The sequence below is a fragment of the Balaenoptera physalus genome (assembly GCF_965194825.1).
Source record: "Balaenoptera physalus genome assembly, chromosome: 14".
In the NCBI taxonomy this organism is placed as follows: Eukaryota; Metazoa; Chordata; class Mammalia; order Artiodactyla; family Balaenopteridae; genus Balaenoptera; species Balaenoptera physalus.
This window is the reverse complement of record NC_138893.1, coordinates 86,382,387-86,505,700: the sequence shown is the minus strand read 5'-3', so window position 1 is coordinate 86,505,700 and position 123,314 is coordinate 86,382,387. Positions and strand designations below refer to the sequence as shown.

At 48.9% G+C, this 123,314-nt stretch overlaps 2 protein-coding genes, 1 long non-coding RNA gene and 1 pseudogene across 4 annotated transcripts; 1 reads left to right on the top strand and 3 right to left on the bottom strand.

Annotated features, from left to right (window-relative positions):
- Positions 1–1,756: 1,756 nt before the first annotated feature.
- On the bottom strand, positions 1,757–37,278 carry NPFFR1 (neuropeptide FF receptor 1). The gene is given in 5 exon segments (XM_082424552.1): positions 1,757–8,324; positions 8,326–8,983; positions 11,145–11,244; positions 18,138–18,452; positions 31,706–37,278. Coding segments are annotated over 5 exon segments (1,302 nt in total). The 5' UTR covers positions 31,728–37,278; the 3' UTR covers positions 1,757–8,117.
- Positions 37,279–37,349: 71 nt separating this feature from the next.
- On the bottom strand, positions 37,350–101,691 carry LRRC20 (leucine rich repeat containing 20). The gene is made up of 5 exons (XM_082424615.1): positions 101,538–101,691; positions 95,818–95,956; positions 67,003–67,152; positions 57,699–57,866; positions 37,350–39,930 (listed from the first exon to the last, which is right to left on the bottom strand). Exons 2-5 carry the CDS (start codon positions 95,897–95,899, stop codon positions 39,776–39,778), a joined length of 555 nt encoding a protein of 184 aa, XP_082280741.1. The 5' UTR covers positions 95,900–95,956; positions 101,538–101,691; the 3' UTR covers positions 37,350–39,775.
- LOC309642734 lies at positions 87,778–88,967 on the bottom strand. The gene is made up of 2 exons (XR_014253350.1): positions 88,515–88,967; positions 87,778–88,045 (listed from the first exon to the last, which is right to left on the bottom strand). It is a non-coding gene; the product is annotated as an uncharacterized lncRNA (long non-coding RNA).
- Positions 101,692–102,057: 366 nt separating the features above from the next.
- LOC309642673 (transcription factor E2F4 pseudogene) lies at positions 102,058–104,331 on the top strand (annotated as a pseudogene). Its single transcript has one exon. The product of its transcript is annotated as a transcription factor E2F4 pseudogene (transcript).
- Positions 104,332–123,314: the final 18,983 nt, after the last annotated feature.

Here is a 123,314-nt window from a genome sequence, read left to right as displayed (position 1 = left end):
ACAATGAGAAGGCTACTGCAGTGGCCCAGGTAAAAGATGATGGTGGTGCCCTGGACTTGGGTGGCAAAAGAGATGAGTGATTACAGAGCTATGGTAGAATCAATGGAGTTGATCATTGGTTGGACAGAGTGGAAGATGAGGAAGATGGATTTGAGGATGATTTCTAGGTTTCTGGCTACGACAACTGGTTGAATGGTGTGTCATTTACTGAGATAGTTTGGTTTGGATGGAGGGTAAGCAAAATGATGGCTTTAGTTTTGAATATTATAGCAAACACTGCTAGTTGCCTGCCCAATAACCATATTACCTCCTCCTTTCTAAAAGCATCCTAAATTTGTTCAGGAATCTACTCCTCTATACATATCTTTGCTTCAGGGCAGCCAGCCCCTTCACTGTCTTCAAGAAATGCATTTTATTTTATTATTCTTTTTATTGAAATATAGTTGATTTACAATATTGTATTAGTTTCAGGTGTACAGCAAAGTGATTCAGTTATACATATATGTCTATTCTTTTTCAGCTTCTTTCCCCTTATAGATTATTACAAAATATTGAGTATAGCTCCTCGTGCTATACAGTCTAAGTCCTTGTTGGTTATCTATTTTATATACAGTAGTGTGTATATGTTAATCCCAAACTCCTAATTTATCCCTCCGCCCTCCCCCTGCAAAGGAATGCATTTTAAATAAGCTAAGACAATCATGGTTGTCAGTACTTGTTTCAGGCATGCAAATGTGATACAATTCTGTCCAATGGGATGAAGGGAAGGCTGCCCAGTGTTTCCAGAAAAGGTTTTATCTTAAAAGGAGAGTATACTCCTGAATGCTTGTTGTTTGAAGCCACAGAAATTTTAGAGGTTGTTATAGCAGCATAATCTAGCCAAAGCTCGGCTAACACAAATAACTGAAACTGCTGCAGCCCTCTTATGAGGCATTAACCACCAAGAGAGTTTGCCTGAGAACCAAGCTGACATGCAGAGATTAGCAAAGCAAATGATGGAAAGAACTTGAATTCTTAAGATATCTTTGAGCTATTGACTTAACCAAGCCTGGAGTTACTTTTCCTCTGAATCTCTTATTGCATTGGATAACAAATTTCATAGAGTTTAAACCAGTTAAATTGGGTATTTCTGTTACTTGAAGTCAAAATATCTTGGCTAAAATAGACTAATAGCCTGAAAAAGGAATGAAATCCTAACACATGCTACAGCAGAGAGGAAGACAGAGGGCAGTGGGGAGTGATTATTCCTCAAAAAGAGAGTGATTTAACACCACCACTGGCTATGTGACAGATAAGCTAATTTGCCCGAATCACCAAGCTTGGGTTTTTCCACCCACATTCATTTGGTTGCTTGCACATGACAACAGCAGCATTTGTTGGTTATGGGATTCAAAGGCCTGGGCATTGCAGTTACTAAGAGAACACAAACAACTCAAGGTGGGACCTGACAGCCAGTTCAGCAACTTTCACCTCATCAATGACCACAAGGCAGAGGAGTCCAAAGGATGATTTCTTTCAGCCCATGGCTGCCATGAAGGCTTGATGTGGTATTGAATCAGACTAAATGCACATCGTTTACTTAAACTGCTGGTATTCCTTCCATCTCAGATCTGTAGAAGCCACTGAATGTGATGGAAATGTGGTCTTATGGCTAAAACAGCAGTCTGGAGCCTGTGGCTGGCTGGTTTTATTTTTAGGATTAAAGGGGATCTCCATCAAGCCTCTTTTATTCTGAACTTCAGTTTCCCAAATATAGGAAGGAGAATTCACAGCAGCTTGAGGGAGTGGCAAAAATCTGGGCTTCCTGGTCAGACACGCCAAGATTTGAGTCAGCTTCAGCACCATCTAGTTATATGACCTTCGGTAAGTTACTTAACTCTTTGAGACTTGGTTTTTCCATCTATAATATGGGAATAATAAGAAATACCTGTTTATGTAATTACTTCATTCATTCAACAGACATTTATTGGGTGTCTCCTATGTACGAGGCAGTGTCCTAGATCTGAGTCCACAAAAGTGAGTGAAATAGACATAGCTCCTGTTCTCATGGAGCTTATGCTCTGTTGTGAGAAATAAATAACAGACACAAAGCACTTAGTACTGTGCCTGGCTTTTAACAAGCACTCAGTAAATGTTTTGAGTTGACCAGAAATGTAATTATTGAAATTCAGTACCATTTTGATGTGCATGACCTCCTTTCTCATGCTCCCTCTCCTATCTCAGGGCCTTTGCACATGATATTCTCTGTCTGGGTTGTTCTTTCCTCAGCTATTCACATGCTCCCTCTCTCACTTCATTCATATCTGTATTCAGATCTCGCGTCCTCAGAGAGGCCATTCCTAATCACTTATTAAAGTAGCCCTCCACCCCTACCACATTCTATCTACAGGATCCTTTCAAAGGATCTATCTTGCTTTAAACCCATTCTTGATGGGTTTAAAAATCCTCCATTAGTGATAAATTCCTCTTAGATTCAGGGCAAATTTTTGTACTAAAGTCTCTACAATGTAATCATATCGTATAATTACATTTCAATATAATCATATTTCTAAAGATAGGTTTCAAAACACTTTAAATAAAATAAGAATGACCAATAAGCATATGAAAAGATGCCCAGCATCCCTAGTCATCAGGAAAGTTTTTTATTTTTTTTTAATTTTTATTTATTTTTGGCTGCGCTGGGTCTTCATTGCTGCGCGCGGGCTTTTCTCTAGTTGCAGCGAGCGGGGGCTACTCTTCATTGAGGTTGCGCGAGCTTCTCATTGCGGTGGCTTCTCTTGTTGCGGAGCACAGGCTCTAGGCGTGGGCTTCAGTAGTTGTGGCATGCGGGCTCAGTAGTTGTGGCTCACGGGCTCTAGAGCACAGGCTCAGTAGTTGTGGCTCACGGGCTTAGCTGCTCTGCGGCATGTGGGATCTTCCTGGACCAGGGCTCGAACCCATGTCCCCTGCATTGGCAGGCGGATTCTTAACCACTGCACCATCAGGGAAGTCCCAGGAAAGTTTTTCAAACACTGATTCTATTAAGTGTTGGCAAGAACAGCTAGAATTCTCATACACTGCTGATGGGAATGCAAAATGGCACATCAACTTTGGAAAACACTTCAGCAGTTTCTTGCATAGTTAAACTATACACTTACAACCCAGCCAACCCACTCCTAGGTATTTACCCAAGAGAACTGAAAACATATATACATATAAAGACATATATGAATGTTCATAGCAGCATTATTCATAATTCATAAATTCATAAAAACTGGTAACAACCTAAATGTCTATCAACTGATGAATGGACAAGTAAAATATCATATAGCCGTACAATGGAATACTACTCAGCAATAAAAAGGAACAAACTACTGATTCATGCTGCAACATGGATGAAACTCAAAAGCATTATTCTTAGTGAAAGAAGCCAGACTCAAAAAGCTACACACCATATTGTTCCAAGTATATGACCTTCCAAAATCAGATGAGTAGTTATCTGGGGCAGGGAGGAGGGGAGAAGGTTGACTACAAATTGGCACAAGGGAATTTTGGGGGGATGCTGGAAGTATCTTGATTGTAGTGGTGATTACACAACTGTATACAATAGCTAAAACTCATCAAAATGTACAGTTAAGATGGGTGAATTTTATGGTATACAAATTATACCTTAATAAAGCTGTTATAAAATTTTAAAACATATATATGCATAGAAAATGATTCCCTACTTATCTCTTGTGGTGGGATTTGGGTGCTTTTTTTTTTTTTAAAGGAATTCCTTTACTTTTATTATTTATTTATTTATTTATTTATTTTTGGCTGTGTTGGGTCTTCGTTTCTGTGCAAGGGCTTTCTCTAGTTGCGGCAAGCGGGGGCCACTCTTAATCGCGGTGCATGGGCCTCTCACTATCGCAGCCTCTCTTGTTGCGGAGCACAAGCTCCAGACGCGCAGGCTCAGTAGTTGTGGCTCACGGGCCTAGTTGCTCCACGGCATGTGGGATCTTCCCAGACCAGGACTCGAACCCGTGTCCCCTGCATTGGCAGGCAGATTCTCAACCACTGCGCCACCAGGGGAGCTCTTGGGTGCTTTTTATTTTCTTCTCTTTCCTTATCTAAATTTTGTAAAATTTCCACAATGGAGTATTTGTGTAGAGAGAAAAAAAACCAACAATAAAATTCCAGAAACATAAATAATTGGCTTATTCAACAAGAAGTCTATTGCTGATTCCACATTGTTTGCTTGCAGTGAAGCCCATTTGGGTCACCTCCTTCTCATCTATCTTTCCTCAGTGGCACTTCTGAGGGGTGAGCTGAGGAAACAGATGCAAAAAGGTACAGAGCTTAATAGGAATGCTTTGTCCATCCAGCTCTCAGTTTGGCTGTCACCTGGATTTTTGGATGAATACACAGTAGACTAATGATAGGGGGGCTCTCATCCTAGTTGCCAGCTCTGCCCTCCATTCCAACCTAAGTCAACTCATGTGTCCTCCAGGCCCCAAGAGAAAGTCCTCGGCAGAGGGCTGGGCAGATTGTGGTTTGCGGGGTCCAGGCCGGGAGTCCACCTCCAGCTCATGGTCTGTTGAGTGCTGCATGGTCTTGGTCAAGTCAAGAGGCCATTCCTCAGTGGAGACCCATGATTAGAATGATCGCTCATGCTGCAAATGGCAGGACAGGACACGGAGTCCCTTCAAGAGCTTCGCTGGGGTGGGGATGCTCAGGGTCAACAGGCCTCTGGCCCTTTTCCCCTATCACACACCCAATTCATTTCCAAACTTGCTGCCTATGAAAGGGCAGTCACCTTAGGCGACCCAACCAGCTTGTAGGCAAAGGATGGCACATGGGGTGAAGTCCATATTGCTTGCCCTTGTGTGCCTTGGGGTAACTGGACAAGGCCCCTGACAGGACCCAGGTGTTGGGTCACAGGATTCCAGCCAGGATAATAAACCTACACTTATAAAAATACCTTCATAAAATATGACCTCATGGAGGGAGCATACAATTTTCTATCTACTCTAGTCAAGAAGTAAAGCCCAACAGAAGCTCAGAGCAGCTGGGGTGGGCACAGGGGAATGAGACAAATCATAGCTTTCCTTGAGCCTCTGCTTCATCACCCATAAATGCCAAGTTGGGAAAGATCCTGGGTCTCAACCTGCGGCATCTGTCCTCAGGGCTCACACACACCCTATTTTCAGGAGCTACTTCCAATATCTTAAAACTCCACACATTATTCACAATAGTCAAAATGAGGAAGCAACCCAAATGTCCATCGATGGATGAATGGATAATGACTGGCATATACACATAATGGAATATTATTCAGCCTTTGAAAGGAAGGAAATTATGCACCTACTACAATATGGATGAACCTTGAAGACATTACTCTAAGTGAAATAAGCCGATCACAAAAGAACAAATCCTGTATTATTTCACCTGCATGAGGTACCTAGAGTAATCAAATTCACTGAGACAGAAAGTGGAATGGTGGTTACCAGGGGCAGGGAGGAATGGGGAGTTATTGTTTAATGGGTACAGAATTGCAGTTTGGGATGTTAAAAAAATTCTGGAAACAGATAGTGGTGATGGTTACACAGCAATGCAAAGGCACTTAATGCCACTGAACTGTACACTTAAAAATGGTTACATGGTAACTTTTATGTTGTATATATTTTGCCACATACACAAAAAACCAGACATTCCACAGGTACCCACAAGGCCTCACCCCTCATGAAAGCATCAAGTCATGCCTAATTCAAATCAAATCTGAACCAGCAGGCATAGCCTTTGACAGATTTTTTTTTAAAGAAATAAAAATAACAGCAAATATATGAATTAGGGCCTAGTGCAGGTTTTGTTTTTTGTTTTGGCAGGCCCAATCTTTCAAAGCGTGGCATCTTTGGGGGGAAGTAAAACAAAGGGGCCTTGATAGAAGTTTGGCTTGGGTGAGTGCCCCGGTCTCCCCCCAGCTGTAAAGGCTGTGATTTTGTGGTTGGGGAGACCATGCGAAGGGAGAAACACACCAGAGGAGAGACCAGACAGTGTCTCCCAACAGATTCCCCCCTGCCACAGGGACAAGCATTTGGGTTTAAGAGGGCCCTTTCTCTGGTCTATTTTTAGAGCCTGGAGTCAAGAGTTCTTTACAGCAAGCAGCCAGGAATCCTCTGGCCTATGTGACACAGAACACTGATACAGCACCAGAAATGGGGCCCACACATGCACTACCTAATGAGGGACAGGATAGCACACCCTTTCCTAAGACCCTCATCCATCACTCCCAGACACCGTGACCAGGGTGGGGTCATGATGGATCTTGGCAGCCTGCTCAATACATGGGTCATAGAGAGCATACACAGAACAGCTCAGGCCAGATATTACGAGAGTAAATACAATAGACTCTCATTTCCCAGACCAAGAGCTTGAGGGTGAGGATTCTGGTTCTGTGAGCATTCTGGTCCACCATCAGGCAAAAAGTCTTTGTGGGAATTTCCAGCTCTCCTCCCCAATCCACCTTCCTTGAGAGGAAGGAAGGGGCCTGGGAAGAAACCAGAAGACAAATTCTAACCCAAACCCTGCCCCTCTGTGGCTCGTGACCTTGGTCCCTTTGAGCCTCAGTTACTTTGTAAAACAGCAACATCTCCTTCAGCCTCATTTGTATGGATCAAATGAGACAGTGTCTGGCGACATGCTTGGAGAACACACTGTACAGTGGCTTAGGAATTTTCTTCTGCCCCTACATCTAGTACTTAGAATGGAGTAAACAGGGTTAAGTCTTAAGTCATCATGTGTCGATTAAGGAGACTACTGGAGCCTCAGAGTCACATTCTCTGCCCTGGAAATGTTTCCTTTTTATTCACTAAAATTCTGGCAGCAGTGCGTTTTCTTTAGAGATGAGGGGGAATACCCAGTTAACTGCAGATTACTGGAGCCGTGCAAGTATCACAAGGTGATCCCAATTCCTCCCACCTCCTGGAGAGAAGCCTCTCTCTTCAAGGTGATGCAGATATGCTGGGTGAGAGCCAGAGAAAACAAGGGATGGTCTCCATCCCTTTTTAGGGCACACAAGTTATCCATGCCAGGGAGAGGTTTAGTGTTTGTCATCCCAGAGGCCCCAGAGGACACCATAGCTTTGGTTGGCCAACTTCTCCCCTGCAGTCCCCTGGAGGGAGCAGGGGAAAAGGCCTTGGGGAAGGCTTATACTTGCAGCTCCAGTGAGCAGATGTGTTTCGGAAGGCTGAAAGTGGGTGCTATGCCCTCCTTTCCTCCTGTCCATGAATAAATAAACTGATGCCTCTTGTGGCCTTGCAGCTGCCTGTCGCACTGTGAGCTCTCACCTGGGCCGCCGTGATGGTGGTGGGCCCTATGAGGAGAGGAGGGAGGACAGAGACCCCCCCTTCTCTGGGCTCAGACCCAGAGTGCCTGCAACTGATGCAGGCTCCCCAGGGCTAGTTCCGCAGCTGCTCAGGCATGACATCCTGTAAATGGTACTTTGGGGAGAAGAGAATGGCCCTGGACACTTCCTGGAACAAACAAGACAAACCTACACAGAACACCCTATGCTATCCTGGGAAGGGGTCAGGGGAGTGGCTTCAATCATACATACAGGACACCAGGACGTGGACACCAAGCATCCGATGGCCAGGCCAGCCTTGCTCTTCGCTTCTTCCCAGCTGCCTAATTAGGATTTACACTTTTCACTGTGTTCGCCTTACGGGGGTCCTTCTGGAGACAGCTGGAGATGGTCAAAACCATCAGGCACTGGAGTCACACAGACTCCTGTAGGGTTTCCAGCTGAGACTGGGCTAGCCTCATCTCTTCTAGCCTCAGTTTCACATCTTTAGAATGGGGATGAAAAACCCCTGTTCCGAAAGCGTTTTGAGAATTCAGTGGGATGATGCCGGCGGCTTCTACCACACAGAAGGGTTTTGGGGGAACAAGGCTCCTCTCCCCTTACCCGCCTTTGCCTCTGTCTGAGGGGGAGGTGGCAGAGAAGATTCCACTAGCAACTAACTGCTCACTGCCTTGTATTTGAGAGGGAGGCACATGGCACCCTCTCCTAACACCACACCAGGCCGCTAGCATGCCTGGGTGTCATGTGTCCAGCCGGGGCCCTCGGGTTCAGGGGCCTGCCCTCCATGTCCCACTCAAACGTCCCAGGCTGGTATGGTGAGGGGCATATGGGAAAAGCCGGGACCCTCGGCGGCCAAGCCAGGGGGGGCCACGCGGCCATTGTGCAGCGGGAGGTGGCCGGGCCTGGGGGCCCCGCTGCTCGGGCCCGACTTGGAGGCTAGGCCCGAGTCGCTGGGCTGCACCTCCACGAAGACCCGCGTGCGCAGGAGCCCGCTGGGACGCCTCCCGGTGGCTCCCCCACGGCGGCGGGCAGAGCTGGGCGCGGAAGGCGGCCTGGAAGCCGCGGCGGAAGTTCTCGTTGAAGTAGCCGTAGATGATGGGGTTGGCACTGCTGTTGAAGAAGGCCAGCCAGTGGGCTAAGGGGAAGGCGTAGACGGTGACCAGGTGCAGCTGCGGCTCGCTCAGCTGCCCGTAGTCGATGAGCAGCAGCAGGGCCCAGAGGGGCAGCCAGGACAGCGTGAAGAACAGCGCCACCATGACCAGCATGTGCACCACCCGGGCCCTGCGCCGGGCGCCGCGGCCGCCCTCCCCGGCTGCCTCCTCGCCGGCGCGCGCGGGCCCCGGGGCCTTGCACAGCTTGCGGGCGATGCGCGCGTACATGCCCACGATCAGCGCCAGCGGCGCCAGGTAGATGTGCGAGAACAGCACGGCCGTGTAGACCCTGCGCATGCCCTTCTCGGGCCAGGCCTCCCAGCACGAGTAGAGCGGGTAGGAGCGGTTGCGGGCGTCCACCATGAAGTGGTGCTCCTCGCGTGTAACGGTCAGCGTGACGGCCGAGGGGCACATGATGAGCAGGGCCAGGGTCCAGATGACCGCGATGGTGGCCAGCGCCTTCCGCAGGGTCAGCTTCTCGCGGAAAGGGTGCACGATGCAGCGGAACCTGCGGCGACGGAGGAAAGAGAAGCGGGGGTCTGGGCGGGTCCCAGGGGTCCCAGTGGCCCCAGGGATGAGAGCCATCCCCGACTGAGGGCGGAGGGCTGGGAGCGGGGTAGGGACACTCCACCTTCGACGTCGCACCTTAGGTGGCATCAAAGAAGGCTCAGATGTTAATTACATTCGTTTGCAAGCAAACTGGTTTCTCACCTGTTGGGGAGTCAGCTCCTCGGCTGAGTAGCCACGCAACACAGGCAAAAGGAGGGTTTTACAAGAGCTGAATCCTGTTTGTGCCCTTTTGGGGATAAACATTATCTGGCAGGTAGCAGAGCCATAAGTCCACACATTCTGTCCTTGAGTAGGCCGATCGGGTAGGTGTATCAGAGAAAACAATTTTTAGCTGTTTATGGCTTCTCCAGAAAATCTTGGGAGTTCAGGTGTAGAGTCTACGTGACAGGTTGTCCCTATGTCACCTTGGCCAGCGTCCTTCCAACAGTGCCTCCACAGAATTAGGACAGACCTGCACCATTTCCTCATTAGGATGTCTCAGCATTGATTATTATTACACCCTTAATTTACATCTGAGGAAACTGGGATTCAGAGGTGATAAGTAACTGGCTCAAGGTCACACAGCTAGAAACTGGCAAGGACCAGCCTTGAACCCAGATTTGTGTTGCTCCACTGTGCCATATAAACCTGCAGCTGTAAACCCTTGCTGTGCATTAGAATCTCCTGAAGCATTTAAAAAAATACCTGTGCCCAGTTCTCCTGGTCGAAGATGCCAATCTAATTAGTCTAAGAAAGTCATGGGGCAGTTTAGGAGCTGAACCTAGACTAGAACACAGGCCTAGAGCTGATTCCCAGCCATGTTGCTCTTTCTACTTCAGCAAACTGTGTCCTGCTCTCCCGACTCCCCACCCTTTCCCCTGCCTGACAACACTTTCTACTTTTCCCACAGCCAGTCTCAAGCCTTGTTTTCTCAACCTACCTGACTTTGGCCTACTGGTCTCATAGCATCACATACTTAAGGAATTGCCAGAGAACAAATAATTCTTAAAGCACATAGTACTGGCTGTAAGTGCAATAGCACTTAATGGATGGAGGGGAATCCTGGGGCAGACCAGGAAGGCTTCCTGGAGGAGACAGGAACTTGAAGAATACTCCAAACACTACTGGGAGACACTGCACACTCACCTATCATTAACGATGACAACAAAATGAAGATCAGTGAAGGAGGACTTCCCCCACCATCAGTGGCCTTGCAGACAGGAACCCAGTTCTATCTCCCCAGCTGCCTACTTCACTGGGTCACAAAAGACTGGGTTTGACGAGGGCCAAAGTGGAGAGAGGATGAAGACACTAGATTCTAGAAAGGGTGGAGCTAGTAGGTGCCCATGTTGGGAAGAGGACAAGGAGGAGGGTGTGGGTGTAAGGAAGAAATAGAATAATATTAACAGCTGACATTTGGTGTCTGTGCCAGGTGGTGTGTATCAGCTTTACAAACAGAAGTTCACTGAAGCCTCCCAGCCACCCTGTAGGATATTTACCATTTTACAGATGAGAAAACTGAGACTCAGAGCAGTTAAATGACTTAACCAAGGTCATGCAGCTAGGCAGCCCTCCAGCTTACCTGCCTGCCTCCCTTACCCTGGGGGAAGTGCCTGGAGTGAACCCTTATTGAAAGGGTCACTGAGAGGGAGGATGGGGAGGAGGACCTCTTGCAGTTGGGTCAGGTGTGTTGCCTGCAAAGAAAGCCTCCTTGGTCCCTGGCTCCATTCCATTAGCAGACCCATGCTTATCGGAGAATCTGATGGAATCTGAGGCGGAAAGACCAGACGTAGCTGGACACGGTGTAGATGGGGAGTCAGGGACCAGCAAGGAGGCCTGCTGCTCAGGAAACAAGGACTGCCCCCAAGCTCCTCTTAGGGCCCAGGAATCCCTCTTAAACCTCCTCAGGAGCTGCCTCCGGGCCTTCCAGAAGGAGGTGGCAGTGTCCTCTGCAGTCCCCCAAGTCTAGAAGGCAGCCAGCCCCAAAACCCTTCCCTCTGTGGCTCAGGATTCAGCCCCACCGACCACAGAGCAGCCCCGGCCTCCTGGCAGGCCCAGCAGAGGAGACAGCAGCTTGTCCTAGTGCCAGGCCCGGGATAACCAGACAGGAACCTGCTCACCTTTCCACGGCAATGGCCACCAGTGTGAAAACAGAAGCTGACACGGACATGCCCTGCACCAAGCCGCTCATCTTGCATGTGGCGTTGTCGAAGGGCCACCCTGCAATGACAGAAGCCACAAGAGTGAGAGATGCCTCATTCGCAGAGAGCCAGAGACCTCCGGCCATTGGGGCCAGTCCCCTCTGGCTTGCATCTTTCCTCCATGTCCTGCCAGGTCGTCATCCTGCCTCTGCTTACACACTTCCAGGAGTGAGGAACTCAGCAGCCAATACCACCCTGGACAGTCCTATTACAGACAGTCTTTATACTGACCAGCGATTTCTCTCCATGAACTTTAGATCCATCCAGCCCTGCCTGGCTTTCTGCTCCCATAGCCCTGTTCCAGGTTCTAGGCCAGTGGTTCTCAACCCTGGCTGCTCACTAGAATCAGCGGAGAACTTGGAAAAGGACCAGTGCCCAGGCTCACACCAGACAACCGTATCTTCCAAATCTACCCAGGAGATTTGAGTGGCAGCCAAAGTTGGAAACCACCAGCACAGATCAAGCCTGACTGTCAAGTAGGGGGAGGTATAAGCAGCTCTAGCCCCTCCTACCTGATGTCCTCACTCTGATCCCCAAGCTTCTGCTTTCTCATGAGACCTGGGTCCCACCTGCTCTCAAGACTAGTAGCCAGGTCCACATCTTGGCTACCTGAGGCCGTGTGTTGGTAACTGCCTAGTGTTTCTGCCCCGCTAGGCCTGGAGGCAGGGCGGGGGTGGGGGGGTCCACCTTGTTCTTGTCTGTTGTGCCTGCAGACAGGAGTCATCTTCCAAGGCTGGGGTCTTCTTTCACCAGCGGCCTCCCCCATGTTGATTTTCTGCCTGCACACTTACTAGATGCCAGGCACTGGCTCACTCAATCCTCACAGCAGCCCCATTATCCTCTCCTTTTTACAGATGTGAAACTGAGGGGGAGACTAATTGATTTACAGTCTCTTTGTCCCTAAATCACCATGGATTAGTGGTGAGAGTTTGGTCTGGGTGCCAGGGAGTTTAAATGTCATGGAAAGTCAATATCGCTGTAGAGAGCAGACTGAGAAACATATGAAAAAAATGTTCAAACGTCATTCATAATTTTAAAAATGCAAATGATATTTGCTGTAGAGAAATAGGAGCTCTCAGACATCGGTGGTGGGAATGAAAACCGATACAGTCCTTCTGGAGGGGAACTAGGCGATGCCTAACCTATGCACTTATCTTTTGATCTTACTCTATCCTGAATATACACCTCTGATGACACAAAATACATATGCACAGAGTTATTCATTGTAGCATTGTTGTAATTGCAAAATATCAGAAACAATCTAAATGCCCATATAAAGAAGTTGTTGAATAAATTATGGTACATCTACACAGAAGAGTATTATACAGCTGTAAAAAAGAATAAGGAAGACCTCTATGAACTGATATGAAGAGGTTTTCAAAATATACTGCTAAATGCAAAAAGCACAGTGCAAAGAGTATCTATAGTATATCACCCTTCATGTAAGAAAGAAGGGGATATAGGAAAATATACACTTATCTGCTCATTTGTACAAAGGAAATATAGGAAGGTAGATCAGAAAATAACGAGATTGGCTACCTATACAGGGAGGCGGTAAGAATGAGGAAGAATCGGGTAGTAGAGATGACAGAGGAGTGACTCTTCTCTGAGTATATCTTTTTGTATGGATCTGACTCTTTAGAATTATGGCAATGTTTCACATCCTCCAAAAATAAGTTAATTAACATCAGGATGTGGGGGAAACCCAAAGTGGGACACAAACAATAACAAATGAACCTAAATGCATTACAAATGAATAAAATAACCACATTGAAGGGGAATGGGGAAGCAAGAAACTAACCTCAGTAATTTTGGAAAACAGTATTTTGACCGTATACTATAAGATTACAAAAAGAACTATACACGTACACTATACTCTCATTAATAAATGTGTTTCTCACAAGGGTATGGGTTAGCAATACTGAATCTACCTTATGTGTATACCAAGATTGAACAAATAAGTAAATATACTGTGGATAAATAGAGTTAGATTTCTCACTGTTAGAGAAAGTTACAGGTGAGGAAAAGAGGAAAGTTAAAATGATCCTGTAATATTAGATTGGAATCAGAGGCATAATAGCTTTCAATATACATACAGATGGATAGATATAGAAATAAAGATGCACATGTTAAGTATGTGTGTGTTAGCACACATATATTTCCTAGCTCTGTCCCTCGAGAGGGCCTAGAAGCAATGAAACCCCAGTGCCAACGATGACATCTAGTGCCAAGGTCTTGGTTTCTAAATGCTATTCTCCAATATAAGGAACCAGCCCTTCTTAGAGAAATTGTTGATTGATTCCAGGGCTGGAGCAGGGAACATACAAGGTGAGCCTGGAACACTTTATGGTGCCAGAAAGTAAGGAGATACTAAAAAAAATCTATGGTGGCATGTCAAAAGGACACAGGAGCCAAATTGAAAGAGCTCCCAATAGTCAAAACTGGGGGCAATTTAAGCAACAAAATAATGGTAAAACTGGGTTATAACCCATAGAGTAAAATAAATGTAGGAGGAATGATGTTAAGTAGAAGATCAACACTGAGGAAATATAACAGTAATAACTGTTGCAGGCAGGAACCATCCAATGGATGCTTTTAGTGAGTAAAACTATAGTGAGAAACAAGGCATTTGCATAGTCTCAAAGTATCTCCCAGTGAGATACTTATTAATTATAAAGGGGAAAATGGTAGCTTTATAATGGAAAAATCTGGCAGACACCACATTAACCAAGTGATCAACATTAACACCACCATTAATACATATTGATAGTGTGTGCCTTATCAGTATGTCTTCTGTAGTATTCTCATCAAATATGCATAGACTAAATCTAATTGTAAGAAAACATAAGGCAAACCCAAGTTTCTGGGGTTTCTGCAAAATAACTGATCAGTATTCTTCAAACATGTCAAGGTCAGGAAAGTCGAGAACCAAGGAACAGTCACAGGTTGGAGAAAACAAACAAACAAAAAACAAATACAATGTATGCCCCTCGGTTGGATCCTGGACTAGAAAAGGACTCCAGGGGACTCCTTTGTGGGGAAAGAAGTGAAATTCAAATAAAGTCTGCAGATTAGTTAATAGTATTGTATCAATGCTAATTTCCAGGTTTCAATCATTATACTATGGTTATTTAGGATATTAACATTAAGGGCAGTTAGAATGGGCATCATCAGAAAATCTAACAAACAACAAATGCTGGAGAGGGTTTGGAGAAAAGGGAACCCTCTTGCACTATCGGTGGGAATGTAAATTGATACAGCCACTATGGAGAACAGTATGGAGGTTCCTTAAATAACTAAAAATAGAACTACCATGTGACCCAGCAATCCCATTACTGGGCATATACCCAGAGAAAGCCATAATTCAAAATGACACATGCACCCCAAGGCTTCCCTGGTGGAGCAGTGGTTGAGAATCCACCTGCCAATGCAGGGGACACGGGTTCGAGCCCTGGTCTGGGAAGATCCCACATGTCACGGAACAACTAAGCCCATGCGCCACAACTACTGAGCCTGCCCTCTAGAGCCCGTGAGCCACAACTACTGACGCCTTCGTGCCTAGAGCCCATGCTCCTTAACAAGAGAAGCCACTGCAATGAGAAGCCCGCACATGGCAATGAAGTGTAGCCCCTGCTCGCCACAACTAGAGAAGGCCGGCGTGAAGCAACGAAGACCCAACACAGCCAAAAATTAATTAATTAATTAATTTAAAAAAAAGACACATGCACCCCAATGTTCATTGCAGCACTATTTACAATAGCCAGGTCATGGAAGCAACCTAAGTGTCCATCAACAGAGCAATGGATAAAGAAGATGTAGTACATATATACAATGGAATATTACTCAGCCATAAAAAGGAATGAAACTGGGTCATTTGTACAAACGTGGATGGACCTAGAGACTGTCATACAGAGTGAACTAAGTCAGAAAGAGAAAAACAAATATAGTATATTAACGCATATATGTGGAATCTAGAAAAATGGTACAGATGAACCAGTTTGCAAGGCAGAAATAGAGACACAGATGTAGAGAACAAATGTATGGACACCAAGCAGGGAAAGCAGGGAGTGTGGGGGGCGGGTGGTGGGATGAATTGGGAGGTTGGGATTGACATATATACACTAATATGTATAAAATAGATAACTAATAAGAACCTGCTGTATAAAAAATAAATAAATAAAAGAAATTTAAAAGAAATAAAAGCTTAATCTCCTCCAGAAAAAAAAAAAAAATTAAGGGAAGGTAGGTGAAGAGTATATAGGAACACTCTACCATTTTTGCAACTTTCCAGTACATCTATCTAAAATTATTTCAAAGTAGAAAGTAAAAGAAAGCAAAACAAAACACACCCAGATTCAAAAGGCTACATACTGTATGATTCCATTTATATAATATTCTTGCAAAGGCAAAACGGTATTTTCTGTCCCTACAGGAAAACAGACCAATGGTGCCAGGGAGTAGAGGGAAGAAGCAACTGCAAATGAACAAGGGGGAGTTTTGGGGGACAATGAAGTTGTTCTATATCTTGATTGTAACTACATGACTGTATATGTTTGTCAAAACTTGTGGAACTGTACACTAAAAAGGGTGGATTTTTTGTATGTTAAATTATACCTTAACAAAAATATTTAAATGTAAAACATGCACACATGTACAATGCATATTTTGTAAGAATGCATGCAAATCACAAACATTACATTTAATAGAATGTTTGCCTATCAGTGGCGGAGGGGGTTTGGAGTGGGGTAAGGGTACAGAGGGAATGAATAAAGATAAACAAGGGGCTTCCCAACACAGTGAAGTCACATAGTGCCAGGAACAGTGGATGCGAATAATTCAACTCTCTGCCCCTGAATTCAAAAAAAACAGAAACAAAAACAAAGAAAGAAAAGCTATGTGAAGTTTTCTTTTCTTGCAGAAGATTCTATTACAAACAACATAAATACCCATCAAAAAGAGATTGGTTAAATAAATTGTAGTACATCTGTACAATGGAATTCTAAACAGTTGTAAAAAAAGAATAAAAACCTCTTTCATTTATTAGTATGGAGTAACTTACTCTACGTAAGTTAATTTTAATGAATCCTATTTACAAATTACATGCTACATTTTTTTTTAACAAATTTATTTATTTTATTTATTTATTTTTGGCTGCACTGGGTCTTCGTTGCTGCGCGCGGGCTCTCTCCAGTTGCGGCGAGCGGGGGCCCCTCTTCCCTGTGGTGTGTGTGCTTCTCACTGCGGTGGCCTCTCTTGCTGCGGAGCACAGGCTCTAGGCATGCGGGCTTCAGCAGTTATGGCTCGCGGGCTCTAGGGTGCAGGCCCAGCAGCCGTGGCCCACGGGTCCAGTTGCTCTGCAGCATGTGGGATCCTCCCGGACCAGGGATCAAACCCGTGTCGCCTGCATTGGCAGGCGGACTCTCAACCACTGCACCACCAGGGAAGTCCCACATGCTACATTTTTAAGCAGGAAAAAAGTAAAGGTGCAGAACTGACCGGTTAGAAAGTTAGCATTTCCTTAATTTGCTTGTACTTATATAAAATATTTTTGAAAAGTGCTTGTACTTACACTAAGTATTTTGGGGAAGAGATACAAGACACTGGCAGCATCGGTTCCCTCCCAGGAGAGAGCCGGAAGGCCAGAGCACAGACATGGAAGGAACACTTTTCACTGGATACCTTTTGTTAGCTTTTGACCATTGAACCATGTGAATGTGCTGTCAATTTAAACAATTTTTTAAATTTACACATGTGAAAAGGACCGGCAGACACCACCTTAACCCACTAGTGACCTCACCATATCATTGTTAACTGGTGTGTGTGTGCGTGCGTGCACCTGTATGTGTGTGCACCTCTGCACGTGTGTGCATGCATGCATATGTTTGCCTATGTGTTTTGGGAAGAAGGATGCAGTTTCTGTTCAGCAGCCCTGAAAGAACCTGGGATTCAGCTGTGATTAAAGATCCCACCAGGCACAGCCAGTACAGCCGAGGGGAAACTGGCAGCCCTGGCTCCACTTTCTGGGTCCTGGAACCTACAGAAACACAGGCTGCTAGTTACCCAGCCTCAAGTCAGCTAAGTCACTCCAAATGGGTCTGTCCGTTTGAATCCTGAGCTCCTGGGAGCTCTGAGCTCAGAACCTGCAGGTGCAGACCTCTAGGGGTCTCCACAGCTCTGGAAACTAGTCCTTCCCACCAGTTAGTCTGTGGAGGCTTATTCTGAAATAAGAAAGGCGAATCACAGGAGAGAGAATAGAAGACGGTAGGATCCTTCTGATATTTGCAGGATGACAGGCAGGAATTTAGAGGTCGGGTGGTCTAGTTCTGCTTGAATCCCTTCTACAAAATCCCTGCTGAACAGCCAGCCACTCCCTACTTAGACACTCCCAGTGACAGCAAGCACCATACCTGTACAAGAGAACACTCTTTTGTTGGGGAACATCTCAAATAAGTTTTTAGGTCCTTATTCAGAGGAAACCTGCCTCCCTCCCACTTCTTCCGGCTGGTTCTAGTTCTGCCCAAGGGAGCTCCCTGGGAGAGTAGGATTGAACAGTGTAGTGGTTAGAAATATAGATGTGAGAATGTGGGACTTGACACTTAGCCGTGTAAACTACACACCTGCCCCTTTAATCACTCTGAGCATCAGTTTTCTCATCCATAAATTGGGGATAACAATAACGCATACTTCATCAGATTGTTGTGCGGATTAGTTAAGATCATGCAGGAAGAGTAAATCACACAATGCCTGGAACATAGAAAATGATTAATTCGTTATATCTATTACTGCTAGTCTAATCCCTCAGCCACAAGGCTGTCTTGAGATTCTGAGACAATGGCATCTTGGCCAAGAGACCAGGCCAGCCGTGATTTCAGGGGTGGGGGCACTCCTGCTGCCTCTAGCGCTGCCACTCACCAGTGATGAGGTTGTCCACAAGGGTGGTGGGCATGCAGAAAATGCCCACCAGCAGGTCGCTGACGGCCAGGTTGAGGATAAACATGTTGGTGACGGTGCGCATGTGCCGGTTCTTGAGCACAATGAAGCAGACCAGGGTGTTGCCCACCATGCAGAGGAGGAAGATGAGCACGTAGGCCACAATGAACAAGGCAGCCACCAGGGAGGAGTGCTGGTAGTAGGAGCAGAAGGTGAGGTTTGCAGCGGGGTTGGCCTCGGCATCACTCCCATTCTGGCATGGGGGCCGGCTGCTGTTGGAAGGCTGGGAGGGCTCCCCTAGGAGCAAAGGAGCACACGGGTCAGGACCCTAGGCGAAGAAGAGATGACTGACTTCTCACCGCTGGCGAGATCCTTCTGTGCTCCAAACCCTGCCCCTGCCCTAATACCCAGATCATGTACTCAACTCCAACTGCAACTGGATGCACTGATTCAAGACTTCCATCCCACAGCCACTCAAACCCTGATCTCACACCTCCCACCCCGTCTTGTCCACCACTCATTTCATTTCCCAATGTTGGCTCTTCTCCATTTGCACACAATCCCCCTCTGCCCCATCTAGGCTCCATCCTTCTCAGCCCCGCACTCTGCCCCAGAGGCTGACTTCTCAGGATTACATTACATCAGGACTATATGACCCAAGTTCCCTTGCCCTCTGGGTTGTTTGCTTGTTTGTTTGTTTATTGGCGTATAGTTGATTTACAATGTTGTGTTAGTTTCTGCTGTACAGCAAAGTGAGTCAGTTATACGTATACATATACCCACTCTTTTTTAGATTCTATTCCCTGCTCTCTGGTTTTTGACTGGGTTCAGCCAATGGGAGGCACTGAAGGAGCTTGAAGGAATGGAGGAGAGAGAGGTCAGGGTATTCATCTCCTCACTCCGTCCCTGCCTGGACCAGGTCTCCTGTGGGACTGTCTTTATGGGCACAGCTCCTGCTGGGTGACTCCTCTCCCATGGCGCCAGCTCTTGCAGAGCCGCAGTGACACCGTTGCCTCTCTGCACTGACCGCTTCCTGTGACTGCCAGTCGCTGGGTGCGTCACCATCCCATGCTGGTTCTCTTGCCTTCCCCTGCCCAATGTAAAGTCTCTCTATTAAACTCTCTTCTGTTAAACCCTTTCTGAGTGCACCACTTGTTTTCTTCTGGGATCCTAACTATGAGACCCTCAAAATCTTTGATGTCCCTCCTCATCATCTCCACAGAACTTTAGTTGGGGAGGCAAGAAGGCAGTAGAGGGAGAGAGAACGAAAGGGGACTCTGAACCAGGGCTGAGGATCAAAGAAGGCACACGTTAAATTCTCCGGAAGACCATCCAAAGCCAAGGCCACCACCCACCCTTTACCTCCTCCCATGGTGGTATCAGCTGCCTCATTTGCACAGCATTTAACAAAGCGCTTCCGTGTCTATTATTTGATCTAACCCTCCCCATTACCCCATGAGGTAAACAGGTTAGGTATTAGCCCCATTTGAAATGGGAGAACTGGGATCAGAGGGGTTCCCAGACTCGCTCAAGGGGGCACAGGTGCCTGCAACAGAGTTGGCCCTGCTCTGTGTGTCTCTAATTCATCCCAGGCTTCAGTGTGTGTCTCTCTAGACACGTATGGAAGGGAGCGGCTGAGTGTCCAACCACAGCTCTTCTGGGAAGTCATTAGTTATGGTGACTCATGATGTCATCTTGTAAACTCTCCTCCTGCCTTCCTCTGGGATTGAATGTGGCCTGTTCCAGGAGATGAGGAGTCTTTGGGGGAATCTTCTGTTTTATCCAGAGCTCAGCCACTGGCCTGGAGGCCGGCCAGAGGCTTGGGACCTGGAGGCTAGAAAGACCCTGGGGGAGCACAGGCCGGTGACCTGGCACAGTGGGGGCCACAGGGACCAGCAGGTGCAGCGGGGCACTCGGGAGGGGCTGGAGGGACTGCCGGTGGCGGGGGAGAAACTGGAAGATTTGGGTGCACAGTGAGAAGAGGAAATGATATTCCCCTGCTTAGGCCCTCCGGGGGCATCCAGTTGTACCCAAACATCTTTATTTTAATATGTCAAACATGTACAAGAGAGAATGTAATAGTGAATATATACAAGAGTATATAGTTTAACGAACCATGACAAGAGAGAAGAGTATAAAGAAACCCCATGTATACATCATCCACCTTCAACAATTAACATCTCAAGGCCAATTTTGTTTCATCCATACCCACACCTCTCTTTGGATTATTCTGAGGCACAATCACATCACTTCCTTTCATTCATAAATATTTCAGATTGTATCTCTAAAAATTAGGACTCAAGAAAAATCCATAACCCAGTATCATTATCACACCTAACAAAATTAACCATTATGTCACAATATTATCAATTATCCAGCATTCAAAATTCCCTCATTGTTACAGAATTTTTAAAATAATTGGTTTGTTTGAGTGATGATCCAAACAAGGTTTCTGTTTCTATTCCGTATTATGTGGTGAACCACCCCAAAATCTAGTGACATGGCACTGTGGCTTAGTAATCTGAGTGGCCCTTCTGCAGGTCTCTCTCGGGATCACTCATGCAGCTGTGGTCATCTGATGGCTCAGCTGGGGTTGGCAGGTCCAAGATGACCTCCCTCACATGGGTGGTGGTTGGTGCTATGGTGTCTTAGTTCTCCTCCATGTGGCCTCTCATCTTCCAAGAGGCTAGACTGGGCTTTTTCATGAGAGGCTAGCTTGGTGGTCTCAGGGTTCCAAGACAACAAGGGAAGAAGCCACAGGCTTCTTAAGATCTAAGCTCCAGAATTTTCATATCATCACTTCTGCCACATTCTGTTGGCCAAGGCAAGTCACAAAGTCAGCCCAGATTCAAGCCAAAGGAGAAACATTTTCCACCTCTTGATAGAAGGAGTGGCAACATTACCTTGCAAAAGGGGTGTGGAGCAGGAATCGTGATTCATGGAGGTCTGTTATTGTAAAATCTATCACCATCTCCACATTGCATTTGGTTAATGTGGCTCTTAAGTCTCTCTTAGTTTCTAGGTTTTCCCTCTGTTTCTTTTTGGCCCCCTGCAATTTATTTGTCATATAAATGTCTGCGTCATTTGTCTGTAGAATTTCTCACAGACTGGATTTTGCTGATTGTTCCCTCTTGATGTAATTTTACACGTTCTACTCTCTGTCCCCTGTATTTCCTATAAATGATAATTAGATCTAGAGGCTTGATCTGATTATGTCTGGTGGTCTCTCTCTCTCTCTCTATTTTTTTTTTTTTTTTTTTGGCCACGCGACTTGCAGAATCCTGGGCTGCGGCAGTGAAAGCCCGGAATCCTAACCACTAGGCCACCTGGTGGTCTCTTTCTTAACGCTAAGGTTGATCAGTGGGCTTAGGTGATGTCAGCCTGATCCCTTCACTGTCAAGTTCCCCATTAGCTTTTCACCAATGTTTTCAGCAGGAGCCACTAACAATTATTGCCTAGACTCCTCATCGCATCTCGAATACAATCCAAACTCTTTACTGCATGGTCTGATTCCTGTTGTCATCACTGGCCTCACTCCCTGCTACTCTCCCCTTTGCCCTTTGTGCTCTGGTCACCTCGTGATGCCTCCAACACATTCTTGCTCTTTCCAATCTCAATGCCTTTATCTCTTCCTATTCCCTCTGCCTCTTCCCCTCCTTTAGCTTTCAATTAAACGTTGTCTTTCGGAGAAGCCTGTACCTGATTACTCTATTTAGTTTAGGTGCCCCACTATTATCTCTCACAGCATCCTGCTTATTTTCTTCAATCTGCCAATATTTTATTTCTTTCCAGGTTTACTGGTTTTTTTCCTCCACCTTTGAAAGTCAGGTCCTGGAGAGCAGGGATCTTCACTCTTTCATTGGTGGTCATATCCCCAGCATCTCATCAGGGCCTGACAATTGTAAATGGTTGTTGAATGGATAAATATTTGTATGAGGAGAAAAAGGAAAGAAAGACAAATCCCGACATCAGGTGACAGGGTCCTGCTCAAGGCTGGCATTTCTGGTGTTGGAAGGCCTTCTCCAGGGTCCTCTGGAAAGAACCCCCATCACAGAGTCTGATGGGAGCCTCCCTAGATAGCTCACCCTTTCTGAGCCTCAAAATCAACCCGCATGACTTGGGGAAATCTGTGGGTGTGGATGGGTAGAGGAAACTGCCAGAACCTGCCCAGCTAAACTCTAGTCTGCCTGTTTCCCCACTGCCTTTCATTCGGCCCTGAGAAGTGTCTGGGAGCAACCCTGCCCATCCCTGGACCCTCGGCTGAGCCTGAGCATCAGTCTCTATACTTAGGCCAGTTTCCGGCATTTATTCTCAAGGAGGAAAAACTGCTTCCTATTCCTGGCAACTCCCCTGGCCTGTGGTGAGATGGGTTGGAGGCAGGCAGGCCTCCCACCCTACCTGGGCCCCAAGCCAGCAGCCGGAGACCTCATTAACACCTGGACTCGTCCTTCCTGGGATCTGCCTGGTGCCCTTGTGGATACACTACAGCCTGTGAAAATTTCATCTGCTGAACCCAATTAAGCCATTCCTCTACTCGGGGAGCTTCCTGGAGGTCTCAGGGTATAATAATGGTTATCTCCAGGGCATTCTGATGATCTGAGAGATCAAGCTGTGAGCCACTGAAAGTCTGGGGCCAGAGAGAAGATGGGGGTGTGCTGGTTCTCAGTGTGTGGTCCCCGGCCAGCAGCATCAGCTTCTCCTGGTACTTGCTAGAAATGCAGATTCTCAGGAATCACCCCCGATCTAGGGAACCAGAAACCCCAGGGAACCAGAAACCAGGTATCTCTGGTTTAACGCATCCTCCAGGTGACTCTGATGGACACTCCAGTCTGGGAACCACAGGTAAAGGAGTTGGACCAAAGACCCTGAAGGTAGTGGATGCACACAGACTGGGAAATCCCAGCTCTCCTGCCTGGTGACTTCAGGCAATAGATGGAATATCTGTGTCCCCTCAAAATTCATATGCTATAACCTTTTCCCCAGTGTGATGGTATTTGGAAGTAGGGCCTTTGGGAGGTATAGTTGACCCTTGAACAACACGTGGGGTGGTTAGGGGCTCGGACCCCTGTGCAGTCGAAAATCCGAATATAACTTTACAGTCAGCCCTCCGTATCCACATCCATGGATTCAACGAGCCGCAGATCGTTCAGTATGGTAGTACGCATCTACTGAAAAAAAAAATCTGGGTATAAGTGGACTAACGCAGTTCAGACCCGTGTTTTTCAAGGGTCAACTGTAATTAGGTCATGAGGGAAAGCTCTCATGAATGGGATTAGCGCCTTTGTAAAAGAGACCTCAGAGAGTTCCCTTGCCCCTTCCACCACCTGAGGACACAGGGAGCCCATGTGTGAACTAAGAAGCGGGTCCTCACCAGACACTGGATTTGCACCTTGATCTTGGACTTCCCAACCTCCAGAACTGTAAGAAGTAAATTTCAGTTGTTTATAAGCCACCCAGTCTATGGTATTTTGTTACAGCAGCCCAAGCTGACTAAGACATCTCCTCATCTATGTGGGAACTTATTGTTCTCAGCTTTGAAGTGGAAACACACAATTCCTGGCTATGACCTCGGGTAAGTCATCTCCTCTCTGGAAACCAAAGTCTTCACTGGCAAAATGGAGATAAGCTCACACTTACTGAAAAGAGTGAGATAACGTATGAAGAGAACTCGGCAAAATGTGGGACACATGGCACTCAATACGTGTTAGCCCAGCAGCAGCCCTACTGACAGTATTAAACTGCACAATGAATCTGAGCATGATACTTTTATAATACTTTTAGTGTGGGCCTCCCTGCAAAGCCTGAAAGATGCATGAGAGATAAATCAACACCAAAATGAAGTTCCTGAGCACAGAATCCGTCTGGGTACTCCTCTGAGTTCACAGCTCTCCCACTAATACCTTCATCGTTATAGCCACCTGCTTGTCTGCCCTGGTACCACCACCTGGGAGCTCAGCCCCAGACTAGAGACCTGGGTTCACCATTCAGCACCCACTTCCCAAGAGCCTCCTGGGTGAACACAGCCTGGGCCGTGAGCCACTGGAGACCCACAGAAGAACACAGCACAACACAGTACAAGTGACTAATGAACACATGAGACAAAAAAGTTCGTTTGTAATCAAAGAAATGCAATTTTAAAAGAACACAGGGGTAAGCTTTCCATCAATCAGGTTCACAGAAAGGAAAAGCGCTCAGTGACGCCAGAGAGTGGCTGTGTGCTGCGGGGCGTGGGAGAGACACCCATTGCTCAGCCTTTGCAACTGGGGCACATCCATTCAGCACCCTGACACCACACCCACACCCGGAGCCAGGCGTTCCACTTCTAGGGATTCACCTAAGGAATAGAACAAGTTCTGATGGTGTGAGGGAAAATACTGGCCAAGGTTGAAATGCTTACAAAATAGTATGTACATGCATTATCAACTGTATTCCGTATAAAAGTGTGTGTGTGTCATTCCAAACAAATGACAAAAAATAAACAAAAAAATGTCAACAGTGTATATTCACAGCGGGTGTTTTAAGTGACTCTTATTTTCCTTTTCACTAACCTGAGTTTTAACCCTTCTAATCAGAAGGAAGCTCTGATAAATATGATTAAAATACTCACTACATCAGTGGGTCTCAACTCTGACAGTGTCTCTGGCAGCATTTCTGGGGGCACGGAAAAGCAGAGCCCACCTGGACTTCCAAGAAGCTTCTGTGTCCTGCGCTGGAGGGACACCAGCTAGCTTGTTCCTGTCCCCTCCTCTCTCCGGTGACCTTCCCCCGCATGGGCCACTTCCCCACAAGTCACCCACTGCCAGGCAGTGTGAGCAGATATCCTCCCAGCCTCTGGCCTCCCTCTGCCACGGAGCTCCCAGGCCGGGCAGGCAGCTGTGGAGGCTTCCAGGGGCTCTGAGGATGCCGCTAGACTGGGGTTGGGCTGGGACTGGGGCGGGGACTGCTGTCCTCTGCTGTCTCACTGCACAGCATACCACGCAGCCAAGGCCCAGGGTGGAAGGCCTGAGGGGGACCACTGCCCACTGACCCCAGCAGCTCTGCAGGAGGCTGGGCAGACTGCAGTGTCTGTCTGCAAGCCCTCAGAGACCATCCAGATCCTATTTTTGGGCCAGCCACCCAAGAATACCTCCTTCTGCCCTCCAGTCAGTAATCCGGCCAGTCCGTGACCCTTGCTCAATGAGACCTGGTAAGCACACAGCTTCTAGGCCAACTCTGAGTGACGGAAGGTTCTTCCTGTTGTTGAGTTGAGTTGTCTTACTGTAACTTGTCCCCACCTGCCCCAGTTCTGCTCCCTGGAGCCACACAGAACAAGAATGGGCACCTGTCCCCAAGGTCATCCCCCTCTCCCTGCCTTTTTTCCCACCCTGAACATCTCAGTGTCTCTTCAGCAAGCAGGATTCTAGATCCATCTCACTGTCAATCCATTTTGATCTCCCCAGAAACCTTCCTCAAGATTGCAAGCCAGATCTCCCCTATTTGAAATGTACGCAATTGATTTTGGGGGGGATCTAAATTCAGGACTTTGCATTTCACTTCCATTTTCATTTCACTTTCTTGGTTTTGATCCAGCATTCCAGAATGTTAAGATACCCTTCATTTAAATCTTGAACTGTTGCCGTGTGGGTGTTATGGCTCTTATCCACAGATTTGATGAGCATGCCTTTTATTTTCCCTCTAAATTATTTAATGTCATGTCAAGGTCAGAGTCCGAGGGACCTCTAAGCTGCATTAAAGTCTTAATGAAAGCCCCGCCATCAGTCATCCAGCCCCCTTCCCGCAATTCTCCATCAGTTCACAGGGCTCTCGTGAGAGAACTTAGCAGGGTCCTGCTGAAATCTCGTAATTCATCTTTCTACCTCTTGGAAACCCAGTCTGAAAGAGGAAATGTGGTAGGTTTAGCCTGGTCTGTTCTTAGTGAGCACTAATATGTTCCTAATGATCACTACGTTATTTTCTTTCTTTTTGAAAAAGATTGTTTTGTTTTTATAAAAAAACAACGTGCTTACTATAAAGCAGTTCTGAGCACGACGAAAGAAGAGAGTAAAATAAACATCCCTGAAATTTCACACCTAGCGATGACCCCCATGGCCGACGCGTTTGTGATGCTCCCAGACACATCCTAAAGATTCTGGCCGGGTGGACAGTTCCCTGCGCTTCCAGCGCCTCATCAAGCCTGCACCAGGGCTCTCTCTGGTTTGCTTTCTTTGAAGCCACAAACGGGAACAACCTAGAAGTGTGGGACTACAGCCAGTGGAGAGGAACAAAGAGCAGTCAGCTCCCCATCTTGCGTGGCGAAAATCTCAGGTGCATTCTGCACTTTTCTCAGAAGGCGACCAGAGAGAGAGGCCCATACTCTCTATGGGCCCTACTGGCCCATAGCTGAACCCAGCTCGTCCACACAACTGGTTCTGGTTCTTGCCTTTTCTCCCTTTCCCATCTTACTCTCCTGACCTCTGCTTCCAGGCATAAGCTCTCTTAGGGTATGCTTTCAGAAGCAGGAGCGCCCAAAGATGTTAATGACCATCTCTTTGCTTATACTTTACATATACATCCAATAATAAGCCTATGTAATTTTGCATAAAGGGGATCATACTAAACATGTGTTCTAAAACCTGCTTTTTAAAAAATTACTCACAGTAGGCAGCAAACATATTTTCATGCCAGTAAATAAAATCCTAAACACAATTCTTAGTGTCTATACAGCATGCCGTTGCAGGTGTTCTCATCATTTAATTTACTTAATTTATGGACATCTGGATGATTCCCAATTTTGCAGTGTGATGAAAATGCTTGGGCACATATCTTTGCAAGTGTACAGGATGGCATCCTTTGAAAAAAATTCTTAGATGTGTGATTGCTTTATTGTCTCCTAAGTGTTCACTATATGTTTGATAATTTATTCTGGAATTTTAATAGAGGTCAATATCAATCTGAGCAGTTTAGGGTTTTTTTAAATCTACCTTTTCTTCCTTTCTGAAAATCAGGACATTTGCCCATCTTCAGTTTTCTGGCACTTCCTTCATTCTCTGTCATTTCCTCTAAGGCAATAATTATATCTGCAAATGGCTCCAGGTCCCTGGGATGTCATTTGTCTGGGCTTGGATTGTATGTGGCTTGATGCCTTATCCAATCACCTATCTTGGGCTTCAATTTCCTCCTTATGCTCCTCATTCCACCATTTGAAGTAAAACTGCCTGTGCCCTGCGCTGGCTGCTCTCCCTTGTGCGTAAAGGTTACGAGCACCACACGCCCAAGCCCCGAGCAGGTTCATTTGCTATCCTTACACAGACTTTGAAAGCTCTTTGCTCTGTCTTCGCCAGTTTTCCTTGGCTTCTGTTCACTGACACTTCGGTTCTGCATTTCTCATTGTATCTCATTGTATCTCATTTCTCATTGTGTTGTGTGTGTGCACTTTTCAACCCTAGCTCACTGGAAAGCTACAAGTGCAGCTGCACATGATGTTCTGTAAAACTCCCTTTTCTTTCTTGCCAGCAGTGTTTGCAATGCCTTGCTTGCCATTTCTGGGTTTTATTACCTCCTGGAGCAGCCTTCTTTTACAGGTATGATTTTGTTCACATCTTGTCTTATTTTACCCTCACAGCCACTCTGTGAAGCCAGCTGAATGTAAGTTTCTCCATTCAAGAGATGGGTAACCAATAGCACGGAGAGGTTTAGGCAAAACCCCAAAGACACCCAGCAAGCCAGTGGACCAGCCCTCAGTCCTCCAGTTTCTTTGCCCAAGTATGGTTTCCCTTCCCACACTGGCTGAGAGGGGCGTCTGGACCCCCAGCTGGTAAGGCTGGAGGAAGCAGCCTTATGCCTTGGGTCGCTATCCCTTAAAGTCCTGGAGGTCAGGTCCATAGTTCCCTCTCCTTTCTCCTAGGGAGGGAAATTCTGCATTGAGGAGATCTTGTGTAGAATTCCATCTCTGCGACTTTGCCTGCTGGAAGGGATGGCAATTACTCTAAAGCTAATAGGTAAGCTGTCCTCAGCCGGTTTCAAAGGATCCCCTGCCCAGGCAGGAGGGAGCGTCCTATGCACACAGGGACAGAGGCTTCCAGGTTTTTCCCCCCCTCCCTCTCTCTCTCAGTTTCTCACACATACATATTCACGCACACACACTACAGCGCACTCTAGGTCTTTCTCTCCCTCTCTCAACGTGTCTGTCTGTCACACACACACATACACACAGTGTCACAGTGTCGGGCTCTGGACAGCCCCCCATCAGACCCCCAGTCCCTTTCCCCTCTCTTGGCTCACTGCTCCTTAGTCGGTACCCACCCACCCCCAGCCCCAGCCCCAGCCCCGGGGTCACTCACCCTCCATGCTGCCCACTCCGGCCCGCTCTGGGACAGTCACCGACGGGGGGAGGCAGCGGGCCCCTGTGAGCCGGCAGGGGACCGGGGGGCTCCGGCGCTGGGCTGCTGGCGCGCGCCCCAGCCTCTGCGCTTGGCGGTTCTAGCCCAGGGCCCGGCGGAAGCGGGCAGAGGGGCGTGCGCTCGCAGGCCCCAGCCCTGCGCGGGGTCTCGCTCCCCTTGCCGCCCGGAGGCAGCCGGGCAGCGGCCGGTGCTGAAGGCTCCCGAGCAGCGCAGCTACCCTCCCGGCTCTACTGCCCGCTGCCCGCTGCCCGCCCTCCCCGTCCAGAGGGAGGGGGCTCGTGCCGCGCCGCGCCGTCGCCATGGCACCCGGCACACGTTCGCCTGCGCAGCGCCCCCTGCCCGCAGCATGTGTCCGAGCCTGGGCGCCCCGGGTCGCCTCCCAGATGTGACTCCCTCCGCAGGGACGGAGCACACGTCCAAAGTAGAGGACAGCCCACTGACAACTGCAGCCCTGGCAGCGACATCCGACAACTCTGTGTCCCTCTCCCCGTGACTCCCATCCCAGCGCCGCTCGTCGTCCTCGTCTCACCCCAGCCTGACCCCCAGCCACCCAGCCTGGTGTCCAGGACCCTGAGGCCCTCCTGAGAAGGGGATGGAGGCAGCTGTGATACACCGGAGGGCAAGGAGAGCAGGGACAATGTGTCAGTAGATGACCACTGACCCTGGAATTAACTGGCCAGGCGCTCACCAGATGTCTACCCTTGGGCAAGTGTCTTACCTGCACCTGAGCCTCAGTTTCTGCATCTGTGAAATGGCTTTGAGGGAAGTAAATGAGATGACGTCAAAGTTTCTGCCCAGCATGTAGTAGATGCCCAACAAATGGTCCGTTGAGCTGGATAGGAGGCCATCTCCCTCTCACCATTCCAGCCCCTGTCAGGCACCACCGTAGACTTTTGTCACATGAATGATGATCCCAGGTCCCAGGCAGATGGCAGAGAGTGAACGTCCCATTCTTCCCATTACTGGGGATTAGGGGTTTATTCTGGGGGGACTCTGGGGAAACGGTTCCCACCAGGCTTCTTCCTAGTCTCCCTTCTCCCTCTAGCCTGTCCTCTGCCCCAAATGGCTGGCAGAGTCTCAGGACTGGAAGGGCCTTAGAGGTCACTGAGTGTAACCCTGACCTGGGCAGGTGTCCCCATCCTAATGCCCAGCAGTGGGTTCTTCTGCCTTCAGGTCACTCTCTTTTCCCCAGGACAGCCCTTCAGAGAGCTGGAGGGAGGGAGGGCACCCTCTCAAGTCTGCCCTTCTGCAGGTGAAACACCTGAGTTTCTTTGGGCTTTTTGCTTCCTGTGATTTGCCTCAGTTTCATCTGTAAAATGGGGATAATGCCTATCCCCTAGAGTTATTGTGAAGATGAAAGGAGTTCCTCTGTGTAAAGCTCTTGGAATAGTGCCTGGCTCAGAGTAAGAGCTCAATAAAAGTTAGTTACCATATCATTACTATCTTGAGTCCACCTTCCTGTGGAAGTGCTCGCAGTTCTTGAAGTCTCCCTGATAGGACCCAGAGCTGTGACAAGTCACATCAAGCCCCCTTGACCAATGCAGAGTTCAGGACAAGGCTGTAAAATCTGCATAGTCCAGCACTGCCATTTATTGTATGTGAGACTTAGGGAAATTTATATAACCTCTTTGTGCCTCAGTTTCCCTTCATCTAAAAAGTAGGGATGATAATAGTGCCTACCATATAGCAAAGCACTTACAACAGTGTCTAACATAGAAGGTGCTCAATAAATATGAGCTATATTTATGTGGGCACTAGGCTTTGAATAGTTCAGTCTCACCTTTTCTTGGTTCCTCCTTCTTTTTCCCCTCCCTTTCTTCTTTCTTTAGCAGCCACATCATTCTGGTGCATTAACTTAAGCTTGTGGTCAATTCCCCCACCTGGTCTTTTTTATTTAAATCATTCTGGATCACAGAGCCTCTTTTCCTTCCTTCTCCCTCCTCTTCTGCAGACTTCTTTCTTTCACCGTCGGAACCTTTGTACTGTGCCCAAGTACATGTGGAACCATTCAAAACAAACTCAGTGGTCCAGCCTTTGAGGGCCAGGCAGGGCAGTGCCGTGGATAGAAAGACCTGGGTGTGAATTCTGTCTCCACCATTTATTATCTGTGTGGCCCTGCGTAAGTCGCTTAAGCCCTCTAACCTCATTTTCCCCATCTGTAAAATGGGATTTGTCATCTTCTTCTCAAGACTGCTGTGAGGATAAAAAGGCAAGTACCACTGACACAGTGTCCTTCCTTATCCCCAAAGTTATGGGTGGAGGCTACACAGATAGATTGGGTAAAGGTCTTTCTATGAAGATTTAAAAAGTTTCTCCTCTCACTCCTCTCCCTCCTCCAAAGGGCCTCCCGGGAAAGCTGACTGCCACTGCTCTATTTCAGATCATGCCTCCTCCCAGGTTCACCTGCCCGTCAGTCTGGAGTACTGCCCAGCCCCGAACCTTCAGTCAAGCAGGCATCGTCACTCTTCTTTTTTTTTTTTTTTTTTATTACTTATTTATTTATTTATGGCTGTGTTGGGTCTTCGTTTCTGTGCGAGGGCTTTCTCCAGTTGCGGCAAGCGGGGGCCACTCTTCATCGCGGTGCGCGGGCCCTCTCACTATCGTGGGCTCTCTTGTTGCGGAGCACAGGCTCCAGACGCGCAGGCTCAGTAGTTGTGGCTCACGGGCCTAGTTGCTCCGCGGCATGTGGGATCTTCCCAGACCAGGGCTCGAACCCGTGTCCCCAGCATTGGCAGGCAGCAGATTCTCAACCACTGCGCCACCAGGGAAGCCCCGTCACTCTTCTTTTACAGGTGAAGCCACTAAGGTTAATGACTTACCCAATATTACACAGCTGGACAGTGGAGGAAAGAGGCAGAACATTCCTCTGGACCCCTAAGGCATTGGCCCTGCTGCCCCCCACCCCAGCCTACCCTCAAGGTTCTTGGTCCTCTGGGAGCATCTGAGAAACTGTGAGTGCAGTCATCCAGGGCACAGAAGCAATCCCTGTTCATCTCGAGGAGCCCCACCACTTCCTTGCCCTTCAAGGTTTCCCGCTCTGCCCATTCTGGCCAAGCCCTTGGCCTCGCCCCTCATGCTCAGGGGAGCTGCTCCCCATCCCACCCCACCCCCAACAGATGTGGCTGGGTTCAAGTGCTGTGTCCCAGGGAGTCTTTGCACAGACAGCCTCACCTTCCTGGGAACTGATTTCCATCTGAAAAGCTGGATGCCAGGAGCTGGCAGGAGGGCAGTGGGATTGAGAAGGTCCTTGAAGGGAGGAGCGCTTCCTGTGCTAACTGGAATCGATGTGGACCCCTGCTTGGAGAAGGGTCTGAAGGGAAGGGTGGGGGAGAAGGTAAAGGGTGATCTTCTTAAATCAAGCTTTCTGGGGGCACTGAGGGAGGTCAGAGGGGCAATCACATGACTGAAGGACTGCCTTTCTCCTTGGAGAGAGCAAAACAGGAACCGCCAGCCAAGGGAGGGAAGGTTTAATGGGCTGTGGTGAATTTGGAGGAACTGAGGTTTAGCCAAGCAACCTGGCTGAAGTCCAGGCTGACAGTGTGCCATGTGTTAGGCTGTGTGATGCTGTGTCTGGGAGTCAGGTGTCTCTGGTTCTAGAACAAGTTCTGCTTACTGTGTAACCTTGAGCAAGTTACACAGTTGCTTAAGTCCACATTCTTGGCATCAATGTGAAAACGGAGGTGGGATTAGAAGCAAATCATTTGGTGATCACTAATCTGGTCTCCTAGTACTCACATTCCTAGCTCCCAGTGGACACAAACCTGGAAATCCCACCTCTTTTTAAATCAGCTCATCATCCCTCCCCTGCCCTGCTGGCCGCTCCTCCTGCTGTGCTGTCCTCCTAGGGAAAGACACCCCTCTGCACAGGCTGAACATTAACCAGGTGTCAGACTTGGGGGCCTACAGGGGCGGGGCAGGTGAGGCCAATGCATAAATGAATGTGGCCACTAGGGCACTCCTGCCTGGCTTCCAGATCCAGGAGATCACTGCCATCAGAATGTAGGCTCAGGGTTGCCAGCTTTTCTGATTTTTCAGAAGCCAGAAACCCAGATTTTTTCATGAAAAATTTCAGCTCCCAATTTACAATTATTGAGAAACTAACTCAAAATTACTTCTAAACATTGTGCAGGCCAAACAAAATACATCTGTGGGCTGAATTCAGCTCAGGGTCCTTTTGCAACTTCTTTCTTTTTTTTTATTAATTAACTTATTTATTTATTCTTGGCTGCTTTGGGTCTTCTTTGCTGTGCGCGGGCTTTCTCTAGTTTTTGGCGAGCGGGGGCTACTCTTCGTTGTGGTGCGTGGGCTTCTCATTACGGTGGCTTCTCTTGTTGTGGAGCATGGGCTCTGGGCACGTGGGCTTCAGTAGTTGTGGCTCGCGGGCTCAGTAGTTGTGGCACACAGGCTTAGTTGCTCCGCGGCATGTGGGATCTTCCCAGACCAGGGCTCGAACCCATGTCCCCTGCATTGGCAGGCGGATTCTTAACCATGGCGCTACCAGGGAAGCCCGGCAACTTCTTAAATCTCTACAGGCCAGTGGTTCTCAACCTTGGCCGCACCTTAGAATCACACAAGGGAGCTTTTAAGAAAAAAACCACCAGTGCTGGGACCCAGTGCAGACCAATTGAATCGGAGTTTCTGGCAGGCAGGGCCTAGGAATCAGTACTTTTTCAAAACTTTGCAGGTGATCCTAATATGCGGGCAAGGCAGAGACCCACTGCAAGTACCAAAATTACACTTTGGCACTGCCTATCACAGGGACTCTGAGAAGGTGAGAGGGGATCACAGAGTCATCAAAAGCCAAGCTTCTCAAACTTTAGCATGCCCATGGATCATGTGGGGGGGTTAAAATGCAGATTCCGATTCAGAAGGTATGGGGAGGGACCCAGCCTCTGCAGGTGTAACACGCCCCCAGGTGCTCTTGATGCTGGTCAGCTGAGAATCACGCCCTGAAGAGCGAGAGCCCCATCCAACCTCTCAGCTTTGTCTATAGGAATCCCCTTCGCAATCCTGTCAAGGGCTGGAATAGGATCTCAGGGAGAGGGTGATGCTAAGCCAAAAGCAATGCTCTCCTTCTGGTGGGATTTCAGGCACAGTGACAGGCTAGTGGGGGAGACTGGGGGCGGCCCATCCTCCCTCAGGTCATGCATGCTGGCCATCCTCCGCTCCAAGGGATGGAGGAACAGCGGGAGGCCAGTGTGCCCGGAGTACAGTGAAGAAGGGGGAAGTAGTGAAGACCAGAGACGTAATGGAGGGAAGACCATGCCAGGTCTTAAAGTCCATTGTAAGGACTTGGCTTTTCCATTGAAGTGCCATGGAGAGCCCCTGTGGGACATGGGCAGACAGTGACTTAGGATTTAAAAGGATCCTCCGGAGAATTCCCTGGCCGTCCAGTGGTTAGGACTCCGCACTTTTGCTGCCAAGGGCCTGGGTTCAATCCCTGGTCGGGGAACCAAGATCCCACAAGCCATGCAGCACGGCCAAAATAAATAAATAAAAATACAAGGATCCTCTGGGTGCTGTGTGAGGGAGAAACAGAGACTCGTTAAGGTGCAGAGGTGTGGGCCCTGCTTTGAGTCTGGTTTACTGAGGCTCACGTGGGCCTCGAATCTGCATCTAAAAAGATCCTAGTGACTGAATCTCTTATATAGTCCAGACATCCCTTGTACAACTCCCGGAGCCCATGCACGTTATTTTCTAGGTAACTGGTGTCGATAAGCTAGAATGCATTTTTTTTTTTATTAGTGATTTAGTTAATCATGAATCAGGCATCACGTTTCTTTTTTCTTTTTTTTTAAATTTATTTATTATTTATTTTTGGCTGTGTTGGGTCTTCGTTTCTGTGCGAGGGCTTTCTCCAGTTGCAGCAAACGGGGGCCACTCTTCATCGCGATGCGCGGGCCTCTCACTATCGCGGCCTCTCTTGTTGCGGAGCACAGGCTCCAGACGCGCAGGCTCAGTAGTTGTGGCTCATGGGCCTAGTTGCTCCGCGGCATGTGGGATCTTCCCAGACCAGGGCTCGAACCCGTGTCCCCTGCATTGGCAGGCAGATTCTCAACCACTGCGCCACCAGGGAAGCCCTAGAATGCATTTTGACTGGCACCACTGGAGTTGTGTGGTGTGGCGGTCCTGCAGGGTCCACCCCTGAAGACACCCTAATTTAAGTGCTTCCCATCTACAGGAGAGAGGGTGCCAGGGTGCTCTTGGCTGGTAAGAATCTGGATGTACACAGAGTAGCATGAGCCCCAGCTGGCTCCTGGCCAAGGCCTTGAATGCCTCATTGTCCTGAGTTATTAGCTGTCCTTGGCAGCCCGAGGCAGAACTTCATAGATCCCTGAACTGTGAAGATGGGGGGAGCGATGAGCTGTCAGTCTTCTCATTCCCTGTGGAATTAAATCTCCTCTCAGCATCCAGATGTGCCCCAGGGATGTGTGACAAACAGCTCTGTGCTCGCCTGAGAGAGGCAAGGTTCTTGTCAGGGCACTAAAGCTGTCCACACAAGGGCAGGTGTAAGCAGATGGGCGAGGAAGCTCTCGGGTGTGTGAAATGGACATAATGCTGATCACCAAGGGCTACTTACTTACACCACCTGTGGCATTATAGGAGGCAGTCTTTGCACCCATTTTACAGATGAGGAAAGCAAGGCTCAGAGGCTCTTCACAGGAATGTGATGGGAGAAGGAACATGTGAGTTGGAAAAAGCAATTGCTTCTCCCACCTGAGCCAGCCTCCCAGTTCAAACCCCAGCTCTGCTCCTTCCGAGCTACACGCCAACCCCCAAGCCCTACGCCTGTCCTTATCTGCAGAGTGAGCATCAAGAGGCTGTTGCTGATAGTAAACGAGAAAACCTGCAAGTGCTGGCCCAGTGCTGATAAACAGTAGGCGCTCAGTGAGTGCCCCTGCTTGGACCTAAAGTATCTGGGCTTGTGTGCCTTTTCTGAGGGATGGGTCCAGCCCACCCGGCCCTGAGGCACGTGTCCACAGCATGATCCAGCTGCCCCTGGGCCCGGCCCAGCCCATGACCTGCCCAGCGATCCAGTGACATGGTCTCTCAGGCCTGCCCTCCCTGGCCTTGGCAACTCTCCCAGTGCTCTGGCCAGGCCTTCTGGGCCCCTGCCAACGCTCACCCTTCCAGGAACTGGTCCCCACCCAGGGCCAGCTTTCTGAGAAGGGACAGACATGTTTCATGTAAATGGCAGCTCCAAAGTAAGGTCCTTTCATCCAACACTGAATTTGGGAGAGCCTGAGGATCAAAACCCTTTATGTGTGGTGACGGATGTTAACTTGACTTATTGTGATGGTCATTTTGCAGTATATACACATATTGAATCATTGTTATACACAAGAAGCTAATATAACATGTCAGCTGTATTCTCAAACAAAACAAAACAAATCGACCCTCTAGTCCCATACAGCTTACTGTCGACATTAATAAGTCTTTGTATCCCATCCTCTTCGACATAACAGTACTATTCCAGGAAACTCTTGCCCAGGAAGTAAAAGTCGTAAATCATTGTATTGTTCATTCTAGGAAATTCCAGAAAGAATCATTTAAATGAACATCAAACTGCCCGACTCTTCAGTAAATAGCATCAAAAGGGAGCTTAAGACTTAAGACTCTTTGAACCCCTCGCCTTACAACATCTCTTTGTTGTGTCCACCGATCCTAAACTATATCACAATCTTTATGCAATCCTAGTCAAGGCGTCCTCCCCTGCACTGAAAGCCCCACCTGAAACCAGACTCTGAAATCTCCTCACTACCGTGACTTTGCCCTCCGCATGCTGACATGCTGGGAAGACGTAGTAAAACCGTCCCTTATTGGGAGAAGAGTCGGCTCAGCTTTGTCTGACCAACAGGTCAATCTGTGATATTTCTGGTGAGCCAGCATTCAGCAAGAAGAAACGGAGTCAGGGGGCGTCTTCTGCTTGACCTTTGGGGTGGGGCTGGGCAGCAGCCTGAGCCCAGGCTAGTCCACTGCAGACAGCTAGAGCAGAGCCCCCAGAATCAGAGAGACAGTGACCAGGGGAGTTCTGGAAAGGTGCTCAGGGACCTCCTAGTACAGCCCCTTCCCTTTACAGACAGCAATCGGGGTCCAGAGAGGGGAAAAGGATTTGTCCAACTCACAGAGCTCACTGCGGTTTTTCGATGGATTAAATGAGTTAATATCTGTAACGTGCTTAGACACTGCCTGGTATGCACTAAGCTCTATATGTGTTTGTTAAATAAAAATGATGGAGAGTCTAGCCTAAAACTCAACGCAAACTCAGGCTGACCCCCCAGATTTAGAAAACAAAAACTGACTTAAACCTTGAACCCAGAAGCAGTTTCTAACTTGCATCAGAACACGTGGAGGGCTTGTTAAAGCCGAGTGCTGGGCCCCACCTCCAGAGCATCTGATTCTGTAGATATGGGGGTTGGGGGGAGCTCTCTAACCCGCTCCCTGGATGCTGCTGCTGGTCGAGACGCCTCCTTCAGAACTTCGGACCCTGAGAAATCAATTGCTAAGGGTAGAATTTCTGGCATCAGTCAGGGAGAAATGGGGGCACAGCAGGTCCCTTCATCCTTCCGCAGGTACCGGGTCTCCCCCAGCTGATATGTAGCGCTCTGCAGCAGCACAGTGTCAGGGCAGGCGTCAACTCTGCCTGGCCGTGCCTCCGCCCACTGTGAATGTTCCAAGCCTCACCCCAGCCGAGCTGCTTTACCTCATGCTTCCAGCAAGATGGGCAGCCCCTCCTCTTCGCTGGTGGTGGGATCAACACTCTGGCCGCGAGAGGTGTGTGCCGTGAGAATAAATCAAACACCCAAGAGGCAGATGAAACCAACGTGTTCTTTATTGCAGACTGAAACTAAGGGCTCACTCACACAGTGGGCTTTGATTTGGGGCCGTCTCTGACGCCCAAGCTTCCCCAGCAGGCAAGGGCAAACACTCCAAGCAGAGTAGAAAACAGCTTCCAGAAGCATCCCCTTCAAAGGGCTTGAGGCGAGGACCTGGGGAAGCAGCGGCTTAGCATGCAGAGGTTACCTGGAAAGGCAGGGCTCCAGAGGGCTAGACAAACCCAGCCCTCCTCTCCTGGTGGCTTTGGGTCAGTCCCTTCACTGGGAGTGCCACACAGACTCTGAAAAGATCGAAGAGGTCCAAGGTCTCTGGGGACTGCTTTAGGGAGGGGGATGAGCACAGACTCGGACCCCTGACAGGGCAGGGGGAGAGCTGAGAACCTTCACCCTCCACTCTGAGGACATCCCGAGGGTCACCCCAGGCCTCTGCTTTTCAAACAGTAAAGTGCTCGTAGGAATCACCTGGGGGTCTTTTGAAATGCAGGTTCTGATTCCGGAGGTCTGGGGTGGGGCCTGGGATTCTGCGTTTCTAACGAGCTCCCGTGGACGCCAACGCTGCTGGCCCACAGACCATACTTGAGTTGCAAAGTTCTAGCCATACAATGCCTTTGTGCATGTCGGAAAAGTACGCCCCTTCTTTGACAAGGAGAAACTCCACTCCGGGACACAGGCTGGGGGGTAGGGGGTACCAGGACAGCTTAGGCTGGACTGCAGACTCACTTGTCCCCAGCGTCCATGGCTGAACTCGGAAGCCCTAGAAGATCCCGTTTCAGCCTCCTCACCCTGAAAACCCTTTTTTCCAGAGCTTCACCAACCAGGCCTTGGGAGATGAGCAGAGTGAACATGAACACCGAGCGCTCAGCGACGGGCCAACAATGGCCCAACCTGTCAGCCTCTCGCCGAGAGACAGAAGGCCTGAGCGGGGGCGGGCCTCGGAGCTGGAGAGGGGGAACGGGACTGGGAGCGTTCTGATAAAGGGTTAGTGCTCTGAGCGGTGGTCTGAGCTCTGAACAGCCTAACCTTAGGAGTGGAAGACTGGCCACTGGTCCACAAATGTAGGATCTGGGTAGCCTGGCTTGCTCCAAGCCCTGGGGCCTCAGGTGTCTCCCACAGACCAGGCAAGGTGGGCTCTGAGCCTGCTTGCTCCACAGATGAGAAGGTGGGAGGTAGATACCTGGGGATCAAGGGGTCAGAGGTTCTCCAAACCACAGGTGTTGTCAGGAAGCAAGAGCCCCAGGCTCTCTCCTGGTAGAGGGACCAGTTGCCCCTGTTTGCCGGGTGTCATCCCAGTGTTAGCACTGAAAGTCCCACGTCCCAGGAAACCCCTCAGTCCCGGGCAAACAGAGATGGTTGGTCACGCAATTACCTGGCCACACCCTAGACTCCAGGTTGAGGGCCTAGAGATGACTAGGTCATCAGGGCTCTGGGTGGTGGCCTGGGAGCTGGCTGGCCACGAACCCAATGGTCCATAGTGCCTTCTGCCCCGTGTGGACCAGTGACAAGGCAGCCAGACTCCTGCCAGAGGGAGACTGTTGAGGGTGGCACAGGTGCAAATGGCTTTGCTTCTCTCTGGGCCACCTCTCCTGCAGCAGAAGGGCTGATGCCAGGCACCCCCGCTCACTCCCAGGGGAGGGATGGGGCACTCCTGACTTCCTACCCCACCGATTTCTTAGGCATGAGGAAGGACAGAGCCTACTTGATTTGCTCTCCACTTGCCGGCCTGCTGGTTCTTGGGCTCCTATACAAACGTTCTCAATCCTGCTACAGTGTCAGGCCACACTGTCTCCACAGCTTTCCCATGACTCCTCGTTCAGGTTCCTGCCAATCCAGGGACCCACAGGGCTGAGGACGGGGCACTGTGGAAGGCCTCATCCTGGTCGGTTCTCAGGAATCAATAAATAGATGGAGATTGTCTTCTGTCCCTCTTATGGCAGCCACTGGCTGTCAGCACTAGAAACAAGGCCTCGAACCCACAAGGGCCTGGAAAATGCTCAGCGATGCTCATCCGTGGGCCCAGAAGGTACCAATGATTTGAAGGTAACTTGGAGGCATGTGTTCCCCCAAAAGCCTTCAGGGAGCCCAAAGGAGGCAAAAGCCCCTGCCATTGCCCCTTTCCTCAGATTGTAAGGCTCAGAGGATCTGCCCAGGTTTGCACAGAAGCTGTGAGTGCCCAGAGTCTGGGCTCCAGCCCCGTCCTCGCCTCCTCCCTCTGGGCATTCCAGGGCCCACTACTGCTCTACGCTATCTATCCTGGACCGCCACACCCCTCCCGCCACACGCTATTCAGCCCGCCCGCCCCCAACCCCCCAAACTTGGCCTCCCATGGGCGCGTGGGACTCCCTCCCCTCAGGGCGCCAGGCCAGGTGGCCTCTGTCCCTTGCTGGGCGGGCATGAGGAGGGAAGCCTAGGGTGGGGAGGCCCGCGCATCCTCCGGAGACATGAGCATGTCGAATTTGATGAGCGGCGGGGCAATGACGCGCACCTCGGCATTCAGCGGGTTGAAGCGCAGGTTGACGCTGCGCAAGGCGGGCATGGCGGCCAGCTTCTCCACGGGCACGTCTGTCAGGGAGAGAGGGACAGATTAGGGGGCTGAGGTCAAGCGGGCAGAGAAGAAGGAGGATGCATCACCCGATGCACATGCGCTCAGTGCCCGGCACCCGGCCCTGTGTGAGGGGCCATTGGGGCCCACCAGGTCATTACAACCACATGCAGAAAAGCATCCTAAAAAATAAAGTTACTGTGTTCCGCAACAAGAGAAGCCACCGCAATGAGAAGCCCGCGCACTGCAAAGAAGAGTAGCCCCCGCTCGCCGCAACTAGAGAAAGCCCGCGCGCAGCAAGGAAAACCCAACGCAGCCAAAAAAAAAAAAAAAAAAAGTTAAACACTGATTACCACTTATCCCAGCCATGCCATCTTTTGAGTGGAACTCACAGAACTGCAAACAGGTATTCAGTATTCAAATACGTGCACACATGTTTACAGCAGCACTATTCACAATAGCCAATGTCCACCAACAAATGGATAAACAAAAAGTGGTATAGCCAAACAATGGAATATTAGTCAGCCTGACACATGCTACAACATAGATGAACCTGGAAAACCTTATGCTGAATGAAAGAAGTCAGACACAAAAGGTCACAGAGTATATGATTCTATTCATATGAAGTGTCCAGAATAGGCAATGCCATAGGGACAGAAAGTAGATTAGTGGCTGCCAGAGGCTGGGGTGAGGGGACTGGAGAGTGACTGCTTAACGGGTGCAGGGTCTCCTTTGGGGAGATGAAAGTATTTTGGAACTACAGTTGACAGGTGCAGAACATTGTGAATGCACTTAAATGCCACTGAATTGTACACTTTTAAATGGTTAATTTTATCTCAATTAAAAAAAAAAAAAAGGACCAGAACAGGCAGCAGCTATACTAATACTTGATAACATTTACGGTTCCTCACACCTAATCTTTAGGATCACTCAGTCTCTGGTTCAAGTCCCAGGTCAGCCACATAACAACTGTGTACCTAAAGCAAATTATTAAACTTCATATCATATATCTGGAAAAGACGAAAACTCTAATTTGAAAAGATACATGTACAGTAATGTTCATAGCAGCACTATTTACAGTAGCCAAGACATGGAAGCAACCTAAGTGTCCATCAACAGATGAATGGATAAAGAAGATGTGGTACATATATACAATGGAATATTACTCAGCCATAAAAAAGAATGAAATAATGCCATTTGCAGCAACATGGATGGACCTAGAGATTATCATACCAAGTGAAGTAAGTCAGACAGAGAAAGACAAATACCATATGATATCAATTCTAAGTGGAATCTAAAATATTATACAAATGAACTTATTTACAAAACAGAAACAGGCTCACAGACACAGAAAACAAACTCATGGTTACCAAAGGGGAAAGGTGGGGTCGGGGAGGGACAAATTAGGAGTATGGGATTAACAGATACACACCACTATATATAAAATAGATAACAAGGATTTACTGTAGAGCACAGGGAACTATATTCAACCTATATGGGAAAGAATGTAATAACCTATATGGCAAAGAATCTGAAAAAAATATATATGTATAGCTGAATCACATTGCTATATACCTACAACTAACACAATATTGTAAATCAACTATCCTTCAATTAAAAAAATAATAGGGGCTTCCCTGGTGGCGCAGTGGTTGAGAATCTGCCTGCCAATGCAGGGGACACGGGTTCCAGCCCTGGTCTGGGAAGATCCCACGTGCCACGGAGCAACTAGGCCTGTGAGCCACAACTACTGAGCCTGCGCGTCTGGAGCCTGTGCTCCGCAACAAGAGAGGCCGCGATAGTGAGAGGCCCGTGCACCGCGATGAAGAGTGGCCCCCACTTGCCACAACTAGAGAAAGCCCTCGCACGAAAACGAAGAACCAACACAGCCAAAAAATAAATAAATAAATAAAAAATCCTTCCCTCAAAAAAAAAATAATAATAAAATAAACTTCATATCAGGGTAATAATAGTATATACCTCACAGGGTTGTTTAAGGATGAATGAGAGAATATCTGTGCAGTGATTCCTCGGAGATATTGCGGGTTTGGTTCCAGACCACAGCAATAAAGTGAATATCACAACAAAGCGAGTCACATGAATTTTTTTTGGTTTCCCAGTGCATATAAAAGTTATGTTGGGGCTTCCCTGGTGGTGCAGTGGCTGAGAATCTGCCTGCCAATGCAGGCGACACGGGTTCAAGCCCTGGTCTGGGAAGATCCCACATGCCGCGGAGCAACTAGGCCCGTGAGCCACAATTACTGAGCCTGCGCATCTGGAGCCTGTGCTCCGCAACAAGAGAGGCCGCGATAATGAGAGGCCCGCGCACCGCGATGAAGAGTGGCCCCCGCTTGCCGCAACTAGAGAAAGCCCTCGCACAGAAACGAAGACCCAACACAGCCATAAATAAATAAATAAAAATTAAAAAAAAAAAAGTTATGTTACCCTACACTGTAGTCTATTAAGTATGCAATAGCATTACATTTAAAAAAACAATGTACATACCTTAATTTTAAAATACTTTATTGCTAAGAAAATGTTCACCATCATGTGAGCCTTCAGCAAGTCACAGTCTTTTTGCAATAGTAACATCAAAGATCACTGATCACAGATCACGGGAGTTTGCCCTCCCTTAGCACCTTGGGGTGAGTGGCTCTGAGCTCCCTGGGGGCTGGCTCTGTTTGTTAGACCAAGGGTCCAGTGCTGGAGGCAGGGGCAACTCTTAACCTCCTGAGAGCAGAGTTTTTCTTTGTCCTTGAATCCCCAGGGCCAAACACTACATCTGGCACATAGACACGGTGGGCACAAAAACACGTTCTGGGCAGCCGGCAGGGAGTTACTAGGGTGGGTCGTGGTCGGGAGCTGGGTCCCAAGCGAGACTGGCTATAGTGCGGCGAGTGGGGGGGCTCTTGTTTGCCAGGCAGGAACCTGCATGATGGATGAGAGGACAGGAGCCGTGAAGGAGGCGATGGGGAGGGACCCAGAGCCCAAGGCAAACGTGGAGGCTCAGGTAGGGAAAGAAGCAGAGATAAGGCGTTTCTAGAATGCAAGGTTATGACCAGATGCTACTCCTGGGAGGGGAGGAAAAGCAAGATCAACCGCTCTCAGTTCCGGTTCACCTTCTGCTTCCTGTGGAGCTCATCCGCATGCTAATGTCACATTCCACAGCTGCCAGCAGCCTGCTCCTCTATGCCCCTTACTGGGTGGGGCGGCTGCTGGAGTGGGGGCTGAAGGAAGGGGTTGCCTGGGGCATTTCTTGTCTTTAGTCATGGAAAGTGGGCCCCCAATTTCCCTACCAGTTAATGGCTGGGAAGGGAAGGGCTAATGACTTGGAAGCTTCCCCTTCTCCACATTAGCACATTAGCTTTGTAATGGCCAACAGCACAGCCAGCAGCCGGGCAGGCCGGACAGACACACCATCCCCTCTGCCCCTGATCGCCCAGATAAGAAAATCCTCTTGCCTTGGGCTCTTAAGAAGTCAGGTCATTTCACAGGGTATTATACCCCCATGTGACACAGGAGGAAATCAAAGCCCAGGGAGGTTAACACCTTGTTAAAATGGGCCCAAGTGACTTCCCTGGCAGTCCAGTGGTTAAGACTCCACACTTCCGATGCAGGGGACGCAGGTTCCATCCCTGGTCGGGGAACTAAGATCCCACATCCGCGGGGCACAGCCAATTGAAAAAAAAAAAAGGGCCCAAGAAAGGAGGCTGCTTCTAGGAACTGATATTTGAGGGCCTGTGCTAGGTGGTTCTTCATAATGACCCATTTGGCAGATAAGGAAACTGGGCCTCGGATTCTCCAGGCTGACAATGATCCTCTAACTCTGCTCCAGCTCCCCTGGATTTTTCAACTAGGCCTGTCTTTTGTGCTTCAGTGTTCATCTCTCATTGTCCAATTTTAGCAAGAATTCTGCTAAGTTGGTTTAGCCAGAATCCTCCACCCTCGATACCTAATCAGGTTCCTCACCATCCACTATCCCCTAGGTGATGTTAGATCACCCTGGCCTGCCTTCAAGCAAGAACTAGGGGTTGCTAAGGACTTTCTCTCTCTGGACTCCGTGACTCCTCCACCCCTCAGCCAGGGAGGCCTGCGGGCTGCAGAGGGGCCAGTGCTCCTGAGATGGGGAGGAGGGTCTCCCTGTGATGCCCCTGCCGAGGTTTGCTGGGCGTGGCACGAAGACCAGCTGCAGCCCAGGCTTGGAGCAAATCCCTGTGACTCCAGGCCTAGAGACAGCAGTGCTGCCTGAGTTCTCAGCCTGTCTTTTCCAAGTACCACTCACTGAGCTGGCCTCTTCAGGGTCTGCAGCGTTCCCCAAACCACTCTGCTGAAGGACAGTGATGGCGGGGATTAAGTGTATCTCTTTCCCCTGATTTAACCGCTAAAGTTGCTTGAGCAGCTTAGGGGAAGGAGCAATGAGGCCATCAGACTGCGTCAAAGCTGGCAGAATCAACAAACTGGAGCAGCCAAGCTAGCAAGCAACAAGCCCAAGAGGCCAATCGGGAGTTTCTGGATAAAGCTTAAAAGAGAACATTTACGCTCAGAGCATCCTGACAAGAGCAGGAGATGGCTGGAGGGTGGAGAGGAGGATGTGAAATGATCTGCGTTGTGTGGGTGGGGAAACTGAAGCTTGAAGAGGTTACATAAGCTTCCTAGGGCTACAAGACACATTGGCGTCATGGTGGTAATGGAAGCCAGGTCCCTGGGCTTTGGCACACCTGGAGAGGAAGAGGAGCCCAGCTCTGCCCTCTCCCCTGGGCCACGCCTTCATCCCCATTCGCCCATGTCCTGTGGATCCTCATATTCCAGCTCAAAGGCCCCCTCCTCTGTCACTCCCTCTGGTCCGCATCCAAAGTCCCATAACCCTTTATACAAGACTCATATCACGCATCACACTCTGGGACTATGTTCACCCTAGAAGTGCAGTACCTGGCACAGTGCTCACAGGTGCTCAATAGCTATTTGTTGGATGAATGAGTGAACGAACAAATGAATGAATATTTTACCTCCTGAACTAGATCGTAAGTTCCTTCAGGCTCAGAACCACCCTGGGCTGGGCACACAGTGGACCCACCACCAACACCACTTGATTAAGCAACTCTGACCTCAATACATTCAAGAGTTTGGGCCCTTCCCCTGACCTGACCCATTCTGGGCACCTTTGCCAGTCAGGGCCAGGCCTCTGTGGGCCAAGGCTGTGATAGGTTACTGGCCCTTTAGTGCAATAATCCAATTTAGAAAATGAGAAAATATTGCCGAGCAGAAATAAAATCACCCACGTCTCACCACGCAGAACCAATCACTGTTAATGTGAGGTACATGGCCTTACCAACTTTTAAACATGCGTGCGTGTGTGTGTGTGTGTGTGTGCATACACAACTATGTTTCAAAAATGGCCTCCTAGATACTATGCCATAACATGCTTTTCTTGATGACACATTGTGAACATCTTTTCAGGTTACAAGTCTGTGACATTATTATGGCCACGTGGTAGTCCATGGAATGGCAGGATCACACTTTGGCTCATGTTTCTACTGTTAGACATTTAGTTTGTTTCCAGCTTTCACTATTACAGACAATGAGAGATGGATCCAACCCTCTTCCCACCGCAGACAGCCCTCCCAGACTCCTGCCTATGTCTGTGGAAGCTTAAAATAATCAATAAAAGCAGAATCAGAGTGGGAAGTATTTAGAGAAAATTACTTCTCCAAGGTCAGCTTGACCTCCCTTCACTAATCATTGGCACTATTGACTGGAAAACTTGTTTCATGCCAGTGGGACAAGCTAGAGGCAAGATGATAAAAATGATTGCTTCAGAGCACGATTCATCATACGTGTGGTACCCAAGGTCTGAAAGGAGGCTGAGAGGAGGAGGGGTCTGGGCCCAGGGAAGTGGTAAGGGGTACTGAGTGAGCTTCCCAGCACAGAGGTAACCCAGCAGAGACCAGTGACTTCTGATTTCCGCTTTGGGTGGAGCTGAGTCCCATGACATCTAAGGTCCCATCTGGAATTGGGATGAGAGGCTCCCCAACCTGGTGGCCTAGGGCCCCAGTTCCCCGGCTTCCTTGGCAGCTTAGAAACAAATCATGGCGCCCTGTTGGCCGCCCAGGCTGGAGCAACACAACAGTTTACACAAGGCTGGCTGTCTCACTTCTGATCCAGGTGGTCTCCTTCCAGCCAGAATGCCGGATTTTTCAGGATTTTTCAGCTTCTCTGCCTCCAATCCCCAAAGGATCCCGACCAGTGAGCGTGGAGCCTGAGGCCTCCTTACAATGGGACCTGGGGTGCTGGGTAAAGATGCAGAGGCAGCGCCCCAGCCCTAGTGCCTCAGGCCTGTGGGCAGCACGTGGGAGGCTGCCTTAGCCTCCCCAGGGGGCTGTGGGCACATTCGTGCTCGAGAATTCAGGCTGGCCTGACATCAGCCTTGACACAGCTCTTGGTGCCTGGTGCCTCAACAACAAAGATCAAGGATGCTGAGCTGAGCTGAGCTTCACGCCCCACTTGAAATGCCACAAGACACAAGCAGGCAAACTATGGTAACCTGGCGGGACAGAGAATTGTGCCTGTAACAAGGAGGCTCCCAGGCCACACTCACGGCTGGGTCTGTCCCTTCAGAAGCCCGGGGGGGGGGGGCTGTGACCGAGCTCCCCCACTGCACAGAGCCCTGGCCCGAGCCCTGGTTGTCAGGGGGATGTACACAGGAAGAAAGCAGCAGCAGCCCTTGCGCTCAGGAAGCACAGAGAACACTGCATGCCCTTGACAGTCCTGCAGGCTGAGTCCCTCAAGGAAGGCTGTTTGGCTCGGGGAGTTCTAAGTCCTCTGGTGAAAGAGAGGCCAACTGGGGGAGTGGATGGGGCAGAGACCCAGGCCCTGACCTCGGATCTGCCACTTGGAGTCGTGCAACCTCAGGCAGGCCCCTAACCCCGCTGAACCTCCACCTCCCATCTTTAAACGGCCCTCTGCTTCGTGGAGCCACGGTGGCTGGCAGAAGGGACCATGCGGCGCTCCCTAAGGAGGTGCAGAGAGTGTGGCGGGCACCCCGTCAAGAGGATGGGGAGCACAGAGTGTTTTAGGGAATACATTAATGAACCTTAAGTGCAGGCTGTGGGGAAAGAAAAACAAAGGGGGAGAAAAGCCCACACTGTGATTTCCTCCTCCTCCACACCTCAGACTGGCCAGCAAGGTGGGCCCATGGGCTCCCAATGCGGCCACCTGCCAGCACCGCCACCTCCTGCACACTCCCCCGCCCAGATCCGACGTGCAGTCAAAGCCGGGTCAGAACACGGTCCCCTTACTGGCTGCTCTGGAGACAGCCAAGTAAGTAACTCGGATTGCCTGGCCCAAGCCTGGCATTTGTCTACCCGGTCAGATTCCCATTTTGCTCCCCTGTGCCCACCGCCCCTCCCCGCTGAAGTCCCCCCTCCCCTGCTGCTCTGCTCCTCCAGCTGCTTCAGTTAGATACTCCGGGAGGGCCTCGGGAAAGAAGGGCAGTTTTGCCATGGCCTCCCATGAAGTGTCTGCCGGTCCCTCCCTCACAGCTGGAGGTATGTGTCTATAACACTCACACGGAAGACTAGAGCTGCCTCATCTGCTGTGTGTACAGTAAGAGTCTGGAAGTGAGGGGTGAAGGACGCGTGGGATGGAAAAGTAATCGCCTCCGCTACAGGCTCTTCTCCTGGGTGGGGCGGACACGTGAATAGCTCCTTTGTAAATCTTCTCCATGCTTGGAACCTAAGGTCGCTGCCACCAACTTTACAACTCTTTCTACTCAGGCTTAAGATCATTGTCAGAGAAAGAAGACCTCCGTTATAATTGGAAAAATAAGAAGAAAAGCTCCTAAGATAAGCACCAGATGGGAGTGAATTAGGTAGGGCCTCACCAGGGAAACCAGCTTCTGAGAAACAAAATGAGTGGAAGGTGGTGATGGAGGGGAAGTGGTTGGAGTGGTCAGCACACCGGCAAGGAAGTGGTGTGCTGGCTAATGTTTAACAATCCACTTCCTGGAAGGAAACATCCCTGATTTGTGGCATTTGCTGATTTTTTGTGGTGTAAATATTCCTACCATGGCCAGTTTCAAGCTACCAAGGTGAGGTCACTGAACTTGAGCAAGCACCTCCAGTAATGCTGAGCCAAGTCAAGTAGCCCGCCCAGGCAGGACCACAGGCTCCTGAGCACAAGGTGTCAGAGCTCAGGCCAACTCCTGTCCACCTACACTAGGATTCTTTGGAATAAACTTGAACTTTGGGAACTGGCCCACTGTTTTGCTGTCTGCATGTTCTCAGTTGCCTCTGGCTCACTGATAAAGTTCCTTCTGAAAATGCCAGGTGAGCGGGCTGTGCTACAGGGAAATCACAAGTGGGAGGTTTGTGGGCACTGTGGCAGCAGAGCCACCGTGCCCAGGGTCCAGGGGACAGTAGGGGCCGTGGGAAAGAGGAACCCTGAGCAAAGAGGCAAGTCCACAGAGCTCACCTCTGCCACCCTCCCAGCCAACCATCAGCTCTCACGGCTGGGCTGACTGCTCTTCTCATCCTGATGTAGCTACACACGTACACACACGCAACAGACACTGAGAGAAGGATGAAAGAGGCTACAGCTTCTTCAGGGATGGAATGTGCTTGTTGATGGAAGGTTCTGGTTTAGCTCCATGGTTCTATCTTGCCTGCACATTGGAATCATCCGGGGAGCTTTAAAAAATCATCAAGCCCCAAACCCGCCATCAGAGATTCTGACTTAATTGGCATGGGGTATGGCCTGGACACAGGTGTTTTTAAAATCTCCCGGATGATCTGAATGCACAGCTAGTTTGAGTACCACTGGTCTTCCCAGTGAGGCTTAATGAGAGAATCTGGTGAAAACACTCATATAGCATTTCCATCCTAGGATGTTGCCCACCTGCTTCACTGTGTGGGGCAGAGCTGTCAAGAGCTAGGCTGATTGCCTGCATTCGTGGCATAGGGAATCCTGCCTCATCACCTTACACTGTTCTCTCCACCCCAAGGAAGTTTCCCTCCAACCAAAGTTACGTGCTCCAGCCATAACTTTCCTGTGGCTTTCAATCTCCGTCCAGCTATATGCAAAAATTGTCTCTCCTTATGCAAAGCACTGTCCTCAGTAGCTGGGGTTCTGGAGCAAGACTGCCTGGGTTGGAACCCTGGTTTTGTCCAGGCAGCATGACCTTGGCCAAGTTACTTAACTTCCCTGAGCCTCAGTTTCCTCACCTGCGGAGAATAATAGTGCCTGCCTCATAAGGTTGTCGTGAGCGTTAAATAAGAGCACACTTGACAATGGTTAGAGAAGATCCAGATATGAAATAAATGGCCACTAAGTATCAGCTAGTGTAACTGACCATGACATGAGCCCCGTGAGAACAGGGAGCGGGCTTTGTCCATCTCCATCTCCAGCACAGCGCCTAGCGCACAGCAAGCTGCTCAATCAAAAAACGACAACTGTCGAATGAACATTTCCCAAATGCCTAAATCCGTGTTCGTGACCCTGCGAGCCTCTTACTTCCTGAATAAGGTCCTTGCAAGGCTGAGCTTTTAGAGTCAGAGCATCTGGGCTGCTCTCCAGCACTCTGGACAGAGATAGGGACAGACAGTCCCTTAGACTGGCTTGTCTAAGGGAGCAAGAAAGTATTTTGTTTTAAGCAAATGTCAAAGAAATTTCTTGCTGTTCACCTGTGTGCTACCAGCAGAGTGCTACCAGCACCCTGGAGAACTGGAGGTTCTGTGGGTAATCAAGGTTTTACCACTCAGTGGCTGGCACAGAGAATGTCATTTGGACAGAGACCAAGCGTGTGAAATGTCTTCTGCCCAGAGACCCGGCTTGCTACTTCCCTTCTGGCAGACGCATGTGGGCAGGAGCTGCAACAGGAGCTTCCCTCCCCTCCATGTCTGGGGACCATGTCTAATTTGCACTAATTGCTGTTGAAGACTGTTTGCTCACTCCTAACCTCTCCCTCAAGTGGCTCCACAGCCAGCAAGCGCTCCTACACTGTGTCTAGTGATGGCTTCACGATCAATGCCTGTACCGACTGCTCACTACCCGTGGGTACGGGGCAGCACTCTGCTGGTGCTGGACAAGGGTGTTCTGGGCAGATGGCATGAGTCCGCTGTGCCAAGCAGGCAGCTGCCACCTTAGAGGGTGAATCACCTTCCCCTGGGCACTGTGATGCTCAGCGCTTGGAGGGCAGGGAAAGGCTCAGACTGTCGCCAGCTGGCTGTGCTCGGGACGGGGTGGGGGTGGTGGTGGAGGTAATTCAAACCCAATGTCCAGGGATCCATCCATTTCCCCCCAGATGGGCTTGGAGCCCAAGATGGGCAGGAAGAATGTGTCAGGGGTTTGACATTGTCTTCCCAGACCTTCTCTGCTTTGACCTGTCTTAGGGGCTAACAGCCTTCTCTGGCAGGCAGGGAGCTACAGGAATTGTGCTTGCCAATCAGCCCCTTGTAAATACCAGCTAAAAGGCCGCTCACAGGGAGAGCTCCTTTCTCTGCAACCGCAGGGCTCCTGCCAGGGCTGAGCGAGGCCAATGTAAGAAAACTCTGCCCTTGTGACCTGGCCAGTAGCTTACCGGTGCTACCAGATGTGTGGCACCCAACCTGCTGCCCCAGGCGCCATCCACACCCTCCTCTCCCGTCACATGAAGACATGGCAGGCTCCAGAACACCAAAGACACGTGGGCCCAGGCGTGCCAAAGACCTGGGTTCAAATCCTGCCTCCACCAGGCCCCTGTGCCGTCTGCTTAATCTCTCTGAGCCTCTCTCTTAGCCGTCAAGTGGAGGTAACGCCCCCTATCCAGAAGAGAGGCCTGAGCAGATTAAATGAGACGATTACAGAGGAGCAGTGTCAAGCAGCCATAGCTGTTAGGTTTTGAAGTCTGTGTGATTTTATCTTTTCAGATCAAATAGAGCATTATTTCTACTTCTGCTTTCCTAGGGTTTCCTCTGTTTTAAAAACTATTTTCTGGGCTCCAGTGAAAGAACTCTCCTCCTGTTCCCCGCCCAGAGGCACAGAGGGGGCGTGATGCAGAACAACAGGACCAGGTCCCGCTCACTCCCGCTCCCCGGGAAGCCCTCCCCAGCCCAGCTTCCTCGTGTACCACTCACTCAGCACTTGGTACTCAGTGCTTGTGGCTCATGCCCCCAGCCACAGGAGAGTTCCAAGAGCAAAGACAGTCTGCAGAACCTCTCACTAAGGGGCAGCTTGGTAGAGCCCCAAAGTGAAATAAAGCCACATCTCTCTGCCCCTGTGATGCTGATCGATTTAGTCTGTGAAACAGGGTGGAACAGTGATGTCAATGTCAGGGAAGGGCGATCCTGAGGTCCTAGTGGGCATTTGTGCCCCAGGCTAAGGGAGGTTATCCTGGAGAATCTCTTCTATTGATGGAGACCAGAGTGAAGCTGCGGCTCCCTGGAGGGATCTGCCCCTCTCCCGCCTGCCCAGAGAAGGGAGAAGTTGCTGTGATACAGGGCCTGGGCCCCCAGTGATACACTGGGCTGTGGCAGGGGTGCAGGTGCCCCCTTGGGCCAGGTGTGCTCCCTCTAAGTCTCCACAGTGCCCCCAAACCATCCTTGTAGCCCAGGGGACAAGGGTCCTGTACTTTGTGGAAACCTTGGGTACCCTGAGGAATTTGTGAGGCTTAAGGAGCAGTTGTGCTTGGGAGGACGGTGCGGCCATTAGCACAGTCAGCTGCCCGGAGGTGGCACCTGGTGCTTTAGGAAAAGGCCCTGCGCTTCTCAGGCCCTGCTGTGCATAGAAAGCACTTGGGGGTCTTGCTCAGGTATAGGTTCTGATTTTCAGGAGGTTGGAGGTGGAGCCTGAGGTTCTGAATTTCTAACAGGTTCCCAGGTGATGCCCGCACTATTGCTGGTCTGTGGATGACACTTCGAGAAGCCAGAGCCTCGACAGGGGTTCTCGAACTTCAGCATGCGTCCGCATCACCTGGGGGGGAACTTATTAAAACTAACTGCTAGGGAATTCCCTGGTGGCCCAGTGGTTAGGACTCGGCGCTTTCACTGCCGTGGCCCGGGTTCAGTCCCTGGTCCGGAACTGAGATCCCATAAGCCAAGTGGCACAGCCGAAAAAAAAAAACCAAAAAAACAGATGCTCAAATTGCTGTCTGCCCCCACTTCCCCAGTTTCTGATTGAGGAGGTCTGGGGAGGGGCCTAAGAATATGTATTTCTAACAAGTTCTCAGATGATGCTGCTGGTCCTGGGACCCCCCCACTCTGAGAACTATTGGCCTTGACAGTAAGAAGTGAAACTGTGTGAACACAGAATTAAGTAAATGCAGCCCAAAGCATCCCTACGTGATACAGGTACAGATGTCCCCCGCTATCTGAAAGTAGAGCATTCGTATAAAAGCTTTCGTAAGCAGAAATGGCATAAAGTGAAGAAGCAATTACCTTAGGATACATCTTATTAACGGACACACAAAATAAACTGAGATAAAGCACATGGCGGCTTGATGCTGAGATGTGGTTCTGGGGAAGGAGCTTGGCAGGGCCACTCTCTCTGCTCGGGGCACAAACTTCCTCTGTTAACACTCGCTGCAATATAAACGCTGAATGCGATTTGCGCTTTTCCTATTTTTTCATAAAAGTGAAAATCCTCTTCGGATTTCCTTGATTAGCGAAAACAGGTACCAGTGCAGGTCTTTCGTAAAAGTGAAGTGGTGTAAAGCAAACTTTCGAAAAGCAGGGGATACCTGTACTTTTCCTTTTAAGAGTGCTATTGCTCTATTTGTTAAATTCTTAACAAGCTTTTGTTTCCCTATGATCTCTCGCTCTTTCTTGGAACAGTGGTTGCACGGGGTAAAAAACCCAGCGAATTGAGGGTGACGGAAAGTTAAATTCTAGCTTAACCAAAACAGTCTCCTGCTTAAGCAAAATGAAGTCTCCGAAATATCAGTACTCAGTCTCCCCTTCACCCCACGTGTTCCAGGAACGTGTTGAACTGCTCTGCAGCATCGAGTAATTGTTAAGGTCTTAGGAGTGAACGCTGCTCCCGCACCCACCTTCAAGGCCTGTGTGATGGCTGCTGGGGTAAAGAACTGTCTCCCTGGTTTTAACAGGATGGGTGACCCATCTTCTGCCCACGTCACCACTCACAGACTAAATGCTTCTACCTCCTGCAAAGCCTTTCCAGGGCTCTCTGGGAAACCCCACCTCTCAAGGACATGTGGACAGCCACCCTCTGCCTGGGAGCCTTCCCCTGGCTCCTCAGCACTTCTGACCATGTCTTACCTTGTAGCTTACTCTCCGCTCCCACTCAGACTTTCCCTACAGCCTGTAAGCAGCTTAAGGTCAGGGCCTGCATCTCATTCATCTCTGTCGCCCCTATTTCTGCAGAGACTCTCTCTCCCCAAGCAGTCTTGTTTATACACACTCAGAAGCTTCCGTATACCAGAGGCTCCTTCTGGTTTGGAAAATATAAGGACCATCCCATATCCCAGAAACTTGTAAGTTACTGTTGTCAGAATAAATACTCTAAGCTACAAACCCTTTTCTCCCTCTCGGAAGTGCCTGGCAGGTTTGTCCCCAGGGACCCAGGAAGCCTCCCATCTGGATGGGGGCCCTTGCTATGTGTGTGCCAGGGCCCAGCTTGGCGGGGGGGCGGGGGGTGGTGGAGGAGAGGCCTGTGACCTGCACCACTTCCTGTTCATCTGTACCAGGCCCAGACCTACAGACTCAGGGGGTTAGGACAAAGGCAGAGAAAATGGTTAAGACATGAGGCAGGACTTCTGGACTGAGAGCTTGGCCGTGCAGGGTGGCTGAGGTGGGATGGGGTGGAGATAAAGAGTCAGATGGCATTGAACCTGTCATCTACCTGGCTCCACACTCGGGTGAGAGGAGAGCTCATCCCCTTAGCCTAGGCATCACTGCCCATCCTCACGACACCCTCACCATCCAGTCACCCTGAGGATGCAGTGGTGGCGACCACGATGGACAGAGACGCGGGTGGAGATGAGAGGAGGGAAGAGTGCAGCGTAGTTGAGGGGTGAGAGGTGAAGGACAGGGAGCTGGCTGGCTGAGCACAGACCCCAAGTCTCTGTGGGACAACTCATGGGAGCGGCTTTCAATATTTTTTCATCATGACTCACTGTAAGAAATTCATTTTAGGAATTCCCTGGAGGTCCAGTGGTTAGGACTCCGCGCTTTCACTGCCGAGGGTGTGGGTTTGATCCCTGATCAGGGAACTAAGATCCCGCAAGCTGCGTGGCGAGGCCAAAAAAAAAAAAGAAAAAAAAAAAAAAATTTTACAGCATGACCCAGTACCTATATCTGTGCGGGTACATAGCAAAACTAAAATAAAAAGTCACAAAGCAGTATGTACCATGCTACAGGTGATGTACTCCAGCACACGCTGGTTTCACAGCTTATTAGTGGGTCATAGCTGGCAACTCGAAACAACCTGCCCTATTATGTGTCAGTCATTTCGGAGGGCCTTGGAGCCTTTGGAATTCCCGCTCTGTACTGTGCTCCCGACCAACTGCGCGCCCGCTGTATGCAGACGCCACGCTCATGCTGGGTGGGGGTGGGGAGCATATGGCTCCAGGGGTGAGAGCACAGGGAGGCCACATCACACACACGGGCCGGAGGACTGTCCGTACACGGCGGCAGCCACGAGGCCGCCACGTGCTAACCCAGATCCTCGACCTGGGGGCATTCAGCTACTGGTGAGCACCAAGGACGGGCACCCTCCCCACCCTGCCCACCGGCGGTTGGACCAGAAAACAGAGGGCAGTGTCCCTGCCTCTCCCAGCCTGCATACCCTGATAAGGTCCTGTGCCTTCTCCCCTCCATGGACCGGAGCCCTCTCTCCTCTCCCTGCATCGTGGTCCAGAGAGTGGAGGAAGACTGGGCAGCGGCACTGTTCAGAAACAAGATGCTGCTGCCGCCCTCGGCAACTTCCAGGCCTTCCTGAGGCCAGGCTGGAGGCATCTTTTGAGCAGGTCCCTTCAGAGGCTCCTTCGGATGCACCTGGGGGCTTGCTTCAGAGCTGCTTGTTCTCTACTTACTGAACTAAAGCTTTAAGGCAACTCATGCATCTCCAATTTATTTCTTTAAAAAACGATTTTTAAAAAATTTTCCAATCCTCTCTGAGGGCTCTAAAGGGGAAAAATAAGCCACTCTTAAGGCATCCTAAGCTCCAACTACAATTATCCCGATGAGCTCCTGCAGGAGATCGGCTACAACTGGTGAAGAGTGCAAAGCTATTTCCATAATGAAGGACTTTTCAGCCCTCACCTTCTTCACTGTGACTACGGCTCCCTTCCCTCCAATTGGGCTGCGAAGGCTGTGGCCCGGCCTTCCACTGGTTTGGGAGTTAGAAAGCCATCCAAGTAACTAGGATGGATGGGAGACAGGTAGAAAATAAAAGTGAGGACCCTCCTGCAAGGGAACCATAGCTGCCGCCGTGTGCCCCTCTTTCCACCTGGCTGGGGGAGAGCACCCAGGCGTCCCGCAATGGAGCAGGCCCTGGGGTCAGCCAAGCACCTCGGGGAGCCGCTGGACACTTGGGGAAAACTAGAAGGCAGGGGCAGTCCCCGACATCTCCATGTCCCCCAGGCCTGGCCCAGGCTGGGCAGCAGGGGGCTCTGTCACAGACTGAACTGACTGAGACACAGCCCAGTGGCTGATGTCTCTTTTACCTGGCCAGGTGTGCAACAGACACTTGACCATGAAGGCTGGGGGAATGTCTTAGTGCCTCAGTCTTTACATCTATCAAATGGGATGATCACCCTGTTGCCTTGGGCCTGCACACGAGCACTCTTGGTAAGCTGTAAGATGCTTCCACGTGTAGAGTTATTACTGTCACTCTGCAGAAAGGTAGAGATACGCGTACAAAAGAAGAAGTCAAAACAGCCGATCTCTGCTCTGGGAGCTGTTGCTGCTAAGGAGTGTTGTCAGCCTTGTGGGAGGGGAAAGATGAGGGAATCTGTGCCACCCTGTACTTCCCACTTTGGGGAGAGTCACCTCTTGTACTGCAGCCAGCATAGACCACTCACCCAGTTCCCCGGCTGGGGGTGCGGGGAAGCCACCTTCCGGGGTGGGGGGTTGGGGAGGGGGGGAGAACCTCCATTTGAAAGCTGAGAAGAGCTGAAGCTCAGAGAAGGGTATGTGAGTCTTTCAGAGCTGCAGTTAGGAAGTGGGGAAGCCAATGGCCAATACTTGTCCTGACCTGCCTGCCTGCAGCTACCCACTCAGCTCTGGTCTTGGTATCAGCCTGAAGTAGCCCCTGCTTGGTTACTGCCCCATTTAGATAAGCAGCAGAAGGAGGTGGAGGCATCAGGAATGGCCTCAAAGAACAAGAGGCGGAGGAGGAAGGGCCCAGCAAGGAGAGCCTGGCTGCGAATGAAGAGCTCAGGGCGAGACCCCGGGTGGTCAGGACAGCACAGGAGGAAGAACTGTGCAGTGAAAAGGCACTTCTGGGCACGCTCCTTCCGCTTAAAGACAGAACAAGGGCCCAAGTGACCAGGCGGGCCAACGCAGGGGCCAGCCACTCAGTGATCCTGGTCTTGGGAGGCAAGACTGACCCAGAGCCCACCCCCAGGGCCTTCCCAGAGGCCAGGCAAGGGAACCCCACTCCAGGCACAGGGCTGAGTTTTAGAATCATGTAGTCTTATCCTGGCACTTCTGTGGTCTCACTGTGCCACCCGATGCTCTCTCATAACCTCCCTGAGCCTCAGTTTACTCATCTCTAAAAGGATGGACCCAGAAGTTCAGAGCTTAGCTGGTCCCACCTCCCACTCAGCCAGGGCCAGGGCCCTGCAGGCAACAGCCCCGATAGAAGGGACGCTCGCCAGCGCACAAGGCAGGCTGCTTGCTCTTCATCGAGCAGCTCCAAACCACTAGAGACCTCTTCCTTTTAATCAAATGGCATAATGGCTGTGAAAGAGCTTACGAAAATAAAAGCATAATTGAAGGGGGTTATTATTAACCATCAACATTAGAGGCAACGTGAGAGAGGACGAAATGGGGCTGGAGATGGGCTTCCGGAGCCCCCCAAGGCAGCTACAGAAGGAGCCGAGGAGGAGGAGCGCAAAAGGACCCTGTGAGTGCCGGGCTCTCTCTGGGGAGGTCAGACAGCAGCTGCAGAGGTGCTCAGGTCCTGATGAGACCGACAGGCGTGTAACTGCTACAAAAGGAAGAAAGGAACCCCTCCTCCACCTCAGAGGAACCCAGCTCGCTGGGATCTGCTGCTTGCAGGAGGCACGTCTCCAACCCAGATGGGAAGACCCTCTGGTTCCCTGGGGGGAGCATATCTGTACTGGAAGGCACAGAGACACTGTTCTGAACACCTTTGCCTAGTGGCTCCTGCTTAATAATGGCAAAGAGCTCACTGTGACGCCAGGGAGGGAGAGTCGGTGACTCTGCCAGGAGTCAATGCATAGAGGGTCCCAGCTGAAGGGTCGCAGAGGCAGCTGAGGCCGGCAGATGGCGACGCGAGAGGGAGAGCCTGTGGCACAAGGTGGCCCAGCCAGTTCAGGGCTTGCTGTGGGGAAAGCCAAGACCTCCTACCTGCCAGGTGAAAGCAAGTGTCTTGACCTGGCCCCCGGCAGGTGGCAGGGCCTCGTAATGGTTACCCTCCTAGGCTCAGTGCCCTGTACTTGGGAATCTCAGACCAGAAAGCACAACCTTGCACTCTTGTCTATGAAACTCTGAGTCCAGAGGCCCACACCTTGTGCCCTGTGAGGCCCTGTGAACCTCACTCAGGAAAGGGAGCTCAGGGGAGGCTCTGCAGATAAGGGAGGTGAGGGGCCTGGTGGGGTGGGTCCACTCACCCACGATCTCGTTCTCCTCCAGATTGATGGTCTCCAGCGCAGGCAGGGTGGTGAGCTGCTCAGGGAAGTCGTGGAACTGGTTCCGGGACAGGTCGATGGCCTTGAGGTGCCGTAGGGTGCTGACCTCGTTGGGGAGGTCCTGCAGGAAGTTCCCTTCCAGGTGGAGCTCTGCCAGGTGGGGAGGAAGAGTAAGGAGAGGGGGAAGGGGAGCAACCCAGAGACCACAGTGACTGCTGGCCTCCTGGGCCAGGAAGGCGGCAAGGAAGGAAGCCCCCCAAGGGGCGAACTCCATATTAATGCAACAGGAGGGGTAACCCCTACCACTGCCACCCATCATTCCAGCTGGGCTCCCTGCTGTTGGCTTTCGAATGGAAGGCTCTGCCCAGCAGAGGTCTCTCACCCCTGCTCAGGGTGGCACATCTGGGGTCATTCCTAAGGCTGGTTTAGGGACCATCACATCCTTGAACTGAGGCATCCAGAATGACCAGAGAGGCTTTCCTTACTGCAGCTCAATCAGGCTTGCCTCTCGATTTTGTTCCCCCAAACACATCCTTAGGACAGAAGCGGTCCCTCTGACCTGGACCACTCTGGCAGCCTCCTCCCTGGCTTCCTGCCTCCAGCCCCTCTCCAATCAACGCTGCACAGTGGGACCTATTTAACCTCATGAGCGCAGCCCTGAGCTCACAAATCTTCAGTGGCTCCCCAAGGCCTCCTCCCTAGGCAATCAAGGCCCTTTGTGATCAGGCCCCTGCAGCTCTCTGCTCCTGCAGGTCCAGCACTCACACCTGGGTCTGTGCCCTGGCTGCCCTGGAACGTCCTCTGGGATGATCTCAAGCAAAGAGACACATCACAGGAGAAGTCACACAACATCATCTTGCTGGACTCCTGCATGGTTCTGCACCCCATAAAGAAGTAGTAACAAGAGCTCTCTTTTTCTTTTTGGGGGGGCCTACTCTGAGTCCCACGCACTGCCAGGAGCTGATGCTAAGTGTCTCATCTGATCCTCAGAACAGCTCTGCGAGATTTGTCTTATTCTGCTCCATTTGACAGAACCAGAAATGGTGGCTCAGAGAGGTTAAGCAATTTGCCCAAGATCACACCACCAGGTGGCAGGGAAGCCAGGATTGGGATGACCTGGATGACTCGATGCTGGTCACAAAACATGGGACAAAGGGGCTGGTGACAGAGGCAACAGGAGAGGCAGGTGTGAATATTTAACGAGTGATGCTATGTCCCAGGCAATGTATTAGTCGTTCATGAAATCTCATATAATCCTCCCAACAAATTTCTCTCCCAATTTATGGATGAGAGCACTGAGGCTCACAGAGGTCAAGTAACCTGCCCCAGGGCACACGCACTTAGCAGTTCCCCATGTTCCCTGAGATTCACAGATAAGGGAGGGAAGTGGGGAATGGAATGACAGTCCCATTTCCTCAGCAAAGTGGGGCTGGGGAGGGGTCCATCCAGACACCAACATCAGGGCAGGGCTGGGTGGAACCTTCAGGAAGCAGAGTCTCTGGGGGAGGCCGAAAACACTTCCATGTGAAGCCCAGTCTGCACATCTTGCTGGGGAGATGTGCCTGGAATCAGCCGGGGGGCATCTCCACAGTTGGGAAACTGAAAAGCTTTTCATCTAACTGCTATCATTTTAATGAAAGCTCAGTGTGGCCTCCCAGGTTTCTTTCCCTGCTGTTCAATAGCTTTTCTATATGTCTCTGTCTTGCTGCATTCATGACTCAAAGGCTCTGCAAATCTCCTGCCCTTGTGTGAGGCTACAACGAACATTATCCCGAGGCTTTTGTATGATCACATCCACTCCTCTCAGGGTTGAGGGAGAAGCAGGAGGGCAGGGACCCTTTCTGCCCAGGCTCAGAGCCTGACGGACCCATGGGAGACTTAATCTTCCAAGCTTTACAAACCAGCGTCAACTCACTACCTTCTGACACCCCAGGTGTCAGAAAGCCAAGACTGCTCCCTCGCCCAGTGAGGTTAATTAAAAGTCCAAGCCAAACAAGGCATTCCTGCTCCAGAAGTATTTGCTCAAGAACCACTCTGAACAGCGGACTCTTCTTCCGGAGCTCTTTTGCCCCTCATGACTTTCCGGCTTGATTCCATCTGGTTGGACCCCATTCTGGAAAAGGGCAACTTTCACTCCTATCACATTACAGACTATTTGCTCACTAGGTGGTCCATCCCAAAAGTACAACGGATCCTCCTGACAAGCTCTGTCTGGATTCCTCAGGTCAGGAGGAGCAGGCAGGGTCTGGACACGACTACACGGGGGACCTGCTACAGAATGACAGAGAGAGCAAACCCTCTTGAGCACTCACCACACGCTAGTACCCTCTTTTCAGTGTTTAACCATGTTTTACCTCAACTTAATCCTTACGATGACCCACTGAGGTTGCGTAGAATGGATCCCGTTTTACAGATCAGGACATTAGAAATGGCAGAGCCAGGTTCTGACCTCAGGCCAGTGTGGCTCCCGGGTCCGCAATTTTATCCATGCCACTTACTGATTCTCCACACCCTGACACACACAAGGCTGCTCAGCTAGCTACCATGGACAATGTTTGCAGCTGGTTTGTCTTGGAGAAGCTTCAGAAAGATGCGCTGCTTAAAATTAGATGCTCTTGCCGAAATGTGTTATCACCAAGGGAGATTTTTGTTTTCACTGATTTAATATTTTCCCCACTCTGTGCATAGCCCTCCTGGGCCTTGTTTGTGCTGAGTTATCTTCTTGAGAAAATTCAGGTCCAGTCCTCCGTCACCACTGAAGGCAGCAGGTCGCCTAGCCCTCAGGCACGTGAACAGTGCCAATAACCATAACAGAAACCCAAAGCTATCCCAACTGTAAACACAAGATTTTGTTTTTTGAAGCCACTGAGATTTGAAATTATTTGTTCCTAATGTAAAACTGGCCTATCCTGACTGATGCAGTTTGTTTCACTTTAAATGCATTTTCTACTTATAAAAGCAATGCATGCTCATTGTAAAAAACAGAGACATCACAAAAATATGGAACACAGGAAAATGAAAATCCTGCGTGTTTTCCCCCCCAGAACCATTGTTGTTTGGTATTCATTCTTCTATATTTTTCTATGTACATGCTTATGGATGGATGGATGGACGGATATTGTTTTTAAAAAACAAATGGAATCATAGACTATATACTCTTTTGAGAACTGCTTTTTTACTCAGTAAAGCTGAGGCAGCTTTCCAAGTCATTGCTTTGTGTATCCTTCTCTGGAGATCACTACTCTCAAGATTGAGACTTGCGGATACAAAATCATGCCCCTGCCCAGCATCTCGTTTCCCAGGGAAGGCTGCTCTCGGAAGTCCAGCCCTTCTTCAGCAGCAGGCTCTAAGGAGATGCTCAGCTGCAAGGAGGAGGAGCTGAATCTGCCTGAAAGGCGGCCTCTTCCCCAGCTCAGAAGCACTTCTGAGAAGCAAAAGGCGCAGAGGGAGTCATGGCTGGGCAGGCAGGGCTTGCACCCTTGGTGTTCAGCTCCTTGACTGCATTAGGGTAATCAGAGGGGCTGTGTTGAAACTGGGAAGGAAGGGAGAGCTTTCCATTACTGAGCTTCAAAGGGAGCCCAGATCTGCTCTGGAAAGGCAGTGTCAACTGATACCCAGCCGCGCTGGGTCTGGGGCTTAGACCAAAGACGAATAATAATGGCTAACATCTAATGAGCGGCACTGTGCTCCAGGTGCTTGTTCTCTGGAGTTTACACGCAATCATCATTTTAATTTTACTATAACCCATTACCTCCAACTTACAGAGAGATGAAATAACTTGCCTAAGGTCACACAAACCCCAACCTCTCCCCCAGTTAATCTGACCTTCCTCTCCCAACCTCCAAACCAGGATGTGAACCCCAGCCAGCCTCCCCAAGAGAAGTGGGCCATTCCGGCCACCTGCTTTTTCCAGTTTTGCACCTCTAATCCCTGCAGCACCTGTCCTCAGGGTAGATACTCAGCAAATCCCTGCTTATTTAGTGGTGAATGAATGATGGGGGAAAAACCAGGACGACCTGGTTCTGATCTAACTAACTCATCATGTGTCCTTGGGCCCATCCTCTCCCTGGACAGCCTCCATGAGAAGGTCCTCCCTGCCCATTTACAGCAGGGCTGTGAGAATGAGTTGAGAGTGTCGTGAAAAGCAGGACGTGCTGCACGATACAGATATGTATTAAGCACCCACTACACGCTCAGCCCTGTGCTTGAACACGAAAAGGATAATCTTTGAAAAGTAAAAGCACTGTTTCTGTTAGAGGGGTACAAGATCTATGAGACTTAATTACTGGATTATGGAGCTTTTTGTGGAAAAAAAACCTGAAAGCTATCATTAAAGGCAGGAATCAAAAGATAAAATAAGAGAAGGTAGATGCCGCTGGGACATATGGCTTGGAGGAAAGTCAATCAGACTTTCACAGTTATGCCCAGGGTCTCACTGCCCTCTTGTCGCAGGGCAGAGGGGGGTGTGTGTGGCTGTATTAGGGGAGCTCCAGATGTTTCTTCCTGCCCTCTTACACCAAGGTTCAGAGTCAAACAACCTAGGCTCCCAGGATGGACAGGGTCTCTGGGAGAAGACCTTACTCCATCCCACTCCCAGGACTGTCCCCAGCCTGACAGCAGCCAGGCATGACATCCCCTTATTTATTATCCCTTCTGAACTGTGGTTTCTGGAGTCTGCTAAATGGATCTCTCCTTCCCCAAGTTCCCCTTATTACTTCCTCATCATCCTTATCTTGGACAATTGTCAGGGCTGACTCAGAGGCCTCAGACTGACCCCAGCGGAGAGACAAGGCCAGCTGATTACATTAAGGGACAGATGAGGCTGGCCTGCAGTAATTACGCAGACTGGTAGCAAAGGAATGTGCCAACTCCAAAAATACCTGCCCACTGAGGGTCAATCAGCACCTTGGCTGCGACACTGCATCAATGAGCAATTACTTTCCCATCTGCAAGGGCCCTCCTGCAGGGCAGAGTCAGTGGGTCACGTGGAACAATAATTGTCCTTCAAGTGGCCCATACTCAGCACTGCAGGCTCTTCACACAGAGACAGTTGCTGCCCACGGGGAACAGAGGGGAAAGAAGTGAAGTTTCCGAAAGCCACATCCACTCCTTGGGTGGACAGAGGGAAGGGGTGAGAAAACTCTTCTAAGCGAGGAGTCTGGGACAGACTAAAATGAAGTGCTAGCCATTCTGCCCCCATGAAAAGGATAAGTGGCTCTCACTCTACCAACGTGAACCAGTTCCTAAAATATATTGCTAAGTAAAAGGGGCAAGTTGCAAAAGTGTGCGTACACTTCACTCCCATTAGTAGTTTGTAAAGGAGCTCTGGATCTGGACCCCCAGTCCTGACCCTATTCTCTCTCACTGTGTGGCCTCAGGCAAGTCACTTAAGCTCTCTGTGCTGCAGTTTCCTCATGTAAAACAAAGATAATAAGAGGACTGACCTCACAGAGTCACCAGACTTTGAGTAAATGTGCCCTCACATTATAAAGTGGTTGTCTGCTCCTACACCTGCCTCCCTGAGAGACTGTGGGCTCCTCAAGGACCAGGTCTAGGTCTTGGTTTCCTTATCCTTCCCAGACGTCGGTGCTATGAGGATTAGATGAGATGATGTGTGTAAAACCCTCAGTGTGGAGCTGGCGGGGGGCTAAGTGCCCAGCGAATTTGGGCTTTCCTGTTATTACCTGTTCATGCTCACGCCGGGCCTAAACAGACGCTCAGGATGAACTAATGAATTGAGTTGAAAGGCAGGCTGTGAGAGACTGAATATACACACAGACGATGGCCAGACCAAGTATAAAAATAGAACTGGGACTCATAACCTGAAGCGTCCTGCCCAAGAAAACAAACCATTAGTAAAGCAGCCAGCCCAGGAAGCTAGTCTTCTGTAAGTAAGGCTTGTAGGAAGTCAGACTACTATCTCCATCAAAAATCCTGGAAGCCAAAGAATACCCCCTGTAACAGTTGGCCCCAAATGGCTGGGACTTGATTACTAACTGACAGTTTCCCTAAATTTTTGTCCCAACATCCCACTCAGGACCAACCAGAGACAGCCAGATGCGCATCCTAACCAATCCCATAGGACGCCCTGCTGCTGGCTGGCCCGCCCGCCTCCAGCTTCCCCAGGCCAATAGCCTGCCATCAGGCCCACCTGAAGCCTTCTCCCTTTCATCCACTATGAAGTTTCCCATTCCTCTGCCTGCCTTTGAGTCTCTGCCAAATGCAAGTGACAGTGGCTGACTCCCTGGCTAGAGCAAACTCTGAATGAACAGCCTCTGCTGGTTCTCATTTGGGTGGTCTTTGTCTATTTCTGCAGGTGTGTCTTACACACCTCTGGCCTGGCAGGCCCAGGACACACTCAATAGGAAGAGCTGAACGACTTGCATCTGGAGGAAGTGGGGAGATGGGAACACAGGAGGAGAGGGGCCAGAGGAGCCACAGCCAGACCTCAGGATCCACTCTCTGCAGAACCGATGTGCCCTTTAGACAGATTCCATTTTTCCCGCCATAAGACGGGTGAAGGATATCAAGGGGATGTAATCATTTAAAGACCACCCAACTCTGAGGCGGCTGTGACCCCAGCAGCAGAAAGTCCCCAGGGTACCCACAGGAGACAACTTGGCAGGCAGGGAGCAAGCAGGTGGCTCTCTCCCCAGCACCAAGGCAGCCCACCCGCTCTGTCAAGAATCCAGAAGACGACGCTAGCAGGCAGTGCGGAGCCCAGCACAGCCTATTCAAGTCTCCTCTTCCCACATAAAAGGAGAGGGGTTTTTTACTTGAAAGAGAAACCACAACAAAGGCTGGGGTCCAGAGCCAGGTGGGTCTCTCAGCTCCAGCCCCTCCCTGCCTGGTCACCAACCTCGTCCACGGCTGCCTCTGTGAAATCCAATTACTGGGCACATGGCAGCCTTGCCTTTGTAATCGGAGGCGGCGTCGGGGGAGCCAGGAGCCACCAGAGCACAGGAGGGGGTTCAAACGGCATTCTTCAACAGAATTCTGACGGAAGGGTATCATGATGCATCACGAATCCAGGGGCCCTAAGTGTGTTTCTCCAACACTCGCTGCTGTGTCCTCGGAGACGGCTTACTTACTTATCCCACAAGGCACTGCCATGTCAAGTCCTCTCCAGGCCCTTGAGCTCATGCAGGTGGCCTGGAAAGGTAGCCCTGGCTGCAGGGTGGGTGACCTGGGTGTACGGCTCTGACAGCCTGGACAAGTGCCTTCTCGCCCTGACCTTCCTTCTCCACCCGTGAGGTGAGATGGCAGTGACAGCTCTAATATTTTATGGGAGATTCTCCCAACTGGTGGCCCACAGGCTAAGTCTAGCTTGCAAAATGTGTTCTATTGGCTTCCAGATTAAAATAAAAATTAAGTAAAAATGGATAAAATTCACATAAATATCCACCTTTCCAGCTTCAATTGAATAAAACTACCAGAACAAACCCGTGGCACGTCTGGCAGAAGCTGAGTAGGGCACGTACCAGGGGCCACAGTCCCCACCACTCCCTCTTGTCCCATGCCCAATCTGAGTCACTCATTACCTACATGCTAATCTCTTAGGCGTTGGTGTTTATAACCCCTGAACTATGGTCTCAATCTTGACTGCCGGCACTTTAGAACGACTGATATTGATGTTAACAGATGCCTAGGCCCAGGCCCACACCCAGACATTCTGATTCAACTGGTCTTGGGGTAGAGCCAAGGCAATGCTGTTTGTAGAAAAACTCCTCAGTTAATTCTAATTTCAGCCAGGCCGAGAGCTGCTGGTCCAAGGGCCCCGGCAGCTGGGAGGACCTGTCTCACCTGTGTAAAGAAGCAGCCACCGGGCTTCCCTGTGGCGCAGCGGCTGAGAATCCGCCTGCCAATGCAGGGGACACGGGTTCGAGCCCTGGTCCGGGAAGATCCCACATGCCGCGGAGCGACTGGGCCCGTGAGCCACAATTACTGAGCCTGCGCGTCTGGAGCCTGTGCTCCGCAACAAGAGAGGCCGCGATAGTGAGAGGCCCGCGCACCGCGATGAAGAGTGGCCCCCGCTTGCTGCAACTAGAGAAAGCCCTCGCACAGAAACGAAGACCCAACACAGCCAAAAATATAAATAAATAAATTAATAAATTAAAAAAAAAAAAGAAGCAGCCACCAGAAAAAGAAGGACGGGAAAAGTGGGCCTGGTCAAAAGCACCCACAGGTGCCGCTGGGGAAACACGTCTTGCCCTGGGATCCCCTCCACCCCCAACATAAGCACTTTAGCTTTTTAGGCACGAACGCAATGAGCTTTGTGAGCTTCGGTCAGAAACGACAACACAGACCAATCCCTCCTGCTTGCCCTGGTGTTTGCGCCCAGTCTAGGTCCCGCCTGTAGCTCCCTCCTGAGCCGCTGTCCAAGCCGCTTCCTCTCCCTGGACTGGGTCTGCCAATTCACCCCTCCCCACTCCCCTCCTGACTCCGCCCAGCGCTCGCACCTCCTGTGGGAAGCTGCGTGAAATATGCTCCTCAAGTCCCGCAGGTTCCATCAGCATTTTACGTATTGGTTTCTCTAAACAGGCTCTTAGACTCCTTTCATGCCCCTATCAGATAGAGAATTCCAGAAGGCAGGAATCACTTCTCCTGTGCCCCCTGTGCCCTCCCCAATTCTCCCACCCCAACATTTCACGAACACACACCAAGCGCCCAGGCTGCAACTCCATCCCACGGGTCACTGAGTGGCAGTGGACTCTTGCAGAAGGATGGAGGGGCTACCTGGAGAGTGGAGAGCGGGCACTGCCGCCTGCTTGTCTACCTGGAGGAGCCATTTTAACCTGCCAGCCTCCTGCCCACCTCCCTGCCAAGCACCCGTGTCTGCTTGCTGTACGTGTGCACAGCACAGGAAACAACAGCCCTGGCGTCTGTCACTCCTGAACTGAGAAAGCAACATGGGAGAACAGTGCTAGGTTGCAGGGGGGTTGGGGCATGGCGGTCAGAAGGGGGCTCGCTCAAGTCTACCGAAAAATAACTACTCCTGAGCTGCAGGACCCCAAATACCCTACTGGTCTGTTCAAAACAAGAGAATCACTCCGGGACCCACACCCTTGACCATGAGTCGATCTGATTCACAGTCAGCTAGAGGCAGGAGTGACACTTAGAGATTTCCAGAGAACACAGGTCCACCCTTAGAGCCTCCCCTTGGGAATGATTTCCTGAGACTGACTAGCTGACTGGGGACTAGCCCTGGTGACATTCCCCAGACAGGGTCGGAGCCTGAAGGATGAGGGTCAGCATGCCCTCCTGGCCTCAGCTGACCAGGGCCTACCTTGGAGCTGACGGAACGTGGTCATGAACTTGCTGGTGAGGGACTTGAGCTCGTTGTTGGCCAGCGTGATGAGGTGGATCTGGTCGGTGACATTTCGCAGGATCTTGTAGATGCCGGTGGGGAAGGAAACCAGCTTGCACTCGGCCAGGTCTGCAGCCAAAGGACAAAGACCAGAGTTAGCAGCCACAGCTGCCCATGGACTTGCCCCAAACCCCACAAGACCCGACCCTGTCTCTCCTCCCGGCCTCCTCTGTCTCCTACCTGCCTCCCCTGTGCCAGGCTCAAGACCCTGCCGTCCCTCCTCCAAGAGCCTTCATCACCATTCATCACACTGGGACACACACACTGTGTCCCAGTCTCACACACTGAACCTAACGGCTTATTCTACACCTTCTCTAACAGCACAGCGTGCTAGCTGGAATGCAGAAGACAGAGCTCTGATGACCAGCACTCACAGTCGTGTGCTTGAGGCCCTGAAGGATCCACAAGCCCCTCCAGGATCATCAGACTCAACGGCGAAGCCAGGGTCTTAAGAGTACTTTATAATAGTCTATTTCTTTGAAAACAGGCAATTCACACGGACTTTGTGGTTTGACCTTCTTCCCCATCCTGTCACTCTGAAGACAGGTCTGTCTAAGAGGTAGCAGGGAAGCCTCTGTGGAGAACAGTCTGGCAGTTCCTCGAATGGTTAAACCTAGTTATTGTATGACCCAGCAATTCCATTCCTGGGTATATACCTGGGAAAAATGAAACCATGTGTCCACACAAAACAGTACACATGAATGTTCACAGCAGCATTATTCGTAATAGCCAAAAAGTGGAAACAACCCATGTGTCCACCCACAGACGAATGGATAAGCAAAATGTTTATATCCATAAAAAGGAATATTGCTTGGCAATAAAAAGAAATGAAGTATCAATATATACTACAACATAGACAGGCCTTGAAAACATTATGGTAAGTGAAAGAAGCCAGTCACCAAGGACAATACATTGTATGAGGCCATTTATATGAGATGTCCAGAACAGGCAAATGTACAGAGACAGGAAGTAGACTAGTGGTTACGTAGGGCTGGGGGTATTGAGGGATGGCAACTAAGGGGTGAGGGGCTTCTTCGTTGGAGTAATGCAAATGTTCTAAAATTGGATGTGGTAATAGTTGCACAGCTCTGTGAATATACTCAAACCACTGAACTGTACACCCTAAACTGTATGGTATGTGAATTATATCTCAATAAACCTGTTTCATATGTATGGCAGCAGAGAGACACTGAAAGCATGGAGGCTCAGAGATTAGGCTGTCCAGCTCATCTAAGTCACTTAAGTTTCCTGAGCCTCGGTTTTCTCATCTGTAAAATGGGGGTATCGTTTTCTACCTAGCAAGGCTGTCAGGAAAAGTAAATATAATAAAAAGTACTCAATGTACTAACCAAGTGCCTGGCAGATAAGTAGTGGGAATGCTAAATACAAATGTTGTTTCCCTACTCACCTTCCACTTTGCTCTCCCCTTCCCACCCTACCCAAATCGTCTCCATGCTTCAAGGCCAGTTCCCATCCCACCTCTTCTGGAAATCTTCCTGGATCACCCCCATTACTGGTGATTGCCCCCGCAACCCCGTTCAGGAGCACTCACCAACTCAGACAGCACTGCCCCATCTCTCAACAAACTCTTGTCTTTTCCCCAAAGAGGCCGGGCTTCCCCAGGCACCTCTAAGCCTTTGAAGATTGTTCCAATATTAATATACAAAATTCAATAATATTCCTATATGCCAGCAATAAAATACAGTTTCTAAAGATCCTATTCTGAACAGCACCAATAATGCAAAGTCTACAGAAATAATCAAAATTGAAGCCCTTCTCCCTTATCTGCTTCACAGAATTTCTACTCTGGCTCTAATACCAGCTCAAATGTCACCTCCTCCACGAAGCCTTCCCTGACAGCCCTAAGCTCCAGCCTCTGAGTCTCATATGGTATAAATGAGACCTCTTCATCCTGTATTGTATTAACCTCCTTTTGTGTCTGCTTTCCCACTGGACTGGGAAGACCCCCAGAGCACAGTGTCAGCAGAGGTCCACCAGGCTTGGGGGGCAGGGCAGGGTTACTGGTGACCTCATTAAGCCGGTTTAAGGAAAGAAAGGGGACAGGTGGGGGTAAGGGCAAAAGTCCAAAAGACTGAGGAACCATAGGGGTAGGACATCCTGTTAAGAAGTGTCTTTAGGGAATTCCCTGTTGGCCCAATGGTTAGGACACCGAGCTTCCACTGCAGGGGGCTTGAGTTCGACCCCTGGTCGGGGAACTAAGATCCCACAAGCCGTGTGGCGTGGCCAAAAAGAAAAGAAAAGAAGTGTCTTTACTGTTTCCTCTGGTCCAGGGCTATCTTAGGTGACCCCAGCCCTGCGTACCAGTCCAACGTCAGGTACCTGCTCTTATATCAGCAAGTGGGGTTTGCAGAAGAGAGTGCAAGGTCCTGCCGGGAAGAACGAATGCCCAGAGGTCAGACTTCCAGTAAAAATAGATCAAGGGCTGGAACCAGACCATCTCTGTAGGCTCGAAGTTTGGGGCAAGCTGAGGATTCTTCAAAGAGCAAACACTTCCAAACAATGAGCCCCCTAGTGCTTTGTGCCAGATGCACAAAGGTCTAGAAAGGAATCTTGTTGTGGTTGTGAATCACAACAGCCCCTTTGGCTAAAAGCAACAGATCTCAGACCTGCTAGGAACAACATCAAGGAAAATGTCAGAAGCTTTCCCTTTAAAACAAAGAGCAAAATAAGGATGCCTTCCATCATCGGTGTCCCTGAATATGGTCTTAGAAGTTCCGGCCAAAGAAATAGAAAGCATAAACATTAGAAACAGACAAAATGATTATTATGTGCATGTGAGATGACTGCATAACCTCAACAAAGCAGTCATCTGACAAAGTACACAAATTAAAAAGATCTCAGCAAAGTGGCTAATTAAAAGTGCAAAACTCAATAATATTGAATTGCCTATATGCCAGCAATAAATATAGCTTTTAGGATCCTATTCCAAACAGCAATATAATATAAAATATAGAGATAATCATAATGGAAAATATATCTGACCAATATTAAGAAAAGTAGTTCTATTTTTAGTTTTTTAAGGAACCTGCATACTGTTCTCCATAGTGGCTGTATCAATTTACATTCCTACCAACAGTGTAGGAGGGTTCCCTTTTCTCCACACCCTCTCCAGGAATTATTGTTTCTAGCTTTTTTGATAATGGCCATTCTGACCGGTGTGAGGTGATACCTCATTGTAGTTTTGATTTGCATTTCTCTAATAGGTAGTGAGGTGGATGGACCTAGAGTCTGTCATACAGAGTGAAGTAAGTCAGAAAGAGAAAAACAAATACCGTATGCTAACGCATATAAATGGAATCTAAAAAGAAAAAAGAAAAAAAACGGTACTGATGAACCTAGTTGTAGGGCAGGAATAAAGAGGTAGACATAGAGAATGGACTTGATGACATGGGGTGGGAGGGGGAAGCTGGGGCGAAGTGAGAGTAGCATCGACATACATACACTACCGAATGTAAAATAGTTGGCTGGTGGGAAGCAGCAGCATAGCACAGGGAGATCGGCTCGGTGCTTTGCAATGACCTAGAGGGGTGGGATAGGAAGGATGGGAGGGAGGCTCAAGAGGGAGGGGATGTGGGGACATGTGTATGCGTATGGCTGATTCACTTTGTTGTGCGACGGAAACTAACACAGTATTGCGAAGCAATTATACTCCAATAAAGATCTATTTTAAAAAAAGATTAAAAAAAAAGAAAAGTTCACAAAGATATTTTTATAAATGGGAGGACTTCCCTGGTGGCGCAGTGGTTGAGACTCCGCCTGGCAATGCAGGGGACATAGATTTGATCCCTGGTCTGGGAAGATCCCACATGCCACAGAGCAACTAAGCCCGTGTGCCACAACTACTCAGCCTGCGCTCTAGAGCCCGCGAGCCACAACTACGGAGCCCGCACGCTGCAACTACTGAGCCCACATGCTGCAACTACTGAAGCCCGCGCACCTAGAGCCCGTGCACCGCAACAAAGAGTAGCCCTTGCTCACCGCAACTAAAGAAAGCCTGCGTGCAGCAACAAAGACACAATGCAGCCAAAAAACTAAGTAAAAAATAAATAAATAAATAAAAAATAAACAAATAAAAATGGGTTTGTACATGGAGATATATAGCATTCGTTGACAACAAATTAAAATATTGAAATAACGGTGATTTTTTTTTTAATTATTTATTTATTTATTTATGGCTGTGTTGGGTCTTCGTTTCTGTGCTAGGGCTTTCTCTAGTTGCAGCAAGTGGGGGCCACTCTTCATCGCAGTGCGCGGGCCTCTCACTATCGTGGCCTCTCTTGTTGCGGAGCACAGGCTCCAGATGCGCAGGCCCAGTAATTGTGGCTCACAGGCCCAGTTGCTCCGCGGCATGTGGGATCTTCCCAGACCGGGGCTCGAACCCGTGTCCCCTGCATTGGCAGGCAGACTCTCAACCACTGCGCCACCAGGGAAGCCCAACGTTGATTTTTTTAAAGAAGTTAATTTAAAGATTGTTTAATGCAATTCCTACTCCAAGCCCAAAAAGTTTTTTTTTTAAACTTGATGAAATGGTTTTAAATTTCAACTGGGGAATAAGCAAGCAAGACTCTCTAAAAGAGAAGAAGGTGGAGTGATAACCAATTTTATAAGGCTGCACTGATTAAAACAAAGGGTAATAGGAAAAATAGATCATAGAAAGAAAATACACTAACTACATAGAAAGAAAATACAGATCTATAGTCCAGAAAATACAGTCCATAAATAATATGTTATAGTTTAATAAACACTAAAATGGAGGCCTCACAAATAAATTAGGGAAGGGAAGGATTAATAACTGATGTCAGAATAACCAATTAACAATATTGGGAAAATAAGAGAAAGAGACTCTCAATTAACCTAAGAATCAAAAAAAAAACTCTAGATAAAATTACACTTTAAATATTTTTTGAAATCAAATCAAAAAATCAGAAGTAAACAGACTTATACAACCTCTTAAGTGAGGAACACTTACTCAACCTAGGAGCCATGAAGAATCACAAAGGAACAGATCAACAAACCTAACTATAAAAAAATATGAAACACCTGGATGCTTAGAAGAAAATAAGGCAAGCAACAGATTGTGAAAAAGGATCTATAAATAGGATACCGAAGTTGTTATCTTGATTATTTTAAATGCTCAATATAACTCAATTTAAAAAAGGCCACCAGATGATAGATATTCACCAGGGAGAAAACATAATTAGTAAATAAATACACAGCCACTGATATGTGTTGCCAAACTGCTTTCCAGGATATTTATACCAATTTACATATATTCTAGCCAACAAGTAAGAGGATCATTAAAAAAATCCTTGCTAATATGATCAGGGAAAATGGTATCCCTTGCTTTCATGAGACTGATTATCTTTCATGGTTAATTAACCATTTTTATTTCCCTGGTGGAAAATCTTGTTCAGGTCTCTTGCTATTTTTCTATTTGGAGTTCTGGCATTCCACCCACTCCATCAACCCCCTAGGTGTTGGTAGAGCTCCCTAAATAATATTATCAACCTATGTCTGTTCATTGTTTTTCTTGTTTAATAGTTCAAGTTATAGCATTTAGGTGTTTTCTTTAAGCAGAATATAAAAATTATATGCACACAGTAATTCCAACTATGTACAAAAGTATACATGCCTGGGAAAGAAGACCAAAAGGAAAATAACCAGAATGTTAAATGGTTATTACAAAGGATTTGAGCAATTTATTACTATTTATAGTCCTGCTGTTTGTTTATTTTGTACAAAATAAGTACCACTATTTATCTGCATAAAAATATTTTAAGTATATATGGTGATACTTTACTTTTAAAATAGAAAAATAAACGTATCATAAAAATAGTTTTTATTGGAAAAAAATAACCTGGCATATTCAAGGATAAACTGAAGCCAGCCAGCTCATCAATCTGAGAAACAGAGAAGGCAGACCCATGAAAGAAGGACAGTAGCTCTCTGTACTGGACTGAAGTAGAAGTTATGAGTTGGCACCTTCAGCACTCAGGCACTACTGAAGAATCATATAATGCACCCTGCTCCCCAAAGCGGGGACAGAAAGTGCTCAAAATGAAGGCCGAAGAGACATCACGCCACTCAGGTTATTTCCAAGCATCCTCAAAGCAGCTGTCTTCCAGAGGAGATCAGCTCAGAAACGCCCAGCCCACAGCCTTGTTCCTCCCACCTGGGCTGCCCACATGCCATCCCAACTGTACACCACCCCACTCTCCCAGTCCCCAGTGCAAGCAACACATGGCCTCTGCGGCCTCACTTGCCCACCGACACAGTCACAGAAGCACATGGCCCGGCATCTGGGGTGGGGGGGGAGGGGGCTGAGTGCCCGAAATGCATCCACACCTGCTGCTTTCATTTATCTTCCACAAATAGCTACTGAGGTCCTACTGTGTGCCAGGCACTGTTCCACATTGTGCCCTGTGGCTTCCCTATGATTTTTTTGTTCTTGGGGACTTGAGCAGCCTTCTTCATGAGCCTTTTGTCCTCAGGAGCTTCTTCTCCAGGTCTAATTCAAAGGATGGGCACCTTCTATACCCACTATGCCTGTGTGTAGTAGAGAAAAGCCCCCAGGGTTGAGCCAAGTCCAATGCTCACGAGGGCAGACAGCACGACTTCCAGAAGACACAGCCAGGATGTAGCTGGGGGCCAGATCCCACTAAGGGAGAGGGGGACCCTACCCAGGGAAGAGAAGACCCAGGCTGGAGACAGGCAAGTCATCCTCCAGAGCCATGGGATGTCACCGAGAGTCCCATTCTCTATGGGTCCTCAGAGCTGACAGGACGGGGGCTAGTTCAGCAGTCATAAGGAAAAGGTTCCATGTGAGGAAGTAAGTGCAGCGTTATGGGGTGATAAGGCAGGGTCACCACTGAGAGGATTCCTGAACCAGACGGAGGCTGGGTGATCTCAAAGTTCTCATTCAACTCAAAAAAACAGGCATAGCTAGCATCACGAGTACTGACTACGTGCCAGGCACAGTAGCAGGTGCTGTTTATGTATTAATCATGAGTTACCCTCACAGGTGGAAAATGAGGCCCGTGTTGATAGGTAAATTGTCCAAGGTCATTTGGGGGAGATGATAGAGTGCAAAGAATCGGAATGCAAAGATTCCAGTAGGGTGACCAACTTGTTTTGGTTTGCCTGGGACATTCCCAATTTTAGTACCAAAAGCCCTGCATCCTGGGGGACCCCTCCTTAGCCCCAGACAACTCAGGGCAATTGGTCGCCTAGGTTCAGGCTGCACACTGATGGATGAGAGGTTACTAGAATCAGAGAGGAGAGAGGGACGGCAACCCAGGCATGGGCCATGGCATGAGCAAAAGCCCAGAGAACCTTCATTTCCTCTGGGGCTCCACCTTTGAGCCTTGGCTCCTCCTGCAATTTTCTGGAGCCTCGCCAGAGAGGAAGGAATCATTTCATGCTACTTGGTGGTGCATGCATGCCCACAGACCCCATCAGGGGCTGGGGTTACCAACACAGGGTCCTCTGTCAACATCTGGATGGCAGCTGGATTCAAGTGTGCCTTTCCTCAGTGCCCCCGGCACCGACACTTGAGCTATAGTAGAGAACAGAGACCCTTGGGGGGAAGGCACTGTAATAAACACAAGGCATAATTATCCTCATAATCATAATTATTATCACAAGGCCAAACTGCATGTCCCCAAACCTCTAATTAGAATAGTACTTCATGTTAATAAAGAAGCTCTTTAATTCAAAATGTTTAATGTCCTTCATTAAAGGTTATCCCGTAAATTCTAACAAATGCCTAATGAAAAGTAACTGGTGGGCGAAAACAGGGCAGAAAAAGCAAAATCCAAGCAGTAAACAGAACATTCTGTGGGAAGTCAGGAGGGCTGAGTCAAGCTTGTGTTGTTCCTTAGAAAGAGAACTCTGACCCCTGCTCAGTTCCTGCTGAGAGGTGGACCTGGTGACAGGGCCCTGTGCAGGGAGCGCAGAGGATCATGGAGCCCCTGGCAACCAAGCCACAGGACCCGAGGAGAAAGTGTCGCGGACTCAGGCTGGCGGGTGCGTGGGCTCTGTGTCCTGACCAAGATGTCAGACTCCCCAGGCTGCAGGAGGAAATCTGCCACCAGTGTGACCCAGTCCCACCCAGAATGTCTTGTTTTCACAAAATATCTCTTTTCACAAACGTCTTTTTTTGTGGACTCTTTTTTTTCAGGATTAGAAGGAGGCTGAAGGCCATTTAGCCCATGTTTTCCAAATTTCCCAGTAAGAAGCATCTGGAGAGGTGGGTCCTAGGCCCCTACTCCTGAGATTCTGCCTCAGTGGGTCTGGAATGGCGCCAGGGAATTTGCGTTTTTTAACAAGTATTCCCAGGTGATTCTTACCAATAAGCAAACTTGGGAAATACTGAGTAATGCAGCCTCCAATCTCAGACCTGAAATTCTCTCAATGTCTCCACCGGAGAGCACAGAGTTCTTCTGGAACACCTCTGATGATGGGGAGCTCCCCTCCCCTCCACAAAATGGTTTGAACTGTTAGAGAGTTCTTTCATGAACCATATAACTGCTACCCTGCCACTACCTAGTGGTCCTTCTGCCCTATTGGATCACACATAGATATCTGCTCCCACGTGACAATGCTTTACATATATGAGGATGAAGGACATGATGAGCTTTACTCCAGGCAAAACATCTCAGAAACCTCAATTCCCATGGTTTTAGATGTTCCCTTCAGAGAGTCTGGAACAGCCCAGCTCAGACCCTGCCCCAGCCAGAACTTACTACTGTAAGTTCTTCTGTCTGTGACATATGACCACAGCCACCATTGGGTCCAAAACTGCTCAGGGCCTCAGACCTACAATCTCATCTGCTCCTCACAACTACTCTGTAAGGTCAGTTCTATACTTACCCCCATTTAACAAAGGAGGAAACTGAATCATAGAGAAGTTAAAAGATTGGATTGCTCAAGGTCATATGATTTATTCAAGGTCACTCAGTTAATGAAATAATAATCAACATTTATAGAGTGCTTCCTATGTGCAAGTCAGTGATCTCAGCATTGTCATATTAACTTTTAAATTTTTTAAATTTATTTTTAATTTCAATTTTTTTTATTGAGGTATAGCTGATATACAATATTTTATGTTTCAAGTGTACAACATAGTGATTCACAGTTTTTAAAGGTTATATTCCATTTGTAGTTATAACATATTGGCTATATTCCCTGTGCTTATGTATTTTATACATAGTAGTTTGTACCTCTTAATTCCCTACCCCTATCTTGTCCCTCCCCTTCCCCTCTCCCCACTGGTAACCATTAGTTTGTTTTCTATATCTGTGAGTCTGTTTTTCTGTTGTTGTTATATACATTAGAGTGTTTTATTTTTCAGCTTAAGCAATATCATAAGTATTTGTCTTTCTCTGACTTATTTCACAAAGCATAATACCCCCCAAGACCATCCATGTTGTTGCAGATGGCAAAATTTCATCCTTTTTTATGGCTCAGTAGTATCATATTAACTCTTAATCCTCACAACAGCCTCATGAGATGGGAACTATTATCACCATCTTTGCTTTTAGAGGAAGAATCTGAGACACAGACCTGCGGGCTTGTTAATAAAGGGCATAGCTGGCCCTGAGCTCGTGCTCCTAACCACTATGTACACAGCCTCCCTACAATATGTAACTGTCACTTGGGATGGTCAGCTGCTCTGAAACAAGAGATCTTGAGTTCCAATGAGCAGACAGGCCTTCCAAGGTTTACAATGAATTCCTGTGGACACTGGTATACTGCAGTTACCATGGAGCTATAGGAAGGAGGCTTAGAGTTGAAAGAGCTGGTGAAAGAATTATCCAGAGCCTGGATGTGTCACTTAATTGGCTGTGGGACCTCAGGCAGGACCCTTCGGGTCTTAAGCCCTTGGTGTGCATCTCTGGTAAATGCCAAGGTTGGAGCTGATCATCTCTGAGACCCCTCCTGGCTGCCACTCTGAATTCTAGCTGGTGGTTCTCAGACTTGGCGACACACTGGGCCAGTCACCCGGGGTGCTTTACAGACTCCTGATACCTGAGTCTCGTTCGCAGAGATTCTGACTTAATTAGTGTGAGCTGGGGCTTGGGAATCAGGGGTTCCCAAGCTCTCCTGGTGATCCTAACATGCAGCCAGGGTAGAGAACTCTGCACTACGCCATCACCTCTCAAACTATAATGTGCCAACAGATTAGCTGGGGATCCTGCTAAGATGAGGCTTCTGATGCTCCAGGTCTCGGGCGGGACCTGAGATCCTGCATTTCTACCAGGCAGGTCCAAGGACCACTCTCAGTGGCAAGGGGGGTCTGGGGCATCAGCATCTCCCCAGAACCTGTTGGAAATGCACATTCTCAGGCCCCACCCCAGACCTACAGAATCAGAAGCTCTGGGGGCGGGGCCCAGCCATCTGTGTTTTAACAAGCCCTCCAACTTGAGTTTGAGAATTACTGGCTTAGAGAGACTGGGCCTCCACCAGCTGTGGTTTCTTGGCCCTGACTGATGGTGATAATGGTGACAAAAATGACAGCAATTCACATTAACTAAGTGCTGGCTGGTCCATGCCTGTGCAGGGGCTTTAAGTTTGCTCACTTGTGGAAAGTTACTTTGCCCTGGGTGCCTCCCGACTCCCCTCAGACTGGGCTATTTCAAGACAGAGCCACCGTCTCTTCATTCTTCTCTCTTGCTTGTGCATGTTTCTGGCTCTGAAAGAGGCACAGGTGACCGTCAGTGTGGAAGCAACTGGGCTGGGCTCAGGAGGCCCATGTTCTCGTCCCCGTCCCTCTGCTATTAGCTGTGGGGTCTCAGGGAAACAACTTCTCCGGGGGCCTTGGCTCCTCTTCTGTAAATGAGGGTTTACACCATGGTATTTGGGGGGGTCTCAACCAGGCTGGACATTCTGTGATTCCGTGATTCTACAGAGCAAAGAGCTCTGGCCAGTGCTCCTGTCAAAGAGGAGAGGCTGCAAGCTGCCACCAAGGGTTCTAGAATTGTCTGTGCCTTAGAACACGCTGGAACATGCAGTATAATGGGGGGATCTGAGGCTCAGGGAAGTTGGTCACCCAGGCCCATGAGTAGAGAGCTGGGATTTGAACCAAGAGTAACCCAACTCCGATGCCCATGGTCTTTCTACGACCCTACATCAGTCTACACCACGCTATGCTCCCTCCTCCTACTACCGTCAGAAGATAGTCTTAAAAAAAGGTGATATAATAATAGCTTACCCTTGTATGGCACTTCCTATGTGCCTGAGACTTTCTTAAATATTTGACACACTTTATCTAATTTAATCTTCACAACAACCCCATGAAGTAGGTAGTATTACGTTCATTCCCATCTTATCATTGTAGAAACACAGGCTTAGCAGGTAAATAGAAGAACTGTGATTTGAACCCAGGCGGTCTACCCTGAGAGAGCTCAGTTTAGCAAAACAACACGTGGGATTGTGTGAGGGCCTCAGATCAGAGGCCCTGGGTGGGATGAGACTCTCATTCAGGAGCCTGGTATAGAGAAAATAGATTCTTCTGGAACATGAAAATGAAAACTTAGTCGTGGGCCTGCTGGGAAGAGCCAGCACCCCTTCCAGAAGATCAAACTCCCAGCACCTCCATGTATATTCAAGGGCTAGGGGCTGGGAGCTGGCATCCTGGCGTAAGAAGCCAAAGGGCTGCCGGTCTCTGAAATGCCATTTGATCTCCAAAGCTGGGAGGTGCGGGGTGCAGAGAGCAAGCGAAACAAGTCATCAAGGACTGGTATCAACGCACCAGTGCACACAATTAGGCTGGATTCTGTTATCTGTGCACAGTGTTTATAGAGCTAACTAGCTCTAGAAGGTTTAAGAGGAAAAAGAGCCCCGGCCCGCCTCCTGGAAAATCCCCTTCCCCAGACAAAACTGCTTTGGGGATTTTCGGAGATTTTGCTGGTGTTTAACTCCCAGTTTCTAGAGCAGCCTTTTCCTGGCCTTTCCCCATCTGTCTCATGCCACCTGGAGAGAAAAGGTCACAGGAGGAGCTCACCGAGCACTGCAGAAGTCCAGAAAGTTCCACCACAACAGCAGTTATACTGGGCCCTGGTGGGGAGTTAGAGAAGGGCAGAAAGGTGCCCAGGAAAGGGGAAATGTGCATGGCATCTTCTGGGAACATGGCGAGACCACTGAACATGGCCATGCTTTTGGGGGTGTTATTTCTTCTACTACCTACTTTATAGATCTCTGTATTGTGTGATATTTTTACAACAAGCACTTACTACTTCTTACAAATATCCTCAGTTTAAAGAAAGTAACATCCCTAACATCCAGCTATCCATGGGGAACAGGCTAAGGAGGCTGGGTCAGTGGAGATCCATCCTGATGGTTACATGGGGAATGGGGTAAAATCCCACCAGGGCCAAGCTCAGAGGGGCTACTGCAGAGAACAGCCGACAGCCCAACAACAAATGCTGCACACGTGAGACTCTGGAACTCAGAGGTGCTTTCTCCGTGACCTACTGCAGAAGTCCCAGCCTCTCTGGGAAATGATGGAACTGCAGAGTGCCTGCCTCCACAAACAAAGCTGAGCTTCTGGCCCCCGGTCAGTGGCCATCACACCCAACAGTCAGGATGTGCTCTAACCACACAAGAACAGCCAGAGACCTAAAAAAGGAAGAGGTACCTACAGTGTGGGCCTGAGAGCACTCTCTTCCTCCAGATCCAAACTGAGGCTTTTCTTGGGCTGGGGCTTTCTTGCTATGGGATCTCAGGGAAGTCACTTAACCCCAGCCTCAGTTTCCCCCTCCATAAAAAGAGAACAAGAATTCACGCAAAATCCTCTACATGCATGTTCATAGCAGCATCATTTGCAATAGCCAAACGTAGAAATAGCTCAAATGTGTATCAACTGAGGAATGGATAAGCAAAATGTGGTAGCTCCCTACACTGGAATATCACTTGGCCATAAAAAGGAATGAAGTACTGATACAACATGGATGAACCTCAAAAACATTGTGCTAAGTGAAAGAAGCCAACCACAAGAGGCCACTAACTGGATGATTCCCTTTATATAAAATGTCTAGAATAAGCAAATCCATAGAGACAAAAGGAGAATGGTGGTTGCCAGGGGCTGGGGGAGATTTGAGAAATCTGGAGTAATTGCTTAGTGGTACAGCGTTCCTTTTTGGGGTGATGAAAATGTTCTAAAATTGATCGTGGTGATGGTTACACACTCTTGTAAATATATAAAAAGCCACAGAATGTTACACTTTAAAATGGTGAATTTTATGGTATGTGAATTATTCCTCAAATTAAAAAAAAATGAGGACAAGATGACCTAACTAACAGGGCTGTTCTGAGCATGAAATAAAAGGTCCACAAGGGGCCCAGCACAGCATGGCAGACAGTGTGTACTCAGTAACTAAGAGATGCTGTTATGAGGATGAAAAGACATTGTTCTGATGCGAGAATTCATTACAACGATGTGCTTCAGCTCCGTTGCTCCTTGAAGGATGAAGAGGACCCCTGGCAGTCACTTATTCCAACAACATCACAACAAGGAGACAACCATATTTGTGTGTTATTGTGGGATGTGGGACTTGCCAAAACAATCCCTGCTTCTTCCTGGCAAGCCAGCCAATCACTTTAAAAAAAAAAAATCCTGTATTTAATTAAAACCAAAATTTAATCCCACACAGAATACAACCAAGTGATGCACAGTCACTGATTTGAGATATTAAATTACTTCATTCAATCAATGACTCATCACTAACACGTAGAACAAAAGGGAACAGAAACGGCAGCCACACTGATGCGGAAAGCGTGGCCACCAACAGCTCTGAGGCGGTCACAGCCGGTCTGAGCAGAGGCCACACGCTGAGCCAGGTCTTCGAGAGGCCCCGGCAGGCTCTGAGGTCTTCTACAAGGACAACAGCAGCCAACACTGACTGAGCATCATCTTATTTAATCCTGACAACAACCTCTGAGGAAGGGCAGTAGTGTCAGTCCCCTTTTGCAGATAAGGAAACTAAGGCCCAGAGAGGTAAAGAATGTGCTCAAGGTCACACAGTAAGTAAAGATGGGAAGGAGCCAAGCTTGGCTCGGCTTCCCATCCTCTCAAGGATGTTGCCCTGCAGAGCCAGTCTGGAGACCTGGATTCTGATCTGCTGCTGCTCTTAACTCATCAAGTGACCTTGGGCAGGTCACTCTTGGACCTTAACCTCCTCATGCATAAAACACAGAGACTGAACGGAGCCCATCTCTCTCCAAGTGCGTAACTCACAAATCTGGCGACAAAAGACAAGATTTCTCAAATTGTAATGTGCCCATGAATTACATGGAGATTTTGTTAGGATGCAGGTTTTTTTTTTGTTTTTGTTTTTTTTTAGAAATTCACGTTCTTTTATTTATTTATTTATGGCTGCTTTGGGTCTTCGTTTCTGTGCGAGGGCTTTCTCTAGTTGTGGCAAGTGGGGACCACTCTTCATCGCGGTGTGCGGGCCTCTCACCATCGCGGCCTCTCTTGTTGCAGAGCACAGGCTCCAGACGCGCAGGCTCAGTAATTGTGGCTCACGGGCCCAGTTGCTCCGTGGCATGTGGGATCTTCCCAGACCAGGGCTCGAACCCGTGTCCCCTGCATTGGCAGGCAGACTCTCAACCACTGCGCCACCAGGGAAGCCCTTTTTTGTTGTTTTTTGAAAATTTTATTTATTTATTTTGGCTGCACCAGGTCTTAGTTGTGGCAGGGGGGGATCTTTGTTGTGGCATGCGGGATCTTTAGTTGTGGCACGCAGACTTCTTAGTTGCAGCATGTGGACTCAGTTGCGGCATGCACGTGGGATCTAGTTCCTGGACCAGGGATCAAACCCGGGCTCCCTGCATTGGGAGTGCGAAGTCTTAACCACTGGACCACCAAGGAAGTCCCAGGATGCAGGTTCTGATTCAGCAGATCTGGGATGGGGCTTAAGGACCTGCATTTCTAACAAGCCCCCCAGGGATGCTGATGCTGCTGGTCCTCGGACCACACTTTGAGAAGGACTTAGATGGTGATCACTGTACAAATAACAATCAGCCACATGGTGAGAAAGTCCCATTTCAAATTCTCAGTCCTCTAGTCCTTGCTTTACCCCCTCTTTAATGGGGAAGCAGATTCAAGCCTAACCTAAGATTTCATAACGGTGTTCTGTTTTCATCTTTGTTTTTATGGTTATCAACTATTAATGAAAAATTATGTTGACTTTCCATTTACAGTAATGATATAAAGTTCTTTTTAAATTGTATCTATGCTAAATTTATTTAAAGAAAAATGTTAAGTAATAATAATCATAGTTAATACTCATAGCAATGAGCATATGCTGGCCACCATTCTAAACATTTACGGGCATTATCCAATTTTCATCCTCACAACTCTAGAAAGTAAGGACCTTTTAGACATGAGAAAACGGAGATTTAACTCAGATCAGACTTAACTTGATCAGAGAGATCAAGTAATTTCCCAAGATCACAAAGCTAATGAGTGGCTGAGCCAGGCTTCAAACCAGGGCAGCCTGACTTGAGAGTCAATCACGTTACTCCACCTGTGACTGAGAGTACATCTGGCCCTCTGACATGGCCAAAACCCTGAACATCACATGCACATGGTTAAAGGGAGGCAAACACTTGTTCCTTGCAGGCAGGGACAGTGTCCTTTCACCTCTCATCCTCCCCAACGCCCCCAGTGCCCGGCACAATGCCTGGCCCACAGGAGGAGCCAATGCATGTCCCAGAATATATTTCCCCGGTCTAACTTGCTGGGCAGAGTAAGACTCTGGCAGACCTGACAGTACTCTTGCCATAGCAGAAGCCCACGTGTGCATGTGGGCTTCTCCAGGGGTGATGAGATGCCAGACGACTCAGTTAGCCTGGAGCCGGCTTCTGAGCAGGGCAGAGAGCAAGGGGACTGCAGCTGACAGCTGGGGAGACTGTACTTACCAAACAAAGGCAGCGCCCGGGCACAAAAGAGCTGCAGTTACTGACTGGATTTTTACAATGCCTTTTCTCCTCCTCAAACAATCACTCAGGCTTGAAATAATAAAGAATCCTGCCCTGTAAGGCATGCTTTCTCAGAGGAGTAAGTGGGCTTCCTGAGATCACAGCTGAACAACTGAATGGACCCAGGAAGTGGCAGCAAACGCCTCCAAGCAGCACCGTGGGCTCAGCATCTGACCCAGCCAAACACCAGGGCCTGGCCGCCGGCTGCACACCTCACCGCAGCCACCCACCTGCCAGTCCTCGAGCTCACTCATCACCCAGACTTGGCTCATGCCATTCCCACAGTCCAGAATGCCCTTCCCTCTCCGCTCTGCCCCTATAGCTCCTCCTGCCAGCCCAGCGCCACCTCCCCCAGGAAGGGTGTCCCAGCCACCTCACCTTCAACCTCAGGACGCCTGCCTTCATGCTTGTGCTGGACCATCTTCCCCCAACTGGTAAATATCCGCAGACTTGCCTACAGGATCCGTGAGCAACGAACCTGACTGGAGGAGCACGTGCCCTCCTGCTGACTACCCCTCAGGCCCAGCTCAGAGCTGGGCGAACACTGCTGAACGTAACCATACCCCTCATCCCTGGGAAGCTTTGTTTTGGGATCCCCCTCTACAAAATGGGGGTTCAAATGCCCTTTCGGGGAATGAAGAAAAGAATGAGCTAATATCTGTTTAGGGTTTGAACTCATGGCAAGAACCGTGCTGTCTGTGGCAAAGATGTGATTACTCTAATATGGTTTTACTGTTACCTAAAAGAAACCAGCTTAACAACCCTGAAATCCACCTTGACAATGACCATGGCCGCTTCTTCACTGAGGAATCTCTCCACACCCTGCCCCCACCCTTCCATACCCATCACCTGAATACCCCTCTCCATTCAAGAATGGACTCCCCATGCCACACAGAATGAACCCACTCTCTGCAGCCCAGCAATCCCACCGAGGGATCCGGGTCCGATCCCCCTTTTTAGGTATCCTGCTTGCGACTCTGCTTCCACCTTCTGGCCGAGCCAGACTACTCATTGTTCCCTGCAAATTCCCTTTATTCTCCCACCTCTGTATTTTTGCTGGTGCCCTTCCCATTAAGTAGAATGTGCTCCTTATCCTCAACATCCTCTCTCAGCAACACCATGTTACAAGGTCTTGTCTAAAGGCCACCTCTCCAAGAAGCCTCTGCTCAAGTCCTCAACTGACAGAACTGCTCCCGCCCTTAAGCTGCCGGTGTGTGTTTGCCGCCTCTGTCAGGGCCCCTCGCCTGTTTGTCTTCCATAAGAATGACTAATGTGTTTGTCTCACTCTTCCTGGCAGGGCGGAGAGCTCCTTGAGGGCGAGGATTAGGTCCCAATGAGGCGGGTGGCCTGTTGCAGAGGGAGAGGGAGGCCAAGAGACTCGAGTTTAAATTCCAGCACAAGATTTGCTGGCTGTGAGAATCTGGGTAAACCACTACAGCTCTCGGAGCCTCGGTTTCCCCTTCTGTAAGTGACACGAAAACACCACCCGTCCAGAGCAGTTGAGAAAATCAGATGCAGTCATTCATATGGCAAAGATTTCCTGAGTATCCAGTACATGGTAGCACAGTCCAAGGGTACAGTGATGAGCAAGACAGAGTCCCTGGCCTCGAGGAGCTTACACGCCAGCCTGGGGAGAAGAGTGGTAAATACAGAGGCAAATACCTGAAAGAATGTCAGGCAATGACACTGCTCTCCAAAAAATAAAACGGTGTAATGGGGAGCAGGTAACTGAGGCAGGGGCAAGGGCAGCAACCCTCACTAGGGCTTCTCGGAGGAAGTGGCATTTAGCTGAGACAAGAATAAAAAAGAAGGAGCAGGGCATGCAAAGATCTGGGCAAAGGACGATCCAGGCAGCAATACCAGCAAGTGCGCGGCCTAATGGGACACCTGCCAGAGCTCAGTAATCAGCTCCCTCCTCCTCCTCTCACCTCCCCATCCTCTGCAGAGCATGATACAGACAGACACGGCACACAGTGAATACACGTTTGCTGACGTGAACTTGACAGAATAAGGAATCCCAGCAATACACTGAAGCACGACAAAAATATGCATCTTAGCAAAACACAGTCAACCACGATGAGGCAGATGCCAATTAAGCAGCTCTTAATTCAACCTCATCTTTAATGATAATGACCTTTGGCAGCACCTGTTTCTGAATAAACTACAATTTCCTAACGTCTAAAGGTGAGCACAGATCACTCATTTCAGCCTGGGTCACCACACTTACAGCTCGGGGTGTGTCGGGGTTCCATTCCAGAATGACTGGCTTTGCCAGGCCCCTGCATCACCTCCCTCCATCCCCAGCTGCCTTGTCAGCCAGAGCCATGTTTGCATTTCTGGAAGCATTTGATTTTAATAACCTCCTCAGCCTTGCTAAATTACCTCCTCAAGGCTAACATCCTCATACTTGGGCGACACAAGCTTTTGATGCCACCAAATTATCTATTCGGTTATCTCTCTGAAGCAGAACATTTTTGTTCTTCCACCAACATACATTTTTTAAAGCTGAATAATTATCCATGTGGTTTCAAAGAAGATTTCTCTTTGCCTTCAAAAAAATGCTTCTTCAGTGCCAGTGACACAGGGCAGCCTGGCAGCCTATTTAACCACCTGCTTCTTGGGGTGTCTGCTGGTCTGTGCTGGTGGGAGGGGTGAAGGATGCACTGGGGCTGTCAGGGACCCCAGAACTAGGGCCCCTCTGGGGCAGCAGCACTTCTGCAGACATCTTCATTTCTAGCTGGCTATGCCCATACTGCCCTGCTATGTGCTTCTTCAGGGATGTCCCTTGGGGACCCCAAATCATCAGAATCCCCTCATCCACCCAAACGGCCCAGGCCTCCCCAGTTTACATGATGACCAGGTTTCAAACTGTACGCCAGCCAATCGGCTGCCCAGCCCCTCCCGCAGCCTCTCCTTCCTCAGGTCCTCCTCCCACTGGTCTGACTCGGGACAAGGCCACACCAGCACAGGCCCGGCGCATGGAAGGTGCCTCTTCCCTGCTATCCCTTCCATGGTCTCGCATCCATCCCGTGCCCGGCGGTGCTCTTCCGAAACCTGGCCCGGATCACGTCACTCCCTGCTCAGAACCTGTCAGGGGCCCCCCACTGCTGTCCAGATCAGGTACAGCCGAGGCAGCTTGGGCCCCCATTTAACTTGCTGAACTCAGATGCTGAGTGTGACTCTAGTGTTTTTGAAGGTACATGGTTCCCTACAGCCTGGGTGTGCTATCTGCGAGCCGGCAACCTCACCTGGTCCCCAACCATCAAAACGGTCTGTCCCAGGCTGCGGTTTAACACAGGGCTAAGAACGTAGGCTCTGCAGTCGGAGCGCTTGGGTGCAAATCCCCCCGGCTTGGGGAAGTTGCTTAGTCTTTCTGTGCCTCAGTTTCCTCCTCTGTGAAATGGGGACAATAACAGCAGCTACGTGCTAAGGCTGAGCGATGATTAAATCACCGGGTTGTTTTTTTTCATGGGTCATTTGACTCTAGGTGATCTTCACTGTTCAGGGTCTCTTTAGAACCTAACCTCTGTGTAAGCTAGGACTTTACTGTAGGAACTACTTAAGGTGACACTCAAGGCCCTCTGAGATCTGGGCCAGCCCCTACCTCCCCTCCTGCCTCAGCTCCCTTTGCTCTCCCGTGTTGCTATTCCCATCACAAGCACCTGCCTGCATGCTGCCCCACCTTTGCTCAGACACCCTCACCTAGAACGCCTTCCCCTCACTCCTGTCCCACACTTACACCCCTAAACCTGCTCCGTCCTTTAAGGTTCAGCTGAAATGCCGCCTCTTCTGTGCAACCGCCTTAACACGGATGCTAAACCAACACCCGGCGTGTACACAACTCAAGACAGTAGAAGGGGAACTCATCCTCACTTAGTTCACTTTAGGTTCTGCAAGCATTCCACACACCATGCAATCAGCTGGCCGCCTGGCGGCCTGTGTCCAGGGCTTGCGGCATTTCCACAAGCCACCGCGCCATCTAGGGCCCAGTCTCCCTGCTGTGATGAGACCTCCACCTCCCACTGGGCTTCCCTGGAGGCCCCTCAGGGCTGGACCGGTTCTCATGGCTGGGGTGATTTCTGCAGACCGAACAATGAAGAGGAGAGAAAACTAAGGAAAGAAGACTGAGCGATTTGTACCTGTGGGATGAGGGAATTCCTCCATCCATCCGACACATGACTTCTGAGCACCACCGCTGTGTCAGGGCAGCATCACAGCAAACAGGGACCCAAGGAACAGGTGTGCTGTGCTTAAGAATGCCCACCACAGACCCCCCACTCTTATCCTCCCTCCTTCCAGAAGACTGAGGCCCACAGTGGGGCTGGGATGGAGATGGGTGGGGCTCGTGGCCATTGGAGCTTCCAAAGTTCTAGAAGGGGACTCAGGGACTCCCCCACCACCAACAGAGAGACCTGAGCCCCAACCAAAGGGCTTTGGGGTTCTGTCCCATCACTGCTACAGAAACAACTTCAGGACACAGCTCACCATCCTCATCCTTTAGCAACTCTAGAGTTAGCCAGCGTAACTTCGCAACTGTTCCTCTAGTTCCACAAGACACTGTGCCAGGGGGAAGGGACCAGCGGACCAGAAGACAGGGTGGGAGGAAGCCTGGCCTCTCGTTTACCCTTTGGGCCTTGTGCTTTGTGCACTAGGCACAGGTGATACATACTGGGTTTTTTTTAATATAAATTTATTTATTTATTTTTATTTATTTATTTTTGGCTGCACTGGGTCTTCGTTGCTGCGCGCAGGCTTTCTCTAGTTGTGGCGAGCGGAGGCTACTCTTCGTTACGATGGCGGGCTTCTCATTGCGGTGTCTTCTCTTGTTGCGGAGCACAGGCTCTGGGCACGCGAGCTTCAGTAGTTGTAGCACGCAGGCTCAGTAGTTGTGGCGCACGGGCTTAGTTGCGCCGCGGCATATGGGATCTTCCCGGACCAGGGCTCGAACCCATGTCCCCTGCATTGGCAGACGGATTCTTAACCACTGCGCCACCAAGGAAGCCCTGTTTTTTAAGTTAAACACATATAGTTTTAAAAGTATTCCGCAGAGTGCAAATGCCTAGGCTGGAGCCACAGAACAAATTTTCTCTCTCTCCATCTCAAGAGCTGCTTTCCAATACTGAGCTGTTCTCTTTCCCTCCACGGCCCCTTCTACACCTGAGGCTGGGGGTCCATACAGGACCCCAACAAGCCCATAGCGACCTGGCCACAAAGAGGCAATGCCAGACCACAGCATGGTGTAAAAGGATTTCCAGGGACTTCCCTGGTGGTCCAGTGGTTAAGACTCCACGCTTCCAATGCAGGGGGCGCGGGTTCGATCCCTGGTCGGGGAACTAAGATCCCACAAGCCATGCAGTGCAGCCAAAAAAAAAAGAGAGAGAGAAATAAAAGGATTTCCAGAAATGCCCACCAGGGCCCCTCCTCACCTGCCTGAACAATGGGCTCAGTGCTACCTGCCTGGACACGGCCATATGTGTCCACCTCTCTGGGGCCAGTTCAGAAGCAGCCAGGACTCCACAGGCACACTGGGCTGGGCTGACACCAATCACTTGCCTCTGAAATGAGAAGGGCACGCCAGGTGCAGGCCCTGCATTTCTGCACCACAGGCTACTGCACTGTGCCAGCTCAGTACCAGTGAAACCCTTGGGCTCTCTGAAAGCTCTACTGGTTTCCCTTTGTATACTGGTTATTTGCCTCTGAATGATACCCTCACACACTAGCCCCTGCCAGGGTCTCACCTCCACCCCTTTCTCTGCACTGGCACATCCTGCCAAGCAAGACCTCCTGATCCCCCACCACCAACGCCCACAGTCTGCTCTCTCCAATACCCAAGGGCCAGGAAAATGAAAGGAAAGCAAGATCAAACTAAAGAAAGGAAGGAAAAGCTTATCACAGCAGTTGGGATGGTGGCTACCTCTGGGGGTGGGAGCGGCTTCTGGAGGTTCTGGCAATGTTCCATGTCTAGACCTGGATGGTAGTTACGTGAGTATTCGTTTTACAAATATCTGCTGAACTAAGTATATATGATTTTATGGACTTTACTACCTGTGTATACCTTTTCATAGCTTCTTCTTCTTTTTTTTTTTTAAAGAAAAATGACTGGGTGAAGGCCACTTAGAAAGGAAAGTCAGGGAGGTCTCTCTATAGACGAAACATTTAGGCTAAACCTTAACGTATGAGAAGGGCCCAGCCATGAAGAACAAGGAAGAGCATCCCAGACAAAGGGAACAGCAATGTGCAAAGGCCCTGAGGCTGGAAAGGGTTTACCAATTCAAGGAACTGAAAGGTGGCCTGTCGGCAGATTTGAGGCTTCCAGCCCTCGCGGTAAAGAGACAAGTGGCCCTGGCCAGGCTGAGGGCTGCCCTGTGACAGACAGCCTGTTCCCTCCTCCATGCCTTCAGAGCTGACCTGTACCTGGCTGATCCTCAGGACTCCCCAGGCCAGGAGACATGGCAGCAAAACACACACCCCTCCCCTACGACCAGCACCAGCCTCCTGGGCTCTGGGCCAGGAACTGTAGACCCACAAGCCCCTCCTGGGGCCAAAAAAGACTGCTCCCACCACAAACCCTGGCTGCCCCCCTCCCTCAGGACATGTGTGTGAGTATGTGTGTGTGTCTGTCTCCCCCTCCAGACTGGGCACTTCTGGGACACTTGGGTCCTCCAGGGAAGGTACACACAGTAGGTGTTCAATGTGTGTTTGTTGACAAAGGAGCCGGTGGCAGTGTCTGACCCAAGGGAAGATGTTATTCTGTCCAGTGAGTATATATCGAGTGCTTCCTGATACTGCACTTACTCAGCACCCTTGCTCAAGAAAGGGGCTGCAAAATCAAATCACTGTGGAGTCAGCTAGGAATGTAGACACAGGATGTGAGCCGGCCAGGGCGTGGAAGCCCTTGTCGGGACCCGGCCCTCACACCCTGGCCAAGTCCCTGACTCAGCTGCCTGTCACCAGGTCGGCTGGTGACGGGGTGCCATCTGCTGGTGAGACAGGAGAAAAGTGGCCAAAGCATGAGTGAGCCTGAGAGGAGGGAGGGAGGGCAGGAGGGGAAGGGGGAAAGGAGGGGAAGGGGGGGAGTAGGGAACAACATATCCCTTCTCTCACTAGCCTTGGTCTCCTCACTTGGTTATCTCACAGCGCCCAGCCTAGCCGCTCAGTTCCCTGAGGATGGATCAAGTCCATGTTCATATTCATTCCCTCTCTCTCTCTCTGTCACACACACACACACACACACACACACACACACACACACACACACACAGAAATCCAGAGGCCTGCCCAGACAACACCACCCACCCTCACCCCACCCCACCCCTGCCACCCAGCCCTCCAGAACCCACCAGGAGAAGGAAGTTCCAGATTGTAAATAGTAAGCCAGTGGCTCCCAAAATTCGAGGCAGGGAAGAATCATACAGGGTCCCCATTAACATGCAGGTCACCATGCCCAACCTCTGAGATTCCACTGTGAAAGCTCTAGAGTGGGGTCCATGATCTGCATGTAAGCAGAAGCAGCCCACGGGGGGCTGCCCCCTTCTCCTTACCACCTGAGGCATCTTTTTTTTTTAATATTTATTTTTATTTATTATCATTTTTATTTTTGGCTGCATTGGGTCTTCATTGCTGCACGCGGGCTTTCTCTAGTTGCGGCGAGCGGGGGCTACTCTTCGTTGCGGTGCGCGGGCTTCTCATTGCGGTGGCTTCTCTTGTTGTGGAGCACGGGCTCTAGGCACGCGGGCCCACCTGAGGCATCTTAAATGCCCAGTATGGCAGCCTGACACACAGCAGGCCCCAGATAAATGCTAGCTCCTTTCCTTCCCAGCTCACCTTGTTTTTTCCTTCTTCCCATCTTTGCTAGTGCCTCTATCTCAGCCAGCCAAGCCCTCCCTTCCCACACTCTCCCAAGCCTTTCCAAATCCTGCTCTTCTGCAGTAATGATCAGTTTTTTAAAGTCATCCCCCCAAACCTGGGAGCCTCCCCCTGGAAAGGAGAGGGTGCAGAGTAGCCTGGCCTGATGGTCCACTGGCTGGACGTGCTGCCATCTGATGCCAGGGAGGGAAGGGTGAGGTCAGAAGCCCCTCAGGGGTGCAAGGACCCAGCGAAGTCCAGGTGGGCATGAGGCCTTTAAAAAGAGGAAAAACTAACTTGGGGAGACAAGGGGGGCATAGAGAGGAGTGCCTCGTGTGTTGGGGGGGGAGTCTGAGTACAGGGCAGAGTTCCCAACTCTTTGCAAGCTCATCCGAAAAGTCTAGCAGGTGATGCTGAGGAGGGGTGAGGGGCTGGAAGAAAGTGGCTTCAACTCAAACCTAGGGGCAGACCAGAGGCCAGGTGGAAAGAAGCCTACTTCTTGGGGGTCAAGAGGCCTGGAGTGAGGCAACAAGGGCTGTGAACCAAAGCTCAGGTTACAGGAGGAGCAAGCCTGGCTCTGGAGTGCACCCGTGAGCGGCCGAGGCAGCGCGAGTGATGTTTCCCAGGGTTACCTACCTGAGTAAGGTGAGAGCCTGTAATCGAGCTCTCCCCAGCCCAGCCTCTGCAGGGATCTCCCACTCTGCAGCATTGGAGCAGACATCCCACCGGGCCTGAGCCCCCAGCCTGTGCACAGGGAGGCAAGCTGGGGAACCCAGCAGAAGGGGAGAAGTCAGGGAAGCTCATTCCACACCCAGGGGCAGGGGCTTAGAGCAGGAGCTACTCCCTTAACTCCTGTACCTCTTGTCTGCTGTTGGGAAGTGGGTTTTACTTTCACTTTCTAGAGTGGCAGGTGGTCCTTTCCCTAAAATCTATTCTTCTCTGCTTGTGAGAGTAATATGTTCATCATAGAACATTCAGAAAATGAAGAATAGTATTTTCTAACATCCATTTGTATCTTATTTCTTTCCAATTTTTATCTATGTATATACACGTTTAACATAATTGGCATCTTACTGTCTATAGAGTTTGGGATCCTTGTTCTTTTCCAATTCACATTATACATGAGAATTTGCCAGTCCTCATTCAAGCACGTAATGAAATTTTACACACCATGGTTAATAGCTACGTAAATTGCATTACACAGCTGTAACAAAAGTTCTTTAAGCAATTTTCCAGTACTGGCTTTTTAGTTGCTTCAGATTGTTTGCTCTTTTACGTGAGAACCATACTGGGTTACTCCACCTATCTTTCAAGACCCACATCAATTCCCACCTCGTCCAGAAAGCCTTCCCAGACTCCTTCAACACCCAGCAATATCTCCCACCTCTGAATTACCACCACCTGTAGTCCATCTGACACGGCTCAGCACGGAGCCCGTGCGTCAGTCACTGCTGTCCCAGTGGCGGGCCAGTCTCAGGTCCAGAACTCCACTGCACATATCCCTGGGAGCCCCCCAGCACCGTGCACACAGCAGGTGCTCAATACTTGCTGACTGCTGACCCCTCAGATTGCATGAGCCTGATGAGCTCCACCTGCCAAAGGGTCAGGATTGCAGGCGCCCAAAGTGGCCTTCTCTGACATTCTGCTTCTTTGCTGGGCGCTGAAGAAGTAAAAAGGCCCCCTCTCATTCAGCCCTAAGTTTAAAGACCCAGCCACCTCCATGTGAAAGTCTCGAGCTTCAGCCAAGACCACCAAGGCTCAAGCATTTAACTCCTCTCCCAAGTTGACCGGCGATCGGCAACCATCTGCCCCCCACCCCAGAACAGAGAGGGCCCAGGCGCTGGTGCCAGCCAGTTAGGGTTCCAATCCCAGGCACTGCAGTGGCCAGGCAGGACTGCCAGAGGCCTGGCTTGAGTTTTTCAGTGGGCATGACCCGGGCAGAGAGAGAAGCTGGTTGCAGAGCGCCCTACCCTAGACGCCCTGCACACTTCACTCCAGGCAGGGTGTCCACTCTGTTCACAGAAATCCCCACCTGGCCTGCGGAGGCAACTGAATTTGCAATCTCTGGTCCTCAGACATTGAAGTCGAGACTCAACACAGCCTTGGCAGGCTCTCCGCCTGCCAGTGGCATTCCTCATCTCCCCCCTCCCCAGCGGCAACTCTGCAGCAGCCTTGCCCCCACTCAGGCGCAGCCCTCCCGGTGCCTGCCTCCTCACTGCTGCCTCCTGACATCCTCCCTCAAACAGCACGTCCCCCGGGAGGTCAGAATTCCACTCTCCCCGCTCTGCTGCTCCTCCATCCTGCCCCCTTCACACATCTGGATGAGAATGAGCCGCATATGCGTCCCTCTCCCATGCACCATTTTAAGGTAGGGGTAGGTTATTCACCACAGAGATCCGTCGATTTGCACTGAACTCCCCATCCCAAGGCAAGGGGGGACACCCAGCCAGGTGACTGGCTGACACCTGGAGGAGGTGCGTTTGTGGTGGGGGAGGGGAGGGACTTAGGCCCCACCTCCAGCCCTTGGAGATGCGAAAAATTAAAAATAATAGCTGCCATTTATTGAGCTACTCATGCCAAGCACCTTAAGACATTACAATTGCTCCCTTGATGAGGGAGGCACAATTACCATCCCATTTTATAGATGAAGAAATCAAGGCTCCAAGAGGTAAAGCAATCTGCTAAGGAAGCAGGCTAGTAGGTGGCAGAGTGGGGATTCAAATCCAGGCCATATCAGTGGTGGAGAGTCTTGAGCACTCGGGTAAGTGCAACCATATGAGTGACCAGCACAGGATTCCAGAATTCCTTTCCTGAGGGCCCGCAGCCCTCAGTTCACCAGCCGAAGGCTCCCCCCGGCACCACCCCCTGCCAGACTTCCCTCCAAAACCAACAGCAATCTTCAAGTCTGTTTGCTGACAGAGGAGATGCTTCTCTCACTATCGCTCAGTTCAGTAAACACCGCTACGTGCTTTACAAAGTGCCAGACACTGCTCTGGCTCTTGGCAGGTGGGGGACAAAAGACCACAGGATCCCTCCCTTCCAGGGACACTGAATGAGTCCTACAGAGGCGGAAGGGAGCAAGGGGTGGATGGGGCAGGGCCAAGGGCTTCCTGGAAGAGGTGGTGACCAAGTGCATCTTGAAGGCTGAGTGTCCCTCCACTTTCTGGGCCACCACCCCCTGCCCCAGGACCCTCAGACACACCTGACCAATGGCTGCTCACAGAAACGCTCCACCTTTCCAGTCTCTGGACCATTACCAGGTAGTAACCTCCATGCAAATGCTCCTTCATGAAACAGACAGACAGACACAGATACACACAGGCACACACATCCCTAACCTGCCGGTGAAATTCCTCTGTGTGCCAAAGACCCAACTCAAATCCCACCCCGTCAATCATCCCCCAGGCAGGCCTGCGTTCACCTCCTCTGTGTTCCTGCAACACACCTGTGGCTCTAAGATGGCACTTACATTCCAGCGGGACACACACATACACACACACACACACACACACGATCCCCTGCTAACTCTTGCACGTGGTGGATAGTCAACAAATATCTGCTGAATTCAATTAAATGGGATAGTTTGCTTAAGTGCTTACAGCCTTAGGGTAGCTGCATGGGCTAAAACGCGATAACCAGTTCAACAATATATGACACAATTCAATTAAAACAGTGGAATGAAAAGGGGCCGCCTGACTGTGTGACCTGAAAAAAGCCCGCTCTGCCTTCGACCCTTCATCTCCTCATCTGAAATCCGCGGCTAGTCATGCCTGGTGGGTATCATCCATCACAGGCAAGTTGTGAAGATTCAATAAGGCAACACTCGGGAGGCACCTGCACAGGGCCTGGTACATGGGGCTACCCAGCAGTGCCAGCTACTGCCACCTGGTCCAAGGGCACATACACACTTGGAGTCATCGGCAGGCTGAGTGCAGGCAGACACGCTCCCGGCAGATGGAAGCCCTACTCAGAGCTTTTCAAACCTCTTTGAACTATGACCCATAGTAAGAAATACATCTTACGCTGGGACCCCGTATACACAAACTAAACACAACTGCAATAAAAAGTCCATGGAGGTGCTTCTATAGAGAAGTTCCTCACAGCTATCTGAGAGGCTGTCTTCCAGGCTGTAGTCCTCATTTTGGCTGGAATAAAACATTTCTCTATTATTATTATAGATGTTTTATTATTTCTGTCAACAGTGGGAAGGCTGAGAATACAATGTTACAGATGTCAACAGGGTTCAAATGCCAAATGTTAAGTAGCTTTCCCTTCCCTAAGGGAAATGGGAAACTATTAAGAGTTTTCACTGAACAGGTAATAAAGTATGGTTTATATTTTTAAGATTTATATTTAAAAATAAATTAAAAAAAAAAAAAAAAAAAAGTCCATGGAGGGACTTCCATGGTGGTGCAGTGGTTAAGAATCCACCTGCCAATGCAGGGGACACGGGTTCGATCCCTGGGCCGGGAAGATCCCACATGCCGCAGAGCAACTAAGCCCATACGCCACAACTACTGAGCCTGCGCTCTGGAGCCCGTGAGCCACAACTACTGAGCCTGCATGCTGCAAATACTGAAGCCCGCGCTCCTAGAGCCCGTGCTCTGCAACAAGAGAAGCCACCGCAATAAGAAGCCCGCACACCACAACGAAGAGTAGTCCCCGCTCGCCGCAACTAGAGAAAGCCTGTGTGCAGCAACGAAGACCCAATACAGCCAAAAATATATTTTAAAAAAACAAAAGTCCATGGAACACAGCTCCTCACGCCGAGGGGTGCATGCTGATACTGTGCCTTCCACCTTCTCTTTCTATCTCATTTCCAAACTGATTCAATAAACCACGTACAGGGTGACCTACAGCTGGAAAAGCCGTGCCCTCACTCACCCAGGGTGTCGGAGCCGCTCTCCACTGTCTCGTTGACCTTCCTCGCAACTCTGGCCACGGCCTCACCCATCTTCCTCAGCATGCAGACTCAGGTGTCCTGCCGCCAGCCACCAGGCTGGTCTGCTGCTCATAAAGGGACCTGTGCTTGGGGAAGACAAAGGGCCATGAAGTGCCTGCCCACCACCAGCCAGGGACCCACCCCTGACCCACCCTCCCCCGGGGACGCAGGCTGCAGGAAGCACACAGGGAGGGGCCCAGGCCACTCACCTCCTCCTGAGGGGCCCAGAGCCCAGGCCACATCCGGCTCAGCCTTCAGAGTGGCTGATCTGCCCATCAGCCCAGCCCTACCAGTTTCCTGGGAGAATTGACACCTATGACCTCGCCAGGGCTTGAACCAGTGGCCAGGCGGGTGTGAGGATTTAGGTGTGTGCTGGCCTGTGACTCACTTAACAGGCAGAGCAGTGGGGAGAAGGCGGGGTACAGCCAAGTGCAAGGAGAGACACCTGTCCCTCCATCCCACAGGCTCGGAGCCAGTCCATAGGACAACTGCTCCAGCTCCCAGTTCTCCTCAGCCACCTCTGCCAGGTTCCTCCCGCAGGCGGGAAGTGGGGACACAAAGGCAAATGAAACACAGCCCTGCCTGGTCAGAGCTCACTGTCTGGCTGGTGGGTGGTTTCGAAGAATTCCCTTTCCATGCAGCAATACGGAGGGAAAGTTACAGTTTTAGCCACAGATCTGATTGTTAGCCTGATGCTGAGTTTATTGGCGAGACCCCAAGGAAAAAGGAAGGGGGGCAGGACCACTGGGGAGAAAAGGCTTAAAGAAGGGTGAGGACACAATCAAAACGATCAGGTGTAGAAGACATAAGGGACTCGGGAAATGTCTCCAACTCCTTTTTATTAGAGAAGGAAACTGAGGCAGAGAGAGGGACTCAATGACCTGGCCAAGGTCAAAGTAAGTAAATGGCACTAACCTGGCCCAACTCTACATCCAGTGCTCACTTCTTTACAAAAGTCACCCACATCACTAGCGGCAACACCCCATGCAGATAATGAATTTGAGGCCAACATCAGTGCTCTTTCTTGCTCCTGGATCCCAATCCGAGATCCACAGACAGCTCAAGGAGCTCTAATGAACACATCTGAGGGTCAAAGGCAAAAGAATGTGAAGGGCAGAGAGAAGGGGGTGAGGGTACAAACAGATACCAAGAAAAAGTCCACATGTGCTCAACTGGACAGGAAGGCCGAGTCAAGCCCACTCAGGTGCTCAGGGAGAGTTAGTGATGAGTTCAGTATGTGCCTGCATCTTGCCAAGGAAGAAGACAGGCCTAATGCCGAACTCTGACATTTATTAGTTGAGAAGCCTTGGGAAAGATTCTGAACTACTCTGAGCCCCAGTTTCTTCATCTGAGTAGGAGATCTAGTAACACCTGCTGCAGTGGGTTCATATGAGGATTGAACAAAAAATACATACCTTTCTAGACCAGGGCTCAGGACACATAAGTTACTTAATAAATGCTAGCTGAAATGATTAAACAGTACACGTGCAGATACGATGCCAGCACTTAATCCCAGTTACATACCCATGTGACTCAAACAAACAAGTCAGTGGAACTCATCTTTAAGGAATGAGTAGAACTTCCACCTCTCCACCTCCAGGAAGTCTTCCCAGATTGCCCCAGCCCTCAGTGTTCTCTCCTCCCTAAGTTTCAGTAGCACGCAATGCCTTAGCTCAAGCCACTTGGGTTATTTATGAGCTTTTAAAAATATACATACTTATCCCCCGCAGCTGGCCTGCAGACAGCTTAAGGCAGGGAGCAGATATATACTATGCTTTCCCCCTGCACTTCATACCACATACTGAAACAGATGTTCAGTTAGTTTCCCCCAATGGTGATGATGATCAACAGCCATCATTTGGGTTTCAAATCTAAATACAAGTCAACTGACTCTTACAACAAAGATACCATCTAAATGAGAAGGGTCATAAGTCCTAACAATGCCAGGTGGATAACTTGCAGAAGGTGGTCCAGGGTAGAACAGCAGGGAATAGTGAGGACTATGGAAAACTGGACCCAACACCTTCATCATGCTACCTTTAAGACCAACCCCCTAAGCCTGAGTCACAGCAATGTTGCTGGAATCTTGGTGACTCAGTCTAATGCCTTTATGAATGAGAACACTGAGGACCCAAGAAGGGAAGTAAATCAGCCAAACAGAAACGAAAAACCTAGGTCTCCTAACTCCCAGCCCAGGATTCTTCCTACATACCATGCTCCCTCCTTCTCCTATCTGCAGTATTCATCATCAGTAACCACAAACATGTATTGAGCATCTACTAGGAACAGGGCATAAGAATGAAGAGGGAGGAAGGAAATATAGGAAATAGCTCTGACTTATGAGCTTCTGATGAGGAAGACCTTTCTAAGGAACATCACTGAGGCAATCCTGGCCTCACAACAGAGAGGAAAGGGAAGGTAAATCTCCAAGCTACCCAGGGTCTGTGCTAACCCTGGTGAGATTGCATAGGCTACTTTCAATCAGGCACTATGCCTGCAATTCTACTAGCTGCCACCAGGTGGGAGCAGTGGTGCCTTAAGCTAAAGAGCCCATTGAAGAAAACTAGTCAAATTAAAAACCTTACCCCTGGTGGTAAGCTCAGACACCCTATAGTGTGGGTCAGAGATTGGACATTGAAGCAGGAACAGCCTGTAAAGTCTAGGTGTCAGAGTAAGTCACTAGGAGGACAGGCCCCTTACAGGCCCCAGAGGATGCTCTGGATACAGCACAGATGTGCCCTAGGCCCCCAAGGGGTTCCGGCTACCTAAAATCACCAACCCCACTAACTGGCTAGGAAACCACTCTCCCTTCACCTAAAACTACCTATTCCCCAAGGGAGAATTTCTTATAAATTCCAGCTGACAGTCCCTCTCCCAGGTCAGGTGACCAAGGCCTGTCACTTTTTGGCATAGGCAGGGCTGAAATGGGAGGGTGGCAGGGCCATATGTGGTATAAGGCCCAAGATGGGGTAGGAGGGCCCCAGAACTGAGGGGAGAACAAACTTGAGATGACGAGAGTCTGGAGTGGGTCCCCAAAAGAGGTCCTACAAGGTTGTCCAACTTTGCTGACTGCTCCTTCCAGCCCCAACCCAACACTGGACCTCTCTGACCAAAAAGTAGCAAGAATTTATTGAGCATGTAACAGGAGCCCTCAGAGACAGGGGGCGGGGGGGGAAATAAGGCAAGCTGCTCTTCCTTTCTTTGGTTTTAAACTGTTTTTAAGAAAAATAGAGAATTGTCTGAGTCACATATGAGTGATGGAGAGAACTATGGACCCACTCCTCACTGAGTGAGAAGCCTCCTAGGCAGGGCCACCCTAGGACATGAGGGGCCCCTACCTATGCAAATAATTTGAGTCAACCAAAATCAGCATGTCAGCACCATTCTGGCTGCCCAGTCTCATGCACTTCCATGAAAGAAAGACCTTGCCGGCCAGTGGGAGCAATCAGCACGCAAGGCAGCCCTCCTGGAACCAGACCACAACCACAGGACCCCAAGACAACCCAACCCTACAGGCAGGCTCCTTGAGGCATCTGGTCAACCCCACAGGCAGGGGTAGTAGTAGCAGAAAATCAGAGAGTGTCCCAAAGGGGGGAAACAGGAACCACCAGCCCATATGGGTCTGTTCTGGGTTTGGGGTCCCAGTCATGAGAGGTCAGCCTTAGAAAACTACTCCAAAGTGCTCCAAATCCTGGAGACCCTTCAACACAGTGTCCAAACTCATACTCACACTGCTGCTGTCTCAGCAATACATCCCTCTCCACATCCCTCCCCAACTCCTCTTTCTTCAGAGTGTGCATCATAGTCCTAGGAAATGTTTAAATCCAACAAACATGTCCTGGGCCCTTCTGTAAGGCCCTCACTGGAAGAGTTAAGGTACAGAGACAGGGCTTGGGCCAGAATAAGCTTCCCATCAGGTAAGAGAGACTCAGTGACAAAAGGCAGAATGAGCCAGATGCTGGAGGCCACAACGCCAGGCCCAAGGACCATGTGTGCCTTCTGCCATGAAGGCACATGGCATGGCTGGGAAGAGGGACAGAGGCAGGGGCTGAGCAGAAGTACCCAAATGATAAGAGAAAGAGGGAGACAGGAAGCCAGTCTGTCCCCAGATTACTGGGGGAGGGGCTGGAGGCCACCCTGTAAGTCTGTCCTCTGTTTCTCTTCAGGGAACTATGAAAGGTTTTTTGAGGAGAGCAGCCTAATCCAACCGGAGTTTTGGAAAATTATCACTGTTGTGAGCAGTCCCATTGTCAGCTGGAATTACCACCCTCCTCACTGGGTTGTTTTGAGAAGTAAATGACATATAACTTTTGAGGCAAACTGTTAAGCATTTCCCACACCAACGCATTACTGATATGTGATTAAACCGCTACAGATGGTAAGTTAGGATATAATAAATGGAATGTCAGAAAAGAAGTTGTCCTGCTTTGTGAGAGCTGGCAACTGAGTCCTCCTGTATCTGTAACCTGGTTTCACCTGGACACAGGTTTGGGGGGGATGATTTTTGCTTAAACACTGACCCTAACCCTCTGCCAGGGCTCCAGCCCTCATCAGTGAGAACTCTACCTTATCTGAAGCCCCGAGATCTGTGCAAAGGAGCTGCTGTGACACCCCGTCCGCACCAGCTGCTCCTATATTTAGTTACTGGTGTGGGCACTTGGGAACTTTAGAGCCTGGCAGCCACTCTGAAGGACAACTCGAGCCTCTTGCTCCATGTGTGCGAGCTCCCCCCACTCCCACCCCCACTGGCTGCAGCGGGTCCTCTGGACCGCGCAAGCTAAGGAGCCACTGGGGAAGTGCGAAGCAGTCGGCTGGATCGGACCCAAGTAGCCCCGAAGGCCCACTCGAGCCCAGACAGAGTTGACCCACTTTTCCACCCAAGGGAAAGAAGCCCGCTGGGGCGAGAGCGGCACGGACTGGCCCCCTGTTTTTCAGCCATGAGGTTCCGAGAGCCGCGTGCGTGCTTCTGTATGGGCATCTAAGCATCCTCGGACTGCGCCTCCCAGGACTGAGCGCGGTGGCCAGGCCAGGGTCCCCACGCCTCGCGCTAGGGGACCGCCTCACCATCTTCCCCACCCCCCGGCGCCCGTAGCCAATGGCTCCTCGTCGCCGGCCCTCCGCTCGCCAGGCAGGCGGAGACTGGGGAGAATAAAGCAGGCAGAGAGGAGAACGCTGGTGATCGCTGAGGGCCGGGGACTCCCGCGCTACCCGGAGGCCGAGAGGAACGCTCTGGGACAGGCGTCTGCAGCTCCCCGGAGGGGAAGCAAACCCCGAAAAGTGTGGCTTCAGGCACGAAATTTACAACAGCCTCTCCCAGCAGGGGCGCCTCCCGCGGGGAACGGAGGCCCCCTCGGGACGGCTTCCCCAGGCTCCCTATTCCCTGGTACCTCGGCGCGCGCTCCCCCGAGCCAGCCGGGGTCCAGCCGCAGTCTGCAAGCCAGAGCCGGCGCGGCGCCGGGCCCCTTGGCACTGCAGAAGCCGCAGCTGATGCACCGCTGCTCCTTCCGCGGGGTGACTTGGGGGAGGGGAGGGTACACTACGGAAACGGGGACATTTCTCTCCCTCTCTCCCCCAGCCCCTCCAGCGCTTAGCCTCAGACTACGTTTACTTTGCGGGGCACGAAGGTGGGGCCCCGTTCCGGGCCGCTCTCTGCTCCACTTACGGCGACAATGCCTCCTAGCGCCCTGCGCAGCGCAGTCACGCTCCCTCGGCCGCCGGCGGCGCCCCATGCAGCAGCGGCGAGCTGGAACTGGCCGGGAGGGGGCAGAGGAGCTGCGGTCTCTGAGCGCACGGTCGCCCGGCCAATCGCCGCGCCAGGAGCCGCCCCAGGGCGGGAGTAGGCAGCCGCGCGCAACCAATTAGTGCGCGGGTCCTCACGAGGCGCCCCCGGAAAAGCGGCCTGTGCGCTCTCGTCTGCAGGGTGGATCCGCTTTGTGTTCGGCTTGTGGAGGAAAAACGCTTTGGACGGCGGGAGTGTAGACCGGAACGTGCAACAGATCCCAAGATTAATAGGACTGAGTCTCCAGATTTGTTTTTCTCGAGGGAGCAGAGTTGAATTAGCCAGATCAGGGGTACTTTGAGAAAGGTGAAGATGGGGACTAGGAAGCTTTTCCCGTCGTGCCTTCAAGGCGCCCATTCAGGTTTTTAGAGGCAATAATTCTGGCTACGCTAAGTAACTCTATCAAATAAGAATTAAAATGTATAAATACCTACTTCACAGGGTCATTGTGAGGATTAATACCTGAAAAGTTTAGTGCAGTGCCCGGCATGATGGCTCAGGGAAGGGTAGCTGCTTCGCAGGCCTACGTTTACAGAGGATTCCCCATAGACTCTTTACTAGGCACTGTGGGGAGGAGCAAAGAGATGAGGCCCCTAACTCAACCAGCGATGGTGGTCAATGAGTCAAATGCTCTAATAAACAGAAGCATGTGTTAAATATGTGGGAGTCCTGAAGAAAGAACGTTTAATTCTGCCCCTGGGGATTGGGGTAGTTAGATAAGGAACACACATTCACTTGGGTCTTGATGGATATTATGAGTTAAATTGTGTCTCCCCCCCAAAAAAGATATGTTGAAGTCTTAACCCCCAGTACCTCAGAATGTGGCCTTATTTGGAAATATGGTCATTGCAGGTATAATTAGTTAAGATGAGGTCATACTGGCATAGGCTGTGACTGGTGTTCTTATAAGAAGAGAAGAGACACATCGACACAAAGGGAGAAGGCCATGTGAAGATGGAGGCGTAGTAGAGTGATGTGTCCACAAGCCAAGGAATCCCAAGGAGTGTGGGCAAGGATCAGAAATTAAGAAGAGGCAAGGAACGGATTCTCCCTCAGAGCCTCCGAAAAGGAACCATTTCCGCTGACACCTTGATTTCAGACTTCTAGCCTCCAGAACTGTGAGAATAAGTTTCTCTTGTTTTCAGCTACCTAGTTTGTGGCAATTTGTTGCAACAGCCCTGGGAAACTGCCACAGTAGGTGAGTCGGAATAAAGGGAAGGGGACGAGAAACACCTCCAAGAAAGTCTTTCAAAACTGAATGCCTGGGCTGTGCCGGCCTGACCTGGCCTGGCTGAGGGGAGGTGGTGGGAGGGCGTTATGGCAGAGGCCGGGCCACAGGCGCTGCCGCCCCCGGGCACCCCAAGCCGGCACGAGAAGAGTTTGGAACTTCTCACTACCAAGTTCGTGTCGCTTCTGCAGGAGGCAAAGGACGGCGTGCTTGACCTCAAGCTGGCAGCTGACACCCTAGCTGTTTGCCGGAAGTGGCGGATTTATGACATTACTAATGTGCTGGAAGGTATCGGGCTGATGGAGAAAAAATCCAAGAATAGCATCCAGTAGAAGGGCGTGGGGCCTGGCTGCAATACCCGGGAGATTGCGGACAAGTTGACTGAGCTCAAGGCAGAGATCGAGGAGCTGCAGCAGCGAGAGCAAGAACTAGACCAGCACAAGGTGTGGGTGCAGCAGACCATCCGGAACATCACAGAGGACGTGCAGAACAGCTGCTTGGCCTACGTGACTCATGAGGACATCTGCAGATGCTTTGCTGGAGATGCCATCCAGGCCCCGTCGGGCACCAGCCTGGAGGTGCCCATCCCAGAGGGCCTCAATGGGCAGAAGAAGTACCAGATTCACCTGAAGAGTGTAAGTGGCCCCATCGAGGTGCTGCTGGTGAACAGGAGGCATGGAGCTCACCACCTGTGGCGGTGCCTATGCCACCACCCGAAGATCTGCTCCAGAGCCCGTCTGCTGTCTCTCCCCCTCCGCCTCTGCCCAAGCCTGCGCTGGCCCAGCCACAGAATGCCTCACGCCCAAGCAGTCCCCAGGTGACCATCCCCAACCCTGTTCCCGGCAGCACCGAAGCCCAGGGGGTGGCCGGTCCAGCAGCTGAGATCACAGTGAGTGGTGGCCCTGGAACCAATAGCAAGGACAGTAGTGAGTTCAGCTCCCTCCCACTGGGCCTGACAACACTGGACACCCAGCCGCTGCAGTCCTCTGCCCTGTTGGACAGCAGCAGCAGCAATAGCAGTTCATCCGGACCCAACCCTTCTACCTCCTTTGAGCCCATCAAGGCAGACCCCACAGGTGTTCTGGAGCTCCCCAAAGAGCTGTCAGAAATCTGATCCCACTCGAGAGTGCATGAGCTCAGAGCTCTTGGAGGAACTGATGTCCTCAGAAGTGTTTGCACCCCTCCTCCACCTTTCTCCATCCCCTGGAGACCACGATTACATCTCCATCCTGGATGAGAGTGAAGGTGTCTGTGACCTCTTTGATGTGCGTGTTCCCAACCTCTGACTGACAGGGGTATGCCCTTTGTGGCTGGGACACAGACTGTCTAACCTGGGGGCCGCCTGGGGACCTCCCCCGACCCCACCCCTACACAGCTTGAGAGCCGCAGACTCCTGGCTTCCCCAGCCTTCCCTCACTGCGCAGTTCTGGCCACAAGTCCCACTCCTGCACCAACACCTGTTTTCTGTGCTGGGAGAGCAGGGGAAAGGGGCTTAGCCTGCTCCACTGTGGAGCCAAAGTGTTTGCCGCTCCTTTTTTGGGGACTTCCCCTATCTGGTAGCCTCCCCTCGCCCTCCCAGAGTTCAGTTTCAGCTGCCACCCACTGGCACAGATCCAAGGACCCTCCATCGCCCTCCTAGGGCAGCTCGTCCAGCCCCACCGCCCTGTATCTGCCAGCCCCTCCCCCTCCAGGAGGAAGCATGGGGTGGAGCTGGGCACTTGCCAGCACCTAGCCTAGCCTCCTTCACTTCTCCCCACGGGGACCACACAGCTCCTCTGTACCGCTCATGTGCCCCCTTTCTGCTGGACCCTTGGCCCTGAGAACCTGCTGGGGGCGGGGGAAGGAGCAGGTTGCTAACAGGAGGAATGGAGATCTCTAGCTAGGAATCTGGGTGGGAGAGTCCCTGAGGATTGGCCCAGCCTCCGTCTGACCCACAGCCCCCGTCTTGTTTTCTGAGGGGTTTTTTTGAATTTTTGAATTTTATTTTTATTTATTTTTTTATACAGCAGGTTCTTATTAGTTATCCATTTTAGACATATTAGTGTATATATATCAATCCCAATCTCCCAATTCATCACACCACCACCATCCCCCTCCGCTGCTTTCCCTGCTTGGTGTCCATACGTTTGTTTTCTACATCTGTGTCTCAGTTTCTGCCCTGCAAACCGGTTCATCTGTACCATTTTTCTAGGTTCCACATATATGCGTTAATAGACGATATTTGTTTTTCTATTTCTGACTTACTTCACTCTGTATGACAGTCTCTAGATTCATCTACATCTCTACAAATGACCCAATTTCGTTCCTTTTTATACCTGAGTAACATTCCGTTGTATATATGTACCACATCTTCTTTATCCATTCATCTGTCGATGGGCATTTAGGTTGCTTCCATGACCTGGCTATTGTAAATAGTGGTGCAATGAACATTGGGGTGCATGTGTCTCTGTGAATTATGGTTTTCTCTGGGTATATGCCCAGTAGTGGGATTGCTGGGTCATATGTAATTCTATTTTCAGTTTTTTAAGGAACCTCCACACTGTTCTCCATAGTGGCTGTATCAATTTACATTCCCACCAACAGTGCAAGAGGGTTCCCTTTTGTCCACACCCTCTCCAGCATTTGTTGTTTGTAGATTTTCTGATGATGCCCATTGTAACTGGTGTGAGGTGATACCTCGTAATTTTGATTTGTATTTCTCTAATAATTAGTGATGTTGAGCAGCTTTTTGTGTGCTTCTTGGCCATCTGTATGTCTTCTTTGGAGAAAAGTCTATTTGGGTCTTCTGCCCATTTTTAGATTGGGTTGTTTGTTTTTTTAATATTGAGCTGCATGAGCTGTTTATATATTTTGGAGATTAATCCTTTGTCCATTGATTCGTTTGCAAATATTTTCTCCCATTCTGAGGGTTATCTTTTCGTCTTGTTTGTAGTTTCCTTTGCTTGCAAAAGCTTTTAAGCTTCATTAGGTCCCATTTGTTTATTTTTGTTTTTATTTCCATTACTCTAGGAGGTGGATCAAAAAAGATCTTGCTGTGATTTATGTCAAAGAGTGTTCTTCCTATGTTTTCCTCTAAGAGTTTTATAGTGTCCAGTCTTACATTTAGGTCTCTAATCCATTTTGAGGTTTTTTTTGTGTATGGTGTTAGGAAGTGTTCTAATTTCATTCTTTTACATGTAGCTGTCCAGTTTTCCCAGCACCAGTTATTGAACAGACTGTCTTTTCTCCATTGTATATCCTTGCCTCCTTTGTCATAGATTAGTTGACCATAGGTGTGTGAGTTTATCTCTGGGCTTTCTATCCTGTTCCATTGATCTGTATTTCTGTTTTTGTGCCAGTACCATATTGTCTTGATTACTGTAGCTTTGTAATATAGTCTGAAGTCAGGGAGTCTGATTCTTCCAGCTCCGTTTTTTTCCCTCAAGACTGCTTTGGCTATTCGGGGTCTTTTGTGTCTCCATACAAATTTTAAGATTTTTTTGTTCTAGTTCTGTAAAAAATGCCGTTGGTAATTTGATAGGGATTGCATTGAATCTGTAGATTGCTTTGGGTAGTATAGTCATTTTCACAATACTGATTCTTCCAATCCAAGAACATGGTATATCTCTCCAACTGTTTGTATCATCTTTAATTTCTTTCAACAGTGTCTTATAGTTTTCTGCATACAGGTCTTTTGTCTCCCTAGGTAGGTTTATTCCTAGGTATTTTATTCTTTTTGTTGCTAGGGTAAATGGGAGTGTTTCCTTAATTTCTCTTTAAGATTTTTCATCATTAGTGTATAGGAATGCAAGAGATTTCTCTGCATTAATTTTGTATCCTGCAACTTTACTAAATTCATTGATTAGCTCTAGTAGTTTTCTGGTGGCATCTTTAGGATTCTCTATGTATAGTATCATGTCATCTGCAAACAGTGACAGTTTTACTTCTTCTTTTCCAATTTGTATTCCTTTTATTTCTTTTTCTTCTCTGATTGCCGTGGCTAGGACTTCCAAAACTATGTTGAATAATAGTGGTGAGAGTGGACATCCTTGTCTTGTTCCTGATCTTAGAGGAAATGCTTTCAGTTTTTCACCACTGAGAATGATGTTTACTGTGGGTTTGTCATATACGGCCTTTATTATGTTGAGGTAGGTTCCCTCTATGCCCACTTTCTGGAGAGTTTTTATCATAAATGGGTGCTGAATTTTGTCAAAAGCTTTTTCTGCATCTATTGAGATAATCATTTGGTTTTTATTCTTCAATTTGTTAATATGGTGTATCACATTGATTGATTTGCGTATATTGAAGAATCTTTGCATCCCTGGGATAAATCCCACTTGATCATGGTGTGTGATCCTTTTAATGTGTTGTTGGAGTCTGTTTGCTAGTATCTTGTTGAGGAGTTTTGCATCTATATTCATCAGTGATATTGGTCTGTAATTTTCTTTCTTTGTAGTATCTTTGTCTGGTTTTGGTATCAGGGTGATGGTGGCCTCATAGAATGGGTTTGGGAGTGTTCCTTTCTCTGCAGTTTTTTGGAAGAGTTTGAGAAGGATGGGTGTTAGCTCTTCTCTAAATGTTTGATAGAATATCACCTGTGAAGCCATCTGGTCCTGGACTTTTGTTTGTTGGAAGATTTTTAATCACAGTTTCAATTTCATTACTTGTGATTGGTCTGTTCCTATTTTCTATCTTCCTGGTTTGGTCTTGGAAGGTTATACCTCTCTAAGAATTTGTCCATTTCTTCCAGATTGTCCATTTTATTGGCATAGAGTTGCTTGTAGTAGTCTCTTAGAATGCTTTGTATTTCTGCGGTGTCTGTTTTAACTTCTCATTATTCATTTCTAATTTTATTGATTTGAGTCTTCTCCCTCTTTTTCTTGATGAGTCTGGCTAATGGTTTATCAATTTTGTTTATCTTCTCAAAGAACCAGCTTTTAGTTTTATTGATCTTTGCTATTGTTTTCTTTGTTTCTATTTCATTTATTTCGGCTCTGATCTTTATGATTTCTTTCCTTCTGCTAACTTTGGGTTTTGTTTGTTCTTCTTTCTCTAGTTCCTTTAGGTGTAAGGTTAGATTGTTTATTTGAGATTTTTCTTGTTTCTTGAGGTAGGCTTGTATTGCTATAAACTTCCCTCTTAGAACTGCTTTTGCTGCATCCCATAGGTTTTGGATCGTCGTGTTTTCATTGTCATTTGCCTATAGGTATTTTTTGATTTCCTCTTTGATTTCTTCAGTGATCTCTTGGTTATTTAGTAACGTATTGTTTAGCCTCCATGTGTTTGTGTTTTTTACGTTTTTTTTCCCTGTAATTGATTTCTAATCTCATAGTGTTGTGGTCAGAAAAGATGCTTGATATGATTTCAATTTTCTTAAATTTACTGAGGCTTGATTTGTGACCCAAGATGTGATCTATCCTGGAGAATGTTCCATGTGCCCTTGAGAAGAAAGTGTAATCTGCTGTTTTTGGATGGAATGTCCTGTAAATATCAAATCTCTCTGGTCTATTGTGTCATTTAAAGCTTGTGTTTCCTTTTTAATTTTCTGTTTGGATTATCTGTCCATTGGTGTAAGTGAGGTGTTAAAGTCCCCCACTATTATTGTGTTACTGTCTATTTCCTCTTTTATAGCTGTTAGCAGTTGCCTTATGTATTGAGGTGCTCCTATGTTGGGTGCATATATATTTATAATTGTTATATCTTCTTCTTGGATTGATCCCTTGATCATTATGTAGTGTCCTTCCTTGTCTCTTGTAACATTCTTTATTTCAAAGTCTATTTTATCTGATATGAGTATTGCTACTCCAGCTTTCTTTTGATTTCCATTTGCATGGAATATCTTTTTCCATCCCCTCACTTTCAGTCTGTATGTGTCCCTAGGTCTGAAGTGGGTCTCTTGTAGACAGCATATATATGGGTCTTGTTTTTGTATCCATTCAGCGAGCCTGTGTTTTTTGGTTGGAGCATTTAATCTATTCATGTTTAAGGTAATTATCGATATGTATGTTCCTATGACCATTTTCTTAATTGTTTTGGGTTTGTTTTTGTAGGTCCTTTTCTTCTCTGTGTTTCCCACTTAGAGAAGTTCCTTTAGCATTTGCTGTAGAGCTGGTTTGGTAGTGCTGAATTCTCTTAGCTTTTGCTTGTCTGTAAAGCTTTTGATTTCTCCATTGAATCTGAATGAGATCCTTGCCTGGTAAAGTAATCTTGGTTGTAGGTTCTTCCCTTTCATCACTTTAAATGTGTCATGCCACTCCCTTCTGGCTTGTAGAGTTTCTGCTGAGAAATCAGCTGTTAACCTTATGAGAATTCCCTTGTATGTTATTTGTCTTTTTTCCTTTGTTCCTTTCAATAATTTTTCTTTGTCTTTAATTTTTGCCAATTTGATTACTATGTGTCTCAGCGTGTTTCTCCTTGGGTTTATCCTGTATTGGACTCTCTGCACTTCCTGGACTTGGGTGGCTATTTCCTTTCCCATGTTAGGGAAGTTTTTGACTATAATCTCTTCAAATTTTTTGTCAGGTCCTCTCTCTCTCTTCTCCTTCTGGGACCCTTATAATGTTGTTGCGTTTAATGTTGTCCCAGAGGTCTCTTAGGCTGTCTTCATTTCTTTTCATTCTTTTTTCTTTATTCTGTTCCGCAGCAGTGAATTCCACCATTCTGTCTTCCAGGTCACTTATCCGTTCTTCTGCCTCAGTTATTCTGCTATTGATTCCTTCTTGTGTATTTTTCATTTCAGTTATTGTATTCATCTCTGTTTGTTTGTTCTTTAATTCTTCTAGGTCTTTGTTAAACATTTCTTGCATCTTCTCGATCTTTGCCTCCATTCTTATTCCGAGGTCCTGGATCATCTTCACTATCATTATTCTGAATTCTTTTTCTGGAAGCTTGCCTATCTCCACTTCATTTAGTTGTTTTTCTGGGGTTTTATCTTTTTCCTTCATCTGGTACATAGCCCTCTGCCTTTTCCTCTTGTCTATCTTTCTGAGAATGTGGTTTTTGTTCCACAGGCTGCAGGATTGTAGTTCTTCTTGCTTCTGCTGTCTTCCCTCTGGTGGATGAGGCTATCTAAGAGGCTTGTGCAAGTTTCCTGATGGGAGGGACTGGTGATGGGTAGAGCTGGCTATGACTCTGGTGGGCAGAGCTCAGTAAAACTTTAATCTGCTTGTCTGTTGTTGGGTGGGGCTGGGTTCCCTCCCTGTTGGTCATTTGGCCTGAGGCGACCCAACACTGGAGCCTACCCAGGCTCTTTGGTGGGGCTAATGGCGGACTCTGGGAGGGCTCATGCCAAGGAGTACTTCCCAGAACTTCTGCTGCCAGTGTCCTTCTCCTCACAATGAGACACAGCCACCCCCCGCCTCTGCAGGAGACCCTCCAACACTAGCAGGTAGGTCTGGTTCAGTGTCCTATGGGGTCACTGCTCCTTCCCCTGGGTCCCAATGTGCACACTACTTTGTGTGTGCCCTCCAAGAGTGGAGTCTGTGTTTCCCCCAGTCCTGTCAAAGTCCTGCAATCAAATCCCACTATCCTTCAAAGTTTGATTCTCTAGGAATTCCTCCTCCCATTGCCGGACCCCCAGGTTGGGAAGCCTGATGTGGGGCTCAGAACCTTCACTCCAGTGGTTGGACTTCTGTGGTATAGGTGTTCTCCACTTTGTGAGTCACCCACCCAGCAGTTATGGGATTTGATTTTATTGTGATTGCGCCCCTCCTACCATCTCATTGTGGCTTCTCCTTTGTCTTTGGATGTGGGGTATCTTTTTTGGTGAGTTCCAGTGTCTTCCTGTCGATGATTGTTCAGCAGTTGGTTGTGATTCCGGTGCTCTTGCAAGAGAGAGTGAGAGCACGTCCTTCTACTCCGCCATTTTGAACCAATCTCCAGCACCTCTCTTGTTTATTCATTTATCCTCATTTAGAGCCATTTGCAGAGATTTAGAAAGATTTGCAGTAACGAATGGATTCCTATATAAAGATTATTTTTATACTTTTTGCAACAAAAGGAAATTGTAATATTTGTACAGTGTCCAAGTGAATAAAGACCATGCCTAAGGCAGAAAACAAACAAACAATAACCCTGAATGCCTAGTGTATGCAAGGCCTTGTGTCATGGGGTGTACCAAAGTGAATAGGACACAGACTCTGCCCTCAAGAGATTACCACTCATGGCGGGTGGCTGGGGGGGATGTGGGCGGCAAGCAGCCATGTTTTCTGACTCCTCGTGCCTTCCCGGGAAGATTACGAAGGCCTCTTCCCAACCTCATCATCACCCCATCCCTGCCACACACATACCAGGTACCAGATATAAATAACAAGTCAGTCAAGTCGCATTCTGCCCAAGCCAAGATCCTCACTGCTCTGGACAAAGCAGACTCTGCTCCTTCTGTTTCATTTAAAACCAGCCTGACGTTTCTGGCCAACTTCTACACATTGTTGCCGAAAACTCGGCCTCTGTTCACCAGTGCCGAACAGAAATGCAGAGACAGAGCTTTGGAGGAGTAGAAGTGAGTAGCTTTATTACTTTGCCAGGCAAAGGGGGCCGCAGCAGGCTAACACCCTCAAGGCTGTGCCCCCGTTCCTGGGAAATAGGAAGGCGTCTTATAGTTTCAGAGTGGAAGATAGGGCTGTAGATAAGGATCGGGACTGATGTCGCTTGCATTCTTCTTTCCTCCTGGAGACACTGAGATCATCAGGGCTGGCGTCAGGCGGTTCCAGAGCAGGTTCTGGTGCTCTGGAATTGAGGTTATCGTTATGTGACCTTCTTTCTGGAATGAAGAATGCTCATAGAGGAAAGGAGTGTTAGGGAGTGTTGTCTTAGAGAAGTAAACATCAGGGACATAGTACAACTTTAGCTAGGGGGCAATCATTTTCAGAGTGCAATTAAGCAAGAAAGAGAGGGGGGATAAAACATCTATAGGAGACCGGTTGAACGGGCAGAAAGAACAAGGGCTGAATAAGGGCTAACATAATGGGGGTGCCTCAACTAGTTTCTGCTACAGCAATATGGATGTCTTCTCTCCCCTGCTAGGCCTTATGCAGACCTGGGATAGCGTGTGTAGTGCATTGCACAAGGTAAGCACTCAATAAATACCACTGATGGCCCCAGCCTGGGATTTCCCACTTTCATGCCTCACCTCTCCTCCTCTCTCAGGAATTTCATCCGGGGACCGCCTACTCCACATGGACATGACTCCTCCCCAGCTCAAATGCCACCTCTTCTATTCCTGGTGTGTTTGCTCTCCAGAGCACTTTCTGCATCACACCCATTAATATGGCACATCTGCACAGGTCTTTGCTCCTAAGACTCTGCCTGATTTCAAATAGACCAGAGCCAGAGCTTGGCATGTGGTAAGTGCTTGTATCAGTCAGTACTTTTTTCTTTTTCTTCTGCATAATAGAATACCCCAAAACTTAGGAATGACTTTAAAAAATATTTATTTAGTTCATGATTTTGTGGGTCAGGATTTTAGGTTTGGCTCAGCTGGGCAGTTCTTCTGGTCTCAGCTGGACCCTCTCATGCTGCTGGGGTAGTTGCTAGGCAGCCAGAGGCTCTACTTCTTGAGGGAGGCTGTCACCGGAGGTAACTGGGCCACATGTTACTCATGCACCAGCAGTCTAGCCCAGGCTGGTTCACATGGAGCTGCAGGTTTCCAAGAGCAAGACTGGAATGATGCAGGTTTCTCAAGGCCTAGGCTCAAAACTGGCACTGTGTCACTTCCATAGTTGTACTGACTAAACCATGTCACAACAGCACCCAGATTCAAGGGTGGGGAAATAGACTCCATCTCCTGATGGCAGGAGCAGCAAAGTCACGTTGAAAGGAACACGGATACAGGGATGGATAGAGAATTGGGGCTAGTTTTGCAATCTACTGCAGTACTCAAAAATATTCCCACAATATCTACCACATAGTGGGTACTCTGTAAGTATTTATTGACAGTGCTAAGATTTTCAATCACAATGTTTACAGACTTCATGCAATGCAATTAATTGGCAAAATTTTAGCCCTCATTCATAAGCTATCCATTACTACCTTCAGTTTCAGAATAGCAAATGAGGAGGCCAGGAATACAGGCCTGTGCGAGGGGAAAACCCACCGAGGCTTCCCTGGGAAGGAGTTCAGCTGGCCCCAAACAGCCTCCTCTGAAGGGATCCAGAGCATCTTTAGAGAACTGGGTCCCCTAGGGACCTGGTCCAAACATGGTCACGTGGTTGGAAGCCATACATCTTTACCTGTGAACAGAGAGAGACTTACATGTTACTCAGGGCTCGAACACAGCCCCCGTTAAGCCTGATTGCCTTGCAAGCTGCCTGCCAGATAGGAAGCAATTTTGTGTGATGACACAATTGTTATCTGGCTGTTTCCTGGAGGGTCTGTCCCTCCACTGAGCAGGATAAATTCTCAGGGCACCTGTGGAAGGGACATATATTGTGGACAGAGCCCGCAGCTGAATTCCTATGACTGAGAGCCCTGATGGGGAACGCTTCCCATCAAAGAATTACTAGAATCAATCTCCAGGCCTGCTGTGGTTTGAATTGTGTCCTCCCAAAAAGATATGTTGGAATCTTAACCCCAGTGCCTCAGATTGCGACCTTATAGAGAAAATCAAATTAAAATGAGGTCAACAGGGTAGACCCTAATCCAATATGACTGATATCCTTGTAAAAGGGGTAAATTTGGTCACAGACAGACACACATAAAGGGAAGACAATGTGAAGGGGCACAGGGAGAAGAGGGCCATCTACAAGCCAAGGGTTGAGAGCTGGGACAGATCCTTCCCTCACGGCTCTCACCTTGATTTGTCAACCCTGCTAACACCTGGTTTCAGACTTCGAGTCTCCAGAACTGGGCGATAGTAAACTACTGTTGCTAAGCCACCCAGTTTGTGGTACTCTTACAAAACTAATACAAGGCCTTCAATTTCTCCTTTTCCATTCTGTTCTCCTCGTATTTACCCTTATCATACACCCCTTGAGGGGAAAATACATTTAGGTAGAAATAAAACATGAAGTCTCAGGGACATGGATGAGCCAGACCCCATGTATCATTCTTTGCCACCCTGAGTCCTCCACCTGGGGCCACACCTCTGCCTGGAGCTAAGTTACCAATAGCCAGGAGCTCAAGGTCACTCCAAGTTACTGCCATCCTAAACAGAAGAGCAGTTCACCCCAGTCCCTCTTCCAGAAAGTTCAGCCTGGAGCCCCCCTCTAGATACTGCAGGGTTTGCAAAGATGATCAAGAAGCAGTCAGTTCCCTCAAGATGCTTGCAGTTTGCCATGGGGAATAAGATTCACATAAAAAGTAACTATAATAAAGTGTTTCTCAAGCTTCAGCCGTTGCCATACCACTTTTGGATATTCGCTATATCTGAGCCCCACCCAGCAGTGACTTGAGTCACTTATATGGACTCAGAGTGTCCATGTAAGTCCTGCACATCTTCTTCCAACTCTGCATTTAGTGGCATCCTGTAGGTTATTGGAAACAGGCATGGTGAGAGAATTTACAGCATGGAAACCAGCACACACTACAAATCAGGACTTTTGGGGGGGGGTGGAGATACAGCTTACTTACTTTTTCCTTTAAATTGACTCACTTTTTAACTTAAAAATGTTTATTTTATAGCCATGACATGGAAGCAACCTAAATGTCCATTGACAGATGAACGGATAAAGAAGATATGGTATATACATATGGAATACTACTCAGCCATAAAAAGAATGAAATACTGCCATTTGCAGCAACATGGATGGACCTAGAGATTACCATACTAAGTGAAGTAAGTCAGACAGAGAAAGACAAATATCATATGATATCATTTGTATGTGGAATCTAAAAGAATGATACAAATTAACTTATTTACAAAATGGAAATAGACTCACAGACTTAGAAAACAAATTATGGTTACCAAAGGGGAAGAGGGGGGAGGGAGGGATAAATTAGGAGTTTGGGATTAACAGATACACACTATTATATATAAAATAGATAGAGCTACCATATGATCCAGCAATCCCACTGCTGGGCATACTTCCGGAGAAAACCATAATTCAAAAGGATGCATGCACCCCGATGTTCATTGCAGCACTATTTACAACAGCCAGGACATGGAAGCAACCTAAATGTCCATCCACAGAGGAATGGATAAAGAAGATGTGGTACATATATACAATGGAATATTACTCAGCCATAAAAAGGAATGAAATAATGCCATTTGCAGCAACATGGATGGACCTAGAGATTGTCATACAGAGTGAAGTAAGTCAGAAAGAGAAAGACAAATACCATATAATATCGCTTATATATGGAATCTAGAAAAATGGTACAGATGAACTTATTTGCAAAGCAGAAATAGAGTCACAGATGTAGAAAACAAACTTATGGTTACCAAGAGGGGAAAGTGGGGGGTGGATACAGGGAGGAGCATTCCTGAGCCTTGGGGTGGGGGGTAAGGAGATTGGGATTGACATATACACACTACTATATATAAAACAGATAACTAATGAGAACCTACTGTATAGCACGGGGAACTCTACTCAATGCTCTGTGGTGACCTAAATGAGAAGGGAATCTAAGAAAGAGTATATATATGTATATGTATAACTGATTCACTTTGCTGTACAGCAGAAACTAATACAACATTGTAAAGCAACTATACTCCAATAAAAATTAATGAAAATAAAATAAAATAGATAACAAGGACCTACTGTATAGCACAGGAACTATATTCAATATCTTATAATAACCTATAACGGAAAAGAATCTGAAAAAGAATATATATATATATATGAATCACTTTGCTGTATACCTGGAACTAGCACAACATTATAAATCAACTATACTTCAATTTTTAAAGATGCTTATTTTAAAAGGAAACTTTGTATCATTACTGCAAATGGAAACCAGTATCATTTGCCATAGATAGAAAGTAACCTTAAAAATAAACAGTAAGTCAATTATATCTCAATAAAAGTGGAAAACATTAAAAAATATAATTAAAATGAATCACTTATTAAATTATAGCAAATTATTGTTGCCTGCTAAAGGCCTGCTTCTGGGGCTGTTCTCTTTGTTATAAAAGGAGTCTAGCAAGTGTTAGAGAGATTGTAAAGCATACCAGTGCCTTGGTTAATTCAAAATGATTGAACAAGATTTGAAAAGGCAATAACTCTCACATCAGTGCTCCTGGAGCTCCAAGAATCAGCTCCTTGGGAAAGACTGTTGTATTGAAACAAAGAGAAATTTGAGTTCAGCAGTACCAAGTAAAGAGTTTCAAGGACAGGCTGCTCCCAGCGTGCCCACCAACTGCAGGAAAAAAAATGATACTTGAATAAATCTTAAAGGACGGACTGGATTTCAGTAGGCAGAGAGGAGCAAGAAGGGGGTGAGAGTGGGAAAGGAGTAGCGAGGAGAAGACAATTCCCGGAGGAGGGCTCAGCTTGAGCAAAGGCTTAGAAGTCAGGGAGCACAGAGGGCATTCCTGAGGCTTGGGGTGGGGGGTAAGGAAGCAGTGGCAATAGTAGGAAAGGGGGCACTGAGCTGTCCGTGAGAGCCTTTGCTGCCAGAATGATGAGGGGGTACTTGATTTCGATTTACTGGGTGTTTCAGTTAGCTCCTGCTTTGCAACAAACCTCCCTGAGAGTTAGTGGCTTACAACCACAGATGTGTATTATTTCTCTCAATTCTGTAGGTCAGCTGGGCAGTTCCATCTGAACTGGCTTGGCTGGTCTCTGCAGTCAGCTGGCACCTGGCTGGGGCTGGCTGGTCTAGGACAGCTTTACTCCTGTGTCTGGCAGTAGGCAGGCTGTGGGTTGAGGGGCCTCTGCTCCACATGGTCTCTTATCTCCCAGGGGGCCAGCCCAGGCTAAAAAGCAAACACAGTGAAAGCACTTTCTAAGCCTCTGCTAGTGGCACAGATTTTCTATTATCCGATTAACCAAAACATGGCCAAGCCTGGAGTCAATACGGACACCAAGGGCACCAAGGGTGTGGATACAGGGAGGAGTAAACATATTGGGACCATAGCTGCATCAGTCTCCCACAGTAGATAGTGGAAGAGCTTTGAAAGCCTTTGAGCAAGGGACTGGTGTGATTATGGAAACGTTATGGGAGGAAGGAACAGAGCATGGGATGATTTGAAATAATGATAACAATAACAATGATGGTTTATACCTAAAATGTCACTTTTTCCACCAAGCACCCTATTTTATCTTTTCAGTCTTTACATACATACATACATACTTACATACACACACACACACACACACACACACACACACACACACATACCTGTTAGTAGCCCCATTTTAAAGATGAGTAAACCAAGCCATGGAGAAGTTAAAGAGCTTGTCAAAGGTCATGCAGCTACTAAGTGGTAGAATTAGGATTCAATTTCAGGTAGCTTAACTCCATATCCTGCATGTATAAACACTGAACTGTCGACTGAAAAAAATGCAGTACCTAAAAGTTGAGAGTTATGTTTTATTCGGTGGACATTCTTAGGACTTCAAACCCAGGAGGCAGCATCTCAAATAATGCTGAGAGACTGCTCTGAAGAGGAAACGGGGATGCCAGAACATATGGAAGTTTTTGCAACAAAACCAGGTAGTCAGAACATTAAAGATTACTGTTAATAAAAGAAAACCAGATATCTCAAGTTAAGGAATTTAGCACTTTCCTATGTATGGAAAGATGCAAGAGTGTGGGCTCACTGAAATCATTCCTTTGGTATGCACCTCAGCTATCTGGGGCCGGTAGCCTGTGTTTTCTCATCCTGAGTTTCCTCAGGTGCACCGTTGGGGGTGGCTGCAGCAGCTGACTGCTAGATGGGCTTGGCAGTGGGCAGCCTATTTGCCTCCATCCTGAGTTCTCTCAGGGCGGCTGTATTGTAATGGCTTGATGGCTGCAACATCCTTTGTTTACTGATACGGCAGGCAATATTTTTGTTCTCAAAACCATGGAAGGACCCATGAGAAAGCCCTTTTGGTGGTCTGTGTGAGGAAGACAGGGCCAAATTTAGGGTAGTTGTAAAGGGGACAAAAAAAGGACAGATTCAAGAGATGCTTCTGAGATAGACTCTGCAGCACTTGGAAACTGATGCAGGGATGAAGGAGGAAAGTGTATGGGAGAGGTGTCAGGTGTGGGGGACTAGGCCGTGCCCTGCACAGGATTAAAGTACCAGGAGGGGGGCTTACCTGGCGGTCCAGTGGTTAAGACTTTGCACTTCCACTTCAGGCAGCACAGGTTCGATCCCTGGTTGGGGAACTAAGATCCTGCATGCCCGATGGCGCGGCCAAAAAAAAAAGAAAAAGGTACCAGGAGGACTTGCTGGTCTAGGGTGAATAAAGAGGAGGAGGATTTAGGGGATGTTGAGAAGGATGTTAAGGGGATGTCCATTTGGAGCTGTCCAACAAAGTCTTGGAAGTAGAGGTCAGGAGATCCAGAGGGCTGGAGGTCAAGGCTGCAGTTTCATAGGTCAGAGGCCCTGGTTGAAAGCATGTGAGAGAAGGATCCTCAGAGAGCAGGGAGGGGAGGGCACAGTGAGAAGTGGCAAGGTCTGAGGAAGAAGACTAGAGGAACATCTGCAGGTGGACGCTGAGGGTGAGAGAAGAGAAGTCAGCCGGCTAGAGAGGGCAGAGTGGGCTCCCAAAAGGTGTGGGTCTGGAGAGCTTCCATGGAGACTTGGGCAGCAGAGCCAGGTGCTGCAGGGAGGTGAGGAGGGGAAGAACTGAGGAAAACCACTGGCTTTGATAATTTGAAAGTTGTTGATGAACACTGCTAGGGGAAGGACCAGACAACTATAACAAAACAACAGGAATAACAACACATAGCACTTAGTCTGCATCAGGCACCATTCTAAGCATTTTACACGTATTTACTCATTTACTCCGTACAATAGCCCTTGTCATCCTCCCCCCTCCCCTACTCCCAGCCTCCTGAGTAATCCTCAGACTCTAACCACAGTGGAAACAAGATATGGCTGCTTTGATTTTTCCCCTGAGCAGAGCTCTTCGTGAGCACATCCTCTCTCTTCCAAGCCTTTCTGGGTACAGAAATCCCTTTGGATCCTCCTCTGAAGGCAGTGTTTTCCCCTATAAGGACCCCCCCCAACCAGGATATCTCTGTGCTCATCACAATGGACTATCTCAGCCTGGGTGAACCTCTCATTTACTTCTACTGTCTTTGAACTCTGCCCCAGAAATACATGCATCCTATTAAATTTTCAGATCCTCAAAAAACACTAAAACTCTTTAAAGGCAATGACTGGGACTTATTCCTCCTCGAATCTCTCTTTGATGCCCAGCACAGTACTTGCATCTAGAACTAAATCAGTGTTTTCAAATTTATAGATCAATACTCATCAGCAGGTTGAGAAGCCAATTTAGTAACTGTTTTAGTTATCTATTGATGCATAACAAATTACCCAAAATTTAGTGGCTAAAACATTTATCGTATCGTGGTTTCTATGGGTCAAGAATCTGGGCGTGGCTTAGCTGGGTCCCTCGGCTCTGATTCTCTCACTGTCTCTCACTGTCTCTGGAGGCTTGACTGGGAAGCATCCTCTTTTTAAAAATTAATTAATTAATTAGTTAATTTTTGCTGTGTCGGGTCTTAGTTGCGGTACGCAGGATCTTTGTTGCGGCCTGCAGGATCTAGTTCCCCGACCAGGGATTGAACCCGGGTTCCCTGCATTGGGAGTAGAGTCTTACCCACTAGACCACCAGGGAAGTCCCAGAATCCTCTTAATCCTGTTGGACTAAGACCTCAAATCCTCAGAAGTTGTTGGCAAGAACCTCCCTCCGTTCTTTGCTATGTGGCCTTTCCATAGCACATCCCTCAACATAGCAGCTTGCTTTATCTAAGCAAGCCAGTAAGAGGGCAAGAGGGAGTGTCAGCAAGAGAGAGTGCTAGCAAGACAGAAGTCGCAGTCTTTCTTAACCTAATCCTGGAAGTGACATCGCATCATGTTTGCTGTTTTCTGTTCATTAGATGCAGGTCAGTTGGTCCAGCCCACACTCAAAGGGAGGGGATTACATAGGGTATGAATATCAGGAGGTTCGAAACATCGCGAGCCATTTCAGAAACTGCCAACCACAGTGGGTAATACCAACATTTCTTATGAATAGAATAGAATAGAATACAACAGGGAGATTCACATGTGGTAAGGGTATTATTTAACAAAACTTTTGTTTCAGTTTTATACATATATATGAACGTACTGAGTCATGATACAAGTGTGGGATTTTTAAACTGTAAATCAATGTCAGAAATGCTTATGAGCCACTGTACTAGGTGATGGCTCAGTTCTTTCAGCATTTTTTTAAATTGAAGTATGGAAATAGAATTACAGATATAGAAAACAAACTTATGGTTACTAGGGAGTGAGGGGGTGTGGGTAGGGATAAATTGGAAGATTGGGATTGACATATACACACTGCTATATATAAAATACTATGCCCCAATAAAATTTTTAAAAATAAATAAATGAATAAATAAATTGAAATATAGTTGATTTACAATGTTGTGTTAGTTTCAGATGTACAGTAAAGTGATTCAGTTATACATATATATATTCTTTTTCAGATTCTTTTCCATTATAGGTAATATATATATATGTGTTATAGATATTGAATATAGTTCCCTTTGCTATAAAGTAGGTCCTTGTTGTTCATTTTATATATAGTAGGGTGTATCTGTTAATCCTAAACTCCAAATTTATCCCTTCCCTCCTTCAGCAGTTTTTAAATTTCAGCTTTATAGAATTATATATGATATATAAAATTGTAAGATATTTAAAGCATACATCGTAGTGACTTGGTATAGATATACATTGTGAAATGTTTCCCCCATCTAGTTAATTAACACATCCATTACCTCACATATTTATCCTCTTCTTTTTTATGTGTGAGAACATTTAAGTTCAATTCTCTTAACAAGTTTTAATTTTACAATACAGTATTATCAACTAAAATCACCATCTTTTACATTAGATCCCCACCTTTCAACGTTTTGAGTCAATGTGCATAAATGTTCAGTGAACATTAGATGAAATGATGGATGGACAGTTGGGCAAGTGGGTGGATGGATGAGTGAATAAATGGATTGATGGGTGGATTGCTATATGGGTAGATGGATAGATAGATGGATGTTTACTGCTCTTCCAAGGTGATTTATCAGGTCAAACTAGCCCAGAATAAATTCTCACTGATCCAAATTCCTATACCATTTACTGCAAGTTTGTTTGTTTGTTTATTTATTTAATTTAATGTTCCTAAGGGGGCTATATTTTTTTAATTATTTAAAAATATTTTAATATTTATTTATTTATTTGGCTGCGCAAGGTCTTAGTTGCGGCATGGGCATATGGGATCTTCGTTGCAGCATGAAGGCTCTTTTTAGTTGTGGCATGTGGGTTCTTAGTTGTGGCGTGCAGGATCTAGTTCCCTGACCAGGGATTGAACCCAGGCTCCCTGCACTGGGAGCACGGAGTCTTAACCACTGGACCACCAGGGAAATCCCTACTGCAAGTTTATATAGCACATATACTAACATTCAGAGATGTTTTATTCTGATATTTAAATAATTCTTCTAACAAATATTGTATTTCATGTACACTTTGCCCCAAGTACTGTACTAGGTGTTGTGGATACAGTATTTAGTAAAAGAAACATGGTCCCTGCTTTCCTGGAGTGTTTAATTTGGTATTAGACACAGACACTAAAAGAACATACAGGGACTTCCCTGGTGGCGCAGTGGTTAAGAATTCTCCTGCCAATGCAGGGGACACAGGTTTGAGCCCTGGTCTGGGAAGATCCCACATGCCACGGAGCAACTAAGCCCGTGCACCACAACTACTGAGCCTGCGCTCTAGAGCCCACGAGCCACAACTACTGAAGCCCACATGCCTAGAGCCCGTGCTCTGCAACAAAGAGAAGCCACCACAATGAGAAGCCCGCGCACCGCAAGGAAGAGTAGCCCCCGCTCTCGCAACCAGAGAAAGCCCGTGCACAGCAACAAAGACCCGATGCGGCCAAAAATAAATAAATAAATAAATAAATTTATATATTAAAAAAAACAGAGCATACAGATATATTTTGATCAGGATAGTTTGTGAAAAGGGCCTTGAAGGAAAGTACAGGGAAAGAGAGTAGCAGGCGGGCCTGATTTAGACTGGGTGTTAGGAGGAGCCTCTTTGGGGAAACTACATTTAGGCTGGGGCTTGAAAAAGATTGTGGGTGAACAGAGCCGGGACAAGGAGGGGAGAAGTGTGTCCCAGGCAGAGGACACAGCACATGCCAAGCCACTGAAGGTGCAAAGAGCTGGTGATTTCAGGAACCAAGAGAAGGTCTGTGAGGCTGGCATGCAGTGGGAGAGTGGGTGAAGGATGAGGGTGGTAGAGTGAGCAGGGGCAGACCAGGATGGGCTTGGTAACCTGATACGGTCTAAATGCACCTGGAAGTCATAAAGGGTTTTGAACAGGGGAGTGACAAGACCTGATTTGTATTTTAAGATCTCTGCCTGCAATGTGGAGAAGGGGGCCAAGAGTGCGCATGGGAAGAATAATCAGGAGGCTCACTCAGTCTTCCAGGGGAGAGATGATGGTGACGGGAGAGAGGAGGATGTAAGATAGTTAGGAGATAGAACCCCCAGCACTTGGAGATGGATTGAATTTGGAGACTGAAAGAGAGGTATCAAGGATGACACCCTGGCTTCTGGCTTGAGCCTTTACTGGATGGTGCCATGGCCCGAAGAGGAACCGGTTGGGGGGAGGGGGACGATCAAGAGTTCAGCGTGTCCAATGCTGTGTTTGAGACGTGGGAGACACATCCACCAGGGTGTCAATAACAATGTCAACACCTGCCTCTGTTGGGTCACCTCGTGCCAGACTGGGAGCCACGCTTCACACGCATCTTCTTACTGGCTCCAGAAAAGACCACTGTGCAGTAACTTCCAGTGTTATCTCCATTTTAAGGATGTGAAAATTGAGCACAGAGATGAAATGACTTGCCCAGAGTCACATGGCTTGTACCTGGCAGAGTCAGGGATTCAAACCCTGTCCACCAGACTCCATCCACAAGGGTGTCAATTCCCCGAGCTACCCCTGGGAATGAGGTGGGGGAGGAGGTAGAAGTCGGGGAGGGGCCTTTAAAGCCTACACCCCTACTTTATTCTCATATCCCCTCCCACAGTGCCCTCAGAGAAGACAGCACCCCCGGCAGGCTTGTCCCAACCTGTCTGTGGATTCAGATATGTCTGGGCCTGTCTGTCTGAGAGCTTTGTGGGCTGAGACTCTGTGGGGCTATTGGCATAAGGGATAAGAGAGCCTCATGGGAAAGTGCTGCCCAGAAGGGAAGAGTACAGCAACATGCTTAGCCCAAGCACGATGGGTCACTCAGAAAAGAGGGACAGTTTAAAAACATTTTAAATAATGTTTTTTTTTCCCCTAACTACAAAAATATTAC

What these genes read in the sequence shown, in the direction of transcription:
- LRRC20 (XM_082424615.1), bottom strand. Translation starts at nt 95,899, where the DNA reads ATGCTGAGGAAGATGGGTGAGGCCGTGGCCAGAGTTGCGAGGAAGGTC. An exon ending in GAGCGGCTCCGACACCCTGG is followed by an intron (nt 67,153 to 95,817) that starts GTGAGTGAGGGC and finishes CTTTGGCTGCAG; the next exon opens with ACCTGGCCGAGTGCAAGCTG. An exon ending in GGAGGAGAACGAGATCGTGG is followed by an intron (nt 39,931 to 57,698) that starts GTGAGTGGACCC and finishes TCTCCCTGACAG; the next exon opens with ACGTGCCCGTGGAGAAGCTG.